The sequence below is a fragment of the Miniopterus schreibersii genome (genome assembly GCF_964146895.1).
Source record: "Miniopterus schreibersii genome assembly, chromosome: 2".
Lineage (NCBI taxonomy): Eukaryota > Metazoa > Chordata > Mammalia > Chiroptera > Miniopteridae > Miniopterus > Miniopterus schreibersii.
Window position 1 is genome coordinate 137,759,904 of NC_138102.1, and position 138,797 is coordinate 137,898,700.

Sequence of the window (138,797 nt, forward strand, 5' to 3'; positions counted from 1 at the left end):
AGAGTAAATAAATAATATCTACTACCTAAAATTGTTGTGAAATAAGGCAATGCATATAAAGGTGCCTGGCACTTGATAAACACTCAGTAGATGTTAGCTCCATTATGATTAATTACTCTACTGTCTCCCAGTGTATATCCCTCTGAGTACTGTATAACCCAGATTTGGTGATCTGAAGTGAACACTTTCAAAAACTAGTATCTTAGTTACATTCAAAAGATTATATGAGTCAGAGGGCAGGGGGCGAGTGAAAAAGGTGAAGGGATTAGGCAAAGAAAGAAAAAAAAACTCATAGACACACAACAGTATGGTGATTACTAGAGGAAAAGAGGAACTGTGGGGGGTGCTGAAGAAGGTAAAGGGGGATAAATGGTGATGGAAGGATACTTGACTTGGGGTGTTGAACACAATACAATATACAGATGGTGTATTATAGAACTGTATACCTGAAACCTGTATAAGTTTATTAACCAATGTCACCCCAATAAATTCAATTTAAAAAAATTTAAAGAATAGTTTATTAATTTTTAGAAAGAGAGGAAGCGAGAGGGAGAGAGAAAAACATTGATGTGTGAGCCTAACATGGATCGCCTGCCTCCTGCGTGCCCCCAACAGGGGATCGAGCCCAAAACCCGGAGATGTGCCCTTGACTGGGAATCAAACCAGCAACCTTGCACAGGACGAAGCCCAACCATTTTTTAAAAAGGCCCTGGCCAGTGTGGCTCAATTGGTTGGAACGTAGTCCCATACACCAAAAGGTGGTCAGTTCAATTCCGGGTCAGGGCACATACCCAGGTTGCAGGTTCAATCCCAGTTGGGGCATGTATGGGAGACAAATGATAGATGTTTCTCTCTCTCTCTCTCAAATCTATAAAAACATATCCTCGAGTGATTATACAAGAACTAGGAAGGCTAAACTTTATAGCTGGAAATACCGAATAAGATGTTTCAGGAATCACCCAATCCAATTTCTTTTCATTCTCTGCCTTCCAAACAATCTGATTATTCAGGAACTCTTTTCATAACTTTCAATCTCCTGGAAACTGATGAACCATCTCTTACCTCTAGGGGGGAAAAAAGGAAACGCAGTAACACAGAATACCAAAGCACTAGATACAAGACACTTCAGTTCCCATTTCTCTAGAGTCCTACTACTCTAAGAAATAGAAATCCATGTAGGAAAAAAGGGGGATTTTCATTCACTCTAAGATCTAACACCATTTCTCTGCCCTAAAAGTAGACAATACCAAATAAATTCTATTTTACATGAACTAATACAAAACCCTAGGTTTTTACAGCCTGTCTAAGTTGACTGCCATAGAAGTAAAATGACCCAGATTGTGAACTGATGTCAAAAGTTAATTATGAATTGAAAAAAAAGTTAATTGTGTTGCCCTAGACAGTATGGCTCAGTTGGTTGGGTGTTGTCCCATGCACCACAAGGTTGCCGATTTGATTCCCAGTCAAGGGCACATAGCCAGGTGAGGGCTCAATTTCTGGTAGGTGTTTCGGATGGATGTTTCACTCTCACATTGATACTTCTCTCTCTAAAAATCAATAAAAAATCATTTAAAAAAAAATTACATCAAAGAGCACAAACAAGACTGAAAACTATATCCTTTATTCTGGTAAGTGTATTTTTAAAGAAAATTATGGAATTTTGTAGAAGTGATAGAGAAAGTAATGGAGCTCTGTGCTTGGATTCAGGAAATATATGAGAGGAAGGAGAATCCTGTTTCTTCCAGTGTGTTTACTTTGTCCCTCTTATCTGCTTTGTCCATTATAGTGCCCACGTTTTTCTAGATTTAGTCAATGCCTCTCAAATTCTTGGTTCTTGTGGATCTAGCACCAAAAGTTGTTTTGAGGTGAAAAAGTAAAATAAGGGTTACTTGGAACTTTTCTTGGAAAGAGACATTTGTACCTCTGATTTAACACAGACTGGTTTGTGATTTCTCCAGAAAAGAACGCTTTTAAATAAGTGTCTCAGGTAAAGGAGTTGGCTAGATCAACCCTGATCTGTATGTTGAAAGATGTCTGCATGCCACTACTGACTGGCCCCTCTGCATGAGGATAGAGAACTCAAAAGAATGTATTACCTGCAGACGTGTTAGACCCTAGATATACATTCAGCTGGAGCTAAGTTGATGTGGTACATACGTCTGAAAGCAGTGAGACAGGGCCAGTTTGCTACTGAAGCTCTGAATGTGGCTCAGAGAACTGAATAAGGTACATTAGGGCCAAGGACACTTTTTTTTTTCAGCTATTAACATTCTCTGTGGATTATCTTTCCTCCCGCTGATTAACTTGTGTGCCCCAAAGACTAAGTAATGGAAATAAACCAAAAAGTTTATTTCATGGGGAAGAGATGAGGTAATTCCTTAGGAAGAAGTGAAAAAGAAAAAAAAATTAACATATCACCTTCCTTAAGCAAGAAAACGTAGAGATTATCAAACAACAAAGAAAAGCCTACTCCTCCTGCCCTGCCCCCTTCTGATGTAGGATGGGATAACAGAATTGGTCTAAAACTAGAAATTGGGGAAAGTGTGGCCTCTCTCAACGCCTTGATTTAACTCACTGGAAAACAAGGGAAAAGATAGACAACTCTGAAGAATTATTTATCTCCTACCCTAAATATCAGTGCTAATAGTATTCTCTCTCCTCCTATAGCAACAGATACTTTGGTCAAAAATTACAGGGACTATCTTAACAAAATTTCAAGTTGACTTGTCCTTTGCGAGATACTAAAGAAATACAGGAATCAAATTATATAGCATCACTGACCCAGAAAATCAGCATAGCCCTGGCCTATGTGGCTCAGTTGGTTGAGCATCGTCTCATACACCAAAAGGTCGACGCTTTGATTCCCGGTCAGGACACATGCCTGGGTTGCAGGCTCAATCCCTGGGGGGGGGGGGGCTATGCAGGAAGTAGTCTCTGGATGTTTCTCTCTCTTTCTCCCCTTCTTCATTCTTCTCTCTCTAAAATCACTAAAAATATATATTTAAAAACGACAGAAAATCAGCATAACATAGAAAGAAATAATAGACTGGATTCTATGCATGTCCAGAATGGACTGCATTGATTATATGGTTATATTATATTTTCCAAGTGTATGTTTCCTTCATGCACGAGACATTAATTTTGCTTGGCTTCAGCTATCCCTAAAATAAATAATTTGTATGACCCCAAAAGAAATTCAACAATTAGGTCAAACCAAATGTAATGGCTGTTTCTAAAGGTCAAATATGACTCTTTTCAAATAGTCAAATATTGGCAATTTCATATGATTAAATATAGCACTGAAAAAAGTGTGAGACTGTGGGGATAATAATTAGAATACTGAGTAACTGGATAGTTCCTTTCCTTTGTCCTCTCTCATTTTCAGACTAAAAACAAAACAAAACACAAAACCCAGAGAGCCCTGGCTGCCATGGCTCAGAGGTTAGAGCGTCGGCCTGCACATCAAAGGGTTGTGGGTTCAAGTTCCAGTCAAGGGCATGTACCTGGGTTGCAGGTTCCATCTCCAACTCCCAGTAGTGTGTGTATGGGAGGCAACCAATTGATGTTTCTCTTTCTCTCTCCCCATCCCTCCCTCCTGTCCATTCTCTCTAAAAATCAATGGAAAAAATATCCTTGGCTGAGGATTAACACACAAAAAAAGAAAAGAAAAACAAAAGAAAGAAAAAAAACATAACCAAGAGAAGTAAACTTACTTGCACAAGGTCATGGAAGTCAAATAATGCCATAACTGATGCCAGAATCCAAACTTGCTGTCTCTCAATTCAACATCCTCTCCATATCAATCTTATTTGCCTATAAAATTAAAAATTCTGATAAACATATATTTTGGTGTCTGAAGTAATAAAGGAACAATTCTAGAATTCCAGAGGTGAAAGTTCAACTATTTTCCTTATCTCAGCTCCTTATCAGTGATACCAATATTTTGGCCTATTCTTTTTTAAAAAGTTGATTTTAGAGAGAGAGAAGGAGAGAGAAACATTGATTTGTTTTTCTACTTCTTTATGCGTTCATTGAGTGATTCTTGTATGCGCCCTGACCGGGATCAAAACTGCAACCTTGGTGTATTAGGACAATGCGCTAACCAACTGAGATGCCCAGTCAGGACTTGGCCTATTCTTAAATTGCACAATGGATGACATTTCTAGGGATAAACTTATAATGCAAACAGCAAAAAGATTTGTAGAAAACTACAGTTGTTGGGAAGTGCTGTTAATTAAGTGGTCAAGATTCTACCCAAGTTTTGATTCACTATATATGAAAGGTAATTTCCTCGAATTCTGTTTTCCTTCTGGGGATAATTTGTACCATATCCTGAAATTCTCAGGTGAAACATAAGATTTGAATGTAAGACACAGTTTCTAAAATATCAGTATGCATTATTTATAAGGCCACTAGCCACTGGAAGGTTTTACCAGAAGCAGAAGCTTGATGAGGACAGAGAATGTGACTATTTTTTGTACACCATTATATCCCTAGCATTTAACAGTACCTGAATAATTTAAAATTAAAAAAAAAACTTGTTCAGAGAAACAAGATGGTGCGTAGGTAACAGCCACACCCGCTGCCTCCCGCAACCACATCAAAATTACAACTAAAATACAGAACCACCATCACTCAGGACCTCCTGAAATCTGGCTGAACAGAAGCCCCACAACCAGGGAGCTGAAGGAGCATCGAGACCAGGAGGAGGGGCGGAGACGCGGGAGGATCGGGGCTGAATCCTGGAGACGGGGCCGCGGGCCCACACCCAGTGCCGCGGTTTAAACCCGGGAGGGAATCTCGGCGGTGGGGGTTTCCCAGAGGAGCGAGGGGTCCCAGCCCCACAGCAAGCCCCCAACCCAAGGCTCCAGAGCCTCAAAGAGATGTCCCCACAACTCCGGGCTGTGAAACCAGCGGGGACTGTCGCTGAGGGTCATGGAGGCTGCGGGAGCCCCAGCAGCTCCTCTTAAAGGGCCCGCGCACGGACTCACTCGGACGCTCCCTCTGAGCCCAGCGCCGGGCAGCAGCCTGAAAGGACCCGGGACACTCGGGGGGGAACTAACCTGCCTGGAATCCAGGCGAGAGGTGGAGGGGCGGCTTCCTCCCAGGCAGAAGGGCTGGCAGAGGCCATGGCTCCTTTGGTGAGTCCTCCCCGCACACAGCCGGCAGGCAGGCGCCATATTTGAATCGCCAGCACCTGAAGCACACCTTTGGCCCCGCCCCTCCCCACCTGCAGCTCATCCAGGCCATTTCCAGGGGCTTTTCTGTGCAAGTGGCCTCTCGAGCCTCATGCTTAGAACTTTACTAAAATCTCTCAAACAAGCAGCAGCGGGCCCCATACAGCTTGATAAGCGGCCCCAGGCCTGGCACTAGTGGCAGCCTGCATTGGCTCATAGCTTGGCCTCTCCTGGACACCTCCAAGCCCAGAACAAATAGCAGCCAACTACGGTTTGCTGTGTAGCTCATGCTGGGTGGCCCTGGGCAAGGCACTGGCACAGGCTGATTTTGCACCTCCCGGGAGGCCCCAGAGACAGTGCACCTGGTGGTCAGACTTGACCACGCTGGATTACAACCCTACCACATCCACGAGTGACACTCAAGGGGCGCACTTGGTGAACACCAAAGCTCCACTAAAGTAAATCCTGCTCCATAGGGGTGTCTCCAGCACAGCAGCTCTTTGGCTGTAGTTGCAGCTGGTCCTTATAGCTGATTGGCCTGGGGGTCAGTTCCTCCCAGTGATGCCAGCAGCAACCAAGGCTCAGCTACAACAGGACAGTGCACACAGCCCATACAGGGGTGCACCTAGAAGGCCCAGCTCAGGTGACTGGGGAGGCTGAGCCACTGGACCCTACAGGACACCTACTACACAAAGCCACTCTACAAATTCCAGGAGACATAGCAGCTCTACCTAATACATAGAAACAAACACCTAGAAGCAGCCAAAATGTGGAGGCAAAGAAACATGTCACAAAGGAAAGAACAGAAGAAATCTCTAGAAGAGGAACTAAATGAAATATATCCAAGCAAGCTAACAGATAGAGAGTTCAGAATTTTGTTTATAAGGATGTTTAAGCAGACTGTTAGGGAAATAACTGAGAAAATCGATAACATAATAAAGTACCAATTTGAAATGAAGGCTACAGGAACTGAAATGAAGAATAATTTACAGGGAATCAACACTAGAGGACGCTGAGAATGAAATCAGCAGTTTGGAACATGAGGAAACAAAAAACACCCTACCAGAAGAGCAAAAAGAAAAAAGAATCCAGAAATATGAAGATAGTATAAGGAGCCTCTGGGACAACTTCAAGAGGCCCAACACCTGTATTATTGGGGTGCCAGAAGGGGGAAGAAAGAGATCAAGGAATTGAAAACCTATTTGAAAAAATAATTACAGAAAACTTCCCCTACCTGGGGAAAGAAATAGACTTACAAGCCCAGGAAGCACAGAGGGTCCCAAACAAGAGCAACCCAAAGAGGCTCACAGCAAGACACATCATCATTAAAATGCCAAAGGTTAAAGACAAAGAAAGAATCTTAAAAGCAGCAAGAGAAAAGCACTTAGTTACCTACAAGGGAGCACCCATATGACTGTCAGCTGATTTCTCAACAGAAACTTTGCAGCCAGAAGGGAGTGGCAAGAAATATTCAAAGTGATGAAAAACATGGAACTACAACCAAGATTGCTCTACCCAGCAAAGCTATCATTTAGAATTGAAGGTCAAATAAAGAGCTTCACAGATAAGAAAAAGCTAAAGGAGTTCATCACCATCAGACCAGCACTACAGGAAAAGTTGAAGGGTCTTCTTTAAGAAGAAGCTAATGAACAAAAGAATCTGATGAACTAAACAGATCCAGAGACATTGACGCATGCAACAGATGATCATATTTCAGAGGAAAGAGGGAATGGGGGGTGGAAGGTGGGAAGAGATTAACCAAAGATGTTATATGCATAACCCATGGACACAGTTAATAACGGGGTGAAGGCCTGGGAAGGGGGTGGGAGCGAAGTGGAGGGGATCAATTGGGGGGGAAAATGGTATACCTGTAATACTCTCAACAATAAAGGTAAATTTTAAAAAAACAACAAACCCCCCAAAAAAACTTGTTCAGCCTGGTCAGTGTGTCTCAGTAGTTGAGCATCATCCCCTGCACCAAGAGGCTGCCAGTTCGAATCCCAGTCAGGGCACATGCCTGGGTTTCGGGCTCAATCCCCAGTAGGGAGTATGCAGGAGGCAACTGATTGATGGTTCTCTCTCCTCAATGTTTCTCTCTCTCCCTCTCCCTTCCTCTCTCTCTCCCTAAAATCAATAAAAAACATATTTTTAAAAAATTTTAAAAGCAACAAATGAATGCATAAATAAGTGTAACAACAATTGATGTTTCTCTCTCTTTCCCTTCCCCTCTCTCTGTAAAATAAAAACAGTTCATCTCTAATAAATAAATAAAATATTTTTTCAGTGAATGAATGGAATATCTTGAACATTAAATTTATATCTAAATTCTAAGGTTATTACTCATTTTTAAAAATACTGAAAATAGTGTTTACAGTGATAGAGGGACACATCAGGACATCTATGAGCTTTTTCCTTTGTATTTAAAAACTATATTACTTTCTGCCTAGCAGGCATGGCTTATCAATTGAGCATCAACCTATGATCCAGGTGATCTCGGTTCAATTCCTAGTCAGGGCACAAACCCAGGTTGTGGGCTTGACTCCCAGCAGGGGCGTGCAGGAGGCAGCCGATCAATGACTCTCTCTCATCAATAATGTTTCTATCTCTCCCTCTCTTTTTCTCTCTCTGAAATCAATAAAGACAGATATTTTTATTTTTTTTTATTTTTTAAATATATCTTTATTGATTTGAAAGAGAGGAAAGGAGAGAGAGAGAGAGAGAAACATCAATGATGAGAGAGTCATCGATCGAGCCCGCAGCCCGGGCATGTGCCCCGACCGGGAATCGAACCCCGATCGCCTGGATCCTAGGTCGACGCTCAACCGCTGAGCCATGCCCGGCCAGGCAAGACAGATATTTTTAAATATAGAGAGAGAATTTTCCTTTTATTGCTTATTTTTGTGTTGTTAGGAAGTCAGAGACTTGAATTTACTTGTATGTTAGAAAAAACTATGCTTCCATTATCACGTTAAAAAGATACAACCCCAAAAGGTGCATTATAAATTTATAGTCCCTTAGCATCATTTTGCACAAAATTTTTGTATGTTTTTAACTGTTTGACTGCCCCACCTCTTGCACCCAGACTGTGAGCTCCTAGGAAGCAAACACCAACTTTACTAATCTTTATTATCTTTAACATCTAAGCATACTTTATGCTCAAGAATGTTAGCTGTGCCCAGCTGGGCGTGGCTCAGTGGTTGAGCATCAACCTGGGATCCAGGCGATGCGGGTTCAATTCCCGGTCAGGGCACGTGCCCGGGTTGTGGGCTCCATCAATGATTCTCTCATCATTGATGTTTCTCTCTCTCTCTCTCCCTCTCCTTTCCTCTCTCTGAAATCAATAAAAATATATTTTTAAAATAATAATAAAAATAAAAAAAGAATGTTAGCTGAAAGAATACAATTTTCACTTCCTTTTAAGTATTTCCAATGGGAAAGTGAATTCCCAATGAATATTAAGAGAACACTGCCATCTCCTGGGTAATATAGGTCACACATCTTCTAGCAAACAAGAGGAAAACGACACAGAATTTGTACAGAAGTTTGAAATTTAAACCTAGCTCTGCCATTTGCTGTGTTAAACTGGAAAATCTCAATCCTTCAAAATATCTGTTTCCTTTTCAACAAAATGAACATAGTATCTGACCTCTCTCTCAGGGATCATCATGTGTGGGGGAGGAAGAAACTTTCCTGTACCCTCCTAGGTTTTTTCCAGCTGGTCTAATAATTAAATTGACATGAGATAGATTAATGAGAAAATAAATTGAATACATACATATGCGTGGGAACCTCATATATATGAGAGAGTCAGAGACCACACATATACAAGAGGTTCAAAGACAGAAAGGGAAAATGAGGTATATCTGATATTCTGAGCTAAGGGTCACCTTGGGGCTTCAGAGGGGAAGAAGGTCATTGCAGGATGATACAACAAGCAGATGTTCAGTAATTAGAAGTTTGCCCTGCCCTATAGATAGGTCATAAAAAGTCATTTCTGGTGATAACTCTCATTATGGGCAATGTCCCTAATTAAAATTCTTTAAAGAAGAACTAAAAGTTTCTTGTCAGCCTGCAGGGGCTTGGTTGCCTTCAGCTCAAAATAATTCACATGCCAAAGTGGCACATTTTGGGGAGAACTGTTCTGAACCTCTACACATGATGGTCAAATCAGATAATGACTGTTAAAAGTACTTTGTTGATTACAAAGCATTTTATAAGTATGAGATATTCTGTCTTATTCCTTACTACAAATCTAAGTAAACACCTGCAGTTTGAGGGTCAGAGCCAACTCATTAAATTTTAGATGGCTAATGGCAAATTTCTTTTTTTCCTTTCTTTTTTTTAAATCCTCACCTGAGAATACTTTTTCCATTGCTTTTCAGAGAGAGTGGGAGGGGGAGAGAGAGAAAGATGGATGTGAGAAAGACACATCAATTGGTTGCCTCCCGCATGAGCCCCGACTAGGGCCAGGATTAAGCCTGCAACCGAGGTACATGCCCTTGGCTAAAATCAAACCCAGGACCCTTTGGTGCATGGGCAGGCAACACTAACCACTGAGCCAAACCAGCTAGGGCAAATTTCTTTCTTTATATGTTAATGTAGGCTCACTATCATAACTTATTAAAATGTGTTGTTGAACATAAAAATATGCTAAATTAAAACTACAGAGACACACCATTTCTCTACCTACCAGACTGGCAAAAATCCAAAAGCCTGACAACAAACTGTTGGAGAAACTGTGTTAAAATGGCGCTTTTATATATTTCTTGTGGAAATGCAAAATAGTATAACTCTTTTTTTTACTCTACCTAGCAAAATTACATATGCTTTTACCCTTCAACCTAACACTTCTACTTACAGGAACATATCCCAAAGATACAATGGTAAAGATAAGAAAAGGCAATATGTAAAGGCATATTCATATCAGTAAGCAAGGAAACTATCAAAAACTGCTAGGCTGTTTTACTGCATACCTTAAATTAATGATCTTAGCCTGGTTGAGCATGGCTCAGTGACTGAGCATCAACCTAGGATCCAGGAGATTCAATTCTGTCAGGGCACATGCCGGGGTTGTGGGCTCAATCCCCAGTCAGGGGCGTGCAGGAGGCAGCCGATCAATGATGACTCTCTCATCATTGATATTTCTCTCTCTCTCTCTCCCTCTCCTTTCCTCTCTCTGAAACCAATAAAGATTATATATTTTTTTAAATTAATGATCCTAAAATGAGATTTGAATTTTTAATGAGTACCTTAAAGGAAGTAACAGCAAAATCATAAAATTAAGGTTGATAGGTGCTGAGAGTCATATCTAAACCTAAGTATAAATAGAAACTTTATTTTCTGTTTCAATTTCAGGGGAACTACTATTTGGGAAAGCTATTAAGTAAATGTTTTACAAATTACTGTTTTTTATTTTCAGTTATACCCTAATGATTCTGGCAAGCTCTTCTAAGATATACAGCAAATCTAGCACACATTTAAAAATCCTATGAGGTCCTAGATAGTTTTCATTTAATTATTCATTAAAACATTTATTTTCCTATTGTAACAAATGCGCAGGTTTTTTATTGTTAATAAAAGAATCTGTCAACCATAAAAAAACACACCATAAAACTACTGGAGTGGCTCAAAAGACTCAAGAGTCAATTAGAGGAGATTCCCACTGCCAAAGAAGGGAAAATTTGAGCATCTAAAAGAGTAACAATTGCGAAGAATGTAAACACACCAAAGTTATTAAAGTTCATAAATTCATAACAAATTTTTTAAATTCTGATCACCTTTAGAGGAATTATGGAACCAACTTAGGCAACCAATCGATGTATCTCTCATATCGATGTTTCTCTCTCTCCCTCCTCCCCTTTCACTCTCTCTAAAAATAATGGAAAAATATCCTTGGATGAGGATTAATAAAAAAAACAAAAACAAAAAAGAAATGACAGAACAGCACCACTTTGTAACCCCTAGTGAAACAGCTGACCTAGGCAATGATTATCAAAAGTCATTAAAACCATTAGGTTAAAATCTGACTGGGTATCATAAAAAAACACACAACTGTATACAAATATCCTTTGTGAATATGGGTGTAAAATACCTTAACAAAATATTAGCAGATTGAATTCAGAAATATATTTTAAAAGTTTATACATTATGATCAACTATGATTCATTCCAGGAACGTAAGGCTGGTTAAATATCCAAAAATCAAGTAATGTAATGTGGCATATTAATAGAATAAAGAACAAAATCCACATCATCATCTCAGTAGATACAGAACAAGCATTTGACAATATTGAATAACCACTCATGATAAAAATCTCTCAACTAACAAACAGAAGGAAATTTCCTCAACTTGATAAAGAACAAATAAAAAACCCTAAGGCTAACATCTTAATGCTGAAAGACTGACTGCATTCCCCCTAAAACCAGGAACAAGGCAAGGGTGTCTGCTCTCACTATTTTTATTCAACTATGCTGGAAGTTCTAGACAATATCCTTTAAAAATTAAACAAATAAACAACAATAACAAAACCGAATAGCTTAAAGGCATCCAGAACAGAAAAGAAGTACAGTAAAACTGTCTTTATTCACAAACAACATTATTATGTAGAAAATCCTATGGAACCCACAATAAAACTACTAGAATAAATAAACTAGTCCAGTGAGATCATAGGATACAAGATAAATGTACAAAAATCAACTGTATTTCCATACACTAGCAATAAAGAGACTGAAATGAAATTAACAATTCCATTCATAATAGTATCAAAAGGAATTAAATATTTAGGAATAAATTTAACAAAACAAATGTAAGACTTATACACTGAAAATCATGAAACAATGCTGAGAGAAATTAAAGAAGTAATTGTTGCCCTAGCCAGTTCAGGTCAGTGGTTAGAGTGTCGGATTGAAGGGTCCTGAGTTCGATTCCAGCCAAGGGCATGTACCTTGGCTGCAGGCTGGATCCCTGCCCCTGGTCAGGGCAAGTGCAGGAGGCAACCAATCGATGTGTCACTCTCACATCAATGTTCCTCTCTCTCTCTCTCTCTCTCTCTCTCTCTCTCTCTCCCTCCCTCCATCCCTCCTGCTCTCTGGAAAAGCAATGGAAAAAATATCCTCTGGTGAGTATAAAAAAACAATTGTTAAGATGGTAATTTTCCCCAAATTGATATATAGTTTCAATGTAATTCCTACCAAAATCTTAGCAGGCTTCTTTACAGAACTTGACAAGTAAATGGAAATGCCAAGGACCTAGGAAAATGAAAACAATTTTGAAAAAGAACAAAGCTGAAGGATTTATACAAATTGGTTTCAAAACTTACTATAAAGCTAAAGTAAACAAGAGAATGTAGTATTTGGTGTAAAGACACAAAAGAAGATCAATGGAACAGTGCTGAGAGACCAGAAAGAAACCCTTATATTTATGGTTAATTAATTTTCAACTAAGATGCCAATATAATTCAATGAGGAAAGAATTTATCCATAAATAGTGCTGAGATAATTGGATATCTACATGCAAAAACCAAAACAAAACCTTTACCTCATACCATACACAAAAATTAACTCAAAATGGATCATAGAATTAAATGTAAAAGCTAAAACTACAGTCTTCTAGAAGAAAACAGGAGAAAATCTTCAAGGTGGGCTAGCAGAGTTCTTAGACACAACACCAAAAGCAGAAGCCATAAAAGAAAAATATGATAAATTGAATTTCATTAAAATTTAAAACTTTTGACTTTCAAAAGATGCTGTTAAGAAAATGAAAAACAAGCCAATGGCTGGAATATTGCAAATCATATATCTAATAAAAGACTTGTATCTAGACTATATAAGGAAGTCTTAATAACTCAATATTAAGACGATAACCCAATTTAAAATTGGGCAAAAGACTTGAAAAGACATTTCACCAAAGACATCCAAATGACAATAAGCACATGAAAAGGTGCTCAGAATCATTAGGTATTAGGAAATTGCAAATTAAAACCACAATAAGATATCACTATACACCCATTAAAATGGCTACAATAGCCCTAGCCAGTTTGGCTCAGTGGTTAGAGTGTCAGCCCGCAGGCTGAAGGGTCCCAGTTTTGATTCTGGCTAAGGGCATGTACTTGGTTGCAGGCTCAATCCCTGGCCCAGTTGGAGCACATGCAGGAGGCAAGCAATAGGTGTGTGTCTCTCACAATAATGTTTTTCTCTCCCCCCCCACCCCCCCGTCCCTTCCACTCTCTCTGAAAAGCAATGGAAGAAATATCCTCGGGTGAGGATTAAAAAAGAAAAGCTATAATAAAAAAAGACACCATAGCCGGGTGCTCAGTTGGTTAGAGCATACTGATATTCCAAGATTGCGGGTTCAGTTCTGGTCAGGATACATACAAGAATCAACCAATGAATGTATGAATAAGTGGAACAACAAACTGATGCTTCTCTCTTTCTCCCTTTCTCTTGCTCACTCTAAAATCAATTGATGAATCAATAAAAAATAAATTAAAATGAACTTAAAAAAAGACAATGATAAGTGTTGATGAGGGTGCAGAGAAACTAGAAGCCTCAAACAATGCTGGTGGGAATGTCAAATGGTATAGCCACCTTGGAAAACAGTTTGGCAGTTTCTTAAAAAGTTAATCATATCTTTACCATATAGCTTTATAAAGTTCTGATGGTATCCTGCAGGGAAGTCCAGTCCCTTTGCCATTCTTTTTCAAAATTATCTTGGCTTCTCTTGGCTGTTTTGTCTTCCACAAAAATGTTAGGATTCATGCAAATACTGGGCAAAATGCTGTTGAGATTTTGAATGGAACTGTGTTAAATTTATAAATTACTTTAAGGAGAGCCTCCACTTTTTGATACTGAGTTATTCCCTCCACTTAACATGGTGTGTAAGTTATCTATTGATGCATAACAATACTACCACAAACTTAGTGGTATAAAGCAACACGTTTATTATCTCACAGTTTCTGTGAGTCAGATATCTAGAAATGGCCAAGCTATGCTGCAAAGTATTGGCCAGGGCTGAGTTCTCATCTGAGGCTCCAGTTGGGAAGGAGCTGCCTCTGACATGAGTTTTGGCAGCTTTCAGTTGCTTGCAGGCTGTTGGACTGAGGGTCTCAGTTTGTTGCTGGGGGCTGCCTTCAGCTCCTTGCCATGTAGCCCTCTCCTCAAGTCAGCTCACAACATGGAGTCAACAAGGGAGAGTCACTTTTGCAATATTCTACGTGTCCGAAGCAAATCACAAGTCCAGTTCATACTCAAGAGGAGAGGGTTACACAAGGGTATGAATACCAGCAGGCAGGGATCATGGGAGCCATCTTAGAATTTGCAATATATGGTATACATTTGCATTTAATAATTTCACCATAAAATTCTTCTGCATCTTGTATGAGGTTTGCTCATAAGTACTTCTCAGTTTTTAATGTTATTGCAAATGTAACTTTAAAAAATTAGGCATAACTACTAGTTCAGTATAGGAACATTATTGAATTATGGATAGTGATCTTTTATCTAGCAACCTTATTGAACTCATTAGTCCCAACAATTTACCTATAGACTCACTTAGATTTTTCTCATAAATATTTATAAATAATGACAAAACAAAAACACACATATCCGAGAAATAAACAAAAGCCCCTCCCCTGAACTCTAGGTTCTTCTCTAGTTCCTAGAATTTTAATTTTCCCCAGTCAAGAGTAACCTACATTTACTGACTGTCCTCATCCCTCACTTTTTCCCCCATTCTTTTTTTAACAATGAGTGCTTGCTTGCTTGCTTGCTTGCTTGATTGATTGATTGATTTAAATCCTCACATGAGGATATTTTTTTCATGCTTTTCAGAGAGAGTAGAAGGCCGGGGGCAGGGATAGAGATAGAAACATCAATGTGAGAGAGACACATACATTAGCCGCACCTTCTGCTCGTGCACCGACCAGGGCTGAGGATCAAGCCTGCAACGGAGGTGCATGCCCTTAGCTGGAATCGAACCCGGGACCCTTCAGTATGCAGGCCAACGCTTTAACCACCGAGCCAAACCGGCTAGGGCTCCCCCATTCATTTTTTATTGTATTTTAAGTTGTGTTAGAGTTGGGAAATCATTAGTGGGTTATAAAATATATAACCAGATGTGCATTTCTAAAAGATCACTTGTGGCCACATACACTGTAAAGAAAAGATTGGAAGCGAGTGAAACTGATAGGAGAGAGATCTAAATTGAGAAGCTTAACTAGGATACAGTAGTAGCAATGGGAATGGGGAGAAGTGGATGGATTTGAGACCTATTATAGGATGTGAAAGATGAGGAAATTAAAGATTAAATGTGAGTTTCCAGGTGAATAATGAATTTTGATGATATTCATGGAATAGAAAATACAAATTAAGAAACCTGACTACATAATGATAAAAAATTCCTACCTAGCAAAAATCACAAAAGGAAAACTAAAAGTCACATTATAAACCAGGAGGAGGAAGAAAATGCATGCAACTCATTTCACAAAAGGCTAATTTCCAAAATATATGAAGAATTCCTACAAATCAATAACACCTTAATAACCAATATTTGAATATTCATAAAAAAGGAAGTATGATGGTTGATAAACATATAAAAATCCTCAACCTCATTCATAATTTTTTAAAACTAAAATAAAAGCAATGCCAAGACACCTTTTTACACTTATTGCCATGTCAAACAAACAAAATCACTTGAGGTGAGAGTGGAAAAACAAGTACTTTCCTACAAGGGTATAATCCACATGGAGGGCAATTTGGCAACATCTATCAAAATTACAACTATATATACCTTTTAAAAAAAATAATTTAAGATTACTGTATTTCCTGACAAGAGAAATGTTTTAACAAATTTAACAGGTGTCAATCAACCCTTGTTCAAATTGGCCACACATCAAATCTATCATTATGGGAGTTTTATTTGGAAGTGAACTTAACTATTAATACAAACGTCAAGATACTACACAAAACATCCACAGGAACTTTTTCCATCTTTTTCTTTTTTAATTGTTCACAAACATTTCCTACATAATCCAACATACAACAAAAAAATGGTACATCTTTTTCTTTTAATTTGCATACAATAGAAAAACAAGAATATATATATATTACAAAATTTAATTAATAGATACTAGGCAGGCTGACAGTTTAAGTTTATAGGTGAGAAATTACCTAATAAAAATAATCAGAATTTATTTAGCATCAGTCACTTCCATTACCAAGTATTACTCCCAATTAATAAAACTTGCTGCCATCTGGCTGCTGGTATACACTTATACCATCACTTAATTTTTAGTACTGCTTCCCACCTTGGTTCTTCACAATTACTAACATAGAAAACTGTTGCAAAGTAGGGGCAAGCATTTGCAAAAACAAACAAATAAAACTCCCAGCTTATTCTAAGCATGAATGTGTATGATGGAATTTCTTCCCAAGCAATGGACGCTCAAACCATCCAGAAATCACCAGAACTGGATTTGTCAAGATATTTTTTGCCTAAGTCCAAGTCCAACAGAGGAGCTGAAAATCAAACTTAGTGTTTAGTTTGGGGGTAGGCTGGGGAATTCAGCCATTTGAAAAATGACCATCTTAAAAAAAAAATGAGCACCAAAAATAGGTTCACTAAATTTATTTTAAAAATCATAAAACATTTCTTACAAAAGAGCATTACATTCTGCACACTGCTCTGAATAGATGCCAGGGACATATGGACTATTGTTACTCTTCCTCCCTGTCCCACTCCCCCCAAATGTTACAGTGATCACAAAGCAAAGTGTTCACAATAATTACATAGGGGGAATTTCCTTTTCTAACCAACAACATTGAACAAAAATTAAAATTCACTCACTCTGCTGCTGTTTCAAATTTTCAATTATATAAATACCTTTTGACCCAGCAATTTTACTTCTAGGAATTTATCCTAGTTATCTCTGCAACCTGCAAAATGACAAGATAAAATAAACTTATTCACTGCAGAGGCATTATAATAGTTATGGTAACCATAAAACATATTGTCCAAATTGAGACAGTTTTATAAGAGAAAGAGGGCACTATTAATATTTAAGCTAAGACAATTGGCATAGCTAACTGTCCCAAGCAAGCCAGGAAATATGGTCACTCTAATTACAACAAAAGATGGAAAACAATACAAATACTCACCAATAGGAGACTTTCAAAATAATAATGATATATCCTGACAATGGAATACTACGTAACATAAAAGGAAGCATATTATGTAGTGATTTGGAAGGTTCTCCAGATGTATAGCAAAAAGTTTTTAAAGAAAGAAATACAAAACAGTGCTTATAGTATGCTACTAAATGTGTAAAAGAGAAAATATATAATTGCTTAGTAGTGAAGAAAATATATCTGAAAGGATATATAGAAAACCAATAACAATGTTTGCCTCTGCAGAAGGAAATTGGGTGTCTAGGGAACAGGAACAGGAACAGAAACAGAAAAAGGAGAGTTGCTTCACTGCATGCCCTTTTTGTACATTCTGAATTTTGAACCAGATGAATAAATAAAATTGTAAAAGAAAATGGTCCTAGTAATTAGTTGGCTAATTGATAAGTTTTATGACCTATTTTTCCCTTCTTGATCTTGTATGCCGAATAATAAAAATACTGTTAAACACTGTGATCCTATAGAGTTCCTTGAATAGTTTTTAAAATCATTTTAATTTTGCTATAGGGGAATGAGAATTGTGCAAAACTGAGATATACTTCAGAAAAATCTGAAATCAAGTACCAGTATTGTAACTATCACAGACAATTTATATGTAATATTACTTTTTTCCAATTTCTGTATTTAATAATTCTCATAAAACAGCAAGTAATCATTTCACACATTATATATTTACTTGGCACCTTTTGTGTTTTTACTGTGATTTTTTTCATCCAGATTAAATTAAACTGGACTGGAATAATAAATATAAATAAATAAATAAATAAATAAATATACTTAGCCCTGAAAATCTCTCACCTAAGTAGTAGTAGTTACTATATAAATTACCTGATTAACTAAAATTGCTTTATCCGGAAATTTCCCAAAGATCAGAGAGCTGTAACAACTTTTTTTTTTTTATATCCTCAGCTGGGGATATTTTTCCCCCTATTGATTCTTTTCGAGAGACTGGAAGGGAGGGGGAGGGGAGAGGAAGGGGAAGAGAGAGAGAGAGAGAAATATCGAAATATCCATGTGAGAGGGAAACATTGATTGGGTGCCTCCCCTGCACATGCCCCACCGGGGCTGCGGATTGAGCAAGCCAGGTACGTGCCCTTGACAGGGAATCGAACCCTTGACCCTTTGGTGCACAGGCCAGCGCCCTAACCACTGAACAGTGCTGGCCAGGGCTGTAACAACTTTCAGCAAACTGACAGGCCAAAGTGGATGATGTAAAAAAACTACAAATTACATAAGATCTTGAGAAATTATGGCTTGTGGAATGTTCAAGTAGATAAGTGTGGTTAAAGATTAATTTAGCTAGTCTTTTAGAGAATAATTTTGTTCACTATATGGTAATACAAGAGTCTTTCATCTCCTTTAGGTTAAAAAACACACAAGTATTAAAATGCTATCAACCACAATCTGAAAGGTTTTTTCTTTTCGCTATTTCAAATTCTTTCAAATTTGTTTTAGTCTACAAAGAGTTTTTTAAAATATTTTTTAGGGACTCTGGCAAAATCTACATGTTCATAGCATATTATAATGATTCAGACTTGCTATAATCTATTCTTATGGCCATCAGAGAAACTAAATTACAGGAGATATTATTTGGCAAAATAGAAAATGTATATTAGGCACTGTAAGTGTAATCAGTGTCATGATATACTGTGTTGTTGTTTTTTTTACACATTCATATTTATACTTTTTCAGTCCTAAAAATTTGGTTTTGTAATTGCTAAACCAAAGTAGTTTAGGAAAACATACTAGAATATATCATAGATATATTTGTAGTTATATAAAATTTTATTTACTCCATGAAGGTCTAACATCAAGTTAAAACATGCTCCAGCACCACAGTGCTCTTGCCAGAATCTAAATCCTATTCAAATACATGTGCCTACTAATGATGTCTTAGCAATTTTTAAATATATTAATCTATTTGGTGGCCTTGATTAATATATTTAAACTTTCAACTCCAACGAATCCCTTAAAGTTCATAAACACAAAGCAACACAATGGCAGCATCAGCTTAGTTTCACAATTATTGAAGAATGAATGAGAAGTGAAAATAAAGAAGTGGTAAATGTAATGACTCTTTCAAAAAACTTGGTGGTGGAAGGAATGTAGATAAGAGTTAAAATATACCAATTATAGCTCAATTTTTAAAATATGTCTTTATTGATTTCAGAGAGAGGAAGGGAGAAAGAGAGAAAAACATCAAGGATGAGAGAGTCATTGATCGGCTGCCTCCTGCATAGCCTCTGACTGGGGATTGAGCCCGAAACCCAGGCATGTGCCCTGACCGGGAATCAAACCTCGATGTCCTCGATCATAGGTCGACACTCAACCAGTGAGCCATGCCAGCTGGCCATATCTCAATTTTTTAAAAAAAAGAGCAATATTGATGGAAAATCTGAATTGCATAAAGCTGCTTAACTGAAATATATTTTAATGTAGTCACACTCACACCAAGAGTGAGAATATACTGATTGTTTAAGATGGTAGAGACTTGAGCATATTTAAGCGCTGAAGGATAGAGCCATTAGAGAGGAAGAAGCGGAAAAATAGAGCAAAGTAAGTGGAAAGACTAAGATGAGAGTGAAGAAAGAATTCCTCTTCAGTAGTATCCAGAGTTACATGGACTATAAATGTAATGGCAGGAAATTAAGGGCTTCTTTGTGAAGCAGTGGGACGGTGAGCTTAAGTGAAGTAGAGAAGCTCTGACAGGTTGACTATGGAGCTGCCTTCAGAATGTAGTTAAATACTCTTTTTTTAAAAAATACATCTTTTATTGATTTCAGAGAGAGAAAAGGAGAGGGAGAGAGAGATAGAAACATCAATGATGAGAGAGTCAGATTGGCTGCCTCCTGCACGCCCCTGACTGGGGATGGAGCCCGCAACTCGGGCATGTGCCCTGACCGGGAATCGAACCCCGAACCCCAATCACCTGGATCCTAGGTCGATGCTTAACCGCTGAGCAACGCCAGGCCGGGCTGTAGTTGAATACTCTTATTATAATGTTGAAAACTCTTCACAATGCAGACCCCACCTACATCCTCAGCTTCACACATTCTCATACCCAACCAAACTTTAATTCCAACTGCACTGATCTAGAGTCCCTCAAATGTTTCTCTTATGCCATCAGTTCTTGCAGAGCCCTCTGTCTGGAACACCTTTCTCCTGGTCCCCATGCAAACATCTCTCATCTTTTTAAGAGTTGGCTCCTATCACTCAACATTCCTTTAGGCCCCTCCCCCTTTTCCCCAGTTGCCCTTAACCCTGAGTCTAGTTAGGTGCCCCTTCTTTATACTTCCTCTGCATATGTCTTTATCTTGGCATTTTTTGTAAGAAATTTTATTTTTTTTAATTGATTTTAGAGAGAGTGTGGAAGCTAGGTTGATTCTTGTATGTGCCCACACCTCGGATCAAACCCAAAACCTTGGCATATAAGGAAGATACCCTAACCAACTGAGCTACCTGGCCAGAGCTCATTAGGAATTTTAAACACTGGCTTTCTCATTTTGACTTTTAATTTCTGGGGTTGGCACACTGTAAGCCAATGAAAAATAGTCGTTGAAGGAATGGATGATTATGTTAGAGCTCCCAGTACTTATATTTTACCCAGTAAAATAGATTATCTTTACAAATGGAGAAACTAAGGCAGGAAGGAGTGTGCACCAACAGTAACATTAGCAGAACAAAAATTAATGAAAAAATAACTTAGGTGAAATCATCTTTCACTTACAGTAATTGAACAAATGAAAGTCTCTAAATCATAACAAGTAAATATTCTCCAAACACAAATATCAAGTTCCCAATTTTATACCACAGAGGATTTAGCTTTTCCGATTTAAGAATTCAAAATCAGCCCAGCCAGTATGCTCAGTGGTTGAGCACTGACCTATGATTCAGGAGATCTCTGTTCTATTCCCAGTCAGGGCACATCTGCCGGTTCCACACTCAGTCCCCAGCAGGGGGCATGCAGGAGGCAGCCGATCAATGACTCTCATCATTGATGTTTCTCTCTCTCCCTCTCCCTTCCTCTCTCCAAAATCAATAAAAATATCTTTAAAAAAACAAAAATAAGAATTAAAAATCATTAAGACAAACTTCCCCCTATTCCACAAAACTCTGGCATAACCAGAAACTGACCTATTAGAGGTAAATGAAAGAGTTTTCTCTCACTTATGAAAGCCTCATTTATAGTTGGCCATGTCATAATTGGCTAATACTCTTGCATAGATTTAACTAGATGGGTCCTTTTCAAATCAGAAACAAAAAAAGTATCTAACACTGACAAGCTTAGCCACCTGGGCTGACAAACTTTTTCGTCTTGAATATCTTATACTTCACACAATGCTTTGGGCCTCTCAAGTCAGTTGTTCATATTCCATCCTCATGCAAAGGCAGCCATATGGTAGTAAAAGAAGAATGGGTCCAAAGGCCAAAGTTCAGCTGGGGGCTAGTTTTCTATGCAAACAACCTCCCCTTCTATGGGTAGGTTTTCTTCACTGCCCAACCAATTCCTATTATTGGAGAGAACTGGGGAGAAAGAGAGTGAGGAACTCACTACTGATTATAATTAAAGCTAATTCAAAAAACTGGGAGTAGGAAATAGAAGAAAGCAAATAACTTCTGTATAATGTTTAGAAATCCCCTAACATACGGTATCTTTCTCTTAACAGCTCAAAAAACTTCCGGGAAATAACATTCTTATGAAACAATGATAAGATGAACCTGTTACATTTGGAAAAACTAATGCTGGTTTGAGTTTATACAAAGTATTAGGACCCAGAACTTTCTAAAAGAACTTAATGGGCAAAATCATGCATGAACCAGCCCAGGGCAAGCTGGAGTTGATGAATTAGAGTCCTACCCATAGGAGTACAGATGGAGCAGATAGGAAAAGACTACAGAAGAGAAAAACAAACAAACAAAAACAAAGAAAGGTCACTCCAACTGGTTTCAAACTAAATAAACCCTCCAACCCTAACCAAGGCAAAGGACAATTGCCTTTCCACAGAATACACCAGAGTATGGTTTTGACATTTATTTCTCCATGGTTACTCTTAATGTTTGTTTTAGTTCCCACGTGAAAAGTGGTATTTTGTGATACAGCCAGCCTCTAGACAACTCTCAGCACTGTATCAGAATGCTTCCACATAAAATGCTTCCTTTAGGGATGAGGCCATTTCCTGGAATAATTTAATTTAACAGTTAATTTTGGGGAAAGCTGCATCATGAAGAGAGCCTTGCCCTCAGACTTGGGTCTGATTCCTGACCCTACTAATTACTTGGGTTATCTTATTCAAAGAAGTCATAATTTCTGAGTCTTAGTTTCCTCGTGTTCAAAATAGAACTAATAACTACTTTGTAGGTCACTGGTAAGAGGATGAGATAGATTCTACAAAGGCGGGTACACCATAAACACTAGATAATAGCTCTTATTTACATGAGTTCCTACTAAATATAGATGCTGCGCTAGGCTTTGTGAAGATACAAGCGAATGTTCTTCCAGCTGCAAATGATAAAATTCCTGAATGTGAATTTTCAAAATTCTTTTTGTGCATCACTTCTTTTTGGCCCATGAGGAACACAGGGGCAAGCAATAAAACAGAAAAATTCTGGGACTACTTAACGGTTTATAAAATGTTTACGGGCCCAGAGTCAAGAACACCCAATAATTCCTCAACAGCCACCGAACAGTTGGTAGAGAGAATCCACGCACCTTAGCAACCACCAGGATGGCTCTTTCGCAGCCTCATGACCTCACTAAAGTACCTGGGTTGCTGTTTCTGGTCGGGAATTTTCTAGCCGGTTGACTCACTCACCAGTACCGCTTGCCAGAAACTACTATTTGTTTGGCATCCAAGACGCACTAGGAGGTGGGTTACTGAGGGCCACTTCTGGCCCTCGAATGTCGAAGGTCACTAAGTGGCCTCTTGAACAGGGCTCGCTTTCATCGGGGCGTGGAGAGGCCCCGCTCTCCTCTTCCTCTGAGGAGTCCATCCTTCCGGCCCCGCCGCGTCCTCGAGGAGCTCCGAGCCCGCCAGGCTTCGCAGCCGCCCAGCCACGCGTTTCCCGCCTCGGCGTCTGCACGCACCGCCGCCGGCCGCAGCGAGTCGCGGCGCACAGGAATCCGCAGGCGTTTGCGGACGGCCCACCTCCTTGCATTCATTGGGTAGGCTCCTCTTTACCCCGCCCCCAAGCTTTTTGCTTCCTCAATGATTGGACTTCAGCATTTTCCATCCCAACTCTCAGGCACCGCCCTCTTCTCTCCACGCACTCGGACGCCCTCCGCCCGTTTTCTTCCCTAACCCGGGATCTCCTCTCCCATCCCCTGCCGGGTGGGTACCGGGCGCACCTGACAATGGCCCGAGCCTTATAGGGACAGGCCCCTCCTCCTGTTACAATCCCACCCACCAGGCCCCAACTCGCCGACGCCTCCCAGGCTTCGCACTCCATCACGGAGCTCCCCCCACCTATCCTCGTCCCCGATTTCTCCGCCCCTCCTTCCAGCCACGGTTCAGACGCCCCGGGCGCTCTGGCTGAACGGGCGACGTGCAGGGGGGATGCGCTCCATGAAGGCTCTGCAGAATGCGCTGAGCAGGGCCGGCAGTCAGTGCTGGCGGGGAGACTGGGGTCACCTGAGCCGGAGCCCCCTCCTTGGCTGGGGCGTCCGGCACCACCTCAGTGAGGCCGCGGCGCAGGGCAGGAAGAAGCCGCACAGCCACCAGCCGCAGCACCAGGATCAGTAAGGCTTGCGCGACGGGTAGGGAACAGGCTCCCACTCACTAGCTCCCAAGTCCCATTTCTCGGGAGCGCATCTCATCTTCCCTCTCCTCTTCTTGCTCACTAGCCTGCGATGCCTTTTCCTTTAGATTTGGGGTTTTGGGTCCGCCGCGCTCGGGCAGTAAAATGCCGTCCGCCCGGGAGAGCGTTTGGTCAGGTCGGTCCTCTGGATGGTGCCTGTCCAAGGTGCGTACCTAACTGGGAACGGAGATGCGCGGAGTGTTTCTCGGTGCACGTGTCTGAGTGCGGGGCCGTGTGCGTACCACCCGGCCTCATCCTCCCTCTCCTCCCCGGTCCTCGTGTGTATCTTAGCGGATGTGTGGGTATGCACAGCCTCCCTCCTCGAGTCTGGGGTACTTGGGTTTGTCAGCGTGGGGTCTGCCAGTGCGGAGGTATGGTGCGTCTGTGTTTCGGCGTATTCTCGGCGTGTAATATGTGATGCGCGTGTATTATTGGTGCGCAAGTACGTGCGTGTGTCCTTTGCGTAAGGGTTGTGTGTGTGCGTTATCAGGGCTCCCTAATTCGTGAATAAGGGTAGTTTTCCAGTTGGTTGTTGAATGAGGAAAATCTTTATACTGGGGGGGGGGGGGCTCATAAAACGCAGATTTCTGAAACCAAAGCCCATCAGATCCGTTATTTGTGCTGCCCAGGCTCACTGATCTAAAGGGCTCTCTCTCTTCCCTTGGGCACTTATTCTGCCCGAGAGGCTGCAACTCTAACCCCCACTACACAGGAACACTTGGTGGCTAAGCCTCTCCTCCCAGACGCAGACAGAGCAGAGCAGGAAATACTGCCCTACCCAGAAGTCGATACAGACACTGTCCAAGTAGCTCCTGCTCTATTACAGCAGGACAGGAAACGGACCATCTCCCCTGTCACTGACATCTACTGATGACTTTCAGAAAGATATGCACACCATAATTAAAGTAGCCAGACAGACACAACACTGCCACACCACCACTGGAATCACTGTCCTGACAGGTAACAGACCAATAAGGTATTATTTATTTTTTATTATTATGCTGTACTTTTCCATCAGCCTCTTCTCAAGGAGACATGCATGTTTCAACTTTAAAGAATAAGCCCTCTCTCCTGGTCTACTCCCCCCCCCCCACTTCAACTTTCACCAAATAATTGCCATGGGAGAAATGGTGGTGGGATGGAGCAAAGGCTTAACCTCCCTTACCCTCACACTTTCTGTGGGATGGGGAGCAAGAGGTGTCCCTAGTCCCCTGCCCACTTTCCTTATCCAGTGGAGTCAGGTGATGGGGGTGTTTTTAGGAAGCTTGATCCTCCTGCCTATGGCTGCCTGTGCTCCCAGGGACTTCATCAGTAGATGCTTGGGCAGAAGGAGCTGAGAGCCCTGAAGGGGGATGGGCTCTGGGAGTATGACACCATGACCGGGAGGGGGTTTTGTGTTGGGGGGAAGAGGGGCAGCAAAGAAAAAATGCTGTTATTCAGGCTATTGTTTTTTGATATTTAGCTTTATTGTGTTTTTTATTATAAAAGAAAAACAAGATAAATAGAATGTCAAGAAAAAAATAAAGATCCCAGTATTAGAGGTAACTAGTTAATTTTGTGATATATATCCATGTATATCCTATAGATGTATATATAAAATTTAACAAAAATAGGACCATGGCATTTATGGCATTTGGTAACCTATCTTTTCCATTTATGAACAGCTTTTAATATAATTGAATGTGTGTATATGATATTATTTTAATGGCTGCCATTTTAAGATTCCATTGTATGAAGTATCATAATTTAACCAATCTTCAGTTTAGTTACTACATATCCTTGTGCACTTGTTCAATTATTTCTTAGAGTAAATTACTAGGAAATTCTGCTCTCCAGAGATATCTGTCTTTGATATCTTGTATAACCTTCTAGATATATTTTATGCGTATATCAGCAAATATGTGTCAATATTATTTTCCCTTTTTTTATACAAATGGTGTCATACTGCATACACTGATCTGCATTTTGCTTTTCCCCCCTCAACATTATGTTGTACATCAATCCATATCTGGGTCAGAGGGTGTGCAGTTGTTTCAAGGTCTGTGATACATTCAGGGGAACGGCATCATTTTCTGTCTTCTTTCAGCTTTGGACAGAAAGGCCTGCCCTCAGAGTGTTCCTGTGTACTTCACTTGTTGAGCTATTCCTAAGATATCTCTTTCCCTCCTTCCTTTGTCACCACATGAACCCTCACTTCCCTATAGGCACTAGGCTCATTGTGACAATTGGGCTTCCTCAGAAACATGAAAACTTCCCGGTCTCTTGGTATTCCTCCTAGAACAAAATACGTACACACACATGACTAGTCTATGCCAAGGTTCTTAAAAGGCTTTTTATTTTTAATGCATTGTTTCAACAGAGAATATATTCATATCCATATATATCATATTCAATAGATAATATATGCATATTCATATGGTTAAAAATTAAAAATTTACAAAAAGGTAGTGGGAAATATCCCTCCCACTCCTTTTGCCTAGCACCTGCTTTATCTCCGTCTCCCTAGGGAGACATAAATCAGTCTTCCAGAAATATTTTGTGCCTGAAAAAACAAACATATATATTTTTCCCCTTTTAAACATGAAGAGTACCATACTAAAAACAATGTTTTACAGCTTGCTTCTTTTAGTTAATATTACATCATATTAATTCAATACTTATGCATGCCCTCATTTCTTTTTATTTTTATTGACTGATTGATTTTAGAGACAGAAGGTAGGGAGAGAGAGAAACATCAATTTGTTGTTCCACTTATTTATGCATTCTTTGATTAATTCTTGTATGTGGCCTGACCAGGGATCGAACTGGCAACCTTGGCATATCAGGATGACGCTCTAACCAACTGAGCTACCCAGCCAGGGCTCATTTCTCTTTTTTACACTGCATAATATTCCATGATATACACTATAGTTTACCTATCCAGTTCCCTGTTAATACACATTTAGGTTGTTTCCAGTCTTATTAACCAAAAATACAGTGAATATGTTACTTTGTAGGTATGTGAGTACACCTATAGGATCAATACCTAGAAGTCAGATTGTTGGGTCCGAGGGTTTTTAAGGAGCTTAATCTCAAATAGCTATCATATTTGGAATGTTCTGATAAAATAATTCCCCTAAATCTGTTAACATATTAATAGGAGAACTTTTGAAGACCAAGAAGTCTTCATTACCTGGAATTTTAAGTGTTATAAGCCAGCTAGAGAGAGAATTTGAGGAACAGAGAACTTTCTAGAAGTGTGACTAGGTAGTTCTTTATTGAAGGCCTACTGTGTGGTAGGAACTTTGCTCAGTGCTAGGAAGGCAAAAATACATAAAACACAGAGACCTAACAGTGGAACAAGGGAAATTCTGTCGGTAAAATGATGTGTTGTGTCATACCAGCAGCATAGTAAAATCTAGAGGTCTGGGAAAGCCTTTACAGAGTTAGTAACATTTGATCTGGATCTTGAAAGATGAGCAGGACTGTGCACCATGAACGAGAAAAAGGTTATTCCATGCAGAAGTTTTAGCATAAGCAAAGGCCAGGAAGCCTAACAGTGCCTGACCCATTTGGGGAGCCACCTGGCATGTGGTGGCATGGTGAAAAATAGGAAAGGAATATTGGCAAGGTTCTAAAGAGCCTTCAGTGCCAAGAAATAACAACTTATTTTGTAGGCACTAGGGAACTATCAAAGGTTTTAAGTAGAGAAATGGTATTTGAGTTTTAGAAAGATAACTGAAGCATTGTGGAAGATGGGTTGGCAGACAAGAGAGTGTAGTACTGTTAGGTAACCTAACAGACAATAAGGAGCTGATGATAAGGAAACATAATTTACTGAGCATCTACTTTGTGAAAGACAGTTTTTTATGGAATGTTATTCTAATGAAGCTTCACATCACCCATGTAAAGCAGACATTACTACCCTTATTTTATAGATGAGGAAGCAGGTTCTGCAGTATTAAATAACCTTTCTATCCATATTAAGATCACATAGCTATTAAGGGGCAAACTGATTCTGTCTATTATATCATGCTGGCACAGGGGAAGAGAAGAAAAGAGAGACATTATGGAGGTAGATTCATCCAACATTGTTTACCAGCTGAACATGGATGTAAGGTATGGGAATTATCCAAATGATTCCATGTTCCCAGCTTGGCACCTGGATGAATGGTAACACTGTGAACCCAGATTTCCACAAGAAGAAGAGCAGAGGGAGGGAGGTGAAATGACCTCAGGTTTGGACATACTGAGTTTGTGGTGCCTGTGGGACATCTAGAAATGGAAGTGTCTAGAAGACAGCTAGAAATAAAAGTCTAAAGGTCAGGAACAAAAGAAAGCTAGTGAATAAAATTTAAGACTGCTCAGGACAGATGTGAAAGTTAGAATTATAGGGATAGATGAGATAGCTCAGGGAGGAGGCCTAGAATGAGGACACCTACTACTTATAAGTCCATGTTCCAGGAGGAGCAAGGACCAGTTCTCAGGTTCCTGCCCTCCTTCCCTATCTCTGCCCCTAAACAGTGATTCATCAGAGAGTGGTATGCTGTCCCGCTTGGGTGATCTGCTCTTCTACACTATTGCTGAGGGACAGGAACGAATCCCTATACACAAGTTCACAACTGTAAGTTTCTCTACCCACTCAGAACCCTAATCCCTTGGGATTACTTATTGACTTTAGAGAGAGAAAAGGAGAAAGAGAAACATCGATTTTGTTCTACTTACTTATGCGTTCATTGGTTGATTCTTATATGTACCCTGACTGGGGATCAAACTCACAACCTTGGTGTAACAGGCCAACACTCTAACCAACTGAGCTACCTGGCCAGGTCCCTTGGGATCTCTTGAAAGTGGGAAAAGGAGGGTAGGACAAGTGCAGGACAGCTAATAATGGGTTGCTTCATGAGGATGAATAGCAGATGCCTAGGTTGATGAGATAATCCCATCCCTGCCCCAGGGTGGGAAGATTAAACCCTCTGATTCAACCCATCTTCTTGGTTTGGGACTTTGACCTAAGGGGTTTAGAAACCAGCTACCTTGATGAAAAAGGGTAGGAAACCCCCATTAACCTTCAAAGCTGCTCCATTCCCTCATTTCTTAGTTTGCAAACCCACCTGTTATACCTAATGTAGTAGTTGGGGGTTGAGCTAATTGTTATCCATTGCAAAAGATTATTAGGATTGTACTACTGTCCTTGTGGCTGACCTTATCAGCTTCTTCTTTACCCTAAAGGCACTGAAGGCTACTGGATTACAGACGTCAGATCCCCGGCTCCGAGACTGCATGAGCCAGATGCGCCGCATGGTTCGAGAGTCCAGCAGTGGTGGCCTCTTGGACCGAGAGCTCTTCCAAAAGTGAGGACCCCAGAAACAGAGCACCACTCTCAAAAATGTTCTTGGGCATAGATTATAACAGCAGGGAGGGATCTTGGGGATTGGATAGTGCAGCCCCTCATTTTATTTTATTATTTATCACACAAGTTACACATGGGTATGCATATACTCATTATAAGAGTTCAAACAATATAGAAATACATGTTCTTTCCCTGTCTCTCCAATCCCAGTTCCATTTCCCAGAAGTAAACATTATTAACAGATTAGTGGATATCTTTTAGATGTCATACGCACTTATATACATAGAGGAATATATGTAATTATGTTTATTTAGGATTTTTAAAATGTAAAGATGACCTACTATACATATTATTCAGGTATTTATTTTTCTTGGTATATCTTTCTACATTATTCCAACCCCTCATTTTATTTATTTATTTATTTAATTTTTTTCCATTACTTTTCAGAGAGAGTGGGAGACAGAGAGAGAAAGAGACATCGATGTGAGAGAGACATCAATTGGTTGCCTCCCACACACAACCCCCCAACCGGGGCTGGGGATTGAGCAACTTGAGGTACATGCCCTTGACCAGAAGAGAACCAGGAGCCCTTCAGTCTGCAGGCTGACGCTCTAACCACTGAGCCAATCTAGCTAGGGCCCAGCCCTTCATTGTAGAGGCAAAGAAACTTAAGACCCAGAAAGATAACATCACACCTGATGAACACTCACACCTTCTTTATTCCCAATTTCCATGGCTCCAGAGTGAGTCACAACTGCAATTCTCCAGCTCCCTAACCCACTCATGTCTGGAACCCAGGTGTGTGAGCAGCAACATTGTGCTCCTGACCCAGGCATTCCGGAAGAAGTTTGTCATTCCTGATTTTGAGGAGTTCACAAGACATGTGGATCGCATCTTTGAGGATGCCGGAGAGTTCACTGGAGGCAAAGTGAGGGCCAGGGGACTAAGGGAGGGGCAAGGGCTCTGGGCCAGATATACCTTGCTTCTTGGAGATTTCCTGGGACTGGGAATCCAATTGATAAGGGATGAGGAACAGAACCTCTAAAAATGAGGACAAGGGCTTTATGTATTTCTATACATGTGATTTCTAGAGCAGGTAAGAAGCTGAGGTTTTTATGGAGACATTTGGCATAAGGACTCAAAAGAACTTTGAAAGACACCTGTAGGATAATTGAGCCTAAGTACCAAAAGGGGAAGCAGACCCCATAATTCTCTTTTTACCTTCCATGGGCTTTATTGCCATCTCTATAGGAGTGGAGCTACAGAAAGATAAGGTCTTCTAGGACATAAGTCTTGGGTGTCTCTGAGAACAACAGGCAGGAGGGAACCCTGTTGCCCTGCAGAAAACAGAATTTTAGCTTTTATCTAAAAGCTTCTCCTGACCCTGAACCTCAGCTCTATTCCCCTTCTTCACATCCATATCTCCATTCTGCCCCTGTTTTCTCTACCCACTCATGACCAGGTGGCAGCCTACATCCCTCAGCTGGCCAAGTCAAACCCAGACCTGTGGGGCGTCTCCCTGTGCACTGTGGATGGTCAGCGGTGAGATGCTGGGTGAGAGGAAGGGGAGGCAGGGCACAGGTGCAGAACACAGACCGACCTCTCATGGCAGCTGTCTACCTCCAGGCACTCCGCCGGCCACACAAAGATCCCCTTCTGCCTGCAGTCCTGTGTAAAGCCCCTCACCTATGCCATCTCTGTAAGCACCCTAGGGACTGACTACGTGCACAAGTTTGTGGGCAAGGAGCCCAGTGGCCTGCGTTACAACAAGCTCTCCCTCAATGAGGAAGGTGGGCACTACCAGGGCTCAGACCAGATTCATAAATGCCCCCTTCGTGTCCCCATCCCCACCCCCACCCCCACCTTTTTTATTTCTCTGTCCCTCCTGACTGGCTCTGTCATTCCATCCTCCCCAGCAAGAAATCCTTCTAGTCTAGCCTGAGGAACAGGCAGGCTATAAAGGAGGTTTTCTTCAGTGACTGATGAAACATTGGGTGGTTGGTATTTCCCCAGGAATCCCCCATAACCCTATGGTCAATGCTGGTGCCATTGTCGTGAGCTCCCTGATCAAGGTCAGTGCCACCCTTCTCTAAACCCCTTTATTCCTATATCACTCACATCTGTCCAGCTCTCCAGGGGACTGGTGGGGCTTTGATTCCTTTGAGGACTCCCGGGAGGCAGTGAGGGCACACACTGTGTTGAGGATGTTAGTGAAAGGAACTGTACCCCTGCCCCCACCCATGAGTCAGGAGCCCAGAGTTTCCTGGCCCTTAGAGAAGTGAGCAGGTCCTGACCCCTGCCTAGGACCAAGGGCCAAATGCCAGACACAGGGGGAGGACAACACTTTTAGGTGCTGATTGGCCACTTCTGGGTGAGGGACACACAGAAGGAAGGGTGAATGGCCAAGCCAGGGTAGCTATTCACGTCACCTGGAACTGTGAGTTGGCCTTGAACAAGAGTATCAGGCTTGCCTGTCAGCTGTAGGTCTCCCAGGGCTTGAGAAACAACCTGAGAGCAATGTGGGCAGCAATACCCTGAAGCCAATCACAGCCCCTCCTGGGGAAGGTGGTGTTATGAGCCCTTCCCCCAGGGACTTAGGTGTCAGAGTCCCTGTGGTGTTGACACTGTAGCTGACAAGTGTAGAAGTAATGGGCGTGGGAGGAGACCAGGCTTCCTGGAGAGCTGGACAGATGCTCCGGGTAGCTCTCTCTATAACTCTGTATCTGGAACCTGCCTCATCCCATTCCCATCTAAGCAGACTCTATTGGACTTGACTCTCAGCTAAACTCTTTAGATTTATTTCAATTATAATATAATTGACATACTTGAATATTATAATGTATGCAACACACACCCTCACCCCATTCCTGTCACTCCAGTCTTGGAGATGGCTATGAGAGTCAGGGAAAGGACAGAGTAAGGATCCAGCGTGGGGTGTAGGGGATGGGCATCAGGAATAGGAGTGAGGCTTGGGGACAGATTAGAATCAGGTAAATGAAAGTGGGAGCTGGTGATGAGGGTTGGAATTGAGGATGGAAGTGAGTGAGACTCAGGGATGAGTGAGGCTCAGAGGTGAGGTTTTACTTGTATTCATCACTTGATAATAAAATCTAAATGGGTTGGTTTCTAAGGTAACTAGATATGCATGGATTAAAAAAAGTTTTTTTTGAAAAAAAGAAGTCATTGTAAAATGTAACATTCCCAGTAGCAAAACCAGTCTAACACTTTAACTGGGTCCTTCTGATGTTCCTGTCATCTTCCTAGACTTGGAATACTGATCTCTCTCTTTCTCTCTCTCTCTGCAGATGGACTGTAACAAAGCAGAGAAGTTTGATTTTGTAAGTTTCCTTGCTACTCAGCCCCTGGCTGCTTTTCTCCATGGCATGTTGTCCTCTCCAGCTGCCCCAGTGCCTGGATCTAACCCCACTTTGATAGTGCACCACCCCATCTAAAAGCCTTAGTTCCAGAGCTGTGGGGATCTGCTGGCCTCAGAGAAGAAAGGCACCTGAAATTCTTTCTGGGATAAGGGCTGAGAAGTTCAGAGAGTTAGTACGGGTCCTCACTCACCTGGTCCCTCCCATGCCCCTTTTTGTCTTCTAGGTGTTGCAATATCTGAACAAAATGGCTGGAAATGAATACGTGGGTTTCAGCAATGCCACGTAAGACCTTGTTCACAGGATTGGCTAAATGCATTGTGTGTGTGTGTGTGTGTGTGTGTGTGTGTGTGTGTGTGTGAGAGAGAGAGAGAGAGAGAAAGAGAGAAAGAGAGAGAGAGAGATGGAGGGGGATGATGGAATTTTAGGAGGAAGAAAGCCCAGGGGAACTTTGGCCTCCCAGCTTCCTCTGAGCCCCTTCATTGGCATTTGTTTACTTTGTAAAATAATTTGCTCCATTTATATTTAGTACTTAATGAGCAAGGTGGTATGAGGGTTTCTTGCCAAGCCTCTCAAAGTCAAAGACCTCACCAGTTTTCCTAGACTAGATTGCTAGACAATTTGGGGTGTTTTGTTTTTTATACTTTATAATAAAGCTCTGCCCAGTACTTGCTGGGGTTTAGAAGTTTCCCAGTATTACTGTGAGAATTTATAAAGGGGCTGATTTAGTGTAACATGTGCGCTATAGTTCTGTCTCTATCAAACCAAGTACTAAATTGGGTGTTTGCTTCAGATTCCAGTCAGAGAAGGAAACGGGGGATCGGAATTATGCCATCGGCTATTATCTAAAGGAAAAGAAGGTAATTGGGAGAGGCTGGTAGAGAAAGTCCCTGGGAATTCTGTGGCTGGGGAAGGGCAGTTGGGGTTGGGGACTTTGGCTGAGATCCTGGCAGTGTGAAAGGGACTGAAGAGAAATGCTCTCTCCTCTTCTTCCTTGCAGTGCTTTCCTAAGGGGGTGGACATGATGGCTGCCCTCGATCTCTACTTCCAGGTAAGCAGACACTGCTGTTCAACTCAGGGCCAAGGGAGCAGGATAGACTGTACTCCTTGCTCTGACCCAAAGGGATGCTCCTCTGCAGAAACACCAGGGGAACCTGTTAAAAGATCAGGATGCCAAGAATGTTGCCCTACATCCAAGAAAAAAGTGTTCAGGTCCACACTACACTCTCACCTCTGCCTTGTCTCCATAGCTGTGCTCCGTGGAGGTAACCTGTGAATCAGGCAGTGTCATGGCAGCCACCCTGGCCAATGGCGGGATCTGCCCCATCACAGGCGACAGCGTGCTGAGTGCTGAAGCAGTGCGCAACACCCTCAGCCTCATGCACTCCTGCGGCATGTATGACTTCTCGGGCCAGTTTGCCTTCCATGTGAGTGCTTCTGGCCCTTTTATCCATTTGCCACAAGCCCATAGCCAAGAAGAGAGGACACTGAGTCTCTGAAGGTGGAGAGGTGGAAGCTTGTTCCTGCCTCTCATTTACTAACTTCCAGCCAGGTGATTAGGCTCAGAATCCTTAGGGGTTTGTCAAATAAATCAAGTCCCTCAAACACATAAACACACCATGTTGCAGCTCCTGAACTATTCTTCTGTGGCCCTTCCCATGACTGGTGCTTCTCTAGATTTCAGTTTAGATGTCACCTCTATAGAGAGGCTTTTCTGACCACCCTTATCTCAAGTGGGTGCCCCTCCTACCTCCTTCTCTATCACAGAACCCTACTTCTTTTCTTCTGAGTTATCATAAGCTGTGACTATTTTTGTCTATTTGTTTACCTATTTACTGTCTATCTCCTCCCATCAGAATATAAGTTAAATGACTCTGTCCTAGTCCTAGCATCAGTCAGAGTAGATGCTCACTAAATATTTCCTTACTGCAGCCATGAACTTAAGGGGGATAGGGGAGTACAGGAGTAAGAAAAGCTAATTAACAAGCCAAAAGGTTGAGATGGGTATGGCCTTGCCCACACAGTCATTTGGGATAAACTATTAACCCAGACTTGGGACACCTCTAGCTCATCCTCAGTTTGAACTTTATCCTCAAGGTGGGCCTGCCAGCCAAGTCAGCTGTGTCAGGAGCCATCCTCCTGGTGGTACCCAATGTCATGGGAATGATGTGCATCTCACCTCCACTGGACAAGCTGGGGAACAGCCACAGGGGCATCAGTTTCTGCCAGGTGAGTTACTTTGCATGTAGTACTAAATATTCTTGAATGAATAACTAAAGCAGTTTTTAGCTCCTACTAAGTGCAAGGAGCGAAGTAAATAATCTCTTTGGCTTACAATTTTAGAAGTTGGTGTCTCTCTTCAATTTCCACAACTATGACAACCTGAGGCACTGTGCTCGGAAGTTAGACCCACGGCGTGAAGGGGGAGAAGTTAGGGTAAGGAAATCCCCAGTTGGCTTCTAAGAATATTTCAGAATAGAACATTTCATAACACTTCAGCAATACCTTTGGCTAAGCATCCATGGAGGAGGGTCACGGGGCAGAGCTGGGCATGGGTGGGTTCAAAGTCACAGTTGATCTCAAGTGGGTATTATCTGTTTTCCAGAACAAGACTGTGGTAAACCTCTTATTTGCTGCCTATAGTGGAGATGTCTCAGCTCTTCGAAGGTACTTCTGTGACCAAATAAACATAATAAAATACTCGTGGTTAGAGATCTCATGAGGAGTTATCATAGCAAAATAGTTAAGTGCTTCAGCTTTAGTCAGATAAAATGGACACACTGCACTTAAATTGAGATTTTTTTTCAAAGTACAGTGCCTGCCATGTGGTAAGACCTTAATTAATGGTAGCCACTGTTATGATTAACCTGGGTGTTAAGAGCAGAGTTGCTAGGTAAGGACCCTGCCTTTAATGGATTACAACATCAGTAAATATGTACTGGGTACCTACCACGGGTAAGCAATGATGTTTCTGGAACCATCACACTCCCATCTCTCTGATGTGGGAGTAAGAGTCTCATTTGGGTAGAGAACACATTGTGCGAGGTCTACAGATCTTGGCATAAGCTCCGGAACCTATCCAGTCTGACCCCACTTCAGAAAGGACATGAGTTATTATAGGCTGATATGGGTTACTTCAGCTGCTTTCCACTACCCTCAGGTTTGCCTTGTCAGCTATGGACATGGAACAGAAAGACTATGACTCCCGCACAGCCCTGCATGTTGCTGCAGCTGAAGGTATCTAAAGGTTAAATAAGAGGGGAAGTAGGTCATAAGACCCTTCCTTTTCTACCAAGAGTACCCCCCCCATTGGGTATGCCATCAAGGTTACAGGGGCAGCCACTTATTTTGTCCAGATGCCCTACAGTTTGCAGGCTATTATTGGGTACTGCAGGGAGCAAAATGGGAAGAGGCCTTTTCCCCTCCCTTATTGGTTCAAAACTCCAGCTGCCAAGGGTGTGTACCAGTGCTGTCACCAAAAGGTTCAGCGTCTATACCCTCTCATTTTCCTTCTGCCCATATTCCTAGGACACATTGAAGTTGTTAAATTCCTGATTGAGGCTTGCAAAGTGAATCCTTTTGTCAAGGACAGGTGAGTAGGATTAAGCTAAAAGGGGGTGAGGGTGGGGAGTGGGCAGCAGTTTCTTCACTAGTGCCCTCCAGCCACCACTGTTATGTATACAACCAGGGCACTCTCTGTCTTCTCTGTTCCTCTCAGGTGGGGCAACATTCCCCTGGATGATGCTGTGCAGTTCAATCACCTGGAGGTGGTGAAACTACTTCAAGATTACCAGGACTCCTACACACCATATGAGACTCAGGCTGAAGTAGCAGCTGAGGCTCTGTCTAAAGAGAACTTAGAGAGCATGGTGTGAACATGGAGCACGCACGGTCCCTGCTCAAGAAAAAGCACGAATTGGCCACATATTTAACCCATAAACACCAAACACACGCTACAGAGAGCTGCACTGCTTCAGTGCAGACCAAGACAGGCCAGTGATTTCTATGGGAGTCAAAATACCCCATTCCCTTGGCAGAGTATAGAGAAGTGCCTAGGTGGATACCTGCAGTAGAGCTATCCATGGAGACTGTGGGCTTCTTCAAGGTATAGCCTAATTGCCTGGCCCACTCAAAATCTTCCTGGGTCTTCACCTGGGTCCCCTCTTCCTCTCCCTGAAGAAACCATCATGAGAGAGATGCTCTGGTGATGGGGTTCTAGCCACCATGCTCATGTATCTATCCACAGAGCTATGCACCTGGCTTTAGTGGTCTGGAGAGATCTGCCCCCCTTGGTCAGGAAGCAGAAATTTTATAGACAGAGAAAGTATTTTGTGTTCAAATAAACTTTAATTACACAAATGATTATTTTTGCTAAACCCACCGTCCCTTTCTCTCCTAGAGGCATTCAGTTGCATCACCATCATAAAGACAGAATAAGATGGAAACACAGGGTCAGACAGAGAAATACATATTTCATATACATGCTCACCCCACCAGGTTTTCTCAACCCCTAATACTGCTTTAGGTTAAGTGTATTCTGCTGCCAAGGTGGGGATGGGAGGGTGAGGGCTTGGGTCTGAGCAGGCCCAAAAATGTATTGTGCAAGACCTCAGGTCTTTCCTCCCTCTGGAAGTTCCAATTGTAGCAGAAATGAAGATACAACTTCTCAAGAATAAAGTTTCCAGCAGTAATCCCCTTGATATCCCCCAAGTGTCTCTTTCCCTTTGGTAATGATTGTAACTGGCCCAATGATTACAACGGATTGACCATGTGTCAGAGGTGTGCAGATTAAGGCAGATGGACTCAACGGTGAGGACAGCTGCAGCTATGTGGGGCTGAGTCAGGCTTTGAGGTACTGGGGAAGAAGGGCTCTGTTCTTCACTCTGTCAGTAAAGCACTTCCTGAGAAAGCCAGATCCCAGACTCTGTATGTGCTTTAGGGAAAAGGCCAAGTCACTGAACCACTCCTCCAGCCAGAGGTAGAAAGGATTTACTGTGGAGAGATTCAGTAGTACCCCAAGAACAAAGAGAAGTTACACATGGGCAAAGGGAGAGAAAGGTATCATAGTGATGAATAAATTCAAACAAAGCTGAAAGGTAAGACCCCAGGACTGGACACAGTCTGAGAAAGGCCTGGGCACAGGAAGACAGAGGGACCAAAGGAAGCAAATTAAGGAAAAGACATTCATGGTAGACTGGGAAAATTGGCAGTAGACTAGCTTTCACAGGTAGGGGAGAGGAAAATGACTAAGATATTGCACAGGGGACCGGACACTGACTTGTGGAAGCTAGAGGTTGCTTGAGGCAAAGTTAAAAGGTTTCAGACACTCTCAGGAGGAGACTGGCCAAGAGCATGATTAGGAACTCTACTGATGGACATACTAGAGGCCCTGAGGCACCTCAAGCCCTGAGTGGGTCAGCAGTTCTCCATCCCATAGGGCAAAGGCAGGTACCACCGGACCCTGAAAATCTGTCTGTAGCGTGTGGACCACAGCAACCCGGCTCACATCCACCAAGCTCAGCTTCTGGGCCTCATACTCCAGCAGCAGCCCCACCTTCTCTGGCTGCCCGATCCCCTCAATAGGGGCTTTCTCGTTGGCCAACATGGTGTGCCACTTGCGCTGGGCATAGGTGAACACCCAGGAACGATCATCAACACCGATGCAGCTATCCCGAGAAATGTCCACATCTGCCACTCCTACCCGGAACTGCTGGGAGCGCTTCACTGTCACCTCCCAGTAGTGCCTGCCACTGGTGACCGCTGTGTCTGCCAGCACCACTGCCCACTCCCGGAAGCGCTCCACATTCAGGGTCAACCTGGTGGGCTCCAATCCCACCATGCCATATTTCACACCTGTGTCACCTTTGAAGAGCGCCAGGCTGCTGTGGGCGGTTTTCTCTTGCAGTTTGAAACTGATGCCTGCGGGCAGAGCAAAAAAGACTGAATGACAGGGGCTAGAACCCTAGAACTAGAGATATATATATATACATATTCCTATCTGAAGCAGGCTGTCATGAGATCACGAAGAAGCAGGGGAGAGTCAATGTCAAGCGGGCAAGAAAGCGGGAGCGCTTTATGTGGGCAGCCCAAGGAGCCGAAAAGCTCGGACTGGCAAAGCCCTGGGTTTTAAAGAAACCAATGTCCTAGGTTCAGAATCTCAACACCAACGCAGGTGGGAAAGGGAAAATGACCCAAAGGGCTCTGGGAATAACAGACGGAAACCATTTTGTGGTAAAAGGAGATAACCCTACCTCTGCAGGCTTCTGCTGCCGCAACCCCCAGTCGTTTGGCTCCCCAGCGGCACAGGCACAGCGAACGTGCAAAGGGCAGCGCCATCTTGCGCCCCGGAAGAACAGGGCACGCCTCTCGGCCTGAGACCCCTCCGGCGGCCCCGCCTGCTCCGCTCGCACGTGGCGCGCGGGAGGAGGTCGCGCGGTGTCATGACGTAAGCGAGCCCGCGGCCGGCAGGGAGCCGCCATTTTAGTGAGAGGTCCGCGGTGGATGCAGTTTACTCATTTTATCTGCGGGAGGAGTATTGCTCACGTTTTAACGAAATAGGACGTTTAAAGAGATGGTGTAGCAAGATGGTTAAAAGTCGCTTTAGAATTAAACAATAATTGGATTCGAACCCAGCTCCCCTGTGTGGCTTTAGACAAATCACTTAAGTGCTCTGAACTCTCGTGTTCTCATCTGTAAAACAAAAATATTGAGCCGGCAGAGCCAGCGCCCGCGGCCCGGCGCCATGAGCGGCCTCAGGGCGCGCAGCTCTGAGGCAGTTGCTGTGCCGCCCCAGGGCCCGGGTCCCCCAGGCTGCTTTTGCGCCCCAGCTCCGGACGGCCCTGGACCCGGGAGCGCACCGTGGTGGCCGTGAAGCCAGATGGGGTGCAGCGGTGGCCTGTTGGGGATGTGATGAGGCGTTTTGAGGGGAGGGGCTTCAAGCTGCTGGGTCTGAAGATGTTTCAGGCGCCAGAGAGCGTCCTTGCTGGGCACTACCACGACCTTCGGAGGAAGCCCTTCTACCCAGCCCGCAGCAGCTACATGAGCTCCGGCCCCGCGGCGGCCGTGACCCGGGAAGGCCCCAGTGTGGTCAGCACCTCAAGGGCCGTGATAGGACAGCCTGACTCCGCTGAGGCTGCCCCCGGCGCCATTGGAGGAGACTTAAGCTTCCACGTCAGCAGGAACGTCGTCCATGCCAGCGACTCCGTGGAGGGCGCCCAGAGGGAGATCAGCTGTGGTTCCAGAGCAGTGAGCTGGTTGACTGGGCCACCGCAGCAGCCTCCACCCGGACTGAGCCTCAGGCTGCCCTCCGCCGCCCCAGCGTTCACCCAGGACCAACTACCTGTGCCCTCAAGAACTTGAGCCTTGCTCTACCCATCTGCCCTAGAGCACCTCCCTAGTTCACCTTCTGCCTCAGCCCAGAGCAGTTGAGGCAATTTTATGTGCTTTTTGATATCCTAAACCAGCGAGGAATTGAACCAAATCCTTTCTATACCAAAATGCCAGACCACCTTTGGGGCGTCTCCAAAAGTCGGTAGTTTCACCTCCCCTCTCCCAAAGGGGAGACATTAAAATTCACTGAACTGTGCAAAAAATAATAATTTAAAAATCTAGCCGACAGACCTTACAAAAAATTAAAAGAGAATAGCCTAGAATACAACTTGACAAGTAGGAACTACTGGGTAAGCAACAGTTATTTTAATAAATATTAAACACATAAAGACGGTAAATGTTGGTTTGGTATTTTCAGGACTGGGAATAAAGGGTTTAACTCAATATTCGATTTTCCCAACTTAACCAAAACATCACTATTTTTGGTTGAGTGAACAGGTAGGAGGCGGTTGATTATGGAGGACCTACATTTAACATTTTTATTGGTTTGAGACTCCATAACCCTGCTTTCTAAATTTTTCAATCTGTGTACTTCTCAAGGCTCTGCTGACCAGCCCCACATCAACATTCCATCTCCACGCTCCTATCCCTCAAAAAAGCAATTTTAGGTCCTTAAGGGCCTAAAAAATTAACCAAAATTTCTTCCCTCTACCCCAGAGGTCAACCACTGTTCCTGTAGAAATGGCACTAGTTCAGGCCACTGTCATCCTTGGCTTCAATTGAGGATTTTTCTTTTTCTTTTTTATTATTTATATTTTTATATATATTTTTTTAATTATTGATTTCAGAGGGAGAGGGAGAGAGACAGAAACATCAATGATGAGAGGGAATCATTGATCAGCTGCCTCCTGCACGCCCCCTGCTGGGGATCATGTGCCCTGACCAGGGAATGGAACCGCAATTTCCTGGATGGATGCTCAACCTCTGATATAGGCCCACCAGGCTGGGCTTTCTCTTTTTTAATGGGTAGCTTCTAAGCTGGTCTCCCAGCTTCTATATGTCTGCTTTAATCCAATGTCCACATTACAGTCAGAGTGATATTTCTAAATCACAAATCTGATCCTGCCAATACCATACTTAAATCTTTTAATATGCCTGCATGGTCATAAGACATGACAGCTTCCTACAGTTTGTTTTTCTCACAAAACGCAGTCCCTCTTTCAAAGGTCTACAGTCTAGTGAGGAGATAAATGAGAATATTGGCAGTCGCAATAGGATGCACTGAGTGTCGTGATTGATTACAAGATGCTCAGTAAGCAAAGGAGAAGCCTCTGGTTTCTTATATATGAGGGAGTGTTGGGAAGATAATTCCCAGAAGCTATAGCTTGAAAAGCAAAAGTGGTTAAGCAGGTAAAGGAACCTCTTCCTGCTGAAGATCTCAACTAAAGTCTTCCCCAATATACATACTCTTGAGTATCTCATCTACATTGGTGGAGTCCCCTGTCACCTATTGGAGGATTCTCAAAAACTCTATCCCATATCTCTTTCCTGAGTTCCATATCTGTATACCCAATAGCCTACTGGACATTTCCACCTGGATGTTCCTCAGTCACCTCAGTTTGTTTTTGTTTTTTTAATCCTTACTCAAGGATACGCTTATTGATTTTTGGAGAGAGGGGAAGGGAGAGAGAGATAGAGAAACATCGGTGTGAGAGAGAACATCAGTTGGTCGCCTTCCATACATGCCCGGCTGGATCAGGAATTGAATCCACAACCTTCTGGTATACGGGATGATGCTCCAACCAACTGAGCCACACCAGCCAGGTCTGGATTGTGAATTCTAAAGAATAGGGATTAAGTCCTTTGTTCTCTGTGCCCCAGGGCCTCAGTGTTCCTAGTAATACAGAGTAAGTGTTCATTGTTTTTGAATGAATAAATGAATGCGTAGTATAAAGGGAGAAGAGTTTTGTAACCACATTCTTCGAGTGCAGTGGCTCATTCTCTCCACCAGGGGTCAGCCTGGTCCAGCCTTTTCATCTGGTTTAATATATGAGAAGAGGTTTCTATTCCTTTTAAGCCTAGGAGCAAATGGTTAGAGGAGACGTTTCCTTCGGAATCCTTCTCTGTCGGTACTTTAGGCATTTTAGTAATAATGAGAGGAAAGTTTCAGCATTTTGTTTCTGTAGGTTCCTATCCTGGTAGTGAGAGCTGAAGCTAATAGTTTACCTGGCATCTGTTGCATGAGTTCACGTTTACAGATGGACTATCCATCTAATAAACTCACCATCATTCAGATGATTTACTTGCCTCATTGCTAATGAACAAGTAATTAATTCTTAACATTTCCGTGCATAATAATTAGGAAGTGATAGAATTTTACTTAACAAACAAAAGGGGGAAAGACATTTAAGGTATAGGGAACAGTTTAGGCTAAAGTACTGGATTATGAAACTGGCATGTTTGAAGCATGTTTGAAACCACAGAAGCACAATATTGCCAGTCTCCCGCTGGGGAGATAAGGAGGGCCGTTGGGAAAGCTGAGGCTGAATTATGAAGAATCACATATGCCATGGTAAGAATCTTTCAACTTTTCCTGAAAGCAGCCAGTGGTGACCCTAGAAAATGGTTCTCTATTCACTTGACCCAGAAAAACCTCACAAAATCATGCAAATCAAGAGGTTCAAATCTTTGTGTTCACTTTCAGAACACCTGTGAAACTGCCCAGGCCATCAAAGGTTTGCATATTTGAAAAGCCACCAAGTATCTGAAGGATATCACTTTACAGAAGCATTCTGTTGTGACAACAGTGGAACTGGAAAGTGTGTCCAGCCAAACAGTGTGACTGGACACAGGGTCAGTGGCCCCAAAAAAAGTGCTGAATTTTTGCTGTAGATGCTTTAAAATGCAGAAAATAATGCTGAACTGAAGGGTTTAGATGTAGATTGTCTAGTCATTGAGCCCACCCAAGTGAACAAAGCTCCCAAGATCCAGCACAGAATTTACAGAGCTAATGGGTGGATTATCCCATACATGAGCTCACCCAGGCACACTGAGACATTTGTAACTGAAAAAAAGCAGCCTGTTTCTAAACCAGAAGAGGAAGTTGCACAGAAGAAAAAGATATCCCAGAAAAAAACTGAAGAAACAAAAACTTATGGCCTAAATTCAGCATAAAATAAATACTAATAAAAGTGATTTTTAAAATCTTTCAGGCATTAAGGAGCTGTTGAAGGGAATACAGGAAAATGACAAATTACTTTTATAAAGATAAAGCTGGCAGCAACATGGAGAATTAATTAGAGGGGATGAGACTAGAAACAGGGTCTGAGGGCACTAGAGTTCTCAGATGAGACGGGGGCTCAGCTACCTAAGAGGTAGAATTGATGGGGCTTTAGTGACTGGTTACGTGGGAGTGAGAGGATGGGGGAAGGAAAGTTAATTCATAGGTTCCTGATTTCATGAGGCAATACAGAAGGAAAAGCATGTTTGGATGATGGGGGGAAGATAATTAGTTGAGTTTTGAATTTGAGGTGTCTATGGGACACCCAGGGGGAAATGTTCTGTAAATATATGGGTATAAATTTCGAGGAAGAGATGGACATAGGTGAAGTCATTCAAGGAGAGGGTGTAAACTAAAGTAAGTGGGGAAAAACTGAAGGCACAATCCTAAGGAATACCAGTACTTGAGATAACACATATAAAGTGCTTAGAATAGGACCTGACTCATAGCATTCGTCTGCCTGGCTTGGGGTTGGATCTGGCTTTGTAGGAAAGGAAGGGGAGAAGGAGGCAAGAACAGGATGGGCCAGTTTATCTTTACTCTGTTTCTTGGGTTACCCCATTTCTAGCATGTGGGGGTCCCGGCCAATCCAAGTGCTAACTGCAGCCTTTAACTATGGATGGGAGAGGGATGATACACTCAGAGCTTGGTGATTGTTCTGGACTTTGCCAGGAGTTAGCAGTCAGCAAAGTAAAACCAGAGAAAGAGAGAAAAGGGGGTGCCCAGGAGCTAGCCAAAGCGGCAGCTAGGCTGGTGTGTGCTATGCCGGGCCTTTGTCCTACTGAAACTGTCCACACAATGGAGCTGGGTTACATGCTGACCTGGCATTCTGAGAGTGGGACTGGTATAGAGATTTCAAATGGTGGAAACAGAGATGGATGGTCACTCAGCCCCTCAGGACCATAGCTGTCTTCAACCACATTGTAATTGCTAACGAGGATATTCAATACTTAGTAATCATAAATTATGTTTATATCTGGTAGATTCATGAATCAGTTCATTTATACTTTAGGGCAGCGAACTTAACAGATGTATATTGCTTGGGCATATCTCATGTGATCCTTATACAATCCTGTAAGATCTTCAAGTTAGATATGTTTATGGAATTCAAGCTGGGTTATTCTTTAGGTCCCGATGATATGGGCTGGCTAGGGAGTTTCTTCAAAAAGGTGGTAGATTGCCCAGCTGGGCGTGGCTCAGCGGTTGAGCATTGAGCTAGGATCCAGGAGACTGCGGTTCGATTCGTGGTCAGGGCACACGCCCGGGTTGTGGGCTCCCAGCTGATCAATGACAACTCTCTCATCATTGATGTTTCAACTCTCTCTCCCTTTCCCTTCCTCTCACTGAAATCAATAAAGATATATTTAAAAAAATAAATAATAAATAATTTTTTTAAAAAGGTGGTAGATCAGTCCTGGACAACTGCCGAGGTGGCTACAGTAATCATGTGGAACCCACTGTGGAGAAATGAAGAAAGACCAATAGCTCTGCCTGAAGATTCCCTGAGCTTTAAGGACTCACCTGCTCCCTACTAGTATGGCTCATGCTCCCTATGGCACCTGTCTGGGACTGAGAAATGGGGCCTTCTTTACCAAAGAGGGGAGTAAACTTTGGATCACTAGCCCCAGGAATATAAAGAGGTTGAAAAACTGATCATTAGTAATAAAGAGATAATTCAATCAAATATAGAGATAGATGAGACTCCAGGATGAATACTACTATAAGCCATAAGACTTAAAATAACTTTGTAACTACTCCAAGTTTGTTATTTTACAAATCTTTTTTCTCCATTTTCATAGTTCTTAATGGAAAAAACTTCAAAAATGTCTGTATGCTTACTTAAGGCCAGAAGAGAGAAAGGTGGAAAATCTAGAGTGAAACATTTTTGCAAACCCTGAAAAGAAACCCAAATCCAAGAGTGCAGTAGAGTGATAGCTAAAAAAAAAGTGAGCAAGCTAACCAGAAAAAAAGATCAAGATGAACCGGGGTGTGTCCTGGATGATCCCAGGAGTATTGACCCCAGGAATCCCTTGCATCCCCAGGGCCAAGGCTAGAGAGAGTGGATGCCTAGGTGTGACAATGGTCTGAGTACAAATGTCTAAGGCTCCCTTGGGGAGGGCACTGAGTATAGAGATTGAGGATAAGGTGCCTCTCTACTGGCTGAAGGGAGAAGACAGGAGGTGCTCCCTGATCACAGGAGTGGAGCTCTCACCTCTCTGGCTGTCTCCCTCTCCTGGGAAGGCACCTGAAACACTTGCTTCTCGTTTCTCAACTACATTCACCTAGACCTAGAAAAGCAGCCTCCAAACAGGAGTAGGACGCCCAACAGAGATGCTGGACCCGGCTGGAAAAATGGTGAACTGGGAGATGAGATCCCTGCGGAGAGGAGAAACCACCATCTTCTTCTATAGAAAGGAAGACCTTTCCTCTTCTCCACTGTTAAATCCCAGCCCACCAAATGGGGGCTTATTGTCTGACCACTCCCTTATTCTGTCCCTTGGTTTGTCTCCCTTCCTCACATCAGGCGTTTTGGGGGCAGAATGAAGAGACAGGCCTTGTTGGGAGAATTCATTAAGAGGGAGAACAGAAAGTGGGTAAGAAGGAAAGGGGTGGGAGACCAGCGGGGAGAGTGGAGCAGACACTGCCAGCCCAGGCAGCCTGATCTTCCCTTCCCTTCCTCCTCCTCTCCCCCAGGACCTGCAGAGCCAGTGGCTTTGGAGAAAGGTGCTAGCTACAAGCCTGACACCCTGATCTTTGTCGGGGATGTCCTTAGGGCCTCATGCCCAGTGGGAGATCCGTAGCCAAGCACAGTCCCTCACCCCTTGACTGAAGAGCTGATGGTGGTGGTGAGCCTGGCACAGATTTTTGATGAGATCACTGGGGCCCAGATAAATCCAGTTCTAACTCTGGCGCTGCTCTGTGCCCACTGGCTTGACCCTCTCCAAGGGTGTCCTATGTTTTGCCCCAGAGCACAGCAGCCATCCTGGCCTTGGTTGTCTTCTACTTGGCACTGCCCCAGGTGGTCAACCAGGTTAGCAGCAGCCGCCCTCCCTGAGAAGGTAGGTAATGAGGTGGGTGGCTGATAAGACTTTAAGGAAGGAACAAAAAGGGGAGCACCCCTGCTCTGTGTATCCTCTTATTAAGCCACCTTCAATATGATGCGAATAGACCAATGAGGTTGGCTCAGCAACTCAGGAGTTTGGATGAGTTGCTGCAGACCCTTTGGTTAAAGCTTCTTTGGTGGATAAATCATGGGGCTTGAGGGCAATGGGAATATGTATGTGTCCTCCCACCCCTTGTCCCTAGCCTCTCTAGTCTCCTCTAGGTGAGCAAGAGGAGGCATAGACCAGGTTCTGGGCATGGAGTTTTTCTCCACTCTCCAGCTGGTAGTCACCATGTTTGCTGTGGCTCCCCTGCAGCATGGGGGGTGAGGGGCAGGGAAGCCAGGCAGACTGGTGGTGGGTCTCTCAGTGACTGCTGGAGCACCCGCATGAGTAAGAACCCCACCCATACCAAATAGGGGGCTTGGGGAAGGCTGGGTTCTACTCCTCAAAGGAGACACAGGTTTTTGTTTGTTAGATTTTTAAGAGGCTAGGCTAACAGGAAACATTGAGTATATTAATTACATCTAAATCCATGCAGAAACTTAAGTGAGTTTTTGAGAGTTCATCTCTAGTTTGCAAGTTTGGCATTCCACTAAGTGGAGAGGCTGGTGTGAAAGGAAATGGGCTGGAGTTCAGTTCTCCAGGGGGAGGTTTGCTGAGGAATAAAGGAGAGAGGTTGGTAGCATCAGACAAGGAAATCTAACCATTTCATTTGGTGTCTATAAGGAAACCAGATTAGCTGTCCTTTGCCCTCTGTCTCATATTATAAAAGGCTATAGGGTTGGTGGTTAGGGATAATCCCTTCCTGGAAATAAAACCCTCATTGAATGACTCCTATTTATTAAGTGCTTTATTCTGTGTCAGGCACTATACTAGGCCTTTACCTACATTATCTTTTTTTTAAAATCCTCATGCAAGGATATGTTTTTATTGATTTTTAGAGAGAGAAGGGGAAAGAGAGAAACATAGATGTGAGAGAAACATTGACTGGTTGCCTCCTATATGCGCCCTGACCAGGGATCAAACCCACCAATTTTGGTGTACGGGACGACACTACAACCAACTGAGCTTCCTGGCCAGAGTTACCTACATTATCTTATTTGATGGGATGAGGCTCAGAGAGCTTACACTAATTTATTCAACAAATGTGCCAAGCACGGATGGCTTTTGCAGTGGTGAACAAATCAGACACATCTCTGCCCTCCTGGAGATTACATTTAGTGGGGATAACTTCCCCACCTAGAAAGTGGTAAAGCCAAGGTTTTTGTTGTTGCTGCTGTTTTTAATGGATTTCAAGTGTATAGAATAGTTCTTTGTTTATGACATCCCCTCCTTGCTGGCCTACATATGGCTCCCGCTTACTTGAGGTTTTTTTTAGATAATACTTAATCCTCATTAACCATCCACATCCATCCACAAGAAAAACTAGAACCTTAACAGTCACTTACAGAAATCTACACATATATACATAAACATCCCACTCCATCCCCTCGCCTCCCCTAACCAAAGGCAAACACCATCCTGAATCCTGTGTTCATCAGTTTTCGTTCTCTCTTTTGTGTAGTTTCATCTCATCTATAGTATTCTGAAAAGCATATTTTCATTTTAGATGTGTTTTTTTAACTTTACAAAAAGGTTATCATGCTATGTATAGTCTTCTGGAACTATTTTTTTTTGTTGATTTTTTTATTGCAAGATTCATCCCTATTATTGAGTGTCACTGTGGGGTTTCGCTCATTTTGACTGTTCAATAATTTTCCATTGTGTGAATATACCACTGTTTATTCATCTATTCTCCTGCCAATGGGCATTTGGGTCGCTTCAAGTGTTTTGCTATTGTGAACAGTGCTGCTCTAAACATCCCTGTGTATGTCTCCTGACGGAGGTATAGAAAAGTTTCTCTTGGGTGTGTAAGTAAGCAGTGAAATTCCTGGGTGAGAAAGCATGTATTTGTTCATCTTTACAAGATAGTGCTATACTGTGTTCCAAATGATTATCCCAGTTTACACTCCGACCAACCGTCAGAACTAGTTCTGTCCCTTTGTATCCTCACCCATATCTGAAGCAAAGTATCTGTTGCTAAAGACTCTGGTCTTAACACCATGATTTACTACTCTACTCCTACCCAGGGGTACTTTTTTAGAAGCAGCATGAGCCCTGGGCACTCCCTGTGTCCAGCAGTGATGACTGGCATCTGGGAGCACCAATGGGTGAGATGAAGCCAGGGTTACAGGGCCCGAAGTCAGATTAGTGGGGCTTGTAAAACACAAGAGACTCCAAGGACCTCTGACAGGTTGTTCTTCTTCCATGAAATTGGAAGCTCCAGTCCCCTTAGGTGCCCTTTGACCTGTTCTCAGCAACTTCCTGCATGTGAATGAGTTAGATGGGCCTTCGGCCTTTGCTGGACCTCTTCCTGTCCATCCCCAAGCTGGATATTGGAGGAGGAGAGGGGCAAAGGCCCTGATCTGTGTTCCTCCGCTCTCCCCACAGGTGTACTGGATGGCACCGATGCTGGGCACCAGTATTACAGGCCTATCCTTCACATTTTTGTTTTCCTCTGGTGCTTCATGAGAAAAGCTTGTGGCCTTTAAGACTTGCCACAATGTGGATATAGTGGAGCCCATTTACCTTCTCCACCACCACACAGCCCCCACTTCTAGGTTCCAAGTCCCTCACCAAGCCTGAGCACAACTGAATCTCTTTCTTCAAGCTTTCCTTCCCCATCTTATCGTTCTCTGTCTTTTGACCAGCCTGTTTCCCCAGACACGCTTACCCCTACCTCTCCCAAAGGAATATGGTTTAGGACTCCAGTGTCCTGATCACAGTCATATTAGGAGGCATTAAACTCTCCCATTGCTTCATAGCCATCACTCAGTTTCCTTTCTTTCAGTACCTGCTGCTAGGACCTTGTGAGTCAGGGAAGGTGAAGTGCAAGTTGATTCTGAGATTTAACTCTTTTTTCCTGCCCAGCCCCCTCCAACCCCACTTCCAACCTATCTGTAGAAGACAGCTTTTTCCACCATATGTCTCTGTGGCTTAAAAGGCCAGGCTGAGGGTTGGGAAAGGGAGGTGCTGACACGGGTTGGGGATAGGGAACCCAGGTCAGAGAAAGCCAGACACAGCAGAACTATTCTTGTCCCAGAGCTGCAGGGTCCACAGATTCCAGCCCAAACCAGCCAATGGAAAAAGGCCCTCTAATCCCAGAGGACTAAAGAATTCTCTTCAGTTATCCAACATCCCTGCTGCACCCCACTCCTGACCCCCACACCCACCCTTACTCCTGGCTGACTCAGAGGAGCCTGGAGGCCCCCAGGAGCACAGTCTCATACTCCATGAAGTGAACTCAGCTTGCCTGACCTTCCAGGAAGAGTTGAGTAATGTTCTAATATAGATGTCAATCAGGACTATGAGCCCCAACTTTGACATGAAAAGAAAGGGACTCTTCCAGTCCCTCTGTTCCTGGTCCCTTCCTTTCAGAGCCTCTCTAGTCCTGACCCTACCCCCACCTCTACACCCATGGCTCTGCTCATCTCCCAGTTGAGGAGGAAGGGGAAATCCAGCAGCTTTATTAGATGCATGAGGATGGGCCCAGCCCTCTGCAGCTGTGTAGGGGTTAAGAGGCTGGGCCAGCCACCTCACCCTGCCCCTCCCAGGGATTAAGAGTCCTCTATAAAGGGGACTGTTCACCCAGATCAGGCCAGGGGGGTATCAGGGACCCAGGCATTGTGCCCATCCCCCCTGCCATGTGGGAACTGCGGTCAGCCTCCTTCTGGAGGGCCATATTTGCTGAGTTCTTTGCCACCCTCTTCTATGTCCTCTTTGGGCTGGGGGCCTCACTGCGTTGGGCCCCTGGACCCCTGCATGTCTTGCAGGTGGCTCTGGCCTTTGGTCTGGCCCTGGCTACACTGGTGCAGGCTGTGGGCCACATCAGTGGAGCCCATGTCAATCCTGCAGTCACTTTTGCTTTTCTTGTGGGCTCCCAGATGTCTCTGCTCCGTGCCTTCTGCTATATGGCAGCCCAACTCCTAGGAGCCATGGCTGGGGCCGCCGTGCTGTATAGTGTTACCCCACCTGCCGTCCGAGGAAACCTAGCACTTAACACGGTAATGATCAGCTGAATGGGGCTGAGGGAACCTGGTGCCCTGCCTCCCTGCCTGGTGCAGGTGAATCAGTACCCTCAGGATCTGGAACATTGTGTGTGTGTGTGTGTGTGTGTGTGTGTGTGTGTGTGTGTGTTCCAGGGTGGAGAGGATTGGCAGGTGCTTTGGGGGGATAAGGAAGGCATAGAGCTCTGGACTAAGAATCAAGAAACCTGAGTTCTGGTCCCAGCTTTCCTTCCAATTCCTTGCAGGTTCTTGAGGAAACTTATTTTACCTATGGGACCTCAGTTTCTGCATCACAAAACTGGGTGCAATTATTTTCTACATTAGGAGAAATTAAGAAACAAATACAGTTACTATGGAAAGAGTTGTATTATCCTTCATCTCCAGGACACTGATGCCATAAGGAGGGAGGGGTGCCTACCTGGGAAATCTTGAGGAGGTAACACTGTGACAGTCCTAATAAGCCTCCTCCCTTCTTTCTTTGCCTAGTTGCACCCAGGGGTGAGTGTAAGCCAGGCCACCACGGTGGAGATCTTCCTGACGCTGCAGTTCGTGCTCTGCATCTTTGCCACATATGACGAGAGACGGAATGGTCGCCTGGGCTCTGTGGCCCTGGCCGTTGGTTTCTCCCTTACCCTGGGGCACCTCTTTGGGGTAAGTAGGAGAGGGGAGCAACTACTGTTTTAAGGATTCCAGGGCCCCCAAACCTTTCCCACCTGACTATCAACCATGAACATTACTCACCTCCCTCTATATCAGTCAGCACAGAGGAATCAACCCTTCCTATTACTCCCTCTTGTGATCACCTTAACTGGTCCTTCTTGAACCCAGGGTGGAAATACATGCATCATGGGTAAGTGTGGGCTTAGACTATGGATCCATAGTCTATGCCCAGATGAGGCATCAGTGCCTTCACTCCACTGTGAGACTCCCATGGGATTTTCCTTCTCTACTTGCTGCTGGCTGGAGGCAAGGTGCCAGCCCTCAGGGACATGTGGGCTGTGGGGAAGAGAAGCTGAGGGGAGGGGGGGAAGTGTCTCAGTTACAACTGTGTCTCTTGCAGATGTATTATACTGGTGCAGGCATGAACCCTGCCCGCTCCTTTGCTCCTGCCATTCTCACCAGAAACTTCACCAACCACTGGGTGAGTGAGGGGAGAGGAGCAAGATGTTGAAGGCCTCCCGGATGGGTGTGCATTGCAGGTTCCAGGTTTGGACTGCAGGTTCCAGGTTTGGTCCCTGCTTTCCATCTGGATGTGCTGACTGCTCTACCAGCACTCAGCTAAGCGTGCTGTCGCAGAGTTTGGGATGCTTGTGTGGGCAGGATTCATTATTTTGCCAGAAAGAGAGAATTTTGTTCATAGGTCCTTTGCTGGTTAGTCAGGGAATTTTACTAAGTATCCACTGGATTCTAAAACTAGCACTGTCAGGACAGACAACTGAATAGGAAGACAAAAACTCCTACTCTCAGCTGTCAGGATGTGTATGGGCACAGTGGGCCTGGGCCTCATCCCAGTTTTAGCACTGTGCCAACTTTGTGTGTGACCATGGCAAGAACTCAGTCATTCTGCACCTCCATTTCCTTACTATAAAATGAGGTGTAATGAAAAGTAAGTGTTAAAGTTATATGTGAGAAATATTTAGCACAGAATCTGGTATGGAATAAGTCCTCAATAAAAATTGGTTTGTTTGTGTTGTTTGGCCATATGCCAGACAAAATATATGAAAATAATTTTAAAATATTTTCAGGCTGCTCTGCCTGTGGAGTAGCCCACTCTCTGTCTCACTGCTTTACTAATAAACTCTTTCGCTTTAAACTTTAAAAAAGGTGTTTTTTCAAAGCTGTACACCCATTTTCATGGCCACATTATTCACAATAGCCAGAAGGTAGAAGCAACCCAAATGTCCCCTACAGATGAATGAGTAAACAAAATTTAGTATATACATATAATGGAATAGTATTCAGCCTTAAAAAAGAAGGAAATCCTGTCATATGCTACGACATGGATAAACCTTGAGGACATTATGCTTATGAAACAAGCCAGTCACAAAAAGACAAATACTGTTTAAGTCCAACTATATGTGGTATCTAGAATAGTCAAATTCATTGAAACAAAGCAAAATGGTAGTTGACGGGCTAGGGAGAGGGGAAACGGGGAGTTGTTGTTTAATGGGTGTAGAGTTTCAGTTTTGCAAGATGAAAAAGTCCTGGAGATTGCTTGCACAACAACATGAATATACTTAACACTATAGAACTTAGAAATGGTTAAGAGCCCTGGCCAGGTAGCTCATTAGGTTAGAGTGTCATCCCCATATGCCAAGGTTGTAGGTTTGATTCCCAATCAGGGCACATATAAGAAGCAACCAATGAATGCATAAATTAGTGGGACAACAAATTTATCTCTCTCCCTCTCTCTCTGAAATCAAATTTTAAAAAGAAACGTTTAAGATGATAAATTTTATGTGTATTTTGTCACAATTAAAAAATTTTTTTCAAAGTAATATGTAAACTAGTACCAACTAATAACAACAGATAGAATATACCTGTGATAAGAAGAAATGGGATAAAGGAATAATTTGATGAGTCAGAAAAGAAATGGTGAATTTTGAGGTGCAGACAGTGGAACAGTTTAGAGTTTTAAAACACACATACACACAAACACACAAACAAACTGATTTCTTTCTTTTTAAAAAAATATATCTTTATTGATTTCAGAGAGAGGAAGGGAGAGGGGGGAGAGAGAGAAAGAAACAACAATGATGAGAGTCATTGATCCACTGCCCCCTGCTGGGGATCGAGCCCGCCACCCAGGCACGTGCCCTGACCAGGAATCAAACCCCGATCGCCTGGATCCTAGGTAGATGCCCAACCGCTGAGCCATGCCCGGCCGGGCTGATTTCTGTTTAAGTAGTACCCAAGTACATCTGTTTTCTGCCTCTGGAGTTGAGAAAAGAACAGCCTTTCTCTTGGTCCTCCCTCCACGCCTGATTATTCCTTTCCTCTTCCTACAGGTGTACTGGGTGGGCCCAATCATTGGAGGGGGCCTGGGCAGTCTCCTCTACGACGTTCTCCTCTTCCCCAGGCTCAAGAGTGTTTCTGAGAGACTGTCTGTTCTCAAGGGTACCAGGCCCAGTGACTTCAATGGACAACCAGAGGGCACAGGAGAACCTGTCGAATTAAAGACCCAGGCCCTGTAAAAGCTCCAGTTGTACTGAGAGAGTAGGAGGCTTTTGGGTTTATGTGGAGGGGCTAAGTCAGCCCCTGGATGAAGAAAGGGACTGTGGGGAGGGGCATATACTTCTTTATTTTTTAATTTATGTGTGAGTTGGGGTTTTTTTTGCCTTTTGCTGTGTGAAATCTTTCAAGTTGCATTCATGAGCTGGTTGGCGCAAACTTCCCTTCCTCCCCATCCCACCTCTCCTCACCATTGTGTGTGCATGATTGTGTGTATGAATGTGAGTGAACGTGGCTGTGTCTCAGTTTTGGGGCATAGCAGAAGTAGGGAAGGGAAAAGAGGTATCATCCTATACCTTCCTCTCCCAACCCGGTGTGATGAGTGCAGGAAACCAAGACGTTAAGTTTCCGGTCTTTACACTCATGCCAAACAACTGTATGGTTCTAGGTTCCTGAGGAAGCAGGGAAGTAGGGAGTACTCACAGGAGGCAGATGGAGAGAAGTTGAGGACACAAGGCATTCCAAGGGTTGGGAGAAGGGGCTGGGGCAGGAAGAGAGGAAATGGAGGTATTAGGCCCAGTTCAGGCTGCAGTTGTACCAAAAAGTTGGGAAGTTAATGGGAGAGTGTAGCCTACTTATCTCAGGGATGATTGCCCCAGGGGCTTGGGTGGGGAAGTAGCTCTGAGATAAGGGAATGCTGGGGTTTGAGCTGTTCGGTAAAGCCACATAAATCTGTCTACATTCACTGGCTGGGCTTTCTGCTCATTCTGGCAAGATGGATCTCTTTGGAGCCCTGAACCAGGGAGCTCACCAACTAAGGGGACAGTGAGCCCAGAATCTAGATAATTAAGTAGCTTAAGTGTTCTGCTTGACATCCCCAGCAGGGCCTCCGGGCAATTGGTACTTAAGCCCCAGAAGAGCTCCCAGGGAAAAACAGGAAATCTGATGCCTGGAGCAAAGCCGGGGTGGGGGTGGGGTATAGGAGGGAGAGGCTTTAACCTTCAATTTTTTTTTCTCCCCAAGGGCGCCCTCAGAGTTTTAATTTAGTTAGAGCAGATCAAAACACTCTTCAAATGGCATCTTTCTGCTTTTATCACTAGTTTTATAGTCTTTTATTTCCCTTTTTGTATGTGTCTTTTCACTTTTCTCTCAACTGACCTTTCATTTTCATCAAACCTCATCTAACTTTTCTCATATCCCAGAAATTGATTCAAATGCTTAATAATTCAGGAGATAATTAGTCGTTTGAGCTCTATCTTCTTTTGTTGTTGGCAAAATACACTCATCTCAGCTGAGGCCAGAGGAGACCCTCAACTGACCAACGAATACTTATTGTTGATGTCTTCCTTTCAGGAGCCTCCTGCACGCTTCGCAAGCTTTAAACCTATACCTCCAGTACCACAGACACCCCCGCCCCGCAAAAGACCACTCTTACCAGGAACTCAATCCGCACTTCCTCCCAAATAAAGCCTAACTTTCCCAACTAACCATTTAAGACTTGGAGTAATCCACTTGACTAAGAGAAGGGGAAGAATATTTGTAAATTTACATCTAATCGGACTCTGATTCCTATTTTCTTAAGTCAGCAGAAAATTGATTGCGTTGTAATTATAGGCTCAACGTAGGGGATCGACTCAGATAAAACAGTCTACTTGTACTCGTCTCCCTTTTCCTTACCTTGTCACGAGCCCCCTGCCTGCTCGGGTTACATGGACCAGCCCGGCTCGCCCAGCCCAGCCGCGCGCGGGCGGAGATTGGTCCCTCCCAGCTGGTGGCGGGCAAGACCGCGCGGCGCCGGCCTCCCGGGGTCCTGAAGACCGGCGGGGCGCGGGTGAGTGCATGTGTGGGTTAGAGGGCTTTAAGGGAACTGCGTGCCTGCGAAGCTACAGGGCACTCTTGGGAGACGCTGAGTGTCCTTTCCCGCCACCAGATTTAAAGGCAGAGGGCGGGGCGCACTCTAGGTGCGCACGCGCAGTTCCCACCTTGCGTTCCCGGTGGGTGCCCTAGCGTTCCCCACTGGCCCGGCGGGGCGCTTGTTCATTCTCCCCGCGCCACTCTGTACAGCTTGGTCCTCATGGGGGGTGGGGCTGTCATGGGAAGGGGCTTGGAACCCCGAAGGTAGAACAGGAGGTTCCTGGACATGTCCGCTTCGGAACGCCCCATGCAGTTCAGACCCCAGAAATACAGGTGTGCCGCTTGGTGGCCAGCGGGAGTGGAATTCACAAGTCGCTTGACTTAAATCTTGGGCTTTTATAGAATGGATTTTGTATTCCCTTCCCTGCTTTTTCTTGGGTTATCAAACTTAAGGAGGACACAGCCTCTTCGTGTTTGTTAACTGGACTGGCGGCCACTAATTAAGCTCCTTCCTTTGAGTCTTTCAATTTTTTACTCTGCCCTTCATGCTGCCACTAGTTACCTTCATAAAAAGTCAACGTGGCCATTTCAGATTAAACTTAAAACTCCTCTTAGGCCGCCCACAGTCTGGCTTAAATCCTTAGGTCCATGGCTTTTCAGTCTGGCCCTGACCCTCTCATCTCCATTTTCTAAAGCTCCCTACTATGTTCCTATCTCATGCACTTGACTCCCAGCCATGTGGAAAGGATGTATCTGCATTGTGCTCTTTCATACCTTGGTACCTATGTTCCTGCTGTTCCTTCTACTTGAGCTCTAGCCACTTCTGTGCTAAGTGAACTCTTTCAGGACTGAGCACAGTTGTCCCTCTGAAAACTTCAATTTCCAGCTCTCCTAGGTCAAAGTAGTCACTTCTTTGTGTCCTTGAAGTACTGTACCTCCTATTATCAGTGGCACTGGTACCACTCTGTAAAATGTTCCTGAGCTCCTAACGTGTACCTTGCACTGTACTATCCCCAGTGCCAGGTGAGGAGAGATGAGTAGGATAGAGTTCCTGTTCTTAAGGAACTCATAGTCTGGAAGAAAAAACACATGTAAACCAGCCCTCTGCAGTTACAGAGTAACAAAAAAGTCCGCCTTGGTTTCCTTACTCCTCACTCCAAACTCTCTTGAGTAAGCTTTTCTACTTATGCAACTTCACGCACTATCCTTATATATCCTGATGCCTCCACATCTCCAGCCCTAACCTTTCGTTCCTCAACTTTGAGACTTGTCTACTTGGGTTCAGATTAGAAACTATATATTGAGCATCTATGTTGTGTTGACCATAGTGGTTCCTGATCTCAAGGAATCTATTTTATAGTGCAGTTGTTCACAGGGGATTGAGTTAGAATCACCTGATGAGCATTTTCAAAACACTCTTATCCAAGCCCACCCCCCACCCCACCCCACCCACACACTCGAGCTCTAACTAAACTCGACCCTGCCCTTAGGGAATGTAAGGCTAACGGAGGGAGACATTTTAAACAATCTGTTTAAGTATTAGTACAACACGAGCTGTAAATGCCATGATGGAACTCTATTAAATGACACAAAGGAGAGGTCCATTCTGTATGGAGAAGTCAGGACGGAGTGCCATTTCAGCAGAGTCTTAAAGGATGAGTGGGTAAACTCCAGGGCCAGACAGAGTGTCTTGAGAGAGACGCTTAAAAGCAGATAGAGCCCTAGCTGGTTTGCCTCAGTGGTTAGAGTATCGGCCTGCGGACTGATGGGTCCCAGGGTTCAATTCCAGCCAAGGGCACATACCTTGGTTACGGGCTCAGTCAAGGCCCTGGTTGGGATGCAACCAATCAATGTGTCTCTTTCACATCGATGTTTCTCTCTCTCCGCCTTCCACTCTCTCTCTGCAAAACAATGGAGAAATATCCTCAGGTGAGGATTAAAAAAATACAAATAAATAAATAAAAGCAGATAGATCACGAAGGACTTTGTATTGTAAGCATTGATGGCCACTGAAACTTTAGTTTTGTATAGTAATGCATGCAAGTGGTGGACAATTCAGACTATTAAAGTGAAAGGTAAATCTTTCTCCTGCTGCAGACTCTCCCACCCCCACCCCCAGTCTTTCCAGAGACAGTCACTGTGAAGTTTTTTATGTATCCATCGAAGGATTTCAGGCAAAGTGGTTATAGGGCCAAATCTGGTAACTATATTGTGGGTAGATTGAAGAGAATAAGACTGGAGGCAGAGAAAGTGGTTAGGAAGCAGTTGAGTAAGCAAGAGATACTTAGGACCTGAAGTAAGACAGGTCCGACTGCCTTAGCTCAGGTCCTGAATATGGGGATGGACAGCGACTAGATAGGAGAATTTAAGGAGAATTAGCCTGAGTCAATGACCAGAGATATCTGGGATGACTCCTAGGTTTCTTCTGTGAATAACTGCGTAGATAGTGCCAGTCTCTGAAAGATCCAAAACAAGTGGAGACAAACTTGGGGGGAAGATGTTCAATTTTAGACGTGTTGAGTGTGAGATATCTCTGGGACATAGAGGTACTCAGTGCTATTCATTAGTGTAACGTGTGGGATTGGCACCAGGAGAACTTAGGGGCAAGAGATACAGATTTGCTTGCTCATGGTTCAGAGATGGTAGTTGAAGATGTGGGAGTGGATCAGTTTGTGAAAAGAGGCTGTGTAAAGTGAGGAAGCAGACTAAAGGTGCAGACCTGTGGGACATCAGTGCTGGAGGAGCAGCCAATATGGGGTCAAGGAGAGGTTTTGTTTTATGTTAGGTTTTTTCTCCCTAAGATGGAAGAACTTTGAGCAGCTCATGGGGATGAGATCAGTATGAAGATTGGTAACAAATGAATGAGGAGCAACCAACTAAGGGACAGAAAGTGATTATCAGTCACACAAATGGAGAGCTTAGATTAGAAGCAAAGAAGTAACAGTGGGCATTTGAAATACATATGTTTTTAGGCTTGGGTGGAGAGAGTCAAGATAGGTCATGTCTGATGACCTCAGTTTTTCCTAAGAGAAAGAGAACAGGGACACCAGGTATGAGGTGTTGGAAGCAGTGGAGTAAAGGGGCTTGAAGATAACAGTGAAAGTTAGAAACAGCTGTTCCTTGGGGAAAAAGAAGAGTAAGTGGACCAGGAACACTAAAATGACTTGCTGGGCCAGGCTGAGGTCCCTGCTCAGGTTGGAAACTGTATATTAGTTGTGTATCACTGTGTGGGGTTGTATGGTTTTCTTCAGCAAATCTGAGTCAAGATTTAAGTCCAAGAGTCTAGAAAGCAGATGTTTGCATTGATCTGAGGTTGGAATCTTTTGCAGGGTGAATGCAGTGAAAGGAAAAAAGATTGAGACCACAGAGAGAGTGATATGTATAGTGATACAATAGTAGAATATGTGACCCTGCTTTGTGCAGTCCCAGTTTGATCATTTTGTTTTTCATCTCAGAAATCTTCAGTGACTCCTGATTCATGTTCAGAGTCCTTGAATTGATAGACAAAGACAAGGTTTTCCCATAAAGCAGGATCCAGGTTCACTTTCTATTGCTTTCTTGTTAGACTCATCTATTCATAGTGGCTCTCTCTGCTTTTGCTGTGGCAGTTCTCTGCCTAAATGCACCTCCTCCCAGCTTTCTGGAATGAATGCAGCTTTTAAAAAGTCCAGTTCTAATCACAATTCCTCTGACAAAACCTCCTTGGCTACTGTATCCTGAAAAGAGCCCTAGTTTTTCAGAATTTCTTTTACAATATCACTTATTTAGAGCCTGCACCATCTTTTACATTTTATTTTCTATATTATGTGGGTTTATTTCTGCAACTAAAATTTTTTAGCACCACCATTGCACTTGTACAACATGATCTTTTGCCTAGAAGGCTCTTCTGTAAGCATTTAGTGACTGACTTTAGCGCCCAATAGATGGAGAGGAAATTAATATTTTGAGAGCTCTTCCTTTAGTGCTCACCATTCAGTAAAGTGCTGGATATCAGTGCTTCTGCAGCTATCTTTATATATATATATATATATATATATATATATATATATACACACACACACATGTATATATGTATGTATGTGTGTATATATATATATACATATACATACATATATATCTTTATTGATTTCAGAGAGAGGAAAGGAGAGGGAGAGAGAGAGATAGAAACATTAATGATGAGAGAGTCATTGATCAGCTGCCCGCAACCCAGGCATGTGTGCTGACTGGGAATCGAGCCCCAATCGCCTGGATCCCAGGTCGATGCTCAACCGCTGAGCCACACCCAGCCGGGCTCTGCAACTATCTTGATAAAGGATCAGATCGGGTCCCCCTCTCCCCCTGCAAGTTGTTGCAGATCAGTACTTTTTTCCTCCAGCTTTATTGAGATATGGATATAAAATGCTAGAACTGTGACTAGAAAAGTTAAATTACTAGAAAAACTTTTCTAGTTTTCTGTATGAAGAAAAACATGAAGAATGTAGGCTTTATTATTAGATTCAGTAAACACTAACTTTTAAATTGCTGTGAGATGTTCTAAATGCTTATGCTTTGTTTTTTGTACTTGCCTTGATGCAGACTGCTAATAGTGCGTGAACCAATGGTCTGCAGACCATACTTTAAGTAGCACTGCCTGCCATGATTTCATTTAAACTTCCCCATTTATTTTCTCAGTATACTGATGAGGAAACTGAGGTTTAGGTTAAGCCACATGCTCAAGATCACCAGCTTAGTACTGGACAGAACTGAAATTCAATGCCAAATGTCATTCCGTTACTGAAAACGGGACCAGGCATAGAGCGAGTCTGCCTCGGGCTCGCCAGTAGTGTGTACGTTCTCGACTTCATGCAGGAAAGATTTCACAACACAAGTCCAGGTGATTTTAAGAGTATGTTAATTAAAGCTGAAGACAGTGAAACAAGGAAGGGCTTAAGATAGAAGAAGCAACAGGAGAGGGCCTCGGTGTGGCTGCTTTGGCTCTCTAGAAACATTATTGGAAAGAAGCAAGCTAAGGCAGGACCGCTGTTAGCTCACTGGAGAGTCAGAGAAAAGGAGGCCTTGGGAACAGGTTCAGGGGTTAGTCCAGGACGAGCTGCCACTGCCCATTGCTCCCCTGGTTGCAAGTCTCATGGGGACCCTTTAGAGTTTAGGAGAAAGAAAATTCACTCCGAAAGAAGATTTGAGTGGGCGTGCTCCAAGGAGGGCATGTGCTGGCTTCTTTCTCTTGAGGAGTTTTATCTGCTTTCCAAAAGTGAGGATATTAGAGGAGGTTTCAAGGAAGATCTCAATAGAATATTCATCAGCTTTTCCAGGTGTGCCCCTTCAGGGTTGTGGTCTCCACTGATTGGTCAGTGCCAGGGTAGAGGTCATTACTCTGCAACTGATCCTGGTATTGCCCATCTGGTTTTGCTGCTTTTCTGGGCCTGGAGCGGAAATACAACTGAGGCTGCCCTGTCCTGGTGGCTCAGTTGGACATTTTCCTGTACACCAAAAGATTGTGGGTTTGATCCCTGGTCGGGGTGCATGCATGAGGCAACTGATTGATGTTTTTCTCTCTCTCTGAAAAATCAATAAAAACATATTCTTTGGTGAGGATTTTTTTTAAAAAGAAACAAAATACAACTAAGGCCTAGATGACTTAGATGTTATCTCTAGAGAGGAAAGGTCAGGGCACAGTCTGAACCGCATGACCAGCCATGTGAACGGTCAGGGGGGATAAACCACATGACTGGCAATATGCCTGCGGGGGAAAGGCCACCCTGGGGCAAGGTTCCGCATCAGTTTTGCCTACTGCTGGGCATCTGGGCTTTCCACCCTGGTGACTTTCTGTATCTGATGTTAATTGCTCGACCAGGGCAGTTTGTTCAGCTGTCTCTCTTAGTTTCCCCCTTCCATTTGCCAAGGAGTTTTCCTAGCTTCTTACTATCCTCCCTTGATTCTGTTCATACTAGTGATTCGCAAAGCTGGTTCTTCAAACAGAGTTGGTTTGGGGCAGAGTTTTTTCTTTGTGTTCAAGAAATGAATTAATTTTCTCTTTGAATTATATTACTTTATCTTTTGTTTTTCTTTGGTTCTTGCATTTTGAGGCCGTGAATATTAACTTCAGATGAATATCACTTCATCTGAACTACTTGGTACTTAGTTGGTGGGAAAAGTAACTAACATCACTTTTAAAATACATATATATCTTTATTGGAGAAGACACAGTTGCTACGGAGCCGGTCCTTCTCTGAGCCGGCAGCCCGGAGTGTGGCAGTGGAGCAAACATGAATGTTGGAGTTGCCCACAGTGAGGTGAATCCAAATACCTGGGTAATGAATAACCGGGGTATGTGGCTGACATATGCATTGGGAGTTGGCTTGCTTCATATAGTCTTACTCAGTATTCCCTTCTTCAGTGTTCCTGTTGCTTGGACCTTAACAAATGTTACACATAATCTGGGGATGTATGTATTTTTGCATGCTGTAAAAGGAACACCTTTTGAAACTCCTGACCAGGGTAAAGCAAGGCTCCTAACTCATTGGTAACAACTGGACTATGGAGTACAGTTTACATCTTCACGGAAGTTTTTCACAATTTCTCCAATAATTCTGTAAGTCGTGGAAATTTTTAGATATTTTCTGGCAGGTTTCTGTACAAAGTATGATCCAATTCACTTCATCCTAAACACAGCTTCTCTCCTGAGTGTGCTAATTCCCAAAATGCCACAGTTACATGGTGTTTGGATTTTTTGGAATTAACAAGTATTGAAAAGTTTTGAAACTAAAGAATAAATTTTTACAGCTACTGAGTTGCCTGTAAGGAAGGAGTGGTTAGTAAACTACACTGTTTCTATGATAGTATGAAATGAGAAGTATTTATATTGGAGAGCCTATTGCTGGTTCTTCGTATGCTGTTTTGAAGGGCAGAGTTTTACTAGAGGATGCCTGTATTTAATGCATCTGGTATATTTCTGAAGAGAGGCTTTATAGGTAGGCTTGGCAGGCCCAGCTTTTAAGTTAAAAGGCTATAAAGTGAGGGTGTACTAGATAAATCCAAGGAAATAAGAGATTTATAAGAAACTAAGACTAGCTTAGTTTATAATGAATGGGCATTATGTTAGGAGAAGAAACTTTCCAATCATTTTCAGTCATGGTCAATTTAAGCCAACTTAACATATAAACCGAAATCATCTCTTTACAAGTTTATTGTAGATAGTTTTTATTACCATACATATTCCTCTTGGGCTGTATAAGAGGATATATACTTTCTTGTTTTATACAAACCAATTCCTACCTTATGAGTGTGCTTCCCCCCCCCCCCATTTTGCTGGCTCAACATTATGTATGGATGGATGAGATTATTTTTACATTTATTAAGTTACTGAATTCATGAAGGTCTGTGTTCATGACTGATTGGTGATAGAAGATAGGCATCTTACAAATAGCCTCTGAGTCAGTCTTCTAATTTTGAAACAAAGACACAAGGCTGCTAAACCAATTAAGGAAATAATTTATTTCACACAGTTAAAGTATATGGTAATTTAAAAGTCTATGCTTATTTGATTGAGCAATCTAATTATTTAAGTCTACCACTCTTTAGAAAAGGAATTATAAAATGGACAGTTATATAGCTAACTTATGGTTTGGCAGCAACTGCTTCTTTAGTAATAGTACCAAAGTAAATAATGGAGTCTTTTTTAGCAGGTCTGCAGTAAAAGATAACATCATATTTTCTTATCCCTCTTGCCCTCAATCCCCATACTTTTCCCAATAATATTTGGACTTTCAATAAATGAGTCTTCATGTAGATAACCCAGTATGGTAACTGTTTCCAAAGTAGCAGCCATACTGAATTCCCGTAACTTAGAGAAGCTTCCTATAGTTGCTGACATTAATTGCAAGAAATAACTATATATAACTTTGAGAAGTAAATATTTCCAAAAAACAAAGTTCTGATACAGGATGAAACTGAAAAACCTAGTAACATTTGTAAACAAAACTGAATGAAAAGCGTTATAGATCAACTTAAAAATCAATTTGTTTCGGAAACAAGATGGTGGCATAGGTAACAGCTGCACCCGCCGCCTCCCACAACATCAAAATTACAACTAAAATACAGAACCACCATACCTCAGAGCCTCCTGAAATCTGGCTGAACAGAAGCCCCACAACCAGGGAACTGAAGGAGCGTCGAGACCGGGAGGAGGGGCGGAGACGTGGGCGGATCGGGGCTGAATGCTGGAGACAGGGCCACAGCCCACACCCACTGCTGCAGGTAAACCTGGGAGGGATATCTTGGCGGTGGAGGTTTCCTGGAGGAGTGAGGGGTCTCAGTCCCAGAGCAGGCCCCCAGCCCAGGGCTCCAAGTCTGGGAAGAGAAATGCCCACAATTTCGGGCTGTGAAAACCAACGGGGACTGTCACTGAGGGTCGCGGAGGCTACGGGAGTCCTGGGCTTTCCTCTTAAAGGGCCCGTGCACAGACTCACTCAGATGTGCTGCTTCTGAGCCCCAGTGCCGGGCAGCAGCTGGAAAGGAACCTGGGACATGTGGGGAGGAACTAACCTGCCTGAAATTGGAGTGAGAGGTGGAGGGGCAGCTTTCTCCCAGACAGAAGAGCTGGCAGAGGCCATTGCTCCTTTGTCGAGTCCTCCCTGCACACAGCCGGCAGGCAGGCGCGCACAATATTTGAATCTCCAGCACCTGACTCACACCTTTCACTCCGCCCCAGTGTTTCCCAGAGGCCCCGCCCCTCCCCACCTGCAGCTCATCCAGGCCATTTCCAGTGGCTTTTCTGTGCAAGTGGCCTCTCGAACCTCATGCTTAGGACTTTCCTAAAATCTCTCAAACAAGCAGCAGTGTGCCCCGTACAGCTTGATAAGTGGCCCCAGGCCTGGCACTAGCAGCAGCCTGCATTGGTTAATAGCTTAGCCTCTCCTGGACAACGCCAAGCCCAGAACAAATAGCAGCCAACTACGGTTTGCTGTGTAGCTCATGCTGGGTGGCCCTGGGCAAGGCACTGGCACAGGCTGACTTTGCACCTCCCGGAAGGCCCCAGAGACAGTGCACCTGGTGGTCAGACTTGACCCCGCTATATTACAACCCTACCACATCCACGAGTGACACACTAAAGGGCACACTTAGTGAACACCAAAGCTCCACTGAAGTGAATCCTGCTCCATAGGGGTGTCTCCAGCACAGCAGCTCTTTGGCTGTAGTTGCAGCTGGTCCTCACTGCTGATTGGCCTGTGGGTCAATTTCTCCCAGTGATGCCAACAGCAACCAAGGCTCAACTACAACAGGTCAGAGCACACAGCTTACACAGGGGAGCATCTAGAAGGTCCAGCTCAGGTGACTGGGAAGGCTGAGCCACTGGACCCTACAGGACACCCACTACACAAAGCCACTCTACAAATTCCAGGAGACATAGCAGCTCTACCTAATACATAGAAACAAACACCTGGAAGCAGCCAAAATGTGGAGGCAAAGAAACATGTCACAAAGGAAGAACAGAAGAAATCTCTAGAAGAGGAACTAAATGAAATAGAACCAAGCAAGCTAATAGATACAGAGTTCAGAATTTTGTTTATAAGGATGTTTAAGCAGACTATTAGGGAAATAACTGAGAAAATTGATAACATAATAAAGTACCAATTTGAAATGAAACCTACAGGAACTGAAATGAAGAATAATTTACAGGGAATCAACAGTAGAGTAGAGGACGCTGAGACTCAAATCAGCAATTTGGAATATAAGGAAACAAAAAACACCCAACTAGAAGAGCAAAAAGAAAAAATCCAGAAATATGAAAATAGTATATGTAGCCTCTGGGACAACTTCAAGTGGCGCAACATTCGTATTATTGAGGTGCCAGAAGGAGAAGAAAGCAAGAAATTGAAAACCTATTTGAAAAAATAATTACAGAAAACTTGCCCTACCTGGGGAAAGTAATGGACTTACAAGTCCAGGAAGCACAGAGGGTCCCAAACAAGAGCAACCCAAAGAGGCCCACAGCAAGACACATCATCATTAAAATGCCAAAGGTTAAACACAAAGAGAGACTTAAAAGCAGCAAGAGAAAAGCAGTTAGTTACATACAAGGGAGCACTCATACGACTGTCAGCTGATTTCTCAACAGAAACTTTGCAGGCCAGAAGGGAGTGGCAAGAAATACTCAAAGTGATGAAAAACAAGGAACTACAGCCAAGATTACTCTACCCAGCAAAGCTATCATTTAGAACTGAATGTCGGATAAAGAGCTTCACAGATAAGGAAAAGCTAAAGGAGTTCATCACCACCAAACCAGCACTACAGTAAATGTTGAAGGGCCTCCTTTAAGAAGAAGCTAATGAACAAAAGAATCTGACAAACTAAATAGATCCAGAGACATTGACGCATGCAACAGATGACCTTATTTCAGAGGAAAGAGGGAAGGGGGGTGGAGGGTGGGAGGAGACGAACCAAAGAAGTTATATGCATATATGCATAACCCATGGACACAGTCAATTAACGGTATGAAGGCCTGGGGAGGGGGTGGGAGCGAGGTAGAGGGGGTCAATTGGGCGGGGGGGACACCTATAATACTTTCAACAGTAAAGATAAATTTTTAAAAAGATAAATTTTTAAATTTTCAATAAACTGACTTGGGGATAAATTGTCATTGTTTTATATTTCAAAAGTATAGACTTTAGAAATCAGTGGTATGATAATGCCTTTGTATGTTTGTCTTTTCCTATGTATTTTTAAATAACGAGCAATCTATACTTCAAGAAAATTTTTCTTTGGTGTAAAAAATAAATAAATATATATATATATATATATATATATATATATATTGATTTTAGAGAGAGGAAGGAAGAGGGAGGGAGAGATAGAAACATCAATGATGAGAGAGAGTCATTGATCGGCTGCCTCCTGCATGGCCCCCGATTGGTAATTGAATCTGAAACCCGGGCATGTGTGCTGGCCAGGAATCAAACCTTGATCTCCTGGATCATAGGTCAATGCTCAACCGCTGAACCATGATGGCCGGGCCTAACACCACTTTAAAACACTTAAATATCCATGTCTGCTGGGTCTAAGACGTTTGACAAAGTTGTCACCTGTCTATGATGAAATGTGGAAGTATAATAAGTTTTTTCATAAAATCAAATTTAAAAGTCTGTACTTGATCCTGAGATTTTGTCCTTAGTTTTTTGGGTGTTTAAATAGTAAAAGGAGAATACATAGCACTTTTGTGGGGGTGTTTTTTAATAACATCTGTATTGAAATATAATTCACATATCATAAAATGCACCCTTTTAAAGTATACAATTCAGAGTTTTGCAACCATTACCCACTATGTAATATTAGAATATTTTTATCACTCCCAAAATAAACCCCATACATACCTACTAGCTGTGACTCCCGAGCTGAGGAATCCTTACCCAAGTCCCTGGCAACCACTAATCTACTTTTGGTCTCTATGGATTTGCCTATTCTGGACATGTCATATAAATGGAGTCATAAAACATGTGTCCTTTCGTGTCTGGCTTCTTTCCCTTTATGTAATATTTTCAAGTTTTATTTATGTTGTAGCATGTATCAGTACTCCTTTTCATTGTCAAGTAATATTCCATTATATAGATATACCACTTTTTGTTTACTCACCAGTTGATGAACATTTGGGTTTTTCCACATTTTGGCTATTATAAATAATGCTGCTCTGAACGTTCGTGTACTGTAAATATTTGTGTGTACATACTTTTTGTTTCTCTCAGATATATAATTAGGAATGAGATTGTGGGTGATGTGTGATATGGTAACTCTGTGTTTAAAATTTTGAGGAACCACCAAACTGTTTTTCACAGAGCTGCACCATTTTTTTTTTTAATCCTCACCTGAGGATATGTTTTTATTGGTTTTAGAGAGAGAGAAAAGGGGGAAGAGAGAGACCCAGACAGAACCTTGGCATATCGGGACGACGCTCCAACCAACTGAGCTACTCAGCCAGGGCCTAAGTTACAAAACTGAAAATTGTCAACCTTATATTAGTCTCCCTAAATTAAAAAAAAATTAATATTAAAGACTCATCCATGAAATCCAGAAGTTTAGGAACTGCTACATTATACCAGTCTGTATTTTAAAACAAAACAAACAAAAAATAAAACCTCTCCAATAGAATTTCTTTTTTTCTGTTGGTTCTTTGGTAAGCTAGAATGGCTGGTTTTTCTGTTCTGCCCCTGTTGTGGGTGAAAGAAGCGGCCTGGGGGGAATTCTTTTCAAAGTAGAAAATTCAGGAAGTGGAATAAAGTGCTCTGACTGGAACAGAAATCACAGGCTTGTGTGTATTTGTTCTGTCCAGTTGTCTGGAAATAGTACAACATGAGGCTTATCCTTTTCCCTCCTTAGTAGGAGGGAAGGATTCGGTGGAGGTAACTACAGTGAGACTGTACTCTCTTTTAAAAAATATGTTTCTATTGATTTTTTTTTTTAGAGAAAGAGAGGAGAGAGGAAGGGAGAAGGAAAGGGAGAGAGAAACATCGATAGGCTGCCTCCTGCTCACCCCCCTACTGGGGTCCGGTCAAAACCCAGGCATGTGCCCCGACCAGGAATCTAACTGGCGACCTCTTGGTGCACAGGATGATACTCAACCAGCTGAGCCAAACTGGCAGGACAGACACCGCTCTCTTATTTGTGCATAGGGTTAGCCTTTGATGTTCACAGAAATACAAGAGTTTGGGCTGTTTCAAAAGTCATTTACTATGGGAGATAAACAAATACAAAGATGAAGGGCTGGGGAGGGAGACCAAAGGAGACTGTAGGCTTTGAGTGAAGCCGAAGAGGTTTCTGCGTCTGTGGGTAGAAGTAGTGAACAGTAACTCAGTCTGCCGGCCCCCCTTTGGGCTCGGAAAGGGGATGGGAGGGAAAACCTGGGAGTACAGCAGTGGCTGCCTTTGCTGTATTTATTGAAAAGTACCATTTCACCAAAAGAATCAAAAACAATGAATTACCTTTATTTTAAAATACAAGCTGTATCTTTAGTAATTTCTGAGACTCCCTCGTCTGCTTCAGATCATTCATGTTTTTATGTGGTTATGGTGAACATTCTACTTCATGTACCCTCTTTTAGTATAGGCTTTTGGGTTTTAGTTTGCATATTTAGTTTTTATATGATATATTTTTTATTAATATTCCAAAGTTTTCCTAGGTTTTCCCCAGGTTTGGGATATCTGGATTTGTGTCAAAGGCTTTAATGTTAAAGATAACTTTCCTATAAACATCTTATTGGGGGTTTATCCTTTCTCTGAGCCTGTTTCTTCATCTGTAAAATGGAGATATTTGTATCTATTACTTGGGACTGTTGTGAGGTTCAAATCAAAGTATAATATTGCTATGAAAGCGTTTTATAAACTGGAGTGCACTAGGAGGAAGTATTTTTGTTTTTTCTTATAAGTGATTTCCTTTCTTTTTTGGATTATTTTCTTGGGTTATATTCCCTGAAATGGGCTCACTGGTTCCAAAGGGTATGACTCGGGATAATATGTTGATTTAAAATTTATTTATTTAGAAAATAAGTATTACAGCTCTCTGTATGCCCAGCTCTATTCTAGGCATCAAGGAATGCAGCAATAAACAAAATGAAATGAAACCTTGTCCTCATGGAGCCTTTCTTTTGTTGGGCTGGTTCTGGCTTTTAGTATATAAATATACAAATGGTTAATTCCTAAGTGCCAAACAGAGGAACAGTTCTAGTCTGTAATAACATGTCTGTCATTCTGAAGTGAAATGAGAAAAATAAGGGCAATTTAGAGAGTTTTTCATGATTATTATGCACCTTAAAGACATAGGTGGGATTGTATCATACATACTTTTTTTTTTTTAATATGCTTTTATTTCAGAGAGAAGAAGGAAGAGGGAGACAGAGAGATAGAAACATCAATGATGAGGGGGTCATTGATCAGCTGCCTCCTTGTACACCCCCTCACTGGGGATTGGACATGTGCCCTGACCAGGAATCAAACTGACCTCCAGGTTCATGGGTCGATGCTTAACCACTGAGCCACACTGGCTGGGCTCATACATACTTTTTTATGTTAAACTGTTTCTTTTACGAAACAATGGTGTTAATAGATGTTAGTGTGGGGAATTTAAGTGTCTGTATTTAAAATTTTTTTTTTAATCTTCACCGAAGGTTATTTTTTCCATTGCTTTTTTAGAGAGAGTGGAAGGGAGGGAGAGAGAGAAGCATCAAGGTGAGAGAGACACATTGACTGGTTGCCTCCTGCTCACTTCCCTACTGGGGTGGAGCCTGCAACCAAGGTATGTGCCTTTGGCTGGAATTGAACCCAGAACCCTTCATTCTGCAGGCCGATGCTCTAACCACTGAGCCAAACCAGCCAGGGTAGGCGTTTGCATTTTTAATATCCCAATTACCAGTTAAGATTGTTTTCCCAGTCTGGGGTTATATATACTGGTACATGAAATCATAAAGCATGGGAACTACTGATTTTTAATTTAACTTTGTATCATTCATCACAATTTACAATGTGCTTTATGTAGCTTAATTGGATTCTCACAATACAATAATCAGATAAGAGGGGAGCAGGGTTGGGGGCAGGGAAAACCTCAGACCACAAGGCAGATCTGACCATCTCAGCCAATCTAATGGAAAACAGTGAAGCGAGGATTGCCTGGTGTCCCTGTTGGAGAGAAGTTACTAAGCTCTATACCTCCGAGCTTCATCATTAGCTGAGGGCTGCCCCGGGAAGAGTAGGGCTGAGGTGGGTCCTGGATGTTCTGTCAGCTAGCCTCATGCTTTGCAGCTGAATGGCAAGCTCATTCTTGAAGAGAAATCTGAGCAGGTACCTCCATGGCTGCCACAGTACCCTTTCCCTTATTTTTCAGAATAGCAAGCCAAGACTAACTTGGTGAAGAATAGACAGGTAGGCAGTGAAGCCAGGACTCTGACCCACCTTCTGACCATTGTACTGTTCTTTCTGTTACACTCAGAAACATTTAATAGTTTTTCCTGGGTCAGGGCACATACAAGAAACAACCAGTGAATACATAAATAGGTGGAACAACACAAATCAATGTTTCTCTCTCCCTCGCTGTCCCTTCCTCTCTCTCTCTCTATAATCAATAAATTCAAAAATTATGAAAAATAAACAGTTTTTCCTGTAAATATCCCCCATATAAAAGAAACTCAGTGCATTCAGAAATGCATAAGACAATATTCAGTAGAGGAGAAAGAATGTATTCTGGATAATTATAATGTAAAAAGTAATTTAGCCAGGCCAGTGTGGCTCAGAGGTTGTGTCACGGTTCAATTCCTGGTCAGGGCACATGCCCAGGTTGCGGGCTCCAGTCGGGGGCGTGCAGGAGGCAGCCGATCAATAACGTTTATCATTGCTGTTTCTCTCTCTCCTTCTCCCTTCCTCTCTCTGAAATCAATAAAAACATATTTTCTTAAAAAGTAGTTTAGTGCTGGAGGAAGAAGTGCAAATGGAGTGATATGTGCCATCAGACCCCGCCTGCTGTAGGCTATCAAAGAATTCTTCAGGGAAAAAGGAGCGGCATTTGAGCTAGATCTTGAAGGTGAGATAGGCTTAGAGCTTTTGGAGTTAAGGGAGGGGGATGGACCTTACAGAAGGAGGGGATAAACTGAACAAAGGTGTAGGGAGGGCGTGGGGCTCCGTGTCCAGGAATATGTACATTTATGTTCCTGGGAAGCCGGGAGCTAGTAGTAGTCAAAAGAGGCAACCAAGCCGTGGATCTAAGAAGTGGTGGGTTGGATGGGTATATGTGATGTAGATACAAGACAAAATCAGATTATAAGTGTTCTGGGAGAGGAAGATGAGGCCAGACAGACTAGGCGAGTAGCTTCTGGTTAACTGCATGAGAAGAGAGTGAATTATAAGTTTTCTGTCCCTGGCTGCTTTTTTAATAGTGTTTTCACCAGGGAGGGCTGACACTCCTGTTGAGAGTTCTTTTATTCCAATTCTAATGAATAGGCCCAAGATTGCCAGCTTGCCTCTTGACCCCTGGCCCAGGAACTTTACAATAGATCACTGGGCCCATTTCTTCCTCTATTTTTCCTGTTGCTCTCTGGTTTTGTCAAAACTGCAGGGGATTAGAACCTGAAGTCCTGGGTCCCTTACAGAACCTCTTCCCTTCTTACATCTGTAAAGATGGCTCCTTCCCTGTCTGCTTTCCTCTCCCCCTCTTACTTTGGTAGCCAGGTAACAGATAGCTGTTACTATCTCTGTTATTTTTGCCTTTCAGGTAAAGTGATGTGTTGAAGACAGAGGTTTGAGTGCTCTGCTGAGGCCAATTTTTACAAATATTTAATCTATACTTAGAACTAGCCTACTATAGGCGGCATATAGCGGGAGGGAAGCTGGGAAGATGTGTGAGGTTATCTGTTAGGGAGCCTTTCAGACATGGTTTTGTTTCCGCTATTAGAAGACGTTAGCATTTCATCCTTTTAGTGCCAGAGTATGATGCTGTGTCTTATTTTGAGGAGTATGTGCTGACTCAGCATCTTTATAACCAGCTCTGTCTGTTTTTGTCAGATTCCTAGGCTGCCACTTGGAAAGTACAAACAGAGAAGCCCTTCAGAGTGTGTGTGTGTGTGTGTGTGTGAGAGAGAGAGAGAGAGTGAATGAATGAATGAATGAATGAATGAATGAATATATCTATACATACCAGTGGTCCGTCTGAAAAAGCTGGATGGGTCTTCGAGAAGAGTCAGATTGCCTAATCTCAGGGTCTGCAGATCTCATGAGAAAGGACAGCGAAGCGAAGTCTCCCTTCAGTCTTTCTGGCCTCTCATTGAGTGTTTTACTGGCTCACTGTTGCTGGGCTGAGCAGTCAGAAAGTAAGTTAGCACTAGGTAGGGGTAGAGGGATATCAGGCAGCTGGAAAAGTAGACCATTTACATAAAAGCCAGGAGATAACCTTAGCCTTTTGGGCACTACCTATTTCCTGTGAGGGAACCGGGATGGAGTCAGGGCCTAGAGGTAGGTATGGAACAGAGAATGGTCTTTTAGAGGAAGCTGCCATGGCTAAGAGCAGCACGGCTGATTGTGCAAGGGGACAAGATTGATGGATATTTCCTATTTTCCATGGAAGCAGGGTAGTGAATGTAATGTGTTTGTGTGTGCATTATTAGTGTCAGGTTCTAACATCCAGGGTTCTGGATCTGTGCTTACTTGATTATCTGATGAGGGTTTAGGGATCTTAATAAAAAAGCAGCATGCTTCAGATAAGGAAGATGGTTCTTTTGGGGATGGTGACTGGAAATTTCACCAGTCCCTATTTACTTCTTTTCCTCAACCATTCTGTTAGATGTTGGCTTCTACAAAGATTACCAAAACTTAAGGGTAACTTTGGGGAGGAGAGTGAAGAAACTTCATCTCTGCATTTCCAGTGCCTCAGAAGCCTCCAGGCTCCTCGGGTAAATCAGATCTTAAGTGGAATCACTGTATGGTGAGAGTTGGGTTTTCATTCTTCTGGTACCTAAGAGCTGTAACAGTGGCTGTGGAAAGGCTGTGGAAGGGGACTGGGTTTGGCAGTTTTAAGGGAGAGGGAAGTTCATTCCCCTCTTCATCCAAAAGACCGTGGCGCTCTCTAAGGGTGAAAGTGTTCAGGTTGGTGCCTTTCTCTAACCAACCTTTCTTTCTACTAGGTTACCTTGACTCTGAAACAGACTGTTTCTATGGTTTCAGATCCAAGCTAGAGCCTGGGACAGGTGGTTAATTCTTAGGCTTGGAGCCTCTTGGTTTTTGTTGAAGTAGAAACTTAACTAAAAGCTTTCCCTGGGACTGGGAACAGCACTTTTGGTTCTGACAAAAGTGGAGCATTTGAGGATCTTGTTCAGAATACTGTGAGCATCAGGGCCTGTTCTGTACCTCTCTCCCTTTCATGGAGAGGATCCTATAATTTTTATCTTTCCTTGTCTCTGCAGGACTCATTGTTTTTGTTCCTGTTCCACTTGCCTTACATCTCTCTTGGCTGCTCCACTGATGCGTGGACTTGTACATGATGAATTGTGAACTTCTAGCCACATGTAGTGCCCTTGGGTACTTGGAGGGAGACACTTACCACAAGGAACCAGATTGTTTAGGTGAGTACCTTTTTGAGGAAACAGGTAAAAATTTTCTTGAGTTCGTTGAATTTCTCAAGCCATGTGTATGAAAAGCACTTGGGCCTGGGTGGAGCTTCTTCCAGGGATCCATGTAAGTGTTTGTTCTGTCCCTGAAGAGAGTGTGAAGGACTTGATCCGCTACTTGAGGCACGAGGATGAGACTCGAGATGTGAGGCAACAGCTGGGGGCAGCCCAGATCCTGCAGAGTGACCTCCTACCCATTCTTACCCAGTACCGCCAGGACAAGGCTCTCTTTGATGCTGTTATCAGGTGGTTTTCCAAGCTTTTTAACTTTTACCATGTGCCAGCATTTAGTGTTTGATCTGATAGATTTTGGTGTTTGTGCCTGGCAAGGAAACTTGATAACTTCTCTCTCCTTCATGGTTTCTGCAGGCTGATGGTGAACTTGACACAACCAGCCTTGCTCTGTTTTGGTAGTGTGCCCAAGGAACCTAGCTTCCGGCACCATTTTCTGCAGGTGCTGGCTTACTTGCAGGCCTACAAAGAGGTGAGGTTCTCCTTCAGATTCCCTGAGGCAGACTTTGGGGGCAGTGGGGAAGGAGAGGGTGGGAGCTACTTAATGTCCCTTCCCCTATTTTGTAGGCTTTTGCCAGTGAGAAGGCTTTCGGTGTTCTCAGTGAAACCTTGTATGAGCTGCTTCAACTGGTGAGTGAGTCTCCACCTTCCAAGATGCCAAAGACAGTTAGCACCATGCTCCTCCTTTGGGTAGAGTACCAGGTTGGGCATTGTTAGGACATGCCGAGTTTGGAGATACGGTCCTAGTCATGTGAATACATGGTCCAGTTCATTGTCTCTGGCAACCTCAGGGCTGCTTGAAATCTTTCTTTTCTTTTTTTCAAATACAAGCAAAAGTTTATTTAGAAAGTCACAGAGGTAGAAAAAGTGAGCTAGCTGGTCTGTGTGGGCTCAGGAAATAAGTTACAGAGGCAAATGAAGGGCCGGCCCTTGAGCTTAGGAGAGAGATAAAGCAAAGGTACACATCTTGAGGGAAGAAGAAGGGGGAAGGTGTCATGCTCCAGAGAGCGAACACCCTGGGGAAATAAGGGGGTAGGGAAAGGCATGGGTGTACTCGAGAGAGAGCCCTCTTTTCTTTTTAATCTAGATTCTCCTCTGTGCCTCGGTCCCACAGCCAGGGTAGATGTTGCCTGCCTTCCAAAGAGTCTCTTCTTCTAACTCTCCTTCTGACTAGGGCTGGGAGGAACGGCAGGAGGAAGACAACTTGCTAATTGAGCGGATCCTGCTGCTAGTCAGAAATGTTCTCCATGTCCCAGCCGACCTTGATCAGGAGAAGGTGAGAAAGGGTCTTGGGTTGTCTGAGTTCTTGTGCTTGGTTGAGCTGCCCTTTTCTGCTTTTTTTGTGTTGTTTTGTTTTGTTTTTGTCCTCTGACAAGTTTTGAGGGGAACCTTGGTTAAGGAATGAATTGAAGAACCTCAAAGCAGGGCAGTGGAACTGACTGACCTCCCTGTTTCCCCTCATCCCTCACCGCTCAGAGGATCGATGATGACGCCAGTGTCCATGACCAGCTTCTCTGGGCAATTCATCTCAGTGGCCTGGACGACCTGCTCCTCTTCCTGGCCAGCTCGCCCACTGAGCAGCAGTGGAGCCTACACGTGTTAGAGATCATCTCCCTTATGTTTCGTGACCAGGTGAGACCTTGGCCTATTGCCCCAGTCCCTTCACCCATGTACTTTGCTGTTACACAGCCAGAATTGCTCTTATAATAATGGCTTAATTCTCTGGGGAAGGGTGGATGACAGATAGAGTAGCCGTGTCTTGAGCATGGGGTTCCATCAACAGTCCTGTTTCGTTCACTCTTTCTGTTACCAGTAGGAGTGGACTCAGAATAAGGAATGTCAATCATTCTGGCTCTTCCCTCCTTGTTTCAAATCTAGAAACCTGAACAGCTGGCAGGAGTAGGACAGGGACGCTTAGCTCAGGAGCGGAGCACAGATGTGGCAGAACTAGAGGTGTTGCGCCAGCGAGAGATGGCAGAAAAGAAGACTCGAGCCCTTCAGCGTGGCAGCAGGTGAGTGGTGGGGAGCTTCTCTGGCCATGTTCCCACTCCCTCACTATGGAATATTGAGAGCCTGGGCCAGCTTCTAAGACAGTGGTGACCAGATAGCATTTTGCAGATATGACATGCTCTGATGTGCTGATAAAAGAGAATGTGCATACAACTTCCAGATAATTTAATGTTTTTGTTTTCACTGCAGGCATTCTCGATTTGGGGGCTCCTACATTGTCCAGGGGTTGAAGTCCATTGGGGAGAGGGACCTTATCTTTCACAAAGGTCTCCACAATGTGAGTATGCTCCCATCTGGGGTGGGAACTCCACATTGTGGAGCTGGGGAATCTAAGAAGGATAAACATCTCTGGAGGTAAAGAGTCTCTGTTAGGGGCCTTGGAGTTGGAGATAGTAGGAGAAATAGAGCCTCTGGCATTATTTTCTTTACCTCTATCTTCACTTAGTTCCAGAGGGAGAGAACTTTCAAAGAGTTCTGCAGAACCAGGGATGTGAAAAGAGGGTGGTGGTTAGGGGTAATTCTAATCCCCAACCCATATCCCTAGCTCCGAAACTACAGTTCAGATTTGGGAAAGCAGCCCCGAAGGGTACCTAAACGTCGCCGGGCTGCCCGGGAGGTGTCCATTCAGCGCCGCTCTGCCCTCAATGTGAGACTCTTCCTTAGAGACTTCTGCTCTGAGTTCCTGGAGAACTGTTATAACCGGCTCATGGGCTTGGTGAAGGTGAGAGCCCACGAAGGATGGAGTAGAGAGGTCATGGGGCCAGTGGTGGGTAAGAAGGGCAACCTTGGAGGAGCCTATGGGAAGCTGATCCTGGAGTTTGGACTAGTAGGTGGAAAGGGTATAAGGTGTCCCTGAGAGATAGTGATGATATCAAAAGAGGAGCAGGTTAAAAGTCTACCGAGAAATCACTCTAGAGGAAGGGGAAATGAATGTGGAGACGCTGGGGAGAAGAAAGGCTTGGAAGATGTGGGTCCTAGAATATTGTTACAGCGGTGTCCAGGGTCCACCCCGTTATCATAGGACAGGAGGAAATTGGAAGAAGCCCTGAGATCATGGATGGTCTTTTTTTTCCTGGGCATTAGGATAACCTGCTTCGGGAGAAAACTCAGCAGCATGATGAGACCTATTACATGTGGGCCTTGGCTTTCTTCATGGCCTTCAACCGGGCTGCCTCGTTCCAGCCAGGACTGGTCTCTGAGACCCTCAGTGTCCGTACCTTCCACTTCATTGAGCAGAACCTCACCAACTACTATGAGATGATGCTGACTGACCGCAAGGAAGCTGTCTCCTGGGCACGTCGGTGAGTGGGATGAGAACTGGAGTCAGATGGACATGTTGGCCAGGTTAGGAATCTGAATGCCTGAATTCTGGATGGTGCCTTCTTTTCTGTTTCAAGATTAAAGTGGTCAGCTTGGGGAGCAAGGACTGGGTGGGCTAATCTCTTTTTGATGGCACTATTTTTGGGGGGAGTGGTACTGTTTCCATGAACCTATGTCCTAAGGTGTCCTCTTTCCCTCAACTCACAGGATGCACCTGGCTCTGAAGGCCTATCAGGAGCTGCTGGCCACAGTAAATGAGATGGACGTGTCGCCAGATGAGGCTGTGAGGGAGAGCAGCCGCATCATCAAAAGTGAGGCCCTGGCTTGGTCTCTGATCCTGGCCTTCCCCATCTCTTGACCAGCATTTTACTCTTCCTAGTCCCAACTTCACCCATCTCCTTTTCCTAAGCTTTCCAGACCAGTCTTTCCAATCCTTTCTCTTCCCCATTTCTAGACAATATTTTCTATGTGATGGAGTATCGAGAACTATTCCTGGCACTCTTTCGAAAGTTTGATGAGAGATGCCAGCCCCGTTCTTTCCTTATTGACCTGGTGGAAACCACCCATCTCTTCCTCAAGATGTTGGAGCGGTTCTGTCGGAGTCGAGGGAACTTAGTGGTGCAGGTACTGGGCAGTCCCAGGATGTGGAAAAAGATGGGAGGGAAAGGAGGAGGAAAGGGGCTCTTTCTCCTCATATTCTGTAGCTTAAGCTAATCTGTTAGAACTACTCTGAAATAAGAGGGCAAGAAATGTTGCTGATGTGAGTCTACTATAGTTTCCTCCTTTTATTAGATTAATCCCTGATGGGCCATCAATATCTTAATTCATTCAGGAAACATTTATTGGACACTTACTGTGTGCTAATAAGCAGATGAACTCTGGGGGTTCATAATATTAGAGTTTAGTCATTGTGCTGTGGTATTTCCTGGTTATACTTTGGAAGCACTGTAGTGAGATGGAAAGAGCTTTAAATGGAAAGTCAGAAGGTCTGGGATCTCTTCCTGTATTAGTTGCTGTTAGACTAACTCAAGCTGCTCGCATCAGTCTCCATAGTCTTAAAGCCGGTTGTAATATCAATACATGAGCCTGAAGTGACATATAAATGAAAATTCTGGCACAGGAATAAAACCTCAGAATTCTGTATCCCAGATACACAGGGACTCTGCTTTGTAAATATTTTCCTATAATTCTACGTGCTACAGCTTAAAGTTCAGTCAGAACTGGACTTGAAAGGGGAAGTAATATCGATGAGACTTTCCTAAAAGGTATTTTTATACTCAGGACTCTTGTATTATCATCAGTAATAGATGATATCATTTGTTGGGCATTTACTATATGTCAGATGTTGTGGTAATTTCCTCGTAATAGTCACACCAGTACTAGGACACATGCACAGAGTGGTTAAAAACTTGTTCAAGGTTTACTAGTAAATGGCTAGCATCACTTCTTAACTCCAGATCTGCTGGACTCCAACACTCAAGCTCTTAACCTTTGTTGTGTTTGATTTTAAGTTCCTTGAATAGAGTATAAACCTTAAGGGCTTCATGTTTATCCTATTTGCCCATTTAAGACTAGTTCACAGCCATCACTTGGGGGAGCAGGACAGGGAATTGACTCTCACTCCTGCTTTTCAGGAGAAAAAAATGTAGGCTGTATTTATGAAGTGCTTTCCATTTTACAAAGCCTTTTCATGTAGAATATCTTATCCTCGTAGCAAATCTGTTCATTCCATAGACTTCTGCTTAAGATGTCACTGCTTTTGGGAAGTCTGACTCCAAGAAATGAGTCAAGTGCCGTTCCAGTGTTTTGCTATGGCATTTTATGCTCAGCCACATTCTAGGTCCTGTCCACACTGAAATGTAATTTACCTTGTCTTCCCCACTGGACTATAAGCTCCTCAGGGGCAAGGAAATATGCTGTTCACTGTTGCTTCCCCATTGCCTTTGAGTAACACATAGTGGTCACTCTGTGAATGTCTAATTAATTCAGACATCTGATTAATTAAATTAATAACAGAGAAGCTATTGACAAGGAAAGGCCTCCTTAGCTCTCCTGCCATTCTAACACAGCTCTTTCTCCATAGAACAAACGAAAGAAGAGAAAGAAGAAAAAGAAGCCCACTGCTTCTGGTAATGTCTCCTATAGCCCAGGAGAACTGGAGTCTCTGTGGCCGTCCCTGGCTGAGCAGCTACAGTGCTATGCCCAGGTAGGTAGTTGCAGAAACCCTGTGTTTCTCAAGGGTAGTGCTATGGGTTGGCTGGCTGGGTTTCCCTCTTCTCTGTTCCCATAGCTTTTCTCACTCTCTAGGATCCTGAGCTCAGTTTGGACTCCATGGTTCCCTTTGATGCGGCCTCAGAGGTGCCAGTGGAAGAGCAGCGGGCAGAAGCCATGGTGCGGATCCAAGACTGTCTGCTGGCTGGCCAGGCCCCACAGGCCCTGACTCTCCTTAGGTCTGCCCGGTAAGAACCCTGCCCACCCATCCTCACAGATCCAGTTCCTTGGCTTTTGGGGACAAAGGGAGACTTTTACTTCACTATAGGGTCCTCAGTCTTCAAAAGAGAGAAGTCCTATTTGAAGCACTAGGATTCTATATTGAGTACTGACTCTTGGGGAGTTGTTAATTTTTTATTGATCTTAGAGGAAAAAAGGAGGAAGGAGAGAGAGAGAAACATCAATGTGAGAGAGAAACATTGATCGGTTGCTTCCCGCATGCACCCTGACCTGGGATTGAACCCAAAACCTGGGTATGTGCACTGATGGGGAATCTAACCTGTCACCTTCTAGAGTATGGGACGATGCTCCAACCAGCTGAGCCACACTGGCCAGGGCAGTCCTAGGGAGTTTTGATTGGTCTGTTGGGAGGGTTTGTTTGATAAAACAAAAACAGGAAGCACAGTTAATTGGGGCGAAAATAAAGATAATTTATGAGCCACAGATAGCCATCATTAATATTTTGATGAGTTATCATCCAGTTTTTTCCTGTTAGATATAGACATATCATATACACCTTCTTTTTACAAAAACGAAATATTGCACATACTGATTTATAGTATTTTTTTCATTTCTCAGTATATAGTGAGTATCATTTCTCATCAGATATATTTCTATAATTGTTAATAGCTTAGAACACCATTGTTGCCTTGACCGGTGTGGCTCAATTGGTTGGAGTGTCATCCTGTGCACCAGAAGGTTCAATTCCTGGTCAGGGCACATATCCAGGTTCCCGGTTTGATCCCTGGTTGGGGTGTGAACAGGAGGTAACCAATCAATGTTTCTCTCACATCAGTCTTTCTCTTTCTCTCTCTCCCTTTCTCTCTATCAAATCAACTTTTTAAAAACAAACATATCTTCAGGTGAGGATTAAAAAAAAAAAAGATTTAAAACACCATTGTGTGGACATGTACATTTGTTCAACCACATGTCAAATATTTAGATTGTTTGCATTTGTTGTTATGTGATATTCATTGCACTGTAGCTTATGAGAAACATTTCCCTAGAGTCTTTGTTTCTTCTTTAAGGTAATAGTTTGTATTCTCTTTCTGGCTAATAAATAAGTCTAAATTTCTTCTCCCTTTTCAAATTATAATTCAAATTCCCTTTGGTTAAAGTCCTTTTCTCTCTCTGTTCCAGAGAGGTGTGGCCAGAAGGAGATGTGTTTGGCTCTCAAGACATTTCCCCAGAGGAAGAGATCCAGCTGCTGAAACAAATCCTCTGTGCCCCGCTTCCCCGTGAGTCTCCATCTCCTTCACATCTCTTTGCTTCTAGCTCTCTAGTACCAGAGACTCAGCAATCCTCACTCTTCCTATAGGGCAGCACGGGCCAGAGGAACGAGGGGCAGAGGAGGAAGAGGAAGAAGAAGAAGAGGAGGAAGAATTGCAAGTGGTCCAGGTGTCGGAGAAAGAATTTAATTTTCTGGACTACCTGAAATGGTGAGAGCCACAAGGACTGAGATGGTCCCAGGATGGAGACCGTGGGGCTGTGAGAATGAGCAGTATCTTATGCTGACATCCTCTCCCTCCCTTTCTTGGTGCAGCTTTGCCAGCTCGACTGTCATCCGAGCCTACATGCTGCTGCTGCGGAGCTACCAGCAGAATAGTGCCCACACTAACCACTGCATTGTCAAGATGCTGCACCGGCTGGCCCATGACCTCAAAATGGAAGCTCTTCTTTTCCAGCTCTCACTCTTCTGCCTTTTCAATCGTCTGCTTAGTGACCCTGCTGCTGGGGCCTATAAAGTAAGGGGGTAAATGGGTAGTCTTCAGGAGATAAAGGGCACTGAGTGGTGTCAAGGGCTGAGAGATAAGAGAACGGTGAGGAGGTAGGTAGTCCGGTTGAGGGAGCATGGGGAGGGATAGAAGAGAGAGTCTGAATGAGGAGGGGCAGCAGGGAACAGGTGTAGAGAAAATACTTAGAGGGCCCGGTTTATGTATACATTTAGCCAGAGGCCTCACAGCAGCCTCCTTTTCCCACAGGAGCTAGTGACTTTTGCAAAATATATCCTGGGCAAGTTCTTTGCATTGGCTGCAGTCAACCAAAAAGCCTTTGTGGAGCTGCTGTTCTGGAAGAACACATCTGTGGTTCGAGAGATGACCGAGGGCTATGGTTCCCTAGATGGCGGGTGAGCTTGAGGATGGGCAGTAGAGTTGGGTAACACAGTCACAAGAGCTTACAGATCAGTTAGCGTAACCTTTCTTTCCCTTTCATAGCTGAGAAAAGCCCCAAAGGTGAAATGCTTTGTCAAAGGTCACCCAAGGGAAGAATGGGACTGGAGCCTAAGTCTCCTGTCCACTCTAGTTTCCTTCTCCTTCTCCAGCACTTCATGGGGTGGGGGCAGTCGAGAGTGGGGTGGCCCCCAGGAAGAATCTATATGTGCCCTGTCCCAGAAGGTTCTGGGGAACCATGAGGATTCATAGAAATGTTTGGCCTCTTTTCCTTAGTGTCTGAGCTCCTCTCCTTTCATGCGTCTTTCTTTTTCCCATAATGCTCTCAGTCCCTGCAGTGTCAGGCTCCATAGGCCCAACCTGGAAAATCTCTTAGTTCGACTTTTGGGTTCTTAAGAGGGAGTGAGGAGAAGGAAGTACATCTTAGGCCTCTGCTGGCTAGCTCCTTTGAGGTGCCTATGTTGCCTTTCTTGTTCCTTTTAGAACTGACCAGAGAAGACCTTTAGTCTCCTTTTTCAGGGCCTACAGGCTACATGCTCCCTCTCTCCCTTTCCCCATTTAGATCTTCTAGTCGTAAACCTCCTGTGTGGAGCCAAGAGGAGGAGGCCCAGCTTCAAGAATTATACTTTGCCCATAAGGATGTGGAAGGTATGAGGCCTTGAGATCTGAAGTTTATGAGGAGGGCAGCATGGGCCCCAGGACCTCTCTTTACTACCTCACTCCTCCACCTCAGGTCAGGATGTGGTAGACACCATCTTGGCACACCTGAAGACTGCTTCTCGAACACGTAAGCAGGTCATCCACCATCTGGTACGGCTGGGATTGGCTGACAGTGTCAAGGACTTTAAAAGGTAGAGGCACAAGTTCTGGAGGGAACTGAGATGGGGAATCCTTTGTTCATTGCCTCAGCCCCCTTTTCCACTGACACCTTCCTAAACAGAAAAGGAACCCATATCGTACTGTGGACAGAAGATCAGGAGCTGGAGCTGCAGCGACTTTTTGAGGAGTTCCAGGACTCAGATGGTAAGTGAGGTAGAAGTTCAGGGAATATCTGAGATGAGAGCCTTTTCTTTCCATTTTTTCCCCTCTGCCTCCTGTTCCCAAGTAAGGCTTATCCCATCCCTTCTGTCCACTTACTATATTTGTGGTGTCATTTTTGAGTGAATCAGGTTAGTCTCTTTCCTCTAATTTTCTTTACTGCTCTGATTTTCTTTATTTATTTCCTTTACTGCTCTTGGGTATTCACAGTTTCCTTCTTTATAGATATCCTGGGTAATATCATGAAGAATATCACAGCCAAACGCTCGCGGGCCCGAATAGTAGATAAACTTCTGGCTCTGGGCCTGGTAGCTGAGCGGCGGGAGCTATACAAGAAACGCCGGAAGAAATTGGCACCCTCAGGCTTGGTAATCATCTTACCTTGGCTCTGCTGGCATGGGACCACTCCCCCTGAAGGGCTCCTTAGAAGTAGCCCACTCAGGATCTTCCTGCTTCAGGCCGTTCTGACTAGGTCCACCCAGAACCAGAGGACTCCACTCAGTTCTTCCTCTTGTCTCCTTTTTTCATTTCCTACCGCCATTGAATTTTAGCCTAATGGAGAGGAATCCCTGAAAGATGTTTGCCAGGAAGATCTGGAAGAAGAGGAAAACCTATCAGAAGAAGAGAGTGAGGAGAAAGAGGAGGACTCAGAAGCAGAACAAACCCCCCAGGGGAGCTCAGTCCTATCAGCTGAAAACCTTGAGAAAAGCCTGCATCAGGAAGGTGAGGACTTGGGCTGGCAGAGGTGTGTCAGGTGGAGGAGGGATTTCAGCATATGGGTCAATGTTAAGTTTTCCTCCTTCCCTTAGGCTTTTCTGCTCCTCTCCTATGGCTCCAGAACTGCCTGATTCAAGTAGCAAATGATCGGGAAGAGGATGGTGAGTGGGTAAATGATGGGTTCAGGAGGACTGGGGCACTGGAAGCTGCTGGTTGTGGGATAGAGGACCAGTTCTTTCTTCACATCTTTACCGTATGACTGTTGACCCTCTTCTAGGCTGCTCCCAGGCAGTTCCATTGGTGCCGCTGACAGAAGAAAATGAGGAAGCAATGGAAAATGAACAGTTTCAGCAGCTGTTGCGCAAGCTAGGGGTTCGGCCTCCTGCCTCTGAGCAGGTAAATACACCAATTACAGTGTCAGCCAAGTTGTGTTGGTACTATTTCAAAATATATCATTTTGCTGACCAAGACTGCTGCAGTACCTGTTCTGCTAGTCTTTCTCTCCAATTTCTTCTTGCACTAAGTCCATATTCCACACTTCCCCCTTAGTTATCTTTCTAAGATACAGATTTGGCCAATTTTTATAGCCTCATGGCCACACCACCCACATACCTACCTTATATATAGCCATCCTGGACTCCTTTCCATTCTCCAAATAGTAGGCTTTTTCATACCTCCAAGTGATCATGCTAGCCCCTCTACTGGAAGTCTCCAACCACACACTCAACCTTGAAGAGTCAGTTCAGTTGTCACCTCAGAGAAGCATTCCCTGTCACTTTCAGCCCCTGAAGTGAAAGTATTCACTTTGGCAACTGAGGTTTCATTTCCTTGATATCACCCCAATCCTATAGTGTTAGACTACATTGATTTTTTTTCTTCTCCCATTAGATTGTAAGTTCATGAGGGTAGGGATCATACCTGATTCACCTTCTTAGATCCCAGGATTCATTTATTTATTCAATTAACTATATTTACTGGCAGCTTCTTAATGTAGCAGGCACCATGCTAGACATTGGGCATATATTGGGTAAATAAGCAATAAGTTCATAACCCTTCTGGATCTTCACCAGTGCAGGGTCGTATTTATTTAATGAATAATATCAAAAATCCCTCATTTTCAACTTCTTTGTCCCTGTAGGAAACCTTCTGGCGAATTCCAGCCAAGCTAAGTCCCACCCAGCTCCGGAGGCTAGCAGCTTCTTTGAGTCAACCAGAGGAAGAGGAAAAGCTTCAGCCAGAGCTAGACCCTAAAGCCCCTGGAGAGCAAGGCCCTGAGGAAGAGCACCAAAAGGAACACCGAGCACAAGCCCTGAGGGCCCTCTTGTTAGCCCGAAAAAAGAAAGCAGGCCCGGTGTCTCCAGCGGGTAATAGCAGGGCCACCTATTGAGTACTTACTCTGTGCCAGCCATGTTGATCTAGAGGATGATAGAGTACTTTGAGACTATGAGGGCCCATTCCCTAATTTTATGCCTCTTATGGTCATTTCAGAGGCAAAGACTGCTGGTGGGAAAGAGCAGCTGAAAGTGGCACCCAAGAAGCGACAACTGCTGGACAGCGATGAAGAACAGGAGGAAAATGAGGATAGAAGCAAAGGTAGAGAGTCTGGCACCTGCTCTTTCTTCTCACCTCTGGCACTCTTCAATCCTGAAGATAAATGCTACCCCCCCCTTCCCCTTTAACATGTGGAGATATTCTCCCTCTTCTCACTTCTGTCATTGTCTTAGCAGCAGAGCCGGGAGCTCCAGGAATCCAAAGGAAGAAACGGTTTCAGATTGAGGATGAAGATGAGAGCGACTGAAGAGCCAGAAGCCCAAGGGTAGAGACAGACTAATATTTAGGTGGTGAGTTGAAATCAGAGTTGGAAGGGTCATACAGGACCCAGAAACTCCTCTTACCAGACAGAAGCAGTATAGTCCTGGACTTCCCCATGGATTTAGGGTCCAGGAAGTTCAGACCACAGTGTTGGACTTCTCTGCAGTCACTTCTTGCTTCTCCCAGTTTTATCAGTATAACTCAGTAGCTCCCTTACTCAACTTCTTCTAGGAACCATTTCTTTGGGTTATTAGTGCCCCTTAGCAAATGAAAGGAGTGAGTGAAATATAGAAGGTACCTCCTTATTGATCTGTTCCTTTTGGCTTTCTGCACCAGATGGGGAACTTTGTGACATGATGGGTGGAGTATTGCACCACTTTTAAAAGGCACCAGATGTTCCCATCCTCATTTTCTTTCCTATGGTCACCGCCTAGGCACCAGATTGAGCCAAATTCCTGCAGTTGAGGTGGGGTTGGGATGCAATACGCCCCAGATGAAGAATATGTTTGGTTTGTGTTTGGTATTGAATTAACCATGTAAAATTAAAAGTTGCCAATGTTAATCTGACTTCCAATCTGTCTAAGCACACTGCTGTGTTCTTGGGAGAATTTTAACTATTAGGGTTAAAACAGGCCATCAGCCTTTTCCCTACAGAAGACACAGAAAGCATTCTCACCTCAAGATCTTTTCTCTAGAATAAATCTTTAGGGTGACAAGAGTTTGCAGGAGGAAGAAATAGGAGCTGCAAAGGGAGAAAAAGCCAGTTTGTCAGCATGGGGCAGAGGGGAAAACAAAGTGTAGGCAAGGAGGAGTGGGTAAATATTGCAATTGTCATGTCCTTCACTTTTCTTGAAAACTATCAGCTTTCTGGCTCACTTGTGTTTCCATCTGAGGTAAGGTAAAGGTGAAATTCAGAAAATAGCCATTCAGATCAAAGAGAGCCCTAGGTAAAGGATGCATTTGGGCTCTCTTCTTTCTCTGACTTGGGTTTTTTCTTCCCACAGCCTCTAGAGATAGAATGAAAGTGCTTGGTTTGTGTTTGGTATTGAATTAAACATGTGAAACCTAATGTAAACTATGGACTTAGGTAGTAATAGTTAATACATAATAATAAAATTAATAATTTTTAAAAATAACATACATGTTACAAATGTATCACACCAATGTAAGATGGTAATAGGGGAAACGGGTTGGTGGAGAGGGAATATTTGGGGAACAATCTATACTTTCTGCTCAATTTTTCTATAAACCAAAAACTACTCTAAAAAAATAAATGCTGTTAATTAAAATAAAACTGATAAATGAACAAATAAAACAAAAACAGACTCATGGATGCAGAGAACAAACTGATGGTTGCCAGATGGGAGGAGGTTTGAGAGACTGGGTGAAAAAAGTGAAGGGAGTAAGAAGTACAAATTGACAGTTACAAAATAGTCACAGGAATGTAAAGTACAGCACAGGAAATACAGTCAGTCAATAATATAATAATAGCCCGGCCGGGTGTGGCTCAGCGGTTGAGCATCGACCTAGGATCCAGGCGATCGGGGTTCAATTCCTGGTCAGGGCACATGCCCGGGTTGCGGGCCCGATCCCCAGTCGGGGGCGTGCAGGAGGCAGACGATCAGTGACTCTCTCATCATTGACGTTTCTTTCTTTCTCCCTCTCCTTTCCTCTCTCTGAAGTCAATAAAGATATATTTAAAAAATATATATATATCTCTCTAATAACAGTATGGTGCCAGGTGGGTACTAGACCTATCGGGGCATCACTTCGTAAGTTTCATAAATGTCTAACCACTATGCTGTACACCTGAAATTAATATAATATTGAATGTCACCTGTAATTGAAAAAATAAGTAAAACCCTGAAAAAACAATGTACCCAAGTAGTGACAACTAGTGGGAAATGATGTAGAGGTGGAAGATGAGGGCAGGAGCAAAGGTGAGAAGCCTAATAGGGCACATGCATTTGTCTTTATCCCTCTGTCGTTCCTCTCCTCAGTCTTGGAGACAAACTCATCACCACTTTCCCTCCCCCTTACCACATTTACACAGTCAGTCTCTCTCCCCTGATGTTTCCAAGGCACTAGAGTTGGAAATTCAACAACAAGGCATTTTCATATTGAGGATGAGGACACTGACTAAGGAACTGGAGGTGGGAATAGGTCCATTTATGGATGGTGAACTCCAGTCAGAAATGGGAGAATTCAGAGGATCTAGGAATTTCAGACAACAGGTCCTTCTCCCAATTTTAGGAATGTATAGTTCCCTGAAGACTTACTCCTCTAGAAACCTTATTATTATATTTTTTACTATTTATTTGGTTGTTTATTTTTAGAGAGAGAGATGAAGGGGGAGGGAGAGAGAAAAACATCGATTTGTTGTTCTACTTATTTATGCATTCATTGGTTTCATTGGTTGCCTCTTGTATGTTCCCTGACCGGGGATTGAACCTGAAACCTTAGGGTATCAGGACGGCTCTCTAACCAACTGAGCTACCTGCGAGGGCCTAGAAACCTTTTTTTACCCCCAGATTTCTTCTTGTTTGTTATTTACCCCCTCCTTGGGCTGAGAGGAGTGAGTAGCATAACCCAGGGCACCTTCGGCTATCTGCCAGAAGTGGGTTATAGCACCAGAGAGAAATATTTATGACACAATAGATGTGTGGACTTTTGTACCAGTTTTAGGAGGCACCATATGCCATCATTTCCTGTTTTCCAGACTGTAGTTTCTCATCTAGACTTGTAGATGAGAAATGAAGCCCTAATTCCTATGGTTTAATGCAGGCTTAGAAAGAGGTACTATTATGGTAATGCTATTGTGGTATTTAATTAGGGTATTGCATTGGAATTAAGGAGGTAAAAACTGAAAAATTGCTGATTTGGTCTGACTTGCTGGTAGGTTCTATTTTCCCATTCCTCTACCTGATAAGTCCATTGAAAAAGAAATATTTTGGGACCTCCTCCCCAGAAGTCATTGGCAAACCTGCCTTTCACCTTCTTGCTTCCCCAGAAGATACAGAGGAATTTTTCCTGATCCACGTTTAGACCTAGAGAAATCCTTTCAGTGACAGAGACGTGGATCAGGAAAAGCAGTATCCACAAAGAGGAAGGCCTGTTTGTCAGCATGGGGCAAAGGTGAGGCTGACCAAGCCTGAGCCTGGAAGAGGCAGATAAATATTTGTGAATGTTACGGCCTCACTGTTTCAGAGGGGTCAACATTTTTGGCTGGGGTGAAAGAGAAAGTAAGATCAAGAAAACGGTCATTCCAATTAGGGAAGCACCGTGGCAAAGGACGCGTTTGGATGATCTCGTTCCTCTGGCTTCTTTCTTTCCGGAGCAGGTGAGGTTCATTTGAAACCTGGAAGGGTAGGGATGAAGCTATGTTTAGGGTAACTAAAGTTTCCAAGGGCTAAGACACTTCCTGTCTCTGACCAGTATTGGTGTCTCTTCATCTTAACCCTTCAGCTACTTCTCAACCTGCGCATTGCTTCTCTCCAGCAGGGCCGTTTCTGCTGACCCACCATCATCCAGGCTGTGCTGTGTCTTGCTGTCCCCAGTGGCTGCCTTACCAGGAAATTCCCAGAAAAGGGCCCTGGCCTCCCAGCTATCTTTCATAGAAACTGGGCATCCTCTGAACATGCTCTCCAACCAGCTCCCAAGACCTGCCAGGATCTCTTGGACACAGCCCCCCTCCTTATCCCCTCTGCCTGAGTACCTATCCAGCTTAGCTCTGGAGGTGGCCCTGGGGGAGGCTGGCTGCCAACTGGGGCCCACGTTCTGCAGCTTCAGCTTTTAGGGTGGGAGGAAAGAAACCCTCATTCGGTGAGAGTAAAAAGCACAATGAGGAGGAAGGGATTGGCAATACTAAGGTCATTCCGAGGGGTCTTTGGGGATCCCCAAGGGAGCTTGGATAAATCCAACACTCAGATTACTCACCCTGAGGAATGTATTGATGGTGGTGAGTACACCACTGGGGTGGCTGGTCTAGCAGTTCAGATAGTAATTGAGTTTGCCATCTCCCATATTGCTGGTGACACAAGTCAAAGTTTTTGCTGCATCCCCTAGAACTGCAAATATGAGTCTTGGGAACATGTTGAAGAATTAGGCAAAAAACTGAAGAAACCCCCAAGTTAAGAAGAGCCTCTTAGTGTCTATGGATGATGACAATATAAATTATCAAGTGTTCCACAGTTATTCTGAGTTGCTTTATGGGGAAATTGATTCCAGAATTTGTCCAGGTTTGCTTCAGATACTCATTGCCTCTTAGGTGACAAGTCTCCTTTCCCCGGACTATGTTCAAGGATGGGATATGGTAAGCAGAGATTTTGGAGAGCACCTAGGACAGAAGTATTATCTTTATCCCAGTACTAAAACACGTGACTGGTATTAGCCCTGCCTCTCTCCACTTAGTAGATCTCAGTCTCTAGTTTGTAATCCATTTCCCCTTTTCTTTCAGTTATATACTGGGCATGTAATGTGTTTTAAGCATGAGTGGTGTTTTAACCTTTTCTCATCTATCCTGTACCAAAACCCCAAATAGATGCTGTTATAGCTTTCTAATTTAACTTTTAAACTGAAAAGAGAAACCTAAGAAAGAGCAAATAGTAGATATGTATCTAATCTCTTCTGATTCTGGGTCTCCTAGCTCCTGTCACGAGCTAAAGTGGGAACGTGGCAGGGACCTGTAGAAAATGCCAAAGAACGAGGTCTTAGGTATTGAGTTAAAGTGTGCAACAACGGGACAAGGTTTGAGCAGCCAATACAAATGAACAAATATTTGCAGAGACTACATCTCTTACTGATTATAGAGGATAGCAAATATGTCCTTTATTCCTGGGACAGAAGTGGGCAGCACTGAATAGAGCAGCTGCCAAGCCTATCAAGACAGTCTCACTTCTCAGTGACTGGACTGTGTAGTAATTTGGGGCCCCCATAAATGGGTGGAAGTAAAGCAAAGGAAGTCCCTAGTAACCTGAAGATGGAGAAGGCCAAGTGCAAACAATTGAGTTGCATTTCCTGTTTCCTAGGCCTTTACCTTAAAAGAACAGAAGCTTAAAGTAGTTGGATGAGGTGTGCCCTGAGTCCTGGGCTCTTTCAGACCACATCCCTTAAGGAAACTATGTTTCTGGTTTTTCCCTCTCCAGTGTACTCTGGTCCAGACATGTGTCGCCTCAGACTCATCATACTACTTGAGCTGCTGCTTTGTTGCTACTTCCTGCTGCACCCTGTTGATGCCATTCCATATGGAAACCAGACAAATATCCTGATGCAACTTCCCTCATCCTTGGAATTCTTGCCACCCACCTCAGGCCCCTTGCCCTGCCAGACCCTGCTCCCAAAGTCCCTGCCTGGCTTTACCTATATGGCCCCTCTACCCAAGTACCTGGTAGGCCTGTCACTGATGATTGCCCTAAAGGAAGCTGGCTGCCATGCTGATGTGCAGGCCCTGCAGCTTCAACTCTACCGCCAGGGGGGTATATATGCTACACAGACCCTCACCCGATATCTTCAAGGGCTAGAGAAAGGCAGAAACACAGAGAGGGGAGTGTCAGTGGATGCCCTGGCCTCTGCTCTGCAGCTGTTGGCCAGGGAACAGCTAGGCCCAGAAAGGGCCCGACGCTCCCTTACCATCAAGGATTGCGAGTATAAACAGGAGCAGGGTGTGCACGATGTAGTCAAGTTGTTGCCAGGAGTGGGAACCTACTACAACCTGGGCACAGCTTTGTATTATGCTACTCAGAACTGCTTGGACAAGGCCAAGGAACGAGGCAAAGATGGTGTCATGGATCTGGGTTATGACCTTCTAATAAATGCAGCTGGACTGTCAGGGGGGCCCATGGGACTTGTGATCACCGCTGCACTTAAACCTGCAGTGAAAGCTGGGGTTGAACAATTGATCCAGTATTACCGTGAGAAAGAGGAAAGCACCCCTCCTCCAGAGACCAGCGAAGAGGGCTTGGGCAGCACCTCAAATGTGGGTGATATGGTAGAAACAACTAATGTGGCCCCTTTGGTATCAGAAGAAGTAAATTCAGCTCCTTACTGGGGGTGGTCCTCATTCAAGAACTATTACTTAGATCCTAGGAACTGGAGTTTTGGAATATAAGAGGTGGTAAACACAGAACTAATAAATCTAATAGTCTGACAAGCTGTGTGCAGAATCCAAATCTCTGACTTGTTATGGGGAAGAAGGCAGTGCTATAAAATGTCAGAATTTTAAAGTTTGGAGTTTGGAGTCAGAGGGTTTGGTTTTGAATCCAAACTCCCATTTTTTGAGCCTCAGTGATCACTGACTAGTAACTTCTTTCTCCAAGCTCAGTTTTTAAAATTTCTAAAGAGGGGATGATGCTTTTCAGCTCAATGGGTTTTGTGGAAATTAAAAACTATACAGTGAACCTAAAGCGTTTAGCACAGTACCATCAGTAGAGTTATTATTTTATTACTTCAGCCCTCCCCTTCCGCTCCCAAAGTGTAGAAATTCCGGTCCCACCTCTTCTTCTGGAGCCCCAAGCGCTTCCACGGTCCCGAGCTAGTCTCATTTCCCTAGCTGCAGAGAGGGTTCTCGGAAATCAGCAGTTTCAGTCCTGGGCTATTCTATTAATTGGACCCCTCCCTCCTCAGATATGGGGCGGGGCGTGCTTGAGGTTTCCCACCAATCGCTGGGGCAGGAGGCGCGGCTTCTGCTCCGCTCGCTCCGCCCCGCGGGGAGGGAGGAGCTGTGGCGGTGCCAATGAACTCGCAGCCCGGGGGTCGGAGGGGCGGAAGAAACCGAGGGTGGGGCGGGAGGCGTCGTTGCCCCAGCTCCCTCTGGGGAAAGGAAGCCTCGACCGGAGCCTCTGGAGAGAGAGGGGGCTGAGACCCTAAACAGGTATGGACCCTGAGGGCGCGCAGGGATTGGGGGTGGAGGCGCGAGTTGCTCCCTGAGAAGTGCAGCAGGCCCCGGGGGGCTGTGTCCCGGGGGCATCAGCCTGTGTCTCCAGGCTGAAATGGTAGCTGTCGCCTGCTGCATTTTGATCACTCCCATCTTGTCGGGTCTGGGACCCCAACCCTAATGCCCCACCTCCCAAATTTCCCCTGCAGCCTCCGAGATCCGGAACTTGACGTTGTTGCATTGGTTTATAGTGCCTTAGCCAACGCTTTTACCTTCTGGCCTGTGATCATTTTGATCCTCACTCCCCCACACCCCCCAAAAAAATCAATGTCTAAGGGTATGTACGATTTATCATCCTTATTTGTTATGTTAAAAAGTATAAGATACAGCCGTGGCCTGTTTGTTGTCAGTTGGTTAGAGCGTCGTCCCTATGCGGGGTCGATCTCTGGTCAGGGCACATACAAGAAGCAACCGGTGAATGCATAAGTGGAACAGCAAATCGATATTTCTCTCGCGCGTGCCCTAAAATCAATTTAAAAAAAAAAAGTCTTTATTGATTTCAGAGAGAGGAAGGAAGAGAGAGAGGGCTAGAAACATCAATGATGAGAGAGTCATTGTTTGGCTGCTGCCTGCCCGCCCCCGTCTGGGATCGAACCCGCAACCCGCATGTGCCCTGACCGGGAATCAAACTGCGATCTTCTGGATCCTGGGTTGATGCTCAGCTGCTGAGCCACGCAGACAGGGCTTCCTAAAATCAATTTTAAAAAACTTTTCTGAAATAGAAGATACAGCCCTGGCCGGTGTGGCTCAGTGGTTAGAGTGTCGGCCCTCACCCCTAAGGAGGGGTTCGATTCCCAGCCAAGGGCGCATACCTGGGTTGCAGGTTTGAAACCACCCTGGTGGGAGTGGGTGCAGGAGGCAACCAATCAGTGTGTCTCTCTCACATCATGTTTCTGTCTTTCTCTTTGACCCCCTTCCTCTCTCCCATCCACACTCTCTAAAAAAAAAAACAAAAAACAAACAAACAAAAAGCAATGGATTAACAAAAAATAAATATATAAAGTAGAAGATACAGAAAAGTGAAAGTATTTGCCTAAAGCCACAGGCAAATGAGGTTCATTTCAGAAAAGTTTACGGAATACAAAATATGTGCCTAAGAGAGTGAGGGATAACTTGGGAAGTAACCTCAAGTGTTTAGCCTGTAACCTCAAGTGTTTGCAATACATTTGGAAAAACACGTTTGTTGCCTAAAGGGTTGCAGGTTCAGTTTCCAGTCAGGGCACATACCTAGGTTGTGTGTTCGATCCCAGTCCGGAGACCCCTATCGGAGGCAACTGATGGATTTTTCTCCCTCACTTTGATATTTCTCTCTCTCTCCTCTCTCCCTCTAAAAATCAATAAAAACATATCCTTGGGTGAGGATTAAAAAAAAAAAAAAAAAAGGAAGAGATAGGTGATTCTTTTTTAAAAAAACAAAACAGATTCGTTTGTTTTCATATTTAAACCTCAGGGTTTGCCTGGCCTGGGGTGGCTCAGCCGTTGAGCGCGGCCTAGGATCCAGAAGATCTCTGTTCTGTTCCCAGTCAGGGCAAGTGCCTGGGTGGCAGGCACCATCCCCAGCAGGGGGCGTGCAGGAGGCAGCTGATCAATGACTCATTGATGTTTCTCTCTCTCTCTCTCCCTCTTCCTCTCTCTGAAATTAATAAAGATATATTTTTAAAAAATAAAATAAAATAAACCTCAGGGTTTACTTGCTGCCTTACTCTTTTATTCTCTTCGCTGTTCGTTTGTTTTCCTTTTGTTTCTTATTCTGCCTTACTCTTTTAATACCAGCCACTTAGTTCCTTGAGAACTGGAGCCTGTTCTTCTTCTTCTTTTTTTTTTTTTTAAACATTACAGTTATACATAGTTTAAAAAGTCAAGCACTAAAATAAAAAAACATTTTTTAAAAAAAGTCAAGCACTACTAAAAGGGTTAAAATGAAAAATAAGAGCCCTGCCCAATCCTTTCCTTACACTGTCCCTAATTCCTAGAGGTAGAAAAAAAGCTCATAATTATTCATGAATTATTCATTATTCATGGTGGAAAAATTTCTCCCACTCCAAACATTTTTCTTTAATTTGTAGTAAAATCATGTGACATTTTTAGACCACAGATGTGCATGTTTGTTCTTTTCTGTTAGTCTCAGGCTACAACAAGAGTAAGTTTTAATTTCCTAAACAAGCAGATGGCAGTGGGTGGGGCAAGGTAGGGAGAAAAGATTCTTTGACCAGTCTACTTGGTGACAGGCAAAAACCAGTTTTGAGTGAAATTTATGGGTCTCTGACAAAGTTGATTATCCACATGAAGAACCAGAGATTAACAGAGGTCATAAAAGGTGACACAATCTTAGGGATTGAGTGACCCCTTGCACAGCATTTGAACATCTAGAATGGAGTTCTTCCTTCCTACATGGAGAGCAGTTTATAGAGTGTTATTTTATCTCCAAGGAAGTTCCAGCCCCTGATAAAGCTTTCGGATCAGCAGGGATCATGCCTAAATAAATACTTATTACCCACACTATCTTTAAATGCACGAGCATAAACAAATACAAACACATATAAATTTATAATAAATGTATTTGGGGGAGGTAGGTGAAATAAAAATGGTAGAAACATCATTAATGTATGTTAAAGATAAAGGATGGGAACACGGATGATCCTTGTACTGTTCACTCTATTTTCGTGTATGTTTGAAAATTACCATTAAAACAAAAAGGCCCACGTATTAGAGCTCTTAAATAGTACTCCCTGGAAGAATATATAGCAAACTAATAATATTGGTTTCCGGAGGTGAGGGAAAGGGGCCGAGATTGGGAGTGGAGTCAATCTAGACACCCCTTTTTTTCTTACCTGTATAATTTTAAAAATTTTAATTTGTAATAATAAACTATCATGAGATTGTGGATGATTAAGTCCAGCAAAATTTACAGTTGGAAACCTGAATCCTTCAAACTCAGATCCCAAATGGCACAGTGGGAGATGCTGCAGAACCTCGACAGCCCATTTCAGGATCAGCTGCACCAGCTCTATACAAATAGCCTCCTGCCAATGGACGTCCGACAGTACTTGGCTGACTGGATTGAAGACCAGAACTGGTGATGCCCTCAGAGAGATGGGGGGTGGAGGGGGATGCAAAAAATGGTTTCCTTCTCCTGAGTCCCTAGGATCCTGGAAACACCAAGGGCGGGAAGAGGTTAGAAGACCTCAAGACAGTAGCAATCCTGCAGAGATACTAATCTTTGTCATTCCTGATCCCCAGGCAGGAAGCTGCATTGGGCAATGATAGTTCCCAGGCTAACATGCTCTTCTTCCACTTCTTGGACCAACTAAACTATCAATGTTCCCGCTGCAGCCAGGACCCTGAGAGTTTATTGTTACAGCATAATTTGCGAAAATTCTATCGGGACATTCAGGTACTTGGAGCAGCTGGGAATAACAAAGTAGGAATGGCAGCTGTAGAGGAGTACGGTTTGGGGTATAGAACAGGACCTGGAGGTGCAAATGGATGGGCAGATCGGGGAAAGAGGAACAGAGTCTGGACTTGGGGGATCACTGGCAGAGGGAAGGTCACTGTTTAGATGAACCTGTTGGGAAGAGGCTAGGGTTTGTGGACCAGTGGTGACAAAGGGAAGGGCTAGGGACCCTGAAGGAGGGGGAAGTACTGAGTCACTGAGGGTAAGGTTCCTTGAAGGCAGTTGAGTTCAATCAATCCTCTTTGCCTCCTGCAGGCCTTTCCCCAGGGCCCTATCCAATTGGCTGAGATGATCTTTAATCTCCTTCTGGAAGAAAAAAGAATTCTGATCCAGGCTCAGAGGGCTCAAGTGGTGAGAACAATTTGTGGTGATATTGAAAGCTCCTGGAGTAGAGAGGGACCATGGAAAGGACTCAGGAAATTTGTCTCAGAATAAGATCCCCTAATGGCCTGTTGTATAATTTCAGGCCTGAATTTTAGGGATGAAAGGTGAGAGTTGAATGTGCTCAGAGCCTGTTATTTCAGGAGCAAGAAGAGCCAGCCACTGAAGCACCTGTACAGAGCCAGCAGCATGAGATTGAATCCCGGATCCTGGAATTAAGGGCTATGATGGAGGTTGGTAGATGTGGCAAGAGTCAGGGTGGGCAAGACTCAACCTGCCTCCTCCCACAGAAGCAATCTCATCTGGGTCTCATCCCTGCTACAGAAGCTGGTGAAATCCATCAGCCAACTGAAAGACCAGCAGGATGTCTTCTGCTTCCGATATAAGACTCAGGCCCCAGGTAGGAAGCACATTGAAGGGTGGGAGAAAGACAGGTCCCTGTTGGAAGGCCAAGGGTAGAAGAGAGCAGAAGCGAAAAGCCCTAGGAAACAGTAATCACCTTTGGCTACACTCCACTGGCTCTAGTCCTGCTGCCATGCAAATCTAGAAGTGCCAGGGTATGTTGTGGCAGTTGGGCTGGAGGTGTGGCTGAGGGTCAGCTAGTGAATGTTGGAGTTGATGTATGGGAAACTGCCTTAGCAGATAGAGTAGGCTTCTGTTCCAAGCATGATCATTGAGAATTTACCTGAGGGCCCAGAGGTGCCTGTGCTTTGCTTTGGTTCCCCTTCTTCTCCCTTTAGAATTCCCCCTTCCTAACTCTGACTGAGGTCCCAGTCGGGAAGGCGAGGGGTAGGGGCCCTGGGTCTGAGCAGTTGTCTCACTTTCTGCTCCTGCCATCCAGTAAGGACACCTTTGGACCCCCGTCAGACCAGACAGCAGCAGCTTCTGCAGGAAACTCTCAATGAACTGGACAAAAAGAGAAAGGTGGGAGGCAAAGGACAGAGGGAGTGGGCAGCAGGGAACTGGGGAAAATGAAACCTGGGAACCCTGGCCTCTTAGCCTTGGCTTCTTCGTCCCTTTATCCCTGGTTGGATGGTAGAGGATGATGGTGAGAGGTGCTCAACACTCACTTATGTCTTTCTTAGGAGGTGCTGGATTCCTCCAGAGCACTGCTAGGCCGATTAACTACCCTAGTTGAGCTACTGCTGCCCAAATTGGAGGAGTGGAAAGCCCAGCAGCAGAAAGCCTGCATTGGAGCACCCCAGGATGGAGGGTTGGGACTTCTCCAGCTAGAGAAGTGGTAAGAGGCACCTCCCTGCCCTTAAGCTCACCCAGCCGTAGTCCTAGCCCCCAGTATGCTTTGTAAGTTATAGTGCCCTGTATATGGCAAGAGGTATTGCTCTCCTTAATCTCTGCTCCCCAGAATGGTCTCGGCTCCCTTATCTCTGTACAACAGCACTCTGCTCTTCAGTCTCACTACCCAGGAAGCCCAGAGCCCTTCGTTTTTAATCACCTGGGAAATATACTTCTTTTGTTTGTGCAGTGAACATAATGCAAAAACTAGAGAATTACTTATTACCTTACTGCCCAGATGTAGCTACTGTAACATTAAACAAAAATTGAATCATGCTGTTCATACTATTTGGAGATATGTAGGCTTGTTTTTTTTCTTTTTTAACTTAGCAGTATATTATAATATTTACCCATGTTACTTTCTTTTTTTTCTTTTTAATATGTCTTTATTGATTTCAGAGAGAGGAAGGGAGAGGAAGAGAGAGAAACATCAATGATAAGAAAGTCATTAATCAGCTGCCTCCTGCACACCCCCTACTAGGGATCAAGCCTGCAACCAGGCATGTTCCCTGACCAGGAACTGAACCTTGATCTCCTGGATCATAGGTCAATGCTCAACCACTGGGCACCCATGTTACCTTGAATGGCTGCATTATAGTTCCCTATATGGAGGTAACATAATTTAATTAATGAACTCTTATTTTTGGACATTTAGGTTTTTATTTTCTTTTTTTCAGCTTACATTTGTTTATTGTTGAAACATTTTGTTTTGAACATCAAATACTGCACCAAAATAGGAGCCATTTATCTTAAGACATTGGTCTTTGCCATGACTGAGTACTGGACTGATGTTTACAATTAATTTCTGACAACTTAAGCATTTAGGTTGTTTTAAATTTCTTGCTATTTTTCCAGTAAACTTTTTATTTTATATTAATTCTATTGTGATGTAAGAAAAAAGGAATATGTCTTTCAACACACTTGAAAAATACTGTTTTAAATATTTCCTTATGAGGAAATTTATTATAATTTAAACTAAAAATATACTGGTAGCCCTGGCCAGTGTGGCTCAGTTGGTTGAGTGTTGTCCCATGCACCAAGAAGTTGCTGGTTCATTTCCAGTCAGGGCACATGCCTGGGTCGGGGGCTCGATCTCCAGTGAGGGGCATGCAGGAGGTGACTGATCAATGTTTCCCTCTCTCTCCCTCCCTCTCCTTTCCTCTCTCTCAGAAATCAATAAAAACATTTAAATATATATATATATATATATATATATATATATATATATATATATATATATGTATGTATACAGATAAATTGAAAACAGGTATATAGGGCTTCAGATACATGATCAGTATTTAAATTATTTAAATAACCTCATAGCTACATCTTTTTTCTCTCTCTTTTTTTAAATATATATTTTTTTATTTCAGAGAGGAAGGGAGAGGGAGAGAGAGAGATAGAAAAATCAATGAGCGATTCATTGATCGGCTGCCTCCTGCATGCCCCTCACTGGGGATCAAGCCTGCAACTGGGCATGTGCCCTGACTTGGAACTGAACTGGAGATCTCGTGGTCCATGGGATGATACTCAACCAAGTGAGCCACACTGGCTGGGCTCATTGTATTTTTTAAATTTTTTATTTTTTATTTTGAGAGTATGTAAAATCTAGGGACAGTAAAACAAGAAAAAGCCTAGGATAAAAGAAGCAACAGGAGAGAGCCTAGGGCTGCTTTGGCTCTCTAGAAACATAGGAAAGAAGTCAGCCAAGGCAGGGTTGCTGTCAGCTCACTGGAGAGTCAGAGAAAAAGGGGCCTTGGGGACAGGCTCAGGGGATTAGCCCTGGATGAGCTGCCTCTGCCCATTGCTCCCCTGGTTACAGGTCTCATGGGGTCCCTTAGAGTTTAGGAGATGCACGCCTGTGGGAAAAGAAGAGGGGTAAGGGAAAGGCACAGGCGTGCTCCCCGGAGTGAGAGCTCGCCTTGTTTCATTGTGTTTAATAAAAAGAGTGTTATTGCTTTTTTCTGATTATAAATACAATGTATACCAATTGAAAAAATTTCAGACAACTTAAAAGAGAAAAGAAAGTAAAAATCATCCATCTGTATAATTGATCATGCAGAGGTAGTTACCCTTTGTTAATTTTTTTGCATATTTTTTCCATATTTCCCCTATGCATATACACAAAAATACATCTGTTTTAAGCAGAAGTGAAATCATATCATATCTGTACTATCTTGTAATTTTAAAAAACTTAATATTTTTGGACTTTTCCATGTAAATATTTGAGCCTGTATCATTATTTTTAATGGTTGCATAGTATTTCCTGATGTGAATATGCCATAATTTATATACCTAATATCAATTATTTCTAATTTTTCTATTACAAATAACAAAGCTATGAACTTTCTGGTACATTTGTCTTTGTCCGTTTGATTATTTTCTTAGAATGTATCTTAGAAATGGAATGCTATAAAATTTATACACATTTTTCAGGCTTTTTAAAAAATAGTTTCAAACTGCTATCCCAATTTGTTTTTTATATATAGTATATGATTGTTTTTCCTGTCACCACATTGCCTATTATTACTTTTTTTATAGAGACGGTAAAGTATAGAAGTCAAAAGTATGAATTGTGTAGCCAGACTGCCTGGGATTACATACAATTTTATTCCTTACTAGTTTTATGACCTTAAGCAAGCCGCTTAACTTTTTGTGCCTTAGTTTTATCAACTGTATAATGGGAATAATAACAGTACCTACTAAACAGGGTTGTTGTAAGGATTAAATGCATTAACGTGTAAATAGTACATATCAAGCGCCGTATGAAAGTTAGCTTTATTATGTTAATCTTTTACCACTTTTTACATGAAAGTGGCTTTGATTTTCATTTCTTGGATTATGAATCATGTTGAATAATCAGTGTTTCCTGGATTCTTTGTCCTAATCAGTTTCTAATTCTCCGCATAGTTAAAGGGGAGCTCTTAGAGCCTGTTTGGGGGCTCCAGGAAACTCATGGATTCTCTCTCCCTTGGATTCTATCACTCAGGTTCACAGATGGAGCAAAGCTATTGTTTCATCTGCGGCAGCTACTGAAGGAACTGAAAGAACTGAGTAACCTGGTTAGCTATGAGAATGACCCTCTGACCAAAGGAGTGGATCTGCAGAAGGCCCAGGTTACAGAATTGCTACAGCGTCTGCTCCACAGGTTTAGAGGCCAGGGAGGGACCTTTAGAAGGGCAGAGGGAAGGAACAAGGGGAGCCATTCTTACAGATGCCGAGCTATATATTCTGTTCACATCTTTCTTCCCAGAGCCTTTGTGGTAGAAACCCAGCCCTATATGCCTCAAACTCCTCATCGACCCCTCATCCTTAGAACTGGGAGCAAGTTCACTGTCCGAACAAGGTTGGCATTTCAGAATTCATTCCTGATTCCTTTTTCCAGTCCTGGCACTGTTCACTTTCTGGCTTTACAGATATTCCCACTCTTGGCTGTTTTACCTCTTTTTTCCCCCCTTAATTAACCTACTTCTTCTAATCTCTTCCCTTATCTTTTTCAAACATCTAGTCTATCCAGGGAATTGAGGTTGACTGCTTTCTCCCATTTACCTCTCTTCTCCCCAGGCTTCTGGTAAGACTCCAGGAAGGCAGTGAGTTACTGACTGCCGAAGTCTTTATTGACAGGTAAGTTGGAGCAGGTGAAAGATGGGACCAAGGAGTGCCCAGGATGTGGGCTGGTGGGGCAGAGGAGACACCTCCTTTTCACAACAGGGTTCTGGGACTGTGATCTTCCCCCTTTCATTTCTACCTCATAGAAATAATAACTTATCCCTTTTGTTGAGCACTTGCTATGTGACATGCAGCTTATCAAATACTCATTTAATTGTCTGGGAACCCCATGAGTTAGCTGTTATCAATAATTGTCTGGGAACCCCATGAGTTAGCTGTTATCAATATGCCATTCAGACAAGAAAACAAACTCAGAGAGATGACGGCTGTTGTGCAAGGCCACATACCTGGGTTTGAACTTAGGTCTGTCTGATCCCAAAGACCAAATTTCTAATTTCTACACTGTTTTTCTTCCCAATGATTTTTTTCTCTTTCTTTTCAGGAATCCTCCTCAATCACAAGGGTAGGTACTTGACAAAAATTTTGCAAACCTTCATGCCCTGCATGAGCTGGGCAACCACATACGGCAGCCCTGATGGGGACACTCACAGGAGAGGTTGATCTGGGTGGCATATAAGCAGAGAGAGATGGAGAGGTCTGAATGAAGTGTTACTTTTGTTGTTTTCCTGCTGAGTTTTAGAATAACTCTGTTTCTGTCCTTCATATATTTTCTTTCTCCTGGAATAGCTTCCGGAAATTCAACATTCTGACTTCAAACCAGAAAACTTTGACCCCTGAGAAAGGGCAGAGTCAAGGCTTAATTTGGGACTTTGGTTACCTGGTAAGAGGCCAGTAGCTTATATTTCTAGTACAAGGGAACAGGCTGGGGCAAGTTCCTAGGCCTTGGGAAGTCTTGAGGGCAAAACAGGGGTTCCAGGGACCCTGTGATCCCTCCTCTGGCATTCTCTCTCTTTCCCCTCAATTCACAGACTCTGTTGGAACAACGTTCAGGTGGTTCAGGAAAGGGCAGCAATAAGGTGAGGCCTGGACAGAGGACTCGGGGGCAGGAGGAACATGCCAAAGGTCCCCTCTGATCGCTGTGTCTTTGGCTGTCCCAGGGTCTGCTGGGTGTGACAGAGGAACTGCACATTATCAGCTTCACGGTCAAATACACCTACCAGGGTCTGAAGCAGGAGCTGCAAGTGAGTGAAAATGGAGGGCAGGGAGAGATGAAGCAGATTTGGGAGAAGGCATAAGGAGGGGTTAAACAGATACCTCTCAGGGTGAAATATTACCCCTTGCCTCTACCAAATGTCTGCAGCTAGAATCATCACAACCTCCTCTGTGATTCCTGTCTTCTCCCCAGACGGACACCCTCCCTGTGGTGATTATTTCTAATGTGAATCAACTCTCAATTGCCTGGGCCTCAATTCTCTGGTTCAATCTGCTCAGCTCAAACCCTCAGGTAGGAGGTGGGGCCAATAGGTGAAGGGTGGTGAGGAGGAGTGTGGAAGCTTGGTATGGGAATACCGCTCTGAGCCACCCTGTCCTCTTCCCACACCTACAGAATCAGCAGTTCTTCTCCAGCCCCCCCAAGGCCCCCTGGAACTTACTGGGCCCTGCTCTCAGTTGGCAGTTCTCCTCCTACGTTGACCGAGGCCTCGACCAGGACCAACTGAGCATGCTCAAGGACAAGCTCTTTGGTACAGACCTCCTTTTGTCTCAGCCCCAGACCTCTGTCCTTTCCATGCCCTTGCCTCCTTCCATCATCTAACTGTCTGCCTACAGGGCAGAACTCTGGGAATGAGAATCCATCATTGTCCTGGGCTGACTTCACTAAGGTAATGCCCTGCATCCTGGGCAGCTAGAAGCTAGCGGAGTCCAAACCCCACCCCGCCTCCATCACTCCTTCCCCACGGGGCAACTCCATATCTCTTCCTGCCTTTCCATTCCTCCTTCAGCGAGAGAGCCCGCCTGGAAAGCTACCATTCTGGACATGGCTAGACAAAATTCTGGACCTAGTACATGACCACTTGAAGGATCTCTGGAAGGATGGGTAAGACCTTGGTCAGCCTCCCTCTCCCTAGGCCCAGCTGCCTTTCTGGGCTTGAGAGCAGACTCTGTGCACCCTCATGTGTCAAATAGGGAGAGAGAGCAAAAATTGATTCAAGGTCATACCCCCTCACATTTGCAGTAATAGAGCCAGTATTTGCCAAGCATCTATTGTGATCAAGAGCCTGCTGGGTGCTTTCATGAATTCTCTCATGTAATCCTTACAACCATTCTGAGTGGTGGGTTTTGCCACCCTCGTTTCAAGTGAGGAAACGAAGGCACAGAGAAATTAAAGAACTTAACCAAGGGGCCAAGTTGCGATTCAAAGCCAGGCCTTTCTGCCCATTTGTACAGCACTTTGCCTTTTATAAGGTGCTTTTCATCTATATAACCTCACTGAATCCTCACACCTCTTACAACCCTGGGAAGTGGATATTGTCAGTGAAGTGAAGGGACTTGGCCACAATGGAACAGTTTGTAAGTGGCAGAGCCAGGGCAAAAACCTAGCACCCTCTCCCTACCCAAGGAAGCTGAGGGGTAGGAGGTCCTCTCAGCTGCTTTCTCTGGTCCAGACGCATCATGGGCTTTGTGAGCCGGAGCCAGGAGCGCAAGTTGCTGAAGAAGACCATCTCTGGTACCTTTCTACTGCGCTTCAGTGAAACATCGGAAGGTGGCATTACCTGCTCCTGGGTGGAACACCAGGATGATGGTCAGCTGCTCTGCCCTGCTGTTCCCACAGCCTCTCCTTTCCGCCCCTCTGCCTGTCCTTGGCTTCCCTGGCTCTGTCCTGAATCCCTCAGCAGGTCTGGGGTTGCGCAGGCAGGGTGGGGAGCTCCCAGGCCCAGCCTCTTCTCTCAAGCCTGCCTGTTCCTATATCCACGCTGCAGATAAGGTGCTCATCTACTCTGTGAAGCCCTTCACCAAGGACGTGCTTCAGTCACTACCACTGACCAAAATCATCCGCCACTACCAGCTGCTCACTGAGGAGAACATACCCGAGAACCCACTATGCTTCCTCTACCCCCGAATCCCCCGGGATGAAGCTTTTGGGTGTTACTACGAGGACAAAGGTGAGAGTCATTGACATACTTCACTGGTAGATTGCAGGCATCCACAAATCCAAATCCTTCCTTACAAACATGGGAAAACCAATATCCAGAGAAGTTAAGGCATTTGTGGGATACTGCTAGTTAATAAGGAAAAATGACTGTCATGACCATCGGTCTGTGTCCCATCACTGACCTCACTGCCTCTGTGTATGTCCCCCACAGTTAATCTTGAGGAACGAAGAAAATACCTGAAACATAAGCTCATTGTGGTCTCTAACAGGTGAGATGTGAACTCTTCAGCCATCCTCCCTAACCCTTTTTGGCTGACATAGTGAACCGAACCTGCCCAATTCCAGTCTCCCTGGCCTTCTCTCCTACTGACCCACACTCTTCAGTCCTCTAGGTGTTTTCCTGCTCTTCTAGTCTCTCTCTTCTGTTTTCCTGCTGCCATCCTTAGGTTGTCCCCACAGGGGTTCCCTGATAATAATAATTATAATCACTGATGTTAATGGACATCTGCTTGATGCCAAATGTGGCACTAGATACTTTTAGAACACTTGAAAAAAAATTTAATCCATATGAGTAGGTAATACTTACAGGAACATTTAATGAAAGTTTATTATGTACAAGGCACTGGGCTAAAGTTTTATGTTCATTTTTTCATTTATTGAATCTTCATAATAGTCCTGTAAGGCAGACACTGTTATTACTGTTTTCAGCTAAACCTCAGGAAACTGAGGTAAAGTGGCATGCTCAAGGTACATGGCTACTAAATGATCCAGGTCTGTCAGATTCCAAAGCCCTGCTTTTAACCATCCTCCTGCCTCTCAAGTATTATTATTATTTTTTTTTAAAGGTAATTTCTAGTGAAGTCATGACTTTTTTTTTTTTTAATATATCTTTATTGATTTCAGAGGGAGGAGGGAGAGAGAAACATCAATGATGAGACAGAGTCATTGATTGACTGCCTCCTGCACACCCCCTGCTGGGGATCAAGCCTGCAGCCTGGGCATGTGCCCTGACCAGGAATCGAACCCACGATCTCCTGGATCCTAGGTCGATGCCCAGCCGTTGAGCCACACCCGACTGGGCTCAAGTACTATTAAGTATTGTTGTTCCCATTTTACAGATGATAAATCTGAGGCTGAGAAGTTAGTTAACATGCCTGTCACCCAGCTAATAAACTATAGGATTCAAACCTTGGCACGCCCGTCTGCAAAGCCTGTGTTCTATTTTTTTTTTCCAATTGATTTGAGAGAGAGACAGAGAGAGAGAGAGAAAAACATCAATTCGTTGTCTCACTTATTTATACATTCATTGTTTGATTCTTGTATGTGCCCTGACCAGGGACTGAACCTGCAGCCTTGGCATATTGGGACGATGCTCTAACCAACTGACCTACTCGGCCAGGACAGAGCAAAGCCTGAGCCCTTAAGCCCTCTACTCTATTGTCTTCTTAGACTGGAGAAGTAGCCTCTGCTTGCTCTACCGTTCCCCACTTTACCTAAACAACTGAGTCCTCCCCCTTTGTCTGTATTGGGGTTTCCAGACAGACGGATGAGCTGCAACAACCGCTGGAGCCTAATCTGGAGCTAGAAGAGGATCCATCAGAGCTGCCACCAGGACCAGAGCCAGGGCTAGGCCTGGGTTTAGAGCCACTGCTAAAGACAGGGTTGGATCTAGGGCCACCACTGGAGCCCACGCTGGAGCCCACGCTGGAGCCCACATTCAGCATGGTATCACTAATAGTGCCAGAGCCAAACCTGGGACTGGAACTGGAGCTGGAGCCTGTTCTAGAGCCTCTTTCACAGTCAGTGCCAGAACCAGAGCCAGATTTGCCCCATGATCTGAGACACTTGAACACTGAGGAAATGGAAAGTAAGTGATGGGATGGGGCTGGGGAAAAGGGGATACCTTCCCTTTCCCAATTCCCTTCCCTCCCATTACAGAAAAGGCCCAGATCTAAGTTCCTCTTTGGAGAGGAGGCTCATTTCCTTGTGATCCCTTTTATAAGGAAATGTACACCCCAACCCCTCCTCCACCTAAGTGCCCCCTCAGGCCCTGTCCAGGGTGCTACTGCCGCCTCCCTCACTTTCCTTGCTGGGCTGGGAACTCCTTACCTAAGATCAAGGTCTGACTTCTTCTTTCTCTGGACTACCCAGTCTTCAGAAACAGTATGAAGATTGAAGAAATCATGCCAAATGGAGACCCACTATTAGCTGGCCAGAACACCGAGGATGAGGCTTGCTTCTTCCATTCCAGCCATTTCATCACAGATGCGTCTTTGATTCCTTCTGACTACTAGGAACTACGTTTCCTCTGTTCTTCCCATATCTTTTACCCCTACTAATCCCCACGTTGTGATGTTGCTCTCCAAGGATGGGGAATCAGGCATGTGCCCCTTCTAACCTGGGTTATCCCTGTGATTTGGAATGAAAGGATCAAGCATAATAAAGGTAAGGAGGGGCACCAGTGAATCAGAACAGATGTTGGCCATAGCTCTAACTAGGATCCTGGAGGCTTCCTGCTGTGTTGGGAGGTGCAGCAGTTTTAGGAACAGGCCAGGACAGTTAGAGTATACTTGGAGGGCCCGGGGAAGTCGCTTCTTTCCAGTATGGAAGGATTTCAACATTTTGATAGCTGGTAAGACTAACTTGGTGCCCACTAGCATTGGCTCTCAGTGGGGTACTGACACATGATAGGATTCCATTTCTCCTGCATATCTAGGACAACCTTTTCCTTTCTTCCTCCTCTCACTCCTGATTCAAGTCATAAGTTTCCTCTTTTCCCACCAGGACTGAGAGCTTTCTGCCTCGGCTACCATATGAGGCTTCCCTCTGAGGAAGAGAGTAGGATAGGAGGTAGACCTCCTCTTCTTACCAGTATCCTCCCCTGCACTGCCCCCCCCCAAGCTGGCCACACCCATTCCTCCCCTGAAAAACATTCTTCCAGCCTAATGTGCCTGTGAAGCTTTGCACAATAACTTACCCTGTCTAGTCTCCACTTTCCCAATGCTTAGGAGACCAGGGATGTATACTAGATGGGAATTTAGGAATTGCTTTTTATAGTATAGATAGAATGGTATTTTTACAGAGGAAAAGAAGCCCTGGGTCTTAGATATTTCTCTATTAAGATATCATCCCTTTCTTTTGTACAATATATTGTTTACCTGAAAAGACGGTTTCTATTCTTTGGGCACGGACCTGCACAAAGGTCAAGTTCCTAACTTAGAACCTTGAAAGTTTATCATGGAGCTGTGGACAACCTCCCACCTTAGCCATTCCCAGGGAACCCCAGGACAACTGCTATTGCTCTAAGGTGTGCTACTAGTAAAACTTGAGATGTAAATGAAAGTGAGGCCCTCTACATGTAGCTGTTTCATGCCTGGTATGTTAGAGCAGTGATTTTCAACCTTTTTCATCTCATAGCACATGTAAGCTAATTACTAAAATTCTGTAGCACACCTAGAAATATTTTTTTTGCCCATCTGACCAAAAAATAGGCATAATTTTGATTCATTCACACTGGATGGCTATTGTGTTGGCTGTTGTCATTTTTTATTTGACAGTCTAAGGTATTGCATGTTTTAAAAATTCTTGTGGCGTACCAGTTGAAAATCTCTGTGTTAGAGGAACAGTACTGTTCAGAAAGAGACCCGTCTGAGCAGAAGTGGCTAATAAACTTTGTGCTGACCTAGAAGTGTTTCCTCTTTGAACTTCTTTACTTCTTTGCTCACAAAGACTAATGTTCTTGAAGACACCATCAGGCAGTGTAGGATCAAGGTCAGCAAAGCATGGCCTGTCTTCCACCCACCCCAGTATGCCCCTCTTGTCATGTTTCTTCTTACTTTCCTGTTTAGAGCAGCCTTTCCTGACCCTTCGATTCTTCCAAGGGAATGTAAGCTATATATGAGGGTAGGGTGGAGTAGTTATGTAACTACCCCATTGTTCCTCAGCTAACGGTTGGTGCCGAAGCCAAATTTTAAACCTGGGTCTGTCTGATTCCAAAGCCCATCTCTTTTTTTTTTATTTTGTGAAGGAGGAAAGGAAGAGAAATAATCACTAGCCCCTTCTCATGCTCTTTCTTTCAAAGGTAGTTTAGCTCCCTTTGGGTAATCAAACTCCCTCTGAAGGGGTCCACAGATATTCATTGAGGGAGAATCCCATTAGTTTGGGGGATTTACCTTTATCTTCCTGGAATCTCCTTCCTGCTCAAGCAGCTCTGACTTTAGATCTGCAGTGATCGGGATCCCTGTCTTTGGCCAAATACACTCTTGGCCATGAAAACAGGGAAGGAGGCACTGGGTCAGGGAGCAAGAGAGGTGCCCTGTTTTCTAATTTCATCCCCTTGTAATCTCTTCCATCTTGCTTAGCCATACAGGCATTAAGACCAGAAAGATCCCAGTTACTCTATACACCAGGGGGTCAGAAGGAAAACATTCTCCACCATAGCCCTGCAGAGTTGAAGAATGTTGCATATTGTAGTCCCTCGTCCCTATTTTTTCACTTGTTTTCTTTCTTCCCAACCAAACCTAGACATTAGACTCAGATATCCACATAAATAAGTTTATTGAAAAAAGTACATAATTCAGTATAAATATAATAAATAATACTCCCCCTTAAACTGCTACCAATAGAATAAATAATCCCAAATTTTCCCTTCCCATCTAATAAATACTCAACATGTCCTAGGTCAGCATAATAAGTCTGCCAGTATTGTAATTTTTCAATACATGCAGGTCCCATTAGAATTAATGGACTGATTCACTTGTTGGCTCATAGGTGCCTGAGCTAATAGGTTCATCTTAGCATTACTTAGCCATGAAGATCTGGATACCATCCTTAAGCTGTTGGCTTTAGGGGCCCAGGGTTGCTGCTCCATGGGCAAAGACCCGGGCAGCTACAGCCACAAATGCCTGGAGGCTGCGAAGGATCTTAGGGCGGAGAAGGAGGCGCTGCCATGGTTGGCTGGGACTGGGGCTTGGGGTCTGCTCGGTCTCCCAGCGGTGCCCCTCTGGCTGAAAGGACACAGGACACAATTAGAGAGGACTCTATATTCTTCGCCGCCCCCCCCCCCCGGCCCAGTCTGTGAGATTGCAAGCTGCCATCCTCCAGGTCCCTAGTTCATACCTGCAAAAGTTGCCTGAGACCCAGTAGGGAGGCATGAAGCTGGCTCACAGGACCATCAGGGAGTAGAGAAGGCTCCCCTGTGAAAATGTCTGAACCCAGCAGCTTCTCATAAAAAACCAGGCCCTGGTGGATCCTTTGCAAGCAGGACTGGGGAGAAAAAGCAGTGAAAGAAAACTGATAACCTTGTCCTATTCCATTCACCAAAAACCCATCCAGTTCTTTGCCTTTCCTAGACACCGCTATAGTCTGAATGTTTGTATCCCCACAAACATTAAGATCCTAACCCCCAATATGATGATATTAGGAGGTGGGGCCTTTGGGAGGTGATTAGGTCATGAAGATGGAGCCCTCATGAATGGGATTGGAGTTTATAAGAGACCCATGGAACTCCCTAGCCCCTCCTGTGGATACAATCTGGAAGAGGGCCCTCATCCAACCATGCCGGTACCCTGATATACTTCGGCATGGACCTGGAGAAATTTATTTTTCACAGCCTCCAGAACTGTGAGAAATTTCTGTTTATAAACTACCCAGTCTATAGTATGTTGTTAATAGCAGGCTGAATGGACAAGGACAGATACAACTTTACTAATCACCATGGTGCCCAGATATGTCCCCATTCCCTTCTTCCTTGTGGCCCAGCATCATCTTAGTACCTGACTGTTGTCCCTGAGTGCTTGGGGATCACAGCCGTCCTCACACTGGATATGAGGGACATCATTTGTAGTCTTGTCATCTCCCTTTTCTCCTGCTTCTCTTGGTAGATCCTGGAATGGAGCAGAAGCATAAAAATATGTTGTTTTGAACCCCAAATAGACTCTTAGGCCCATGACTCCCAGGAGCCCCAATTCCCTATCCTCTCTCACTCCCTGATGACCTTCAACCCTCCAGCTTCCATTCAAGGCCACCAAGTCTTCCACTGAAGCCTTAACTTGGAGAGGCTCCTGTTTAGTCCCAGAGGCTGCCACTCACCACATGTCCCATTGGTGGATGTGCACTCCAGGCCAGCGTGCAGAGCTGCTGTGAGAGCTGCTGGCACTGAGCCCAAGCAGGGCTGCTGCCTTCAGGCACAGCCCGGCCCTGAGTGGTCCAGGGTGGCAGCAGCAGCACCAGCAGCATCACAGCTCTGCTCCCCAGCATCTTGGTGCCTGCTTCTCAAATCCGGCTGGTTCTGTGCCTTGCACCAGTCCCTGTGGAATCTTGCTCAGAGCCTGATTGTCTCTGTTCTGTGCGTCTCTGGTTTGGCTTCCTCTGTTCACTGAGGTTCTCAGCTGCTTCCCTTATTTTTCTCTCCTTGTCTCTGAGTCCCTTTTTAATGTCCCTGCATTGTAACACCCGCCCTTTATACTGGTAGGTGACTCACAGCAGGTGGGATTCCCCTCCCTGCATCATCCCCCTCCGTGGGGAGCCCAGGTATGCAGCCTCAGTTCCAGGGGAAATGACTCGTGTGGTTGCTGTGGCTGGAGGCCTGGGATGGGACATATGTGTAATGCTATCCAGGAATTGAAATGGTTGTAGCAGCAGATGGGGTGGGAGCAATGAGTATTTAAATGAATCTAGTCTCAAGTTCCTTCCTGTTTAACCTTTCCCTCATCTTTTTGCCTCTCGAAACTATCCCCCCCAATCTAATTTCCTTACCTCTGCCTGCCAGAGGAAAAACCAAAACAGAAGCATTCATTTATTTCCCAATAAGATGGCAAGCTCAGTTTGGAATGAAGATTTTTTCCCACCAGATGTCCTCTAAAAAGAAGAGGGCTTCTCACCCAGCTGGCATGGCTCAGGGGTTGAGCATTGACCTGTGATCCAGAAGATTGAGGTTCGATTCCCAGTCAGAGCACATGCCCAGGTTGTGGTAGAGGGCATGCAGGAGGCAGCAGCCAATCAATGACTCTTGCATCATTGATGTTTCTCTTTCTCTCCCTCTCCCTTTCTCTCCCTGAAATCAATAAAGACATATTTGAAAATATAAAAATAAGATGGCTTCTTTTTCTCCATTGGTAACTGTCATTTTCACTGGGAGAGAATGGACATGAAGACACTTGGAGAACTGGGCAGCCATATAAATGCTGTATAAAGTGTTACTGCTCTCCCACGTCAGGCCTCATTGTGGAGAGTCAGACGGCTGTTGGAAGGAGGGACTTGTCGTTAAGAACCATCTGATTCTTCAACCTTAGTGAACTAAAAGTTCATGGACTCTGTGGGATGCAAGTGATGGTTCTTTTGGGACACCAGTGTAAGCAAGGGCTAGAAGTCCAACTTAGATATTCCAGCCCTTACACCATGGCTAAGAAATCCAGGAATTCTGGATAGTTGAAGGTGCAGAGTGCCAATGACCCCAGTCAGTCCTTCAGCCTGTTGCATCCATGGGTAAAATCCGCTGACACTGATTTCATCACCCTCCCTGATGCAACATCAGTGAAACAGCTGAGAGTGTGAGGTTAGGCGTGGGAGTGGAGGGTGGTCCAAATCTGGGGCTGCCCCAACCCTAGTGGAGGGTCCCAGGACAATTTGGACGTCAGAATGAGGCCATGAGTGACCACACAGATGGCTCCCATAGCCTCCCCAAGAGGTTGATCCTTTCCTCTGAGAAACTTACCCTGAACAGAGGTCTCCCTTCCCTTAGAACTGTTCAAAACTGCCCAGTGAAACTTCTGATTCAAATATGACTCTCTGGTAAATCCACCCTTTGGATAAAACATTTCCAGCATCAGAGATGTAATCTCAGTTTGAGTGAGAAATGGTTTGCCTCTCCCCACATACAGTGGATACACACAGAATAAGGAAATTGGTGGTGGCAGTGGAAGTAGGGGCACTCACCTCACTTTTGTATAATTTGCCCTATGCTATTTCCACCTTTGAACTCCATTCTGGGAGCCCTAAAGGACAGATGGAAAGGCGAAGAGGAGGAGGAGGAAGTGGAGCCCTGGGGGAAGAGATGAGAGGGACAAGGGTGAGCTGGAGGCATGCGGTTCTGTTGCTTTGTTTCACTTCCCGGTGCTTCAGGAGTTGGGTAGGAAGCAAGGTTAGTGGGGCGATTGTGGGACTGTTGTGTGGCAGGAACTACTTCCAGGACTAGACCTGATCTGGAGCTGCAAGGCGTCCTTGACGTCAGCAGGGCCTTAACCGTTATGCAAATCACATTCACAAGACGCTCCTAAGTAGACTTCTCCAGTTGGATGCCCAGGCTCCAAATCCGGTTGAAATTCCCCCAGGTGGTTAATAATGATGGCTAATATACGGGGGGGGGGGGAGGTTTACAGTTGTTCATATGGAAAACTAATACAATAATTAATAAATAATACAAGATTAAACTCTGTTTTGCATACCTGTAAACAACTTGGTTGAGAACCTATCTGTTTGAGGCAGGAGATGTTCGAGAACCAACTTTCTCGAATGTCTTCCATCTAGAACAATAACCTTTTCACGCTGATACCTGTATGATCAATCATGTGTCTCTGAGTAAAGGTATTTTTCTCTTGGTCTATGACCTCTGCCTGAGTCTAGGACCATGCTGAGTCCTGGAAGTCTAAATTCTGGGGTCCTTTTATGAAGGTCTATGTACCAGCCTTTATTGAAGGAGAGAAATTCTTGTTTGTTAATCCTCACCCAAGGATATTTTTTCCATTGAGAGAGTAGAAGGCGGGGAGGAGAGAGAGAAACATGTGAGAGAGACACATCCAGCAATCACCTCTGGAACACGCCCTGATGGGGGTCAGGGATCTAACCTGCAACCCAGGTACATATCTTTGACCAGGAATCGAATCAGTAATCCTTAGGTGAGTTGACTGATGCTCTAACCACTGAGCAACACCAGTCAGGATGAGGAAGAGAAATGTTTTAAAATTGTATTCTTTGTGAGGAATTCTTTCCACCAAAGAGGCCCTCTATGTGGCCTTTAAAAACTGAGCTAGGCCCAGCCGGTGTGGCTCAGCAGTTGATCTCAGTTTGATTCCTGGTCAGGGCACATGCCCGGGTTGCCAGCTCCATCCCCAGCAGGGGGCATGCAGGAGGCAGCCGATCAATGACTCTCATTGATGTTTCTCTCTCTCCCTTCCTCTCTGAAATCAATAAAAATATATTTAAAGAAAATTTTTTTTAAACAAAAAAAACTGAGCTAGCCCTGGCCAGGTGGCTTAGTGTGTTGGGAGTGTCATCCTGAGCACCAAAAGGTCGGGGGTTTGATCCCCTGTTGGGGAATGTATGGGAGGCAACCAACTGATGTTTCTTTCTCTCTCACATTGATGTTTCTCTCTCTCCCTCCCTCTCTAAAATCAATAACAACATATCCTTGGGTAAGGATTAAAAATATATATATAGCCTAGCAGGGCGTGGCTCAGTGGTTGAGCTTCGACCTAGGATCCAGGAGATCAGGGTTTGATTCACGGTCAGGGCACATTCCCGGGTTGAGGGCTCGATCCCCAGTCGGGAGCCTGCAGGAGGGAGCTGATCAATGACTCTCTCATCATTGATGTTTCTATCTCTCTCTCCTTCTCCCTTCCTCTCTCTGAAATGAATAAAGATATATTTAAAATATATATGTATATACACACACACATTTATGTATATAGAGGGTGTCCCCCAAAATGTAAATACACTTTAACAGCTGATAGCTCAATTTTGTAAATGAAATTTTACAAAATGAAATGTATTTTAATAAACATTGCCTATATAATTATTCAAAATGTGTGTATACATTTTTTTGGGACGCCCTACATACAAAAACTGAACTAAAGTGCCTTGGAGGCATCTCACAACCTGGATCCATTTCAAAGCAGTTAAACTTCAGAGTTAGGCCCCAAGAATCCCTCAGAGTAACTGTTGATACTAAATCTTTAAGAGTTTGGGGAAGGCAGCATCGTGGCTGTGGCGGGAGAAGGGGGGTATTTTTCCAATCTCCTTTTCCAGTGAATTTTCTTTCTCCTAAACCCGAAAGATCCCCACAAGACTTGCAACCAGGGGAGCAAGGGGCAGTGGCAGTTCCTCCCTGGCTAAGGGGCTAACTCCTTGAACCTATCTCCAAGGCCCCCTTTTCACTGATTCTCCAGAGCTGACAGCGGCACGGCCTTAGCTCACGTCTTTGCCATGTTTTTAGAGAGCCAAAGCAGCCCCACTTAGGTTCTCTCCTGTTGCTGCTTCTATCCTAGGCCCTTCCTTGTTTCAATGTCCCCAGCTTTAATAAACATACTCTCAAAATAAATTTTAAAAATTTTAGACTTTTGGGAAGGCACGTCTCAATTTGGGTTTGCTCATGGCCCCCCTGAGGGATAATGTCCAGCCCCAAGAGCCGGGGAAATTTGATGGCTGAGGCGGCCTGTTCCCTGTGAATATGACCGGGGGCTCTGGAAAGGTCATAATCACAGACGGGAGTTTCAGATGGATGCCTTGAGAATCTCAGAAGATGCAGCTACTTGGGCCGTGTTAAAAACCTGGCTCCTGCTTCCTTTTTTCTCTCCCTTATCTGGAAAGCATAGGAAATGCCAGCGAGTTTCGGGGGCAACATGGTCAGAGAGAGCGGAGCAGCTCACAAGAACGCTGCAAACGAGGGGGTGGAACCGTCTGCGGCGGGAATACCCAGCGTTCGATTCCCAGTGCTTTGCCTTGGGCGTCCCTGATTACAGTTTCTTGTTACAGGAAGCATGAAAGTTCTGTTTCAGAACTGGCGTTCTCTCATTTTCTTCAAAGAAGGCCTAAAAGACAAGCGGTCACTTTTTACATAGAACAGAGCCAGGTCCTGACTATATTTGTCCCCGTCGGCGCGCCGTAACCCTTGTTTTTGCCCAGCTCTGCGTCACCCCTCTTCTCGCAGAGCCGTCTGAACCTGGCTCTTTCTGATTGGCTTAGGTGAGCTCTAAGCCCTTCCTGATTGGAAGCTGAGACTGGGAGTCCGCCTCCTTTCCGTCGTAGGGTTCGGTTGAGCCTGAGGCGCGGGGGAGAATTGGGGAAATTGGAATTTCCCACGGAGCTGACGGCGCTTGCTCTCCCCCTACTCGTTTTAATTCCACGCGCTCCAAAATATCCGCCATGGAGAAATCTTGGTAATGACCCAATCCCCGAAAGCATCCTAGGAACACATCTGACCCCTGCCCTAAACCCTCTCTTCCCCACCTCCGGGGGAGAATTCTGGGTAGTTGATTTCTTTGGTTCCCCCAGGGAATTCTGGGTAACTAGCCATTTCTATCGCGCCACCCTACCCCCACCCTAATTTGTGGGTAACTGGCCATTCTTATTGTCCCCCAGAGAACCCTTGGTAACGTTACAGAGGGTTCTGGGAAACTGCCTTATCTTGTTCTCAACTCTCCAACCCCAGCCCTAATTCTGGGAACTAGCACGGTAGCCCCCTCTACCTAATTCCTACCCCTGTATTTGCTGCAGTTCAGGGGTGAACCAGGCAAGTGAGCAGGCCTGAAGGGAAGTGAAAAGGAAGTCAAGGATTAGGTTAGACAGGAGGGTGGAGGGTGGGGACCACAGAGGGCCTAGATGAGAAAGGGAGGATACTTTTCCCATCTCTGCCCCGCTGCCCATCCCCTTCCTTCCTGCTCTATCCCCTGCCTGATTTATCTTCCTCCTCTCTAGATAACACATAGCACACTATTTACAAGTACCTGACTTAGCTATCTCTTTCCCTTTACAGGCCAGGATGCCCACTGGTGCCGTCCTGCTGAAGGTTGGGGTCAGGCATCTTAAAGGGGCTGTGACAAAGTAGGGTGTGACACGGGTCTGATCTGCTGCAGTCGTCATCATGAACTTCGAGGGTCTGGACCCTGGACTGGCAGAGTATGCCCCAGCCATGCATTCTGCCCTGGACCCTGTCCTGGATGCCCACCTGAACCCAAGTCTGCTACAGAATGTGGAGCTGGACCCAGAGGGAGTGGCCTTGGAGGCTCTTCCCGTCCAGGAGTCAGTGCACATAATGGAAGGTGTCTACTCTGAATTACACAGTGTGGTGGCTGAAGTGGGTGTACCTGTCTCCGTCTCCCACTTTGACTTGCACGAGGAGATGCTGTGGGTGGGAAGCCACGGGGTAAGAACTGTACCCCTTTGTAAGGGCTGAAAGGAGATGTTGGATGTGTTTTATCTAGTTTTAGCTGCTTTGCAGGGAGCCAGAATTGAAGTGATGAGAATTAGCTGGGTCTCTTAAGTCAAACCATGAGGAAGGGAGTGGAGAAAGTTACATAGGTATTCTTTTTAGAAGGCATCCCACTTCTACCACAATTTGTCCATTCCATGCTTTGATTAATCTTGTTAGTCTGTAACCATCCAAATCCAATCTCTAATGCCCCTCCTCACTTTTCCATTTTTTTTAAATTATAGAATGGTTAATGTATGTTTCTATATATTTTACATGGAATGATTCTGTCTTCTCTGGCTGATTTTAATCTCTGAGAGCAGTTATCAATGTTGATTTTTTTAAATGTGTATCCATACTGCCAGTGTGCCAGGAGCCCAAAGATTTTGGAAGAAATAACATGCTAGCCTTTGTTTACTAATGTACCTTCCATAGGGTATGAGTTGTTTTTCCATTAGACGGAATGAATTTTTTATTTTGTAATACATTCATTTCAGTGAGCAGCATCTACAGCTATGTTAGGCCCAGGGAATTAAACTGAATAAAGCATAATCCTTGCCTTCAAGGAGTTTACAAGACAATGAGGAAAAAAGACATATAAACAGATAATTCATGGTACTTCAGAAGAAACTAAACTGCTTGGCTTAATAATTATGAATTTAGTATATAAAGTACTAAATGCCAGTGTGAAAATATTTACTGGGTGCTGATGAGCATAAAGGAGAGTCAGTGGACCTTCAGAAGGAAGTAACACCTGAATTGAGTCCTAAAAGATGAGTAGAAGTCAGGTGAAGAAGAGAGGAAAATGCTGTCTTGGCAAGAACAATGGAATAAACAAAGATTCCCAGTATATCACACAGCATAGTGATTGCAGAGTACAGGAATTACGAACAAGTTTTACTGGATGGAAGATGAAGCTGAAGAGTTAGACATATCTTCATTCAACCAGTGTATTTTGAGTTACTAGGTGCCAGACCTTGCTCTGGAGTCTAGATCTGGAGTAAGCATTTTAAAAGGCAACAAAAATAATTTATAGTATATCAGGTGCTGCTTAGTATCTTTAAGAAAAATAAAGTGGCGCCCTGGCTGGTTTTGCTCAGTTGTTAGAGCGTTAGCTCATGGACTGAAGGGTCCGGGGTTCGATTCTGGCCAAGGACACATACCTCTCGATCCCCAGCCCCGGTCGGGGTTCATGGAAGAGGCAACCAATCGATGTGTTGCTCTCACATGGATGTTGTTCTCTCTCTCTCTCCGTTCCACTCTCTGAAAAGCAATGGAAAAAATATCCTTGGGTGAAGATTAAAAAAATAAAGTGAAGTAAAGGTATTAAAGTACTGAAGGATAGGAGGTGTTGCTATTTTAGATAGTTGGTCAGGGAAGGTCTCTCTGATAAAGTCACATTTGAGTAGAGACCTGGGTTCAGGCCAGGACTCCCATTTTAAGCCATCTAGAAGGGAGGAAGGGAGCCATCCAGATATCTGGGGGAAAAACATCCTAGAAGACCCCATTTGTTTCTTAAAGGAGCTTGAACTTGATCCATTAGGCCACCAAAGATTTTTTTTTTTCCTTAACATATCTTTATTACTTTCAGAGAGAGGAAGGGAGAGGGATAGAGAGATAGAAACATCAATGATGAGAGAGTCATTGATCGGCTGCTTCCTGCAGGCCTCCGACTGGGGATCAAGCCCGCAACCCGGGCATGTGCCCCAACCAGGAATCAAACCCCGATCGCCTGGATCCTAGGTCGATGCTCAGCCGCTGAGCCACGCCCAGTCAGGCACCAAAGATTTTTTTTAATTGCTCTCACAGAGAGGGAGGGAAGCAGAGAGAAACATCCAAGTGAGAGAAAAGCATCGATCCATTGCCTCCCGCACAATCCCGACTGGGGATCAAACCTGCAACATGGGCGTGTGCCCCAACTGGGAATTGAGCTCACCACCTTCTGGTGTCTGAGATGACACACCAACCAACTGAGCCCCACCAGCTAGGGCCATGCCACCAAAGGTTTTTATCCAGAATGACAAGGTCTGGTCTCCAAGTTTGGTAGATTACTGAGGTAGCAGTACAGAGTTTGATTTAAGGGGGGCAAGATGGGACCATCTGGGATCAGTTTGCAGGCTGTTGTAGTAGTTCACATAAAATATGATGAAGGCCTGAATGAAGCACTGTAGAGATGTATATGTGAGAAGAGATTTGGGAAATATTTAGGAAGTAAAATAAACAAGACTTGACTACCAGTGACTTGGTCCCCTGGGTAGATCATGGTACAATAGGGAATACAGTTAAAATTTGAAATGGGGTAAAAGTGGTGAATTTAATTTCGGCCGTAATGAGTTTGAGGTTCTCATGGGGTATCGAAGGAGAAATGTTTAGTAGGTATTTGGATGTATGAGTTTGAAGCTTGAGGCAGTGGTCTGGGTTAGGGAAGGAAATTAGGATTCATCATCTTAGAAATGAATGGTTAAAACCTTGAAAATGGGTGAGATTACCAGGGAAGACAAGTAGAGTGAGACGATAGTGGGCTGGGGATAACCATGTTTCAAGAGTGGTCAGAAGGAGAGCACATAAAGAGGGTATGTGCTAAGAGTCAGGAGAGAAGCCGGGAGTGATTGACATAGGAGCCCAGCGTGGCTCCTATTCTCTCTATTCCAGCCTGTGACCCACAGTACACATTTCTCTAATGGCTGGTAGAGATTAAGACTTGACTGTGGAACATAAGAAAGCCAGATTGCCAGTGGGGGATCAGACCCACGTCCCTGACCTTCTGAACACTGTTCTAACCAGCTGAGCCATTATCTACTCAGCAGGGTCATTGTGAGGATAAAGTGAGGTACAGTTTACAAAAGTACTTTGTGAAGCATTAAGCAAACATAAGATGGTATTTTCAGTGTGTTTATCACTAAGATTGGTGCTTAGCCTTATGCCTTAGTCACTGCTAGCCAGAAAGACCAGGAAACAACAATGGAAACAAGCTGAGTGACATCTAGTTCCTGAATTGTATATGGGATGGCCCTGCCTCTCCACTCAGGGTGTCTCATCTATTTGTCCCCTACAGGGTCATGCCACTTCATTTTTTGGCCCAACTTTGGAGCGCTACTCATCCTTTCAGGTCAATGGCAGTGATGACATTCGGCAGATCCAGAGCCTGGAGAATGGTATCCTTTTTCTCACCAAGAACAACCTCAAGTATATGGCCCGTGGAGGCCTCATTATATTTGATTATCTGTAAGTGGCTTCTCAGCTCTGGACTGGGAAAGAGGGTTCCAAATAGAATGGGAAGGCTAAAGGATCGGACACTTTCAAGTCCCTGGCTCCTTAGCCTTTCCTCTCCCCCATAGGCTGGATGAGAGTGAGGATATGCACAGTCTCCTGCTCACTGACAGCAGCACGCTGCTTGTTGGTGGACTGCAGAACCACATATTGGAGATTGACCTTAACACTGTCCAGGAGACTCAGAAGGTATAAGCCTGGGGCAGAAGAGACTCAAGCAGGGTCTGAGGTTATTGTGGTGGGGACGGTGGGTAATACCTGGGCTGGGAACATGCCTAAGATGTGTGTGTCACCTTTCTGTTCTTTTGGTTTGTGGGAAGAATCATTCTCACTGGTTTCTCCTTCTTCCCTCCCCAGTATGCAGTCGAGACACCTGGAGTCACCATCATGAGACAGACAAACCGCTTCTTCTTCTGTGGCCACACATCTGGCAAGGTGGCTAAGTTCCATTTTTCCTCCCACCATGGCCCTGTTTCACTAGATATGTGACTAGGCTCAGCCTTTCCTACTGCTGTACTTACTTGTAGTTGGAAGGAAGGGAGGAGTGAATGAAGTTCCTGTCCAGCCATGTTATACTATGAGATTAGTCTTTCAGCCTGATGTTTTCTGTTGTAACTAGGTGCCTTAGGAGCAAAAGGGTAAACAAGTTCTCTTTGGGGTCCCTTCCAGCTCTTGGCTTCTCTTTTTGCCTTTTCTGTGCTTTAATTGCCCATATCTAGAGCCTTAGTTCTTTTTGTAGGAGCCTCACAGGGTTAGGGAGGTAGCAGTTACTCTTCCTGATAACAGCTTTGGCAGATAACCAGGTTATCTCTTCTTCAGATTTCCCTGCGAGACCTTCGTACTTTTAAGGTGGAGCATGAGTTCGATGCTTTCTCAGGGAGTCTGTCAGATTTTGACGTGCATGGCAACCTGCTCGCCACTTGTGGCTTCTCCAGCCGCCTCACTGGCCTCGCCTGTGACCGTTTCCTAAAGGTGTATGATCTGCGCATGATGCGTGCCATCACACCACTTCAAGTACATGTGGATCCTGCCTTCTTGCGCTTCATCCCTACGTATACTTCTCGGCTTGCTATCATCTCCCAGTCGGGTATGAAGGGGATGTAAGATGGTGTAAGAGAGGCTAATAGCAAAGGGGGGACTAGGCACCAGAGGGAGTATACTCCCAGGAACCTCTTTGTTGGGGGAAAAAGTAACCTTTCACCAGGGTCTCCAGGTCTCAATTAGGTTTGGTCAGAGATTAAAGCCTTTGTTATCCCTGTGTGTGAACACAGGAAAAGATAAAAGGTGGAGCAGGCAAAACAGCTTTAGAACTGCTCTTTGCTATGTAGCAAACCTCCCTGTGGTTTATGGGAAAGTATCAGATGGTATTCTCTCTAGCTCTAGGCATGGATTTGGGGTCCATCTTTCCATGATACCAGGGGAGGAGGGGAGGAGGAGCATAAAAGGATGGCTCCCTTCACCTTCCAGAGCTCGCTCAGTGGGTTTCCTTCTCCCTCCTAGGGCAATGCCAGTTTTGTGAACCCACAGGCCTGGCCAACCCAGCAGACATCTTTCACGTGAATCCTGTGGGGCCTCTGCTGATGACCTTTGATGTGTCAGCCAGCAAGCAGGCCCTGGCCTTTGGAGATTCTGAGGGCTGTGTACACCTCTGGACTGATTCCCCTGAGCCTTCCTTCAATCCCTACTCCCGGGAGACCGAGTTTGCTTTGCCCTGTCTTGTGGACTCACTGCCTCCTCTGGACTGGAGCCAGGACTTGCTGCCTCTTTCCCTCATCCCTGTCCCACTCACTACAGACACGCTTCTCTCTGATTGGCCTGCTGCCAACTCTGCCCCGGCTCCCAGGTTGTACCTCACATCTGGGTCAAAAGGGGTGTGGGGAAAGGGCTGAGATATAGGAATTCTCTACAAGCCCTGTTATTCTACTTTTCTGGGTTTTGTCTACCTTCAGTATCTTCTTTTTATTTGGCCCCTTGGGGGTTGGGGATTTGATGGGCAAACACCACAACCTTTAAGCCTTAGAACTATATTCCATTATAGGCGAGCACCCCCTGTGGATGCAGAGATTCTGCGCACCATGAAGAAGGTGGGCTTCATTGGCTATGCACCAAACCCCCGCACTAGGCTGCGTAATCAGGTATGTTCAGAGGGGAGAGGGCCAGCACTCCCAGTCCACTGGCACTTCTCCTCTCTTTTTCCTTTATTAATCCTCAGTAGTTTTTGTTTTTAGTCAGAAAAGGTTTTTTGAAGCCTACTAAATTGAAGCTACTATGCTAGGTGTTAGGGAGGATTCAGAGACATAGAAGGTAGGGTTCTTGCTCTTAAGAAGTTTAGTATTTGGTTGGTGAAAATAAGACCTATTCATAACAAATTATTTGTGTTCTATTGTTACGTGCTAGAGGAATGTTATAAGCATTCACTGCCAGAGCTGTTTGCAGGGAAAACTTTACTTTGGGCTAGAGTGGTCAGAGCAGACATACTGAGAGAGGTTGATATTGAGCTGGAGAGGTGAGAGATGGGTAAGTAGATAGTAACAGCAGAGCATATTAAAGATGAGAAATCAGTGTTAGTAAAGGTCTCAAGAGGCATAATTGCAAAATGGGTATCTAATGGGGACTATACCAACCAGTCTGGCGAGAGCAGCTGTTATGCTGGGAAATACAGTGGTACCTTGGTTTTCAAACATCTCTGTTGATGAACATTTCAGTTTACAAACACCGTAAACCCAGAAGTAAATGCTTCAGTTTTCGAACACACCTCGGAAGTCGAACATGCCACACGGCTTCTGCTGAGGGCAAGATCCTGAGGCCCAGTTGTTGGCTGTGGATCCCTCGGTTTTCAAACATTTCAGAACTAGCACGGTCTTCCGGAATGGATCACATTTGAAAACCGAGGTACCACTGTAGTGAGATTGAGGTTGGAAAGGGCCTGATTGTGAGGCCTTGAAATTCAGAGAGAGAGAGAGAGAGAGAGAGAGAGAGAGAGAGAGAGTGTGTGTGTGTGTGTGTGTGTGTGTGTGTAGAGAGAGAGAGAGAGAGAGAGAGAGAGAGAGAGAGAGAGTGTGTGTGTGTGTGTGTGTGTGTGTGTGTGTATATATAGTGGAAGAAGTAATGCGCTAAAAGGGGCATTCTGGGGGTTTGGCAGCACTATGCTGGACAGAGTGAATGTGGGGAGCCCAGCGTGGAAGCCATCACAGTTGTACAGCTGTGATGAGGTAGGTTGATGGCAATGAGAATAAAAAGAAGCAGTGAATGGTGAAAACCCTATGAAATTAGGTTGAAGACTTGGTGACTGTTTCAGTGTTGTGGGAACAAAGATGATTAAAACACCCAACAAGGTTGCCTCTCTTTAAAAATTCTAGATTCCCTACCGACTCAAGGAGTCAGACAGTGAATTTGACAGCTTCAGCCAGGTCACTGAGTCACCAATAGGGCGGGAAGAGGAGCCACATCTCCACATGGTCTCTAAGAAATACCGCAAGGTGCTGGGGAATACCAAGGAAAGACCCCTCTGGGATGTAGGGAAAGGTTCCCAAGGAAGGGGGTCAGTCGGGAAACTTTACCTACCACGCTGGACTCGGGAGGGAGGTTTTGGGGAGGGTTATGGCTAGGGGACTTTGAGGATATCTTCATCTTGCTTAAACTGTTTCTGCCTCAGGTAACCATCAAATACTCCAAGCTAGGGCTGGAAGACTTTGACTTCAAACACTACAATAAGACCCTGTTTGCTGGATTGGAGCCCCACATCCCCAATGCTTACTGTAACTGCATGATTCAGGTAAGGTTGGGTATTCCTGCCACTTGAACGTGCTTGCTGGCCACATGACTCCTACTCTTTTTCCATGTCTCCCAACTAGGCCCACTTTAAGGTGGCCCCTCTACCATTCTTTTTTACCCCTCAGCCTTCAAGTCTGTGAACTCCACTTCTTCCATGGACTCCTGCTTTGGATTCTCCACCAGCTTGCTTAACCTTCCAATCTCTCCTCCTCCTGTAGCAGTTGCCTGTGTCATTTCTCCTGCTCTTCCCTCCAGGTGCTCTATTTCCTGGAGCCTGTTCGCTGCCTAATCCAGAACCACCTTTGTCAGAAGGAGTTCTGCCTGGCATGTGAGCTGGGCTTCCTCTTCCACATGTTGGACCTCTCCCGCGGTGACCCTTGTCAGGTCAGTGCCTGGAGACCTGGGATGATAGAAGAGGAAGGGAGGTAGATAGTAGGCCGAGACACTGTTGTGCAAATGGCCACAAAAGAGAAAATAAACTCTTTCCACCAACATACTTCTTGGATTCCAGGGCAGTAATTTTCTTCGGGCATTCCGCACCATTCCTGAGGCCTCAGCCCTTGGTCTGATCCTGGCTGACTCAGATGAGGCTTCAGGCAAGGGCAATCTGGCCAGGCTCATCCAGAGGTGGAATCGTTTCATTCTTACTCAGCTGCATCAGGATATGCAGGAGCTGGAAGTACCCCAGGCTTATCGAGGTGCTGGAAACAGGTATGGAAAGGGAACAGGAATAGTTAAAGCTACCATGACACGCCCCTCTATGACTTACAGGGTCTCATAACTCCCTCAGTGCACATATATTGCCCTCCCCACTCTTAGCAGCTTTTGCTCATCGGGGGACTCTGTCATTGGGCAGCTGTTCAGCTGTGAGATGGAGAACTGCAGCCTCTGCCGCTGTGGCAGTGAGACTGTGCGAGCCTCATCTACCCTGCTCTTCACGCTCTCCTACCCTGAGGGTAGCAACAGTGGTATACCCTACAGCTGGGATGGGAAGGCTCCCCCAATGTCCTGTAACATCAAGGAGAGGGTGTTGGGGGGCTAACACTAACAGTGGATAGAAGGGAGAACCTGGAGTGAAGTATCCAGTTTCCCTACAGATAAAACCGGGAAGAACTGTGACTTTGCTCAGGTGCTAAAGCGAAGCATCTGCCTGGAGCAGAATACGCAGGCCTGGTGTGACAACTGCGAAAAGTACCAGCCAACGGTGAGTGGGCTATGGCACTGGACTAGAGTCCTGCCATGCTGAGGACTCAGCCATGGTCTCATTTGGGGCTGGCTGGGTGAGCACTACCATCCAGGGATCTACAGGGAGTGGGAAGACCCCAGTTTGAGGATGCCGATCCAGGCTTTACTGTTCCCGTCCAGGTTTCTTTCCCCGTAGGCTCCCTGCTATCCCTTGTTTGTTTTATCCTCTCAGATTCAGACACGCAACATCCGCCATCTGCCAGATATTCTTGTCATCAATTGTGAAGTGAACAGCTTAAAAGAAGCTGATTTCTGGAGAATGCAGGCTGAGGTAAGGACTGGGGTTAGAAACAGTCTTAGGAGTTTTGTTTTTTAAGAAGTACTTTTTAGTTTTCTCCCTCTTCTGACCAATCTCCATATGTAATTAATATTCTTGAGGAATCAGATGTTTTTCCCTTTGTGTTCAGGTTGCCTTCAAGATGGCAATAAAGAAACACAGTGGGGAAATCTCCAAGAACAAGGAGTTTGCTTTGGCTGATTGGTAGGTACTGTCTTGGGAGTGACCAAAGTATTGAACTACCCAGCGGCTCCTCTTGTCACTGGCTAGATCTCCTCAGAACAAATTTCTAATTCTCCTGTCCTGATAGGAAGGAACTAGGGAGTCCAGAGGGCATGCTGATGTGTCCTTCCATTGAGGAGTTGAAGAATGTCTGGCTTCCTTTTTCTATTCGCATGAAGATGACCAAGAACAAAGGACTGGATGTTTGCAATTGGACTGATGGGGATGAGATGCAGGTTGTTGGAAAATTGGGAAGAGGAGGGGGACTAAGGAATAGAGGGATGGGGCAGAAGCAGGGCAGGGGGAAGGTGGAAATTAGTACAGGAAAAAGAAAGGGAATAAGGCTGAGTATTTGAGTCACTCAGTTCATCACTGGGAGTCATAGATGGGCTAGGATGGAGATTACCCACCCTCATGCCCCATTCCATACCCCAAACTCCTTGTCCCTCTATCCCCATTCCCCTTTCTTCCCCATCCTTAAACTTAGCTTAGCAGCCTGGGTACCCCCCCTCACAGTGGGGCCCAGCCAGGGCAGAGGAGGAACATGGTGTCTATGTGTATGACCTGATGGCTACTGTGGTACACATCCTGGACTCACGCACAGGGGGCAGCCTGGTGGCTCACATCAAAGTTGGAGAGACTTACCACCAACGCAAAGAGGTGAGTGAGGTAATACAGTGCAGGGACAGTCCTGGTGGTGGCCAGAATGGAATTCCAGATCTGTCCTTACCTTCAGTCTGAGCCAGAGAGGTCCAGCTATTACTTTGGTATCAGTGTTTCTCTGTATCTCCATAGGGCGTTACCCACCAGCAGTGGTATCTCTTCAATGACTTTCTTATTGAACCTATTGATAAGGTTAGTTGTAACACACTGCATTCCCCCTTTCATCTCCCCTTTTCCTAGCATCCTCATCCTCAGTGCTCTAGAGGATGTCAGACAAATTTAGGAGGGAGGGATGGGTTCTCAAGAATAAAAAGCATTAGCGGAGCTAACAGTCGCACCTGAGTCCTATCTTCTGTCTGACTTGGGGGAAAGGGGCATATATGTAGGCCATTAAGTGCTTTCTCTTTTATAGCATGAAGCTGTGCAGTTTGACATGAATTGGAAAGTGCCTGCTATCCTTTATTACACCAAAAGGAATCTTAATTCCAAATACAACCTGAACAGTAAGTGGTACAGGAGTAGACCCAAGGTGTGGCCAATTTAGATCTTCAGGAAAAGACCTGGGAAGCAGCTTGTTAAGATTAGGATCTCGCCCGGCTGGGCATGGCTCAGTGGTTAAGCGTCGACCTAGGATCCAGGCGATCAGGGTTTGATTCCTGGTGAGGGCACATGCCCAGGTTGTGGGCTGCAGCCAATCAATGACACTCTAATCACTGATGTTTCTATCTCTCTCTCTCCCTCTCCTTTCCTCTCTCTGAAATCAATAAAGATGTATTTAAAAAAAAAAAAAAGATTAGGATCTATGCCCTAGCTGGTTTGGCTCAGTGATTAAAGCATCAGCCCATGGACTAAAGGGTCCCATGTTCGATTCCAGCCAAGGGCACATACCTTGGTTCCAGGCTCTGGCCCTGGTTGGGGCAAGTGCAGGAGGCAACCAATCAATGTGTCTCTCTCACATCGATGTTTCACTCTCTCTCCCTTCCACTCTTTCTGAAAAGCAATGGAAAAAAGATCCTGGGGTGAGGATTTAAGAAAAAAAAAAGATTAGGAATTGTGCCCTGGCCAGGTAGCTCAGTTGGTTAGAGTGTTGTCCTGATACATCAATGTTGCGGGTTCAGTCCTAGTCAGGGCACATAGAAGAAGCAACAAATGAATGCATAAATAAGTGAAACAACAAATTGATGTTCCCCTCTCTTTCTCTCTCTCTCTCCCTCTCTCCCCCTCCCTCTCTCCCTTCTCCTCTCTCTAAAAATATCAATTTTTAAAAAAAGGCATGCTTTAAAAAAATATATTAGGATCTGCAACCATTGTTAATATTTACAGGGAAACTACAGAGATTCCTGCTCATAAGTCCTTAAATTTAGAAGCTGGAGATCCTGAGGGTATAGTGGGAAGAGGTGATGAAGAAAAGTCTGATAAAAAAAAAATTTAAAAATTAAAAAAAGAAAAAAAAAGTCTGATCAGAGTGGCTAAGGTTATGATATTGAGTCTAATCATTATTATCAAGTGAAGATCTTTTGGTGATGAACTCCTTATTAAGTCCCTTTAAACCATAGTTTCTCTGTAACCTTATTTTTCTGGATCTTCTAAGCTAAAGTCCAAAGTTAAAATCTTATTCTTTCTGATGACTTTTTTTCCCTTCACATTTGATAATTTTCTTATTTACCTGTTCCATCTACCTGCTCTGTTCATCAAACATGATCTCTTTACTCATATGCTTTAATATTATTTTTATTTTTTTATCCTCACTGGAGGAAATTTTTCCCATTGCTTTTCAGAGATGAGGGAGGGAGGGAGGGAGGGAGGGAGGGAGGGAGGGAGGAGGGGGGGGAGGGAGATGTTGAAACTGATGCCAGAGAGACACATCAGTTGTTTGCTTCCCACACGACCAGAGCCAGAGATTGAGCCTGCAACTGAGGTACGTGCCCTTGGCTGGAATTGAACCGGGGACGCTTCAGTCTGTGGGCCGATGCTCTAACCACCTAGCCAAGCCGGCCAGGGCTATGCTTTAATTATTGAGGGATCACAGTGTCGACCTGGTGTCTGGGCAGCTACCCTGTGCTTCCCACACCTGATCACTTCCCTGTCCCCAGCAATGTGTCTTCTGGATTCTCCCTTCCAGTCAAGAACCCTATTGAAGCAAGTGTCCTGATGGCTGAAGCCTCACTAGCACGAAAGCAGCGGAAAACACATACTACCTTTATTCCACTGATGCTGAATGAGATGCCACAGGTTGGGGACCTGGTGGGCCTGGATGCCGAGTTTGTCACCCTTAATGAGGTAACCAAGACCAAAAGTGTGGGGTGTTGAAACAGAACTCTGGGGAATATTAGGAATCAGGCATTTCTCTAATTTCCTTATTAACTCTTCTCACGTAGGAGGAAGCAGAATTGCGCAGTGATGGCACCAAGTCTACCATCAAACCAAGCCAGATGTCAGTAGCTAGGATTACCTGTGTTCGGGGCCAGGGACCCAATGAGGGTATCCCCTTCATTGATGACTACATCTCTACCCAGGAGCAGGTATTAGGATATGGAAGTGCAAGTGAGATAGACCTTGTGCTCTAGAACCCACAAAAGAGTGGTACGGGGATTGTACCTTGCTTCCTGGGAAACTTGTCCTTTTCTCTATCCCTAGGTGGTGGATTATTTGACTCAATACTCAGGGATAAAGCCAGGAGATCTCGATGCCAAGATTTCCTCTAAGCACCTCACAACTCTCAAGTCTACCTACTTAAAACTTCGTTTTCTCATAGACATTGGAGTCAAGTTTGTGGGTCATGGTCTGCAGAAGGACTTCCGGGTCATCAACCTCATGGTTCGGGCAGGGCTCTTTTAAGAGTCTTTGAGTGTGGGCCCCTCAGGGTATACATTGTACTTTTGGGGAATGGAAAATTATGGGATTCCCTACCTTCAGTCTCCCATTCTTTTATCCCTGCCAGGTGCCCAAGGACCAAGTCCTTGACACTGTCTATCTATTTCACATGCCCCGAAAACGAATGATTTCCCTGCGATTCCTTGCTTGGTACTTTCTGGGTGAGTTGCTTTGCCTTGAAGGCCCTTGTGGTGCTCATTAACACCTTGCTGACCAGCTCTTATGAGCCAGAACTCGCCCTTGCGATCGGCTACTTTTCTGCTCTTTTAAAACTCTGCATTGCTTTTAGACCTTAATATTACTTAAATTAATGTAAGTGTAGACACAAGTTAGCAAGTTAGTAGTGACCGGTCAGCAAGATGTTAAGAGCAGGAAGAGGTGTTGGAGGGGCTAAGGGGAGTAGGAAGGACCCTGAGTTAGTGGTGAAGTTAATAATGGATTTAATTAGCTTCAATATTCCTTCTGAGCACCAAGGATGATGTTTGGCCCCTTCCTTTAAGGGCAGTCAGATTTTTGTGGTTGTTTATTGGGAGTTGGGGATGTGAGTAGGGGACATGTTCTTATCTTCCTTTGCTAGGTCTCAAACTATTTCACCTCTACTTCCCCCAGACCTGAAGATTCAAGGAGAGACCCATGATAGTATTGAGGATGCTCGCACAGCTCTTCAGCTCTACCGAAAGTATCTGGAGCTAAGCAAAAATGGTACTGAGCCTGAGTCCTTTCACAAAGTGCTCAAGGGCCTTTACGAGAAGGGCCGAAAGATGGACTGGAAGGTTCCTGAGCCTGAGGGCCAGACAAGTCCCAAGAGTAAGGCCTGGGATGGGACAAGGGAAACTGGACTGGGTGGGTTTTGATTGCACATGTGAAGATTATACCCACCATAATGATGATGATGATGATGTTAACAGCAGTACCACTCCTACTTTATATACTTGGTAAAGCACTTAACAGTTTACAGAGCACTTAATCCTCCCAACAATCAGTGAAATAGATTTTGTTATTGAGACTCTCTACTGGTCCTAACTTCCTCTTGCCCAATTCTAAAATGTTTAGGGCAGGTCCAAGCCCTCTTTTCTCTTGCATTTTTCCTTCCTAAGAAGGATCCCAGGTGCTTTTTCTCCACTCACCTTAAGAGTCAATATTCTTGGTTTTGTCTCTGACAGATGCAGCTGTTTTTCCCTCAGTGCTGGCACTCTGACCTCACCCTCTCCCAATGAACTGCCTCTCCCTTCAGTGTTCTGTGGCCTCAGAACTGGGAGATGGCTATACCCTGTCTACTTCCAGAATTGAACCTGCTCAGGGTTTACAGATGGTGCTATTAATAGAACTGGAATGCAGCAGAATTGTTGCAAAGGGTCTAGCAGCCAGATTCCTTTTTCATCCTTTGCAAAACACAGTGGGACAGAAAGATGGAAAGTAATTGGTATTAATAAATATCCTGGGTGATTGATATCCAGGCAAAGAAGAATCTGGAGCCAAAACTTTAAGTTCCTAGTTGGCTAAGGATTGAAGTACTGGACAGTGACTGGATACAACAGTAGTTCAAGACTTAGCTCAAGTCTCTGACTGCTGGAAGCATGCCAGGAAGCCAGCAGAGTCTTGGTGGCCCTAGCAAACCAGTGTTGCCAACACCATCATTGCCAAAAGGGTCTTTGGGTCCAAGACAAAGCTGGGCTGCTGGCTTCATTCCTGCTGACAGCTGAGAATCATCTGTCTTCCATCCACTCCACTCTCCTGTCCCAAGTTTTGTTTTCTTGGTACTTTTTTTAAGTTTTGTTTTAAACTGCATGTTTTATAAAATAAAATAAAAAATATTATTGACTGTCTCCTATCTCGTGTGGGGTTCTCTGACTTTGGTCTTCCTCTGTGTTGGCTTTCTAGTTAGTACAAGTGGGAAAACCTAAGGCTTTTAAATTCCCACCTAGAAATGAAGGTAAAGCTCTGGAGGACAAAGGATGTTGGAGGAGTATAATTATGTCTGTTCTGGACAAGGTTAGGTCTTTGCTGTGACTGCCTAGTACTCTCAGGTTGGATTTTTTTAAGATTTATAGTAGGATTTAGCCATTAACTGTAATAGGTAAGTGAATGAGGAAACTGACAAACTACTGGTCCCAGGATATCTTAAAACCGGTAGCCACTAACGTAAGAGCTGTGCGGTGCTGCAATGCTTCCTGGGAGGGGTAGTTTCCTGGGTATTGAAACTAGGGCTGCTTATTGGCTGTCAGCGCACCTTTGTTTTTGAAGGTCCTAGCCTACGTAGACTGACACACATGCGCCTGACCGTCTCCGTACACCACTCCAGGATCTGTCCTTGCTTCAGGCCACTCCTGTTCTTCCGCTGACCCCTAGTGGTCACGTGGGGCTGCTCGCCACGCAAGTCTGGGTCCTTCTGCTATCCGCTGGGGTCCTCGTAGCTTGGAAGTCATTCCTAAGCTGCCTGTTCGAGCGAGAGTAGATGGGAGGGTTTGCGGTTCGACTCTGGCGTGCGGTTTGCACCGCAGTGAATCGGAGCCCCGCTTAGGCGTCCACTTAGGGTTCGGGGAACTGTTCAGGCGGTCGCCGGGGCACCCCGTGTCTGAAAAGCGCCGGAGCGCTCTGGAGAAGCCCGGACAGCCACGCTCCTCTGCAGCCAGGTGCTAGGGTCGAGATCTAAAGTGAGAGACCGACCGTCTTTCAGCGCCTGGGCCACGGCGGCGGCCCTGGGAGCAGAGGTGGGACGGATGCGAGTGGCGCTGAGGGTCGGGGATGGACTGGAGCGAAGGCAATGGCAGGGTCCTTAGAAAGGGGACTGGTCCCCACAGTAAATAGTTTTTAGGCTGGAGGTGGGGATGTAGTAATCTTCGGTGCTGCGTTCAAATAGGCCCTAGTTATTGAGTGTGCTCCTCCCGGGCCGGCCACCTCGCTGCCTCCTGGCCTGAACGAGCTGCTCTCCTTGCTCTCTCTCTGCCTGTGTTAATCTTCAACCTCCGTTCGTAGCTGCCACATAGCACGGTGAGCCCTACGCAGAAGACGCTGAAGTACCAACATCTAGGGCCTCCCCTGTCGACATAGTGTCTGGGGCTGAGCCCCAAGTCCTGAGCTCGCGCTCTAACCCTCCGGCCCGGGGGAATCTGGGTCCTCTAGCGCCGAAACAGAGGAAACCCTTTGTATCCGGCCATTTCCTGGAAAGTAGAACCAGAATCACACTGAAGCCTTTGTAGGCCTTGGGATGAGGGGTGGTTGGGGGATAAGGAATGGAGCCGGGCCCTCATACTTATGCTTTATTCCAATCCAAACCCAGGTGGAGCAACCCCATTATGTTAAAGATGAAAGGCTGGGGTTGGCTGGCCCTGCTTCTGGGGGCCCTGCTGGGAACTGCCTGGGCTCGGAGGAGCCAGGATCTACACTGTGGAGGTAAAAACACAAAGAGAAGTGGAAGGAGGGAGGGTGGGGAATGCAGAGCCTTGGGAGGACCAGAGATCCAAAGCCTGGATAAGAATGAATGGAAATCACTAGGTTGATTCCTTTTCCCCCAACCCCCACTTTCTCTCCCCCTGCACCAGCTTGCAGGGCTCTGGTGGATGAACTAGAGTGGGAAATTGCCCAGGTGGATCCCAAGAAGACCATTCAGATGGGCTCTTTCCGAATCAATCCAGATGGCAGCCAGTCAGTGGTGGAGGTAACTGTTACTGTTTCCCCAAATAAAGTTGCTCACTCTGACTTTGAATGAGGACTCAACTAATTAAGAAGGAGCTTGGTTTAATAGAAATGAAGAAAACATTGACCCAGAGAGGTATCTAAAAGATAGGGCTGTAGCATTTCAAAGAGGCTGGAGACTTAGACCCTATGCACTTGCTTCTTGGCTCCACACCTTGATACTTTGTCTGATCAGCCCCCTTCTCCACATCCTTAATCCACATGACTCATGTTTTCACTATGGCCATGTGATATTCACACAAACATTCATTCAAAAAAGAAATAGTTCTCATCCTTATATTTAGGAAATTTATTTTAGTTGAAAACATAACACATATAACAAAGCTGTACCTAGTGGATAATAAATAAATGTAAATGTTGTAATGCTTGTGAAATGATTTAATAGTTATCTTCAAAGCCTACACTACCTTTCTGATGCTCTCCTACTGAGGGCAGGTTTTAGTTTCATTTTAATACACACACATAAAAATCACTATCTTACATCCATAAAAATTACTGCAATTCAAAGGGAAAGAACACAGTTGGCTAGGGTTAATCAGAGAGTTCTCTGTTTATAATTTGGACCTAATGACTCCTGTTTTATTTCTTGGGATTATATAATGAGGTAAAATAAGGCCATATACAGTATTTGAAAGCACTTTGGAATTACAGAAATAAACCTATACTGTTTTTAAATAGGCTGGTTGAGCTAGATTTGGAAGAAAAAGGATGTAAATTACTAATGTACAGAGGTAAAAGTGTGACCCAAGGCTGAGGACATTTCTAGGTGCCTTATGCTCGCTCAGAGGCCCACCTCACAGAGCTGCTAGAGGAGGTTTGTGACCGGATGAAGGAATACGGGGAACAAATTGACCCTTCTACCCACCGCAAGAATTACATACGTGTAGTGAGCCGGAATGGAGAATCCAATGAACTGGACCTACAGGGCATCCGAATTGATTCAGACATCAGTGGCACCCTCAAGTTTGTGGTGAGCTATGAGAGTGGGTAGCTGGTTCTTAGAAATTAGGGGAGTTATGGAGAGCCCAAGGGGAAAATGGGGTTAATATCCTTGTTCTCTGCTCAAGTCAGAAGCAAGAAGCCTCTTCATGCTGCCTTCTCTAACTCGTTTCTCCCTTGGGTTGGCAGTGTGAGAGCATTGTGGAGGAATATGAGGATGAACTCATTGAATTCTTCTCTCGAGAGGCTGACAATGTTAAAGACAAACTTTGTAGTAAGCGAACAGGTAAGCTGCTCCCACTTGACCTTCTGTCTTCACAGCTTTACCTTCTGGCACATTCCCTAGCAAGTCACCTCCACCTCCAATCCTGATACTAGCTCAAGAGTTGGCTTCCATTTACCCATGGCTTAGGGACTTGGGTTGTTCCTATGTATTCTCTTCCTGTCAGCTTTCAGAATTGTGACTCCTTCATCTAAGGTACAGGTGAGAGGATAAATGGGAATGTTTGTCATTTAAAAGGACATGCTCTGTCCCCCCCAGAGTGGCTCAGTTGGTTGAGCATACAACATTGCTGGTTTGATTCCAGGTCAGGGCATGTACAGAAGGCATCCAATCCATGTTTCTCTCCCTCCCTCTCCCCTCTCCCCTCTCCCCTCTCCCCTCTCCCCTCTGAAAAATGATAGTTGGTATATGTATCAATTTGATTTTGGGGTATTTTCTTGATAGTGGCATATATCAATATGAGTGACATTTTCTTTCAAACTGTTATGTGCTGTTTCCAGATCTATGTGACCATGCCCTGCACATATCGCATGATGAGCTATGAACCACTGGAGCCGCCCGGACTGACAAGCTTGGTGGATCACCCCCAGGAGGGGAAAAGGTGGCAATGCCTTTTATATTATGTTTTTACTGAAATGAACTGAAAAAAATATGAAACCAAAAGGATGAACTGTGTTGTCTTTTTATGCCCATAATTGGCCCTTAGATTGGGTTTGAAGATAGGGGATTCCAGACAGGAAAGAAAAGGGAAGGGAAGGAAGAGCTTTGGGAATGGCATAGCATGAAGGTAGGAGGAGCCTGAAGCTTTCATTCTTTTGCCATCTGAGATTCCTGCTGCACTCACAAACTAGATAAACATTTATTCAGTGCCTACTTAATACAATGGGTTTAAAGTTTAATTGTGGAGAGAAGACCCTCTGTGAATAAGGAAGAGAACATAAGTAAGAGTATGACAGCATAGGATTCTAGAAATTACATGTATTCATACTGCTGAAACATAAAGTAAGACAGAGCTTGGTCTCAAAGGAAATAATGGACATGCATTATTCTTCCCTCCCTGCCCTTCCAGATGGAGGGATCAACAAGAGCATGCAGGAGGGGGGAAATGGATGTGATCAACTCAGCTGAAAAGTAAGGGCTTTATCAGATAGGGAGAAATTAGGTAAGGAATGTTATTTAATGGCCTGCAGTTTTAGATTTGATACCAACAGCAACACTAAAGTATACCTTTTTCATCTCCATCACTAGCTATTGTCAATCTCGGTTATAAGTCTGTCCTCACTTTCTGTATGTAGAGATTCTGTACTGGGGCATTGGGATGAAAACAAAGGATACCTTCTTTGAGGAGCTTTTTAAATACCCTAATTCTGAGGTGTGGCTGTCTTACGTTTTGAAATGGAACATTTCAGTCTCAGGAATGCCTGAGAGAGAGAACACCTGAATAAACATTTCAAAGACTTTTTAAATTAAGCATTTGAAAATCTAAAGGGTCCTTGGGGGTCATCTAGTTCACCTCTGCCCATTTTACATATGAAGAAACTAAGGCCTAGAGAAACCACAGGTCCTGAAGTTATTATACATTTTGTGACCAACTGGATCTAGTATAAGCTCATGTTTCCAAGAGTTAATCTGATCTGATATAGCTGTGAGCTAGCTTCTATTTTAAGTCTTTTTTCCTCTTATTACCTTACACAGAATAAATGTTCAACAAAGCTTTCTCATACCACGATCCCTGTGAAATCTAACACATGATGCAGCTCAGAGCAAGTACCCTGAAATTAGTTGACAACTAAACTCAAGGTCTAGTATTAAGTTCTCTCATCATTCATAAAAAATCTATATTCTTTCAAATCAATTTTCCAGAGCAGCTGTTACTAACCTTTTGTCTTCTGTGATGCACATGAGTAATGTTCACCTGCTTCATACCCCTGCGCATATACCCAGAATTCTGTCCATTGCCTGCTTGGTGTCTAAACACTTCTTATTCTTCTATCAGAAAGCTTATCAGAAATATAAGTGAGAGTACTCATATGGGGAACTTGAAACTTTTAATTTACAAAAAAGAAAATTATTCACAAATTTTAATAAAATAAATTTAATGTTAATCGGTAATAAATTACTTGAGATGTAACCTCACTAGTGTGTCAAGTTACAGCTATTAAGAACTCTCCAGCCCAAGTCTTTGCCATTGGTACACTGGGATGTGTCCTACATAGGGAAGGGCAGACGTTATTGTCTTTGACTTGATCCTCAGAGGTTAGGAGGATATATTTGTATATCTCTTAATTCATATCACAGGTTACCACTAGGAATCCATGAATTTATCTAAACCCTTCTGGAGGCTCACCATAACAAATTATTCTAGCCCAGTATTTGATAGAGCATATACTCAACCTTTCATATCTGGTTACACTTTAAGCTTTAGATGCCTTCTAAATGAATTTATCAGTAAAATGATAGAATGTAAACATTCCTAAAGCCAGTGTTAAATGAGATCTGGGTGTGACTAGGAAAATTTATTATGTGGAAATCTAGTCCTTTAAAAATAATTTTCAAAGGAATGCTGTTAAAAAGCATTCAGAGCAGGGACAAGCCCACGCCTGTGTAGCTTAGTTGGTTGGAGTGTCATCCCCTGCACCGAAAGGCTTTTGGTTTGATTCCCAGTCAGGGCACACGCCTAGGATGCAGGTTCGATCCCTGGCTGGGCAAGTACAGGAGGCAACCCATCGATGTTTGTCTCTCATATCTATGTTTCTCTCTCTCTTACTTTCTCTCTAAAAATCAATTAAATTTTTTTAAAATTCATCCCGCAGAACTGGGATGAGTAGCAAGGAAAAGGGAACTAGTACAGTTGACCCTTGAACAGTGTGGGGGTAAGGAGCACCAATTTCTGCACAGTTCAAAATCTCTGAAATTTAGCCCGGCCAGCTGTGGCTCAGAAGTTGAGCATTGACCTGGGATCCAGGCAATCAGGGTTCGATTCCCAGTCAGGGCACATGCCCTAGTTGTGGGCTCGATCCCCAGTCGGGAACATGCAGGAGGCAGCCGATCAATGACTCTCTCATCATTGATGTTTCTATCTCTCTCTCTCCCTCTCCTTTCCTTTCTCTGAAATCAATAAAGATATATTTTTTAAAAAAAACAACTCTGAAGTTTTAACTACAGTTGTCCCTTGGTGAACATGGGGGACTGGTTCCAGGACCCCCATGGACACCAAAATATGCAGATGCTCAAGTCCCTTATGTGAAATGGCATAGAACAATATGTACACTTGGGCCTCTGCATCCACAATTCCCAACTGCAGATCAGAAATACTGTTTTCAATCTGTGTCTGGTTGAATCTGTGGATGTGAAACCTGGGGATACAAAGGGCCGACTGTATATTTAACTGAAAAAAAATCCATGTATAAGTGAACCCACTGCATATGTTGAATACTCACATAAGAGGCACATACACATTCTGATTTAACTTTACAACTCTTAAGAAATAGATATTACTCCCATTTTACAGATGAAGAAGCTAAGCTCAAAGGGGTTGTGCTTGCTTATCAGCAGGGAGCCAGGACTTCAACCCTAGTGATCATCTTATCCCTAGGCCAGTGGTCTTTCTGTTAAACCTCATTCCTTGTAGTGGAGTCTCCACATAGTCCTCAATGGCTGTGAAAAGTAGTACTTCTTTCATTTAAAAACTACCTCCCAAGTTTGAGTGCATTCCTTCTGATTTAATAATCTATAGTGAAAAAACACTACGTCCTCTATCTTTAAGTATTCTGGGAGGATCACCATTTATCATGTATTCCAGGTATGGGTATACAAAGGTTTTTACAGATAAGTAAGATTATATAGTTCCTTATCTTTTTTAAAGATTTTATTTTTATTATATTTAATGTGTTTTTATTGATTTGAGAGAGAGAAACATCAATCAGCCGCCTCCCACACGCCTCCCACCAGGGATCAAGCCCGCAACCCAGGCATGTGCCCCAACCAGAAATCGAGCAGGTGACCTCTTGGTGCATGGATGACGCTCAGCCAACTGAGCCACACCGGCCAGGGTGATAGTTCCTTATCTTTTAAAATATTTTTAAATATAGAAAACATTGGCCCGGCCAGGCATGCTCAGTGGTTGAGCGTCGACCTAGGATCCAGGCGATCAGGATTCGATTCCCTGTCAGGGCACATGCCCAGGTTGTGGGCTCAATCAATGACTCTCTCATCATTGATGTTTCTGTCTTTCTCTCTCCCTCTCCTTTCCTCTCCCTGAAATCAATAAAGATATATTTAAAAAAAAAAAACACATTGTACTGATATGTATAGTTAACAATGACTCAAAAGTCCCCTTCCTAAGCTGCAGTTGATAATTCACAGTCATCACCATATAAACAATATGGCTTAATAGTTAAGATACAGCTTCTGGAGTGAGACCAACCTAAGTCTGAATTCTGGCAGTGCCAATTGCAAGCTATGACCCTAAGCAGGATACTTTATCTAAATTTTGGTTTCCTCCTCTGTAGAAATATTAATATTACTTACATCCCTTAGACTTGTGAGGGTTAATTAAAATAATGCCAGTACCACATTTAGATAGTATTTGTAAATAGTAAGTATTCAATAAATTTTAACTATTATCCCTTAAACACAGGAATTTGGTTTACTGATGTAGTTTAAGTTTAGGCTGCATTCTCACTTATCCTTGGCCACCAGAGGGCACCATTGCCTTTGTCTATTTTAAAGAGGTCCTCTCAAGGTCAAGATGACCTCAGTGCTCAGCCTTCTCTCCCTTGGCCTCTTCAGTTCTCATGCACTTTGTTGTACTGGGCCCTAGAACTCACTTGGCTGTTTTATCCATGCCAGTCCTTTTCCCGTAACTTTCTTTTTAAATTTTTATTTTTTGATTGATTTTTTTTTTTTTAGAAAGATTTGTTGTTCCAATTATTTAGCATTCATTGGTTGCTTCTTGTATATGCCCTGACCTGGAATCAAACACACAACCTTGGTGTATTGGGACGATGCTCTAACATATTGAGCTACCAGGCCAGGACTCCATTAACTTTCTTCCCACTTCCTCAAATCCTGTCCACTTTCAGAAAAAGACTGTAAGCCAGCTCCTGAGACATACTATTTAGTCCACTTGCTTGCTGGGCTTTCCCATTGGCCTTATAGCAGTAAATGTCAGGACAACTTCAAAACAAGTCCCCATAGTCCTCATGACAATAGACTCAGGACACTGTGTCAAAGGGCTTAAGAGCACT

At 44.2% G+C, this 138,797-nt stretch overlaps 9 protein-coding genes and 2 pseudogenes across 34 annotated transcripts; 9 read left to right on the forward strand and 2 right to left on the reverse strand.

Annotated features, from left to right (window-relative positions):
• The first annotated feature begins 23,619 nt into the window (after window positions 1–23,619).
• GLS2 (glutaminase 2) lies at window positions 23,620–37,772 on the forward strand. Of its 9 annotated transcripts, XM_081127903.1 has the most exons (20): window positions 23,620–23,685; window positions 24,220–24,316; window positions 25,033–25,127; window positions 28,655–28,754; window positions 29,363–29,484; window positions 30,282–30,411; window positions 30,946–31,025; window positions 31,110–31,273; window positions 31,497–31,555; window positions 32,789–32,821; window positions 33,084–33,142; window positions 33,651–33,717; window positions 33,858–33,908; window positions 34,108–34,284; window positions 34,955–35,086; window positions 35,201–35,293; window positions 35,463–35,524; window positions 36,018–36,094; window positions 36,386–36,449; window positions 36,576–37,772. In XM_081127903.1, the coding sequence occupies exons 2-20, from the start codon at window positions 24,257–24,259 to the stop codon at window positions 36,730–36,732; spliced, it is 1,782 nt and encodes a 593-aa protein (XP_080984029.1). In that variant the 5' UTR covers window positions 23,620–23,685; window positions 24,220–24,256; the 3' UTR covers window positions 36,733–37,772. The 9 variants fall into 9 exon arrangements, with proteins under 9 accessions (XP_080984029.1, XP_080984036.1, XP_080984033.1 ...); XM_081127904.1 differs by lacking the exons at window positions 23,620–23,685; window positions 25,033–25,127 and adding an exon at window positions 23,867–24,110 and having other exon boundaries at window positions 24,198–24,316; XM_081127908.1 differs by lacking the exons at window positions 23,620–23,685; window positions 25,033–25,127 and adding an exon at window positions 23,867–24,110.
• Window positions 37,759–39,789, reverse strand: SPRYD4 (SPRY domain containing 4). Its single transcript, XM_081127920.1, has 2 exons — window positions 39,109–39,789; window positions 37,759–38,776 (listed from the first exon to the last, which is right to left on the reverse strand). The coding sequence occupies exons 1-2, from the start codon at window positions 39,191–39,193 to the stop codon at window positions 38,238–38,240; spliced, it is 624 nt and encodes a 207-aa protein (XP_080984046.1). The 5' UTR covers window positions 39,194–39,789; the 3' UTR covers window positions 37,759–38,237.
• Window positions 39,600–40,254, forward strand: LOC308552535 (nucleoside diphosphate kinase, mitochondrial pseudogene; annotated as a pseudogene). The gene has a single exon. The product of its transcript is annotated as a nucleoside diphosphate kinase, mitochondrial pseudogene (transcript).
• A 10,059-nt stretch (window positions 40,255–50,313) lies between these two features.
• MIP (major intrinsic protein of lens fiber) lies at window positions 50,314–53,870 on the forward strand (the record flags this gene model as incomplete). Its single annotated transcript, XM_081128925.1, has 4 exons — window positions 50,314–50,673; window positions 51,163–51,327; window positions 51,737–51,817; window positions 53,685–53,870. The coding sequence occupies 4 exons, from the start codon at window positions 50,314–50,316 to the stop codon at window positions 53,868–53,870; spliced, it is 792 nt and encodes a 263-aa protein (XP_080985051.1).
• A 1,733-nt stretch (window positions 53,871–55,603) lies between these two features.
• Window positions 55,604–86,705, forward strand: TIMELESS (timeless circadian regulator). Of its 4 annotated transcripts, none has more exons than XM_081129503.1 (29): window positions 55,604–55,678; window positions 73,628–73,786; window positions 73,924–74,077; window positions 74,201–74,315; window positions 74,411–74,473; window positions 75,018–75,119; window positions 75,320–75,475; window positions 75,722–75,855; window positions 76,043–76,130; window positions 76,398–76,574; window positions 76,937–77,154; window positions 77,381–77,484; window positions 77,628–77,797; window positions 79,257–79,379; window positions 79,481–79,632; window positions 80,804–80,901; window positions 80,982–81,102; window positions 81,207–81,408; window positions 81,646–81,791; window positions 82,397–82,482; window positions 82,568–82,685; window positions 82,775–82,857; window positions 83,098–83,240; window positions 83,424–83,595; window positions 83,682–83,750; window positions 83,867–83,985; window positions 84,728–84,953; window positions 85,078–85,182; window positions 85,314–86,705. In XM_081129503.1, exons 2-29 carry the CDS (start codon window positions 73,702–73,704, stop codon window positions 85,385–85,387), a joined length of 3,603 nt encoding a protein of 1,200 aa, XP_080985629.1. In that variant the 5' UTR covers window positions 55,604–55,678; window positions 73,628–73,701; the 3' UTR covers window positions 85,388–86,705. The 4 variants fall into 4 exon arrangements, with proteins under 4 accessions (XP_080985629.1, XP_080985631.1, XP_080985632.1 ...); XM_081129505.1 differs by having other exon boundaries at window positions 85,317–86,705; XM_081129504.1 differs by lacking the exon at window positions 55,604–55,678 and adding an exon at window positions 71,136–71,256.
• LOC308553468 (ORM1-like protein 1 pseudogene) lies at window positions 61,965–62,294 on the forward strand (annotated as a pseudogene). Its single transcript has one exon. The product of its transcript is annotated as an ORM1-like protein 1 pseudogene (transcript).
• A 3,857-nt stretch (window positions 86,706–90,562) lies between the features above and the next one.
• On the forward strand, window positions 90,563–91,507 carry APOF (apolipoprotein F; the record flags this gene model as incomplete). The annotated part of the gene is made up of 1 exon (XM_081129507.1): window positions 90,563–91,507. The coding sequence occupies one exon, from the start codon at window positions 90,563–90,565 to the stop codon at window positions 91,505–91,507; it is 945 nt and encodes a 314-aa protein (XP_080985633.1).
• Window positions 91,508–92,106: 599 nt separating this feature from the next.
• On the forward strand, window positions 92,107–107,807 carry STAT2 (signal transducer and activator of transcription 2). 3 transcript variants are annotated; one of them, XM_081128024.1, is made up of 25 exons: window positions 92,107–92,269; window positions 92,482–92,609; window positions 95,271–95,408; window positions 95,573–95,726; window positions 96,042–96,137; window positions 96,311–96,400; window positions 96,492–96,567; window positions 97,009–97,091; window positions 97,253–97,407; window positions 100,450–100,608; window positions 100,714–100,806; window positions 101,025–101,084; window positions 101,512–101,532; window positions 101,757–101,850; window positions 101,999–102,046; window positions 102,128–102,211; window positions 102,376–102,474; window positions 102,577–102,712; window positions 102,798–102,850; window positions 102,971–103,065; window positions 103,634–103,770; window positions 103,949–104,131; window positions 104,333–104,390; window positions 105,660–105,988; window positions 106,273–107,807. In XM_081128024.1, exons 3-25 carry the CDS (start codon window positions 95,278–95,280, stop codon window positions 106,413–106,415), a joined length of 2,577 nt encoding a protein of 858 aa, XP_080984150.1. In that variant the 5' UTR covers window positions 92,107–92,269; window positions 92,482–92,609; window positions 95,271–95,277; the 3' UTR covers window positions 106,416–107,807. The 3 variants fall into 3 exon arrangements, with proteins under 3 accessions (XP_080984150.1, XP_080984149.1, XP_080984151.1); XM_081128023.1 differs by lacking the exon at window positions 92,482–92,609 and having other exon boundaries at window positions 92,111–92,269; XM_081128025.1 differs by lacking the exon at window positions 92,482–92,609 and having other exon boundaries at window positions 92,115–92,269; window positions 95,244–95,408.
• Window positions 107,808–108,874: 1,067 nt separating this feature from the next.
• IL23A (interleukin 23 subunit alpha) lies at window positions 108,875–111,193 on the reverse strand. Its single transcript, XM_081128026.1, has 4 exons — window positions 110,212–111,193; window positions 109,896–110,006; window positions 109,240–109,386; window positions 108,875–109,127 (listed from the first exon to the last, which is right to left on the reverse strand). Exons 1-4 carry the CDS (start codon window positions 110,377–110,379, stop codon window positions 108,966–108,968), a joined length of 588 nt encoding a protein of 195 aa, XP_080984152.1. The 5' UTR covers window positions 110,380–111,193; the 3' UTR covers window positions 108,875–108,965.
• A 3,950-nt stretch (window positions 111,194–115,143) lies between these two features.
• Window positions 115,144–130,456, forward strand: PAN2 (poly(A) specific ribonuclease subunit PAN2). Of its 9 annotated transcripts, none has more exons than XM_081127363.1 (26): window positions 115,144–115,274; window positions 115,871–116,260; window positions 119,361–119,530; window positions 119,644–119,764; window positions 119,933–120,010; window positions 120,395–120,662; window positions 121,076–121,418; window positions 121,614–121,710; window positions 122,935–123,054; window positions 123,231–123,350; window positions 123,605–123,733; window positions 123,861–124,060; window positions 124,169–124,305; window positions 124,447–124,553; window positions 124,767–124,865; window positions 125,002–125,075; window positions 125,182–125,329; window positions 125,610–125,753; window positions 125,889–125,948; window positions 126,169–126,259; window positions 127,879–128,036; window positions 128,135–128,278; window positions 128,394–128,573; window positions 128,698–128,791; window positions 129,240–129,437; window positions 129,794–130,456. In XM_081127363.1, the coding sequence occupies exons 2-26, from the start codon at window positions 115,979–115,981 to the stop codon at window positions 129,826–129,828; spliced, it is 3,597 nt and encodes a 1,198-aa protein (XP_080983489.1). In that variant the 5' UTR covers window positions 115,144–115,274; window positions 115,871–115,978; the 3' UTR covers window positions 129,829–130,456. The 9 variants fall into 9 exon arrangements, with proteins under 9 accessions (XP_080983489.1, XP_080983487.1, XP_080983483.1 ...); XM_081127361.1 differs by having other exon boundaries at window positions 115,149–115,274; window positions 124,169–124,317; XM_081127357.1 differs by having other exon boundaries at window positions 115,159–115,274; window positions 124,169–124,317; window positions 125,586–125,753.
• Window positions 130,457–130,812: 356 nt separating this feature from the next.
• On the forward strand, window positions 130,813–134,652 carry CNPY2 (canopy FGF signaling regulator 2). 3 transcript variants are annotated; one of them, XR_013998115.1, is made up of 7 exons: window positions 130,828–131,341; window positions 131,911–132,023; window positions 132,173–132,288; window positions 133,093–133,296; window positions 133,455–133,551; window positions 134,049–134,149; window positions 134,618–134,652. XR_013998115.1 is itself a non-coding variant. In XM_081127289.1 (6 exons), the coding sequence occupies exons 2-6, from the start codon at window positions 131,927–131,929 to the stop codon at window positions 134,090–134,092; spliced, it is 558 nt and encodes a 185-aa protein (XP_080983415.1). In that variant the 5' UTR covers window positions 130,813–131,341; window positions 131,911–131,926; the 3' UTR covers window positions 134,093–134,218. The 3 variants fall into 3 exon arrangements, 2 of the variants coding, with proteins under 2 accessions (XP_080983415.1, XP_080983416.1); XM_081127289.1 differs by lacking the exon at window positions 134,618–134,652 and having other exon boundaries at window positions 130,813–131,341; window positions 134,049–134,218; XM_081127290.1 differs by lacking the exon at window positions 134,618–134,652 and having other exon boundaries at window positions 130,821–131,621; window positions 134,049–134,218.
• The last annotated feature ends 4,145 nt before the right edge of the window (window positions 134,653–138,797 follow it).

Bases quoted from the DNA above. Each gene is read 5' to 3' on its own strand.
- PAN2 (XM_081127357.1), top strand. From the start codon at position 115,979: ATGAACTTCGAGGGTCTGGACCCTGGACTGGCAGAGTATGCCCCAGCC. The intron at 121,711-122,934 runs GTATGTTCAGAG...TAAAAATTCTAG, and splicing joins GCACTAGGCTGCGTAATCAG to ATTCCCTACCGACTCAAGGA. The intron at 125,949-126,168 runs GTTAGTTGTAAC...TCTCTTTTATAG, and splicing joins TTATTGAACCTATTGATAAG to CATGAAGCTGTGCAGTTTGA.
- GLS2 (XM_081127902.1), top strand. From the start codon at position 23,911: ATGCGCTCCATGAAGGCTCTGCAGAATGCGCTGAGCAGGGCCGGCAGT. The intron at 31,556-32,788 runs GTCAGTGCCACC...CTCTCTCTGCAG, and splicing joins TCGTGAGCTCCCTGATCAAG to ATGGACTGTAACAAAGCAGA. The intron at 33,718-33,857 runs GTAATTGGGAGA...TCTTCCTTGCAG, and splicing joins ATTATCTAAAGGAAAAGAAG to TGCTTTCCTAAGGGGGTGGA.
- IL23A (XM_081128026.1), bottom strand. From the start codon at position 110,379: ATGCTGGGGAGCAGAGCTGTGATGCTGCTGGTGCTGCTGCTGCCACCC. The intron at 110,007-110,211 runs GTGAGTGGCAGC...GCTCCATTCCAG, and splicing joins ATCCACCAATGGGACATGTG to GATCTACCAAGAGAAGCAGG. The intron at 109,387-109,895 runs GTACTAAGATGA...TTTTCTCCCCAG, and splicing joins CACTCAGGGACAACAGTCAG to TCCTGCTTGCAAAGGATCCA.
- CNPY2 (XM_081127289.1), top strand. From the start codon at position 131,927: ATGTTAAAGATGAAAGGCTGGGGTTGGCTGGCCCTGCTTCTGGGGGCC. The intron at 132,289-133,092 runs GTAACTGTTACT...GGACATTTCTAG, and splicing joins GCAGCCAGTCAGTGGTGGAG to GTGCCTTATGCTCGCTCAGA. The intron at 133,552-134,048 runs GTAAGCTGCTCC...TGCTGTTTCCAG, and splicing joins ACTTTGTAGTAAGCGAACAG to ATCTATGTGACCATGCCCTG.
- SPRYD4 (XM_081127920.1), bottom strand. From the start codon at position 39,193: ATGGCGCTGCCCTTTGCACGTTCGCTGTGCCTGTGCCGCTGGGGAGCC. The intron at 38,777-39,108 runs GTAGGGTTATCT...CTCTGCCCGCAG, and splicing joins GGCAGCAGAAGCCTGCAGAG to GCATCAGTTTCAAACTGCAA.
- STAT2 (XM_081128024.1), top strand. From the start codon at position 95,278: ATGGCACAGTGGGAGATGCTGCAGAACCTCGACAGCCCATTTCAGGAT. The intron at 97,408-100,449 runs GTAAGAGGCACC...TCTATCACTCAG, and splicing joins CTTCTCCAGCTAGAGAAGTG to GTTCACAGATGGAGCAAAGC. The intron at 100,807-101,024 runs GTTGGCATTTCA...TCTTCTCCCCAG, and splicing joins AAGTTCACTGTCCGAACAAG to GCTTCTGGTAAGACTCCAGG.
- TIMELESS (XM_081129503.1), top strand. From the start codon at position 73,702: ATGATGAATTGTGAACTTCTAGCCACATGTAGTGCCCTTGGGTACTTG. The intron at 76,131-76,397 runs GTGAGTATGCTC...CCATATCCCTAG, and splicing joins TTCACAAAGGTCTCCACAAT to CTCCGAAACTACAGTTCAGA. The intron at 81,792-82,396 runs GTGAGCTTGAGG...TTCCCCATTTAG, and splicing joins TATGGTTCCCTAGATGGCGG to ATCTTCTAGTCGTAAACCTC.